Consider the following 144,179-nt stretch of genomic DNA (forward strand, 5'->3'; position numbering starts at 1 on the left):
TAACTCCTTATTCTCACTTCCAGATCCAGCCGGCTGGCAAAAATTGCCACTTCTCTATTCACAACATCTGCTCCAATATGTTCACTTCTCTCTTCCTCCACAAATGACACCTTAGTGGCTTTAAGGCCCTGGTTACTTCTTGCTTGGACTTTTGCAACAGCTTCTTAATTGACCTCCTTTCCTTATTTCAATTCATCCTCCAGCCAGTGACCAATGAGATTTTCTAAAGCACAGGTGTGACCATGTTACCCTTCCTACTCAATAAACTCCCCATTCTCTATGGGATCAAACATATCACTTCTGTTTCTCTTTTAAAGCTCTTTATATTCTGGCTCCTTGCAAGTCTTTTTACACGTTATTCCCTTCCATGAACTCTATACTCCAACTATACTGGCCCAGGCCTCTCATACATGACATCCCATCTCCCATCTGCCTCTGCACCGGCTGGCCAAAACACCTGCAACGTGCTCGCTTCTCACCTTGGTCTCAATGCCTCTGACTCAGCTCAAGTACCAGCTTGTGATGGAAGCCTTCTGCTACCCCAGCCCTGTTCAGTCCCCATCCTCTCCCACCCTCCTGCTCTCCCCTCTAAGGTTACCTGGTATCTAGTTTGTGTGAATCACATATATTTGCATATGGATATAATTTATATTATAAATTATAATTTATATTATAATATGCACACATGTGTGTGGATAGATAGGTAGACACACACACACACACAGTCTCCTCCTCCCACCAGAATGTAAGCTCTATCAGAGCAGGAATTTGTTTTGCTTTTTTTTTTAATTCCTAATAATTTACACAGAACCTGTCATACAGCAAATATTTAATAAGTGCTTGTTGATTGATAACTGATTGATTCTGGTCAGGTGCCTGCACCTTTCTTCAGACTATCTCTCCATCTATAAAATGAAGATTGTGGTGCATGTATTATCTCGTGGGGACCTTGTGGGGGCAGTAATCTGATTTTTAGCAGGTAGATGGAAAGGTTCATTGCTTTTCCCAACCTCCGATAGCAGATGACAACCCAGATGTTAGTTTTTTAAAAGTATTGGGTTCTTTCAGGAAAAGGACTGACTATAGAACCTTTTCCCAGGATCTTCCTGACTTAGAGCAAGCCTGAGCCCACAGCAGACATTTCACAACAAACACTTGTGGAGCTTAAGCAGGGATTCCAGGTTGTATCTCCCACCCTACCCTCAGTACAATGAAATTTCCACTGTGAAGGAGGAGGGGGAGAGAGTCAAGAGATGGTGTGTGTTCCCCATGATCTGGCGCCAGGAGACAATCGCTCACAAATTTGACGTGTGGCTGCTCTATAAGTATGATAAACTGATGGTCAACAGTAAGAACAAATGTGACTTCACAAATCAGATAGTCAGGCCCCAGACGCCCAGCTGCTGTGGAGCTAAGCCAATGATGCATTTGAAACACTGCATATTGAGCTTTCTCTGCAGCCCCTCAGATCTGCCAGATGTCATGAGGCCTGTGGAAATGGCACCAATGAGCAAACTATGAAGTAAGGAGCCAAGTCCCACCTTCTAACACAATAGTCACCTCCTAACACGATTAACTGTTGCTGTCAGGCTGTTGGGAAAGAAGAAAGAGAGATAGAGAGGAAGGAAAAGGAAAAAAAAAAAGGGGAAGGGGAAGGAAAAGGGGGGGAAAAAAAGGGAAGGAAAAGGAAGGAGGGGGGAAGGGGAAAGGAAAGGGGGGGGAAAAGGAAAAGGGGAGGAAGGGGAAAAAAGGGGAAGGGGGGAAAAGGAAGGAAAGGGAGGAAAGGGGGAAAGGAAAAAAAGGGAAGGAAGGGGGAGGGGGGGGGAAGGGGGAAGGAGGGAGGAAAAAAAGGAGGGAGGGGGGGAGGGGAAAGGAAGGAAGGAGGGAAGAGGGGGAAAGGAAAGGAAAAGGAAAGGGGGGAAAAAAAAAAGGGGGAAAAAGGAAAGGGGGAAGGGGGAGGGGGGAGGAAGGGAGGAAGGAAGGAAGGAAGGAAGGAAGGAAGGAAGGAAGGGGGGAAGGGAGGGAGGGAGGAGGAAGGGGGAAGGGGAGGAAGGAGGAAGGAGGGAAGGAAGGGGGAAGGAAGGAAGAAGGAAGGAAGGAAGGAAGGAAAAAGGGGGAAGGAAGGGGGGGGGGGGGGGGGGGAAGGGAGGGGGGAAGGGGGGGGGGGGGGGGGGGGGGGGGGGGGGGGGGGGGGGGGGGGGGGGGGGGGGGGGGGGGGGGGGAAGGGGGGGGGGGGGGGGGGGGGGGGGAAGGGGAGGGGGGGGGGGGGGGGGGGGGGGGGGGGGGGGGGGGGGGGGGGGGGGGGGGGGGGGGGGGGGGGGGGGGGGGGGGGGGGGGGGGGAAAAGGTTTGGGGTTTTTAAATTGGGGGGGTTTAAAAAAAAATCTTTTTCCCCCAGCGGCCATTGCTTTGACTTGCTTTGCCATACTGTATTTCCAATTAGGACGGAGGATCCACCATTACGGGCAATTCTGCTGTAAGAGAAGGGGATGCTTTTTGGCCACCTGTGATATCTGAAAGGAGAAAAGCCTCAGGAGAGCTGGAATCCAGCTTCCCGTCCCTGGGCAACTCGTCTTTTAAAATCTGCTTCGCTTCTTGTAAAATGGGGAGAGGTGTTATAAGGCTCAGATGAGATGATACATGTAAAGTGCTTTGCAAACCTTAAAGGGTCCTGAGTGCCAGACAGGATTACTATTATTCGAACTTGGAGCTGGCTGGAGATCTGAGAGACCATCTCAGCCGTGCCTCTCGTCTGATGGGTGAGTAACTGAGGCCCAGAGCAGAGAGATGGCTCTCCCGAGGTTACCCGGGTGTTTGAGTCAGGATTCGAAGCCGGATCTCGGGACTCCACTCCACTGGTCTGCCTCAGAGGCGCACAGACACAGCGGGCCTTTAAGCAAGGACCTCTCCTCTCGGGCCATCTCTAGTCATCTTTCCTGGCAGCTGAAAAAAATCCCCCCTGCCTTCTCCGGGAGCTGGCGGCTCTGCTCCTCAGTCCCGTCCCCCAGCCCCTTGCAGCTGCCAGCAAGCCAGCGAGTTCTGGAGGTGCTGGGCGGCCCCTCTGCCGGGGAGCCGGGCCCCGGGGGGCGTGGCGCTGCGCGCGGGTCCGCCGGGGCCCCGGGCCCGCCGCCGGGTCCCCGTGCACCTGCCTCTGTGGCCTGGCCCGCGAGTGCGTGAGCGCGAGCGCATCCCCTGCATCCCTCATTCCTCCGCTCCCTCCATCCTGCTTGGTTGCTACCCAGTGACGCCGGCAGGGCCCACCCCCTGCCTGTCAGCCCTTGGTCTCGCACTTCTCCGCGGGCTGAGCCCAGTGCGGCGCGCTCGCTGCCCGCTCCTCGCAGGCTCGGGACCGTCTGGGGGCGCGGAACGCGGCGGCGGCGGCAGAGGCGGGCGCGATGCGCACCGTGGCCACGGAGGCGGAGGCGGCGGCGGCGGCGGCGGCGGCGGGGGCTCCGGAGGAGGGCTCCAGCGCGGCTCCCGGCTCTCGGTGAAGCGCGCCCCGCTTCCCCGGCTCACTGCACCCCGCTGCCGGCGCCCTTTCGAGAGCTTCGTGCCCTGGCTCGGCTCGTTCTCCGAGGGGCTCCGGGGGGGCCAGAGCTGCCTGCATGACACTCCGGCGGGGAGAAAAGACCACCATCAGCATTCAGGAGCATATGGCCATTGACGTGTGCCCGGGTCCCATCAAGCCCATCAAACAGATCTCCGACTACTTCCCCCGCTTCCCCCGGGGGCTCCCGACGGCAGTCAGCCGGACCGGCTCCCTGCAGGCCGACGGCAGCCAAGCCTCGGTCAGCCCCTCCGAACCCCCCAGGGACGACGACGAGGATGTGGACCAGCTGTTCGGTGCCTACGGCCCCGGCCCCAGCCGCCAGCGGCAGCCCCCGGCCCAGCCCCAGCCCCAGCCCTCGGCGGGCGGCAGCGGCGGCGCCGGCAAGCCCGAAGAAGACCTGGACGGGGAGGGCTACGACTCGGATGACTGCAGTAAGTTCCCCCAAGTATTGGACTTTTCTTCCCTGCTTTCTCCCATCCCCCGCCCCCGCCAGCACACACACACACACCACAAACATACACACACAAACGCACAAATATACACATATACAAAAACGCACCCATACATCCAAAAACGCAAACACTCCCATACACAAACGCACAAATACACAAACACAAATCACTCTCCCCCGCTCCCCACCCTACGGACAAGAAACCTTCTCCCCTGCCAGACAGCACCCAAGACGGTCGTACCTCCAGTGCTCCCCCCTTTCCCCCCATAACTCACACTACACACTCTCCCCGGCTCCCCATCCCACCCCCACCCCCTTGAACGCTGTCCTCTTGCTATCCACATCACCCAGAACAGACACTCCCCCCTGGTTCCTTGCAACATACACACAACATGCAACGCACAACAAAGGGAAAGCCCTCTGCCCAGCCCCTCCCCACATACAACACAGTCCGCTCTCCCTTCCTCTTCTCACAAACACACACATTTCCCCTTTGCTCACAGCCACACAACCAGACTCTCTTCCTTTACCCCCAACACACACACACACACACACACACACTCACTCACTCACTCACTCCCCCTTTGCTTCTCACCATACACAGCCAGACACTCTCCCTTTGCCTCCCCAATACCCAACCTCCCAAACCCCCCTCCCTTTGTTCCCCTCCCTCCCCTCCGTGTGACTGGGGCTGAGCCCGCAGGCCCCCTTCCCTATTTCTTCCCCTTCCTGCCTCCTGGGAGCAGGGACTCGGGGGCTGGAAGTTCAGGAGGCGTCCCCGAGGGACGGCTCCAGCTTCCCGATTATCCCGGCCCCTTCCCCACGCAGCCGGACCCCGGCCGCGGAGCCCGTGTCCGCAGCCGGGCCCCAGCCTCCAGTCCCAGGATGTCGGGCGCGGAGCAGACTGGCCATTTCTCCCCCTGGCAGGGCGATGCTGCTATCCAGGGAGACACCAGTTGCTGAACACACCCGGCCCGGCTGCCCTAGGCGAGCAGAGCATTGTCCCTCCCGCAGCCAGGGACTGGGGAGGGGGAGGGGGAGAGAAAAGCCGAGGGAGCTGGGGAGCAGCGGGGAGAGGACCCTCGGCCACTTGGATCATTTATCAGTCGCGTAGCTGGCGGAGCCGGGCTGCCCGCCGGGGCAGGCAGCAGGAAACCTGGGCGTATTTGCCCTTTCAAAAACCCTTGTATGTCTCTGCCCCCTCCCCTCCCCCCCCTCCCCCCCAGTCCTTCTCTGGGGCCTCCCTTTCCCGGGAAAATGTCTGTGGGCTCGTTAGCCTACGGTCCCTGATGGCCCCTCCTCCTCCTTCCTCTCCACCCCACCCCCGTTCACCTGTTACGCCTTTGCTTCCAAAGGGTGGAGAGCTGCTCTTCTCCCCCCCTCCTTCCATCTTGCACGGCGACCTCCTCCCCTCCTCCCCGCACTCCGTCTTAGAAAAGGCCTCAACAGAGGCAGGGCTGGGCTGAGGGGCTCCCTCAGTGACCAGGACATTGGGTTGGGAATTAAGCCTCCTCATCGTCTCGGAGGTGAGCAGTGGAAAGTGGGGGGGGGGGGAGGGGAGGGAGAAGACATCCTCCTTCCCCACCCCAAGGGCCGATGGGGCCATTGGAGGCTTGCGAGAGGCCCTGGGCAAAGTTGCTCCAGATGCCAAGATCTTGACCCTTCTGGTTTGACTCCGTTTGGGGAGCTCTGGGGAAGCTGCCCCCCACCCTGGAAAAGTGCTTTTGTTATACTTGGCGGTGAGATCACTGACACCTGACCCTCAGGCTTGGAAGGAAGGGGAGGGAGGAGGGAGGAAATAAACACCCTCTTCTCCGAATTTGACAAGAATAGGACAGTCCAGGCCTGGAGGCAGAGGCCTGGCTGGTATTGCTAGTCCCTGGGGTCTCCAACTTCTGGAGGGAAGGCTGCTGCTCTGAATGGGAAGCAGTGCTTTCTGCTGGGAACTTGAAGTGCTAGATTTAATTTCAAGATCTGGATTTCAAGACCTTGGATTCATGGCTCTTAACTCTTCTGATCCTTCCTCCTGGCTGGGTGACTTTGCATAGGCTCACTAAGCCTTGACACACATTTTGTAAAACCATCCATTGGCCCGAATGGTTTCCCTGGTCCCTTCTAGACCTACATCCTTCCCGTCCAGTGCCTTTTCTAAAAAGAACCATGGCAATCTGAGGACTGAAGGGAGCCTGGCCCAGAACAGACTGGGTGCTGTGATCCTATGGGATCAAGCCATGGGATCAACCCATGTACAACCCAACAATTGCCAGGATCATTTGTTTTGAAGGGTGAAAAAGAATCAGAAAGGAGGATGGGGGAGGGAAGTACTGAGAGTTAGAAAGGATCATAAAGCTCTTTTAGCCTGACCCTTGATAGATCTCCCTTAGAAGGTAGTGAATTTGCCTGGAGAATTTAGGAAAAAATCCTTAAATCTGCACTTCCTAGACTTCCCTAAGCAAAGGTGGTCCTGGAAATGGCCAAGTTTTTCTGGATAGTCTGGTTCAAAGAGCTGGATGCTGGAACAAAGGATGGGAGTCTCCTCATCCCGATTCCTCAGACTTTACAGTTGAAAAGCATCTATCTGAAGGCCATCTAGTCAAGTCCTCTCACATTACAGAGGTGGAAACTGAGACATCACAAAGACAGTAAATAGCAGAACTGATATTCAGACCTCAATCCAGAACTCCAATCTAGAATTCCAAAATCCAGAATTCTTTGCACTACTCCAGGATGCCTTTGTCCGATCTGAAAAAGTCTATCCTTAGTTGGTTAGTAATTTTAGGTTCAGAAGGGGCATCCATTCTTTGGGCAGCACTAGAGCAAAATTGGTCTCCTTGCCCTAGCTACCATTTAAGCCAGTACTGTCAATACACTCAGGGAAGCCAGTCTGGGACAAGTCCACACTCACCCCACACTCCTTCTCCAGCCGGAATTTGCAGAGGAATTGCCTCTGGGAGTCAATGGTACTGGTTCCTAAGAATGACCAGATTCAGATCGATTGCTACATCTTATATGAAGCGTCTTCTGATGTTAACCCCCCCCCAAGTTGCTGGTGTCTGCTCCCCAATCCTGGGAGTTGTATTTACTTTGGATAATTTTTCCAAGTACTTGTTCAGATTCATGAAGTTTCCTTCCAAGAGAAAGTAAGCTTCTTGAAGGCAAGAATTATTTCTTTTTTTTTTTTCCCTTTTTCTTTCCAGGTCTTTGAACAGTACCTGGCATATAATACACATTTCATAAATGCTTTATGATTGATCGATTAGTCCTGCAAAAACTAAGATGGCTACAGGAGATGAGGAAGTATTATGTTTCCCATTTCCAGTTCTATTCCTGCTTTGTGAGTCATGAAAGGACAGGGATGCTTAGATCAGAACTTCCTTTGCCAGGACCAGAGGCTAACATTCTAGAGCGTGAGTTGAATGACTAGAAGCTTAATTCTTTCCTGGAGTATTCAGGAAACCTCAGGTTTATTGAGTTTTTTTTTTTAATGCTTGTTAAGTTCTAAGGGTGGTACTATTTTCCCCAAACCCAATTCTCTTCTCAACTATACTGTTGTTTCTTCAACACTTCCTCACTTATTGACAAGTAGCTTATGCTGATAGGTACTAAGGGAGACAGTGTCAGAAGGAAAAGGCTTGGAAGCATGAGTTGTAGCCTTGGTTCTGTTGTCATAACCAACATCTTCTTACAGTTCATAATTAGTCCAGGGGCAGTGGGATTTTGCTCCAGAGCATCATATGGCATAAGTTCCCCTTTCCCTAGGGTCCATTCTCCTGGAGTTTACTATCTAAGCCTTCCTTTCCACCACCCCAAAACCCCGAAGGCCCAAGTGAAAAGGACTTTTCTGGTCCTAGCCCCCGGAGAGCGCCTCTCAGCTACTTTGCCCCAGATGAAATAATTCCTAATTACAGTCAGTTTCCTTATCTGTAAAAAGAGAGAATTCAGGCAGATGGACTCTGAAGCCTGCCCCACCTCTCATGGTCTAAGATAGTCTCTGTCAAGGAAGGGACCTTGGAGGCCTCCATCTAGTACATTTTGCAGAAGAGGAAGTCACAACCCAGGGTGGTTGAGTGATATGTCCAGAGTCACGCAAATAGTAAGCACCATACCCAGCTCATAGCAGGAGCTTAATAAATGTTTATTGATCGAGTAGCACCATGGGGATTTGAATGGCAATCTTTTTCCTTCCAGAGAGTTCTCGATACCACAGATGCAAGAAAATCTCCTCAGCTGTACATCAGAGAGGGGATTTGTGTCCCACACTGGGATAATACCAAAGATGTCTCAAGGCAGAATGTGCTAAAGCATAAGGCCTGCTGCACACAGTCAGTACTCAATCAATGCTTATTGATTTGATTCGGAGAGCAAATAAGTAACAATTATAAACTTACCATGGAGTCACCATTGATTTCATGTGCCCCATCTACCCCCAGGCCAAACAAATAACAAAGGAAGGAATTTGTCACTGAGATAACTGAAATTCCACAACCTAGTGAACATTTATCGAGCACCTACTATATGCCAAACACTGTGCTAGGCGCTAGGGTTACAGACAGGAAAGAAACATATCCTGTCCTCAAGAAAAGGGAACATTGTGCTGGCTCTCAGAAAGTCAGAAAGACCAGTCAGTATCTGAATCCCAGCCAAGAAACTTGTTAACTATGTGACCCTAGGTAGGTCATGGAAATCCTTTATATATCAGTTCCCTCACCTATAAAATAAGGATGATCATAATGTCTTGAATTTATGAGACTTAACAATGAAAGAATGGGGAGACCTAAATTTGAATCCCATCTCTGTCACTTCCTGTTGGTATGATCTTGTACCAGTCCCCTACCTTCTCTTGGCCTCAGTTTCCCCATGTGTAAAATGGAGAAGGGATTTGGACTCAGTGGTCTCTAAGGTCCCTTCTAGCCCTAAAGTCATTTATCTTCTATGAGGCTCAGTTTCCTCAACTATAAAAGGAAGCAGTTGGTTTAGCTACACTCCTTCTCACCTCTGGACTAGCCATGTGATTTCACTTCCACTCTACCCTCCTTCTCTTCATTGGCGTCACATCGATACTTCTAACGATATTCTATGCTTTCTACCAATTCTAAATCTCAGATCCTCTGGGTGAAAAATGTTTTTAATCCTGCTATAAAAGGTCAGTTATCTTTATTTTTGATAAGGAGCTTAGCTTCTGCTTGGGGTGCAAAAGTGTTATGATATGTAGTTTTGGAAATACAAGATCAAGATCACTTGAGGAGAGAGAGAGAGAGAGAGAGAGAGAGAGAGAGAGAGAGAGAGAGAGAGAGAGAGAGAGAGAAGAGAGAGAGAGAGAGAGAGAGAGAGAGAGAGAGAGAGAGAGAGAGACCTAGCACCTGGAATCAGGAAAGGCTTCCTGTAGGAGGTGATGTTTTGAAGAAAATCATATGAGACAACAGGGAAGAGATGGGTTTAGTAAGGCTACCTGCCCCAATCCACAGGATCACTCACTCACAGGCTCGTAATTATGTTCCAAGTGACCTGGAGAATGGCAAATTCAGTCCAAGAAAACCCAGCTCCTGTCTTGGTGATCCAGGCTGAGTGAAATGTCAGTTCCCACTGGATGCCCTATGCCCCGGCCTGGTCCTACCTCATCCACCCCAACAACCAGTTTCTGGAGTCTAAGCTGGGATAATTCAGACCAGATGGCTCATGGCAGCTTTAGCCAGATTTATGCTATTTGCTGCCCTAATTATTGGATTATCTTTGTTCTGATAAAAGAAAATTAGGGCGTCTGCTCTCTCTGAGACACAGGGCAAAGAAGTGAGGCCTATTTACATTCTTTGGGGTTCTTATTTGATTTTTCTCTTCTAATTCCTGTCCTCAGGAATAGTGTCTCAAGCACAAAACACAAGAACTGAATATAAATCAAAAAATCCAGAGTGCTGGAGAGGAGAAAAACCACTGTTAAAACCGGGCCCCTTCACATTCCCCCCCACTGCCATGCCTTCGACGTCCCTCAGCCTCTGTATTCTCAGGCATCTGTAGTCTTCTCTGGTTAGTCCCAGCATTCTTTCCTTGATGACATCATCATTTCACCCATATCTCTCATTTATTCAGATCTCTGATTTCAATGAGCTTGCTCTCTCCTCACAGAAATAGGTGAGCTAAGGAGCTCGGCAGTTTCTTCTTTAGCTCGATTCACACCCTAGTCTTAAGCTTAGGGATAACAAAGGTTTGTGTAAAGTCCAGACATTGTCCAGTTCTGGTTCGGGGGTGAAGGCTGGCTAACGTGGACATCGGCCCATGTCATCAGTGAGTCATACTGTTGGGCATATGGGCCTCACTTAGAATTTCAGTGAAAAATGACAACTGCCCAAATCACTGCAAACCAGAGGATCAACACGGTCGCAACCTCCCTGACCCACAATCCTCCTCCCATCCCCAAAAAGAGGCTCTTTTGCCAGATATTCCCTTAGCGCAGGGGAGGAGCTTTGGATGGAGATCCAGATTTTAATTCGAGCTCTGAGACTGACTTGCTATCTAACTGAGCAAGTGACTTCCCCTCTTAGAGCTCAGTTTGCTCCTCTGCAAGATGAGTGGGTGGGACTAGCTGAGTTCCAAGTGGCCGCCTCACCCTTTGCGTTGCAATTATTTGTGAGGCTAAAAATTTTTCATGGAAATTCTAAACTAATTCCAAATGCAGGATGCTAAAATCCAAATCCTGGCTGATGTCAGCGTTGCTGGTTGTTTTTTTCCCTCTTAACCAGTCCAGGAGAACAATGAATCTTGCCAGTGGTACCTTTGTCCTCACTGACTGAGCACCTGCCTTCCTTAACGGCCTGCAATGATGGGTGATGGCACTCTAGCTTCCATTTTTCACCAAACTCCTCTTAGCTCATTTTTTAAAAGACTGAAATGTTTGTCAGACCTCGGTGTTGAGCAGGACCATATGGGTTCAGTTATTTTGAGACAAAGGGCACCGTTTCTGTTGCTGAGACCAGGCTAGTGCCATTCCCTTTTTAAATTCAATTCAACTTTTATTGTTGGGGAAAGGAAAATTCTTGTTGCTCTGCCTCAACACAAGAGAGCTAATTATTAATGATCATTAATTTCACCTGTTACTTCTTAAGAGACTTTAGTTCCGGGAAACTGAGTGGATGCCCATCAGTTGGGCAATGGTTGAAAATGGTATAGGAATGTTATGAAATATTATTGTTCCATAAGAAACAATCAGGCCTGATTGTTGGTGGAGTTGTGAACGAATCCAACCATTTTGGAGAGTAGTTTGGAACTATGCTCAAAAAGTTATCAAACTGTGCATACCCTTTGATCCAGCAGTGTTACTACTGGGATTATATCCCAAAGAGATTATAAAGAAGGAAAGGGACCTGTATGTGCACGAATGTTTGTGGCAGCCCTTTTGTAGTGGCTAGAAACTGGAAACTGAATGGATGTCCATCAGTTGGAGAATGGCTTGAATAAATTGTGGTATATGAAAATTATGGAATATTACTGTTCTGTAAGAAATGACCAACAGGATGATTTCAGAAAGGCCTGAGAGACTTACATGAACTGATGCTGAGTGAAATGAGCAGGACCAGGAGATCATTATATACTTCAACAACAATACTAGATGATGACCATTCTGATGGATCAGGCCATCCTCAGCAACGAGATCAACCAAATCATTTCTAATGGAGCAGTAATGAACTGAACTAGCTATACCCAGAAAAGAACTCTGGGAGATGACTAAAACCATTACATTGAATTCTAATCCCTATATTTATGCCCACCTGCATTTTTGATTTCCTTCACAAGCTAATTGTACAATATTTCAGAGTCTGATTCTTTTTCTACAGCAAAATAACGTTTTGGTCGGGTATACTTATTGTGTATCTAATTTATATTTTAATATATTTAACATCTACTGGTCATCCTGCCATCTAGGGAGGGGTGGGGGGTAAGAGGTGAAAAATTGAACAAGAGGTTTGGCAATTGTTAATGCTGTAAAATTACCCATGTATATATCATGTAAATAAAAGGCTATTAAATTAAAAAAAAAAAAAAAAAAGAAACAATCAGGCCTGGAGAGACTGACATGAACTGATGCTAAGTAAACTGAGTAGAACTAGGAGAACATTGTAGACAGCAACAGAAAGATTATACAATGATTCTTTTTTTTATTTTTTGCTGAGGCAATTGGGGTTAAGTGATTTGCCCAGGGTCACACAGCTAGGAAGTGTTAAGTGTCTGAGGCCAAATTGAACTCAGGTCCTCCTGACTTCAGGGCTGGTGCTCCATCCACTGCACTACCTAGCTGCCCTGATGATTAATTCTGATGGATACGGTTCTTTTTAACAATGAGGTATAGCAGGTCAATTCCAATAGACTTGTGATGGAGAGAGCCATCTGCATCCAGAGAGAGGAATATGGGGACTGAATGTGGATCACAACATATTATTTTCTAGGAAGGAAGGAAGGAAGAAGAAAAGAAAGAAAGAAAGAAAGAAAGAAAAAGAAAGAAATAGAAAAGGAAAGGAAAGGAAAAAAGAAAAGAAAAAAAGAAACTTCAGCAAATAAACCAACTTAAGTAAAAACATTTGTTCATCCTACTATGTGCTAGGAACTGAAATATAAAAAGAAATCAAGAAACATTCTCGTCCCTCAGGGAAATTACATTTATCGGGAAACACTTTTATGCTAATAAATAAATGCAATATAATTTGAAGAGTAAATAAGCATTAGCAATTAGAGTGTGCTAAGGATTAGAAAAGATAGAGACCATAAGAGAGTGCATTCCGTGTATGCAGTTGGAAGATGTTATGCCGAATTTGTGGAATAGGAAGAAGGTTAATATGAAGGAAAATAATGTGATATGTCTGGAAAGGTGGGCAGGAGGAAGATTGTAAAGGGCTTTAAATGCCAAACTGATTAGTTTGCGTTTTAACCTAGATTCACTACTAGTGAGCCATTGACAAATTCTTGATCAGGGCTGTGATTTGGACAGATTTGCTATTCCTGAGGAAGATTATTTTGGCAGCTGTGTGGAAGATGAATTGGAGAGACTTTGGTTTCTTTATTAAATGAAGGAATTGAACTAGGACTAGATAATCTTGGAGCTTTGTCCCATCTCTAAATTTTTTGAAATGGATCTTTTATCTGGGAAGGGGCATCTAAGGGGCCAAAATAAACATCGCAAAGGTCAGGTACTAATACTGGTGCTCTCATGAAATAAGCATCTGCTGCTCCTTTACTCATGGGAGAATTCCTCAGGTCCTACTAACTCTTAGTTTAGACACATTTTTCATAATCATGAAAATCTGGTCTTCCCCAGTCTCTAGCAGATTAAAAGCAGCAAATTGGAAGTGGGGAAGTTACTGCAGAAGTCAGTCACACTAAGAATAGCAAGGAATAACTGCAGACACTAAGGAGGGGAGATGGAAAAGCTATTTTTAAAAAAACAGACATGAGAATTCAAAAAACATAGTAACCCAGGGTCATTTTATGTTGGGGCAATCAGCCCTGTGTGCCTCAATAGATACCGAGGGCATCGCTCCATTACAAACCAGGACAATTCTGGCCTTTTGTGTCCAGGAGCCCTAGTTTAATAAAGAAAAGGTACCTGCCATGCTTTTTAGCAGGATTTCCATCTGAAAAGATTAAGATTTGAGGGTGATATCTGGGGGCAAACCTTAGCTGTTTGGAAAGTTTGCTTGTGTAAAAAGATTCCCTTAATTCCCAGCAATAAAGAAAGCATCTATTATTGGGAGATACCAGTTGTTGTTACTGCTGAGTCTTGTCTCACTCTCCATGACCCCATTTGCGGTTTTCTTGGCAAAGATTCTGGAGTGGTTTGCCATTTCCTTCTCCAGCTCATTTTACAGATGGAGAAACTGAGGCAAACAGGGTTAAATAACTTGCCCAGGGTCACACAACTAGTAAGTGCCTGAGTCAAATTTGAATTCAGAGATGTGTTTTCCTGACTGACCTGGCAGTTCTATCCATTTCACCACCCAGCTGCCCCTAAGGCATCAGTTAGGAAGGAATAAAAGAACTGCTTTGCTGCACTGGGGAGCCAAGTTAAAACTATGTTCAGGATTCAAACATAGGATTTCCAGTCCACCACCTTACCCACTGAGCCACAATGAAGGACGAATAACAATAACCAACTGAAACTGGATAAAATAAATTTATAATGTAGCCAGTTAAGACAGTTGTAGGCTATGTGCAGTGGCTTTTGCCGAGGAGGGTCTAATGGTAGGAATCATTCAGGGATGAGATCTGGTAAGAGACAAATTGAGAGAGAACAAGAAGGCAAAGGATCCGAGTGCTGAGGGCAGGGTTAAGTTGAAATGGCTGAGAGATGGGAAAGTGAGGTGAGAACAGAGACAATGGTCCTAGCAAAGAGGTGATGCCCTGAATTTGCAGAATGAGACTGTGTTTGGACATGGTTGATGTAATCATTTATCTTAGTTTACTGTGCATATTTCTTTCTTTTTTTTTTACTGTACATATTTCTTATAAAGATTATTTTTCTTTTTCTCCCAGTGGTGGGAAGAGAAAAATGCTTGTTTATTGAAAAAAAAATTTTTAAATAAAGTCTGTGGCCATAAAACAGACTCGGGTCAGTAGGGACCTCCTAGTTCTTTGAAAATGACAACAAGAACTCTCTCTCTCTGTCTGTCTGTCTGTCTCTCTCTCTCTCTCTCTCTCTATATATATATATATATATAAAATGTTTATATATTTATATTTTATTTATTATATATTATATAATATTATTATATTTTATTATATATGTATATGTATATATATTATATATACAATATATAATTTAGTATATATATTTTGTTATGGTGTATATATTATAATATTTATATATATACATACTATATATAATTTAGTATATATGCTATATATTATACATACACAGACTATATAAAATTTATATATGTATTATATATATAATGTTTCTATATACATACATATGTATTTATATACATATATATGGAGATATATCTCATTAGATAAACATATACACATAATGTATAATTTTGGTTCTTTTCTTCTGTTTCTTATTTCCTATTCATCCTGTCCATAGCCTGCTTTGAATAGATTTGTTCGTATGTTGTCTCTCTTATTGGATTGTAAACTCCTCGAGGACAGGAACTGTCCTTTGCCTTCTTTGTATCCCCAACACTTAGCAAAATGCCTGGCGTGTAGTGAGCAGTCAGTGACTGTTGACTGGTAATGATTTCCAGAGTGGGAAGACACTAGTAACAGGAAGGAGCAGAAGAGGCCCCACATATGAGATGGGACTTGAACAAAGCTTAGAAGAAAGTTCAAATTTCTAATAAAAAAAAAAAAGAGTGGCTACCATTAATGGGGAAAGGGACTTTCAAGTTATAGATATATATGTGTGTTATTTTGCATTTTATATAAATACACACATATAAATATATATTATGTGTGTTATTTTGTTTGATCCTCACAACAACCCTGAGAAATGGCTGCTACTTTTACTCCTGTTGTACAGAAGACGAAACTGAGACTGAATAAGTTAAGTGACTTGTCCAGGATCCCACAGCTGGTATCTGAGGGAATACTGAAAGCGAGTCTTCCCAGCTCCAATTCAGCACCTAAAGCAAAAGTAAAGAGGAAGGGCTTTCCAGGCAAGTTTTTATAAAGGCCTCTGTAGAATGGGAGGTACAGTAGTGGCAAGCCGACCAGTCTAGCTAGGATGTAGACTGTGTGAAGGGGAATGATGTACAACAATAAACCTGGAAGCTGGGTCGGAACCAGACTGTGGAAGCCAAAGAAGAATTTGTATTTTATTCTAGATAAACAACTAAGAACATCTAAAACTTCATAAGAGAGGGACACAGCCACTCCTGTGCTTTAAGAATATTCACCGAACCATTGTTTAATCCTAAGCAAGTCATTTCACCTCTGCCTGCCTCATCGATAAAATGGAGACAAATATATACATACATACATACATACATGTATATATGTGTGTGTGTATGTATATGTGTATATATATATATATAGCTAATAGCACCTATCTCCCAGGGTTCTCGTGAGGAGAAAAATGAGATAACATTTGGAATGTGCTTTGCAAACCCCACAATGTGTCTAAATGCTGGCTATTATTGGGACAAAGTCTAGAGGGAGAGAGTCCAGTAATTGGGCAGGAAGTAACAAGGGCTTAAACTAGGGAAATGACTCTTTGAGTGAAGAGAGGGAGCCAGATACAAGACCCATGAGGAATAGAATCAACAAAATGTCACAAGTGATTAGATAGGAGGCCGAGGGAGAGGGAAGAGCTGAGGACCGCGGGGTTATGACTTTGAAGGGCACCAGTGTTTTGAACAGCACAGGGAAATTTGGAAGAAGGGAGAATTGGGGGATAGCAAATTCTGCTCTGAACGTGTTGAATTTGGCATATCTAGGGAACATCCAATTGGGAAAATCCAATAGGCGAGTGATGATCCATGACTAGTGTTCAAGAAAAATACAAGAGCTGGGAAAACCAAACTGGGAGTCCTCGGCATAGAGTGATAGTAGGACCCATGGAAGCTGATGAGCAATCTCATGAGAAAGATGAGAAGAGATCCAAGAACAGAGCCCTGGACCTGGGCTAAACCCACCCAGAGCAGATGGGACACCGATGATAATATAGCAAGAGAGACCAAGAAGCAACTGCCTGGCCCAAAGTAGCAGATCTAGGAGAGCAGTGTCATGAAAACCCAGAGAAAAGGTAGAGTTCAGAAGGAGAAAGGAGTCACCCGTGTCAGATGCTGCAGAGAAGTCAAGGAAGATGAAGTCTGAGCAGAAACCACCAGATATGAGACAAAGTAACTCTACCTGGGCACGATACCTAAAACAAAACATGTGTCAGGGGCAATTCTATCAACACCCTTTACCTTATATTTCTTTGAATGGGGCAAAGTAACTCTACCTGGGCACGATACCTAAAACAATGGGCTTTGGAAATGGTAAGCACTCAATCAATGTCCATTGGGTTCAAATGAATAGATGCCATCTTTTGAGCTAGTATCTCTTTATGTATATATCTAATTTCCATCAGGGCATAACTGTGACTCCACTACTCTAGAAGTTTCAATGGCTCCCTATCATCTCTAGGTTCAAATACAAATTTCCCCGTTAGGCATTTAAGGTCCTTCGTCATCTTAGTCCACCATATATTTCCAGGTTGGTCACGTATTATTCCCCTTCATTCACTTTTCATTCAAGCCACACTTGACTAACGCTATTCTTTGTACACAACTTTCTATCTCTCACCTCAGTGCTTTTATAAAGATTGTCCTTCTCTGTGTGAAATTCCTCCCTTCCACCTCCATACTTTGGTACCCCTAATTCCCATCAAAATTCTATTCAAGGACTTACTCCTCACAGAAACCAGAACCTAGTCCTAACTCCCTGAGTTGCTGGTGTCTCCCCAGATTAATATGCATTCATTTCGTATACATCATATCTATGAGAATGCTGTACCGCTCACAGCAGAATCTAACTTCCCTGAGGGCAGGGACCACTTCTTTTTTGTACTTGTATCTCTCACACCTAGCACATAGTAGGTGCTTAATAAAGTTTGCTGAATTGGATTGAATATTTAGGGAACTTTCTTTTCTTCCCTATTCCAAACCCTCTCACTCTTCACCCAAACTTTCTTCAGGACTCAGTTTCCAGAGGATGAGTTGGGCCTTTACCTTATGAAGGACAGTCCCTCTATCCGTGTCATCAACTCCACCTTCTTTAGGAATTGCTCCTAATAATCACCCCACTGTCTCATCTTCAATATCTACCTTTTTACTGGCTGTTTCCCTTCTCTCTATACATATGTCCAAGTGTCCCATAGTCCTCTCCAAAAATATATAAGCAGGCAGCTCGTCATCGGGCCCTTTGGCCCTCTAGCTATCCTATTGCTTTCTTTCCTTTGTCAGCCAAACACCAAGAAAAGACTGTCTCTACTTGCTTCTTTCACTCCCTCATCTCCCACTCACTTCTCACCTGGTCCTCAATCTGGTTTCCAGAACTGCCTTCGGAAAGGTCACCCAGGAGCTATTGATCGTTAAACCAGCTGCCCTTTGCTCAAGGCTCCTTTTCTTGTCTGCCACTTGACAACATCCTGAAGCATTGTCTCTTCCTGAGAGTCCTTCTCTCCCATGTTTTCCATGATACTTCTCCCTCCGGTGTTCCTCCTTCTGTGACCTCTCCCCATTGTCCTCCTCTCCTCAGAGTCTACAACTCCATCCTGTGCACTCTTTTCTTCTCTCTATCCTCCCCCTTAGTGATCTCATCAGCTTCCAGAGGCTTAAATATCATATCTCGGCTGATGACTCAAAAGCTTCCAGATTCAGCCTGAATTTTTCTCTAAGCTCCAGCTTCTCTCTCCTACCTGGAGATCCCCAGGCACTGCAAAACCACATTTATTGTCTTTCTCCCTCTTCCAAACTTCCCTAATTTTTTTTTCTGAGACAATTGGGGTTAAGTGACTTGCCCAGGGTCACACAGCCAGGAAGGGTTAAGTGTCTGAGGTCACATTTGAACTCATGTCCTCCTGATTTCAGGGATAGTGCTCTGTCCTCTGCACCAACTAGCTGCCACTAAACTTCCCTATCTCTACTGAGGGCATTATCATCTCTCCAGTCATTCACACATAAAGATAAAAGAAAGAACTTTGGCTTTAAAGTCAGGAACTAATCCTGTGCTGCCATTACTGCCTATGTGACCTCCAGCAAGTCCCTCTGCTCTCTGGCAGTCAGTTCCCTTCCTCCCTAAAGTAAAGGATAACCGATCAAGTCCCTTTCACCTCTAAAGTGATTTAACTCTTCTTCCCTTTCCTGTCCTTCCTGTGTCTAAGGCCTTGCCAAGTTATGTGCGCTCTGAGTCTATGATCTCTTGGATCCATCCCATCCCCTCCACTCACCTTGCTACCTCCTTCATTGCAGCTCTTAGCACAGATGTAGAGTCGAAAGGGACCTTAGATATAACCAAGTTTAACCTTCATTTTACAGACTGGGAAACTGAGGCTGAGAGAGTTTCTGGAATCACAAAATCCCTAAGTATCAGAGGCAGGATTTTAACCCAAGGCTTTTTGGGTGTATTTGGATAATGTCCTAAATGAACTGCTTGAATCCAGTTTCTCCCCTCTCTAATCTGTCCAACATCTTCTTGAGACACAAGTCTTCCCCTGCTCAAAAACCTTCAATGACTCCCTATTGTTCATAAGACACAATACAAAATCCTCAGCCTGGCCTTTAAGGGACAACACGGTCTAGCTCCAATCTGCCTTTCCAGTCTCGTCATGCTCCTTTTCTTCCTTCACAATCCAGAATACCGCAATCTCCCTCTTTCATTCCAAATTCCCAGGTCTCTGTGCATTCACACACATGTCGGGAATTACTCAGTCACCGATCATGTCCCACCTCCTCCGTGTAGGGTGACCCCAGGGCTATCCTGAGCCACCTGCACTTCTCTCTCCATACTGTCCCCTTGGTTGTCTTATCAGCATCCAATGAATCAACTCTCATCTCTAGTCAGATCACATCCTGCCCTAACCTCTCTCCTGAGCTTCGGTCCCAAATGGACATTTTGAGGATCATCCACCTCTGAGTCAGAACAAAGGTCTCTGATTCTCAACGACTCTCTCGCCACTACACTACATGGCCTGGGTTCAAAGTGGCTGATCCCATAATCATAGATTAACCCCATACTCACCAAATCCAAAACATACCTCTTCGTTGCATCCCCCAGCCCTTCCAAGTCGCTCTGTCTCTGTCCAAGGTAGCTCCATCTTCCATTTCCTCCCTGGCTAAACCTTTCCTTCTGGCAGGGTTCAGCTCCATTACTGTCTCCTCCACTGTCTTCCCTATTCTTGGTTCTGTGCCTCACACATAGTAGGGGCTTCATAAACTTGATTTGAAGGGAATTGAAGAAACCATACCAACCGTCTCTAATTATTCTCTTCTTCCTTGACCTTAGCTCTGTGTATTATATTCTCTCCCCACCCCCAGTAGAACATAAGCTCCTCAAGGGAAAAAGGTTTTCTATGTGTTTTTAAAATTTTGTATCCCTAATGCCTACCACAGTGTCTGACATGCAGTAAGTGCTTAATAGATGTTTATTTGTTGAATTGAATTTAATCTCCCCATTTAGATCATAATAAAACACAAATATCAACTCAACTCTGGAAGAGAGGAGACCGTGGATCAGAAATTTAGATTTGGGGATAGGAGAATTTAAAAGTCATTGAATCCAACCTCATTTTACAGAGGAGGAAACTGAGGCACAGGGAGGGTAAGTTACTTGTTCAAGATCATCCACCTCTGAGTCAGAATTTGTTCTCAAAGGTCTCTGACTCTAACAACTCTCTATCCACTACGCTGCATGGGGATAGTGATAACCTCAGAGTTCTTGTGGGATCAAATGAGATAAAAGATGCCATGCATAAAGGACACAAAACTGGCCCTGGAATCAGAGGAACCAGGTCTATGTCCTACCTCTGACACTACCTTTCTGCTCTTGGGTGAGTAATTTCACTTCCCTGAGCCTCAGTCTCCTTAACTGTAAAATAAGAGGATTAAACTAGATGGCCTTTGAGGTCTCTTTCAACTCTAGATCTGTCCAGTCTGCAAAGCTTGAAAAGCTCCATATAGATGTGAGCTAGAATTATCTGTGATCCAAGTCCTTCTGGGAAACAAAGCCCCAGGGAACAGGGAGCAGGGATCAGAATATATCTCATTATCCCTCTGGGGTTCCTTTGAGCTGCTGTTACCTAGCTCCCCTACCTTCTTCCTTCTCTCCACCTCCCCACTGACTAACATGGAGGGACAGCCTGACTCTGGGGGCCTGGGCTCAGAAGAAAGGGAACCCGGCTCCCCTGAGCCTTCCTTCTTCCCAGATCAGAAGCAGGGATTCAGTGGAAAGGCCGGCCTCTTGACTTGCCTTAGTTCAGATACCCGTGCAAATGCTTTTGTGGACGAGCCGCCTTCCTGTGAGAGAGGAAGGAGGCCGCTGGATCAGGCTCCCAGAGGCTGAGCCAAGAGCCACAAAGAGCCTTGGAAGCAGAGCCAGCCGCCAAATGGGCTTCCCCCACTAATTAAGGGAGCGGCCAGAAGCAGCCCCTGTTCTTTCCTGGTGGTGTGGGTGGGCAGGTGGGCAAACGGGCCAGGCCTGAAGCTTACTAACCATCCCTCAGCATTCACAAGAAGTTGGGCTTTTCCCATCCCCTCTCAGAGTTCTGACTTTTCTCCCTTCATATTCAGGCCCCCCTTCTGTGTTTAGATGGAGACACCATGGAAAAGCACCTTACAGAAGGCTGTACCCTACCTAGGGGCCCAGTCTGGACCAGAGCCTTCTGCTTCCCCTTCTTCCAAAGCCATAAGCACTTTCCTTAATGCTTTCTGGAGATGGGGGGATCACTGGAGCATCACGGAACCCCAAGAGGCCATGGGAGACTCCTCATGATCTTAAGGCAGAAGTGTCTCTAGCTTATGATAAATCCTGGCCCCATGTTTGAAACAGAGGTATAAACTCCCTCTCTTCTGTGCAGAGATAGAGACCAATGATTGGGGAGAGTTGTGTATACTGCAGAACATAATTGGTGCATCAATTTTGCCAACTTTTTTCTTTCTCTTTTTAAAATTCTTTGGCAAAAGATGTGGATTTTGGGGTGGGAGAGAGGAAGGGTATATTAAGAAATGAAGATGAGGGAAAAACAAAAGATATGATACAACTGAGAAAGAGAGGGAGAGAGAAAGGAAGGGAGGGAGAGAAGGGAGAGAAGGAAAGGGAGGGAGAAAGAGGGAAAGGGAGGGAGAAAGAGGGAGGGAGGGAAGAGAAGGAAGGAAGGAAGGAAGGAAGGAAGGAAGGAAGGAAGGAAGGAAGGAAGGAAGGAAGGAAGGAAGGAAGAAGGAGAGAGGGAAGGGAGAGAGAGAAGGAAGGAAGGAGGGAGGGAGGGAAAGGGAGAGAAAGGAGGGAAGGAAAAAGGGGAAGGGAGGGAGGGAGGAGGAAGAAGGGAGGGAAAGAGAAAAGAGAGGGAGAGAGGGTAAGAAACAGATGGAGGGAAGGAAAGAGAAGAAGAGACGGAGGGGAGAAAGAGAAAGAGAGAGAAAAGGAGGGCGGGGAAAGAGAGAAGAGAGGGAGGGAGGGAAGGAAGGAAGGGAAGGCATAACTAAGGCAAGGTGAACAGATCTTAGCTTCAGAGTGCTGATAGCTTGGGAAATAGTATAGATGCATGCTTTCTCCCCACCCACAGCCACCCTCCCATCCTCCTTGTCCCCTCCCCCTCTCCCCGACACGGTTTCACCTCATGTTGTTGTTTGTCCTTCGTTCTTGAAAGGGACCATGACTTTGATGACGCCTTGACTTGCAAATGAATAGACTTGAAGTGAGGGAGGGCTGAGCAAAGCCACCAGCCTCACAGAGCACCACAGAGGCTTCAGTGTAACAGCATGATAACTGAGGACGGCCCCGGGCCCTCACACCTTGAGGTGCAACCACCTCCACTCTTCCAGTCCTGAATCACCTGCCTTGGCCCCCCCCAACCCCCGTTACTGGGGCGCCTCCGACCTGGATCTCTCCTAACCACCCCCAACCCTCCTTCTGGCACTGAGGGGAAATTCATCAGAAGTGGCTGGGAGTGGGGGCGGTCCTGTACAAAGGAGAGCCAACCTCTGGAAGCCAGAAGAAAGTGTGAGTGTGTGTGTAAGTTTATTATATTTATTATACAGACAGGAGAGAGATAGAGACAGAGAGAGAGAGGAGAGAGAGACAGAGAGACAGAGAGAGACAGGGAGAGAGACAGACAGAGACAGACAGAGACAGAGAGAGAGAGGAGAGAGAGTCAGAGAGGAGAGAGAGACACACAGACACAGACAGACAGAGACAGAGAGACAGAGAGAGAGGAGAGAGACAGAGAGAGAGGAGAGAGATTGAGAAAGAGACAGAGAGACAGAAAGAGAGAGAGAGAGAGATGGAAGGATGAATCTTAATTGTGTGATAAGATGGCACATATCCTTCTTCACTGGCTGGAAATGTTTTCTGTAGCAGGATTAGCAGTGCCTTTTTGCCTGGTTTCCATTGTTAGGATGGATAATCAGAATCCGGCCGTTTGGATTCGTGTCGTGACTCCCTCTGCTGGAGAACAGGCTCAGCTGCTATTGGGTTTCTTATTCCTCCTGCAACTGAGTCTGCTCTGGCTACAAGACTTTGCTGTAGAATGAAAAAACATTAAGGCTGAAAAGGACCTACCTCCTGTTCACCCCGTATGCAGTAAGCATCTAATGAATGTTTATTGAGTGCAAGAATTGATTTCTACACATGAGGGAACAGAGGCTCCGAGAGGGAAAGTTACTAATCCAAAGGGACATAGTTCATTAGTGACAGAGTTGGGGCCAGACTCACAGGGTCTCAGTCCAGTGAATCTTCCAGTGCACCATGTAGCGCCTCCTTTGTAGGGAAGCTACTCCTGTGATTGTTGTTACAGTGAGTTGGGCAGTGACTTTAGGATTGGAGGAAGTGTCTCCATTCTGGGTACTAAAAAGAATAACCCTCCCCTCCAAGCACACGTAAAGCCAGAAAACATCTCAAATGGTACTAAGTCAAATAATAGTATTGGTAATAATAATAATAATAATATCCGGCAACCATATAGTACTTTAACCTTGCATGTGCTATCTTGTTTGAGCCCCTAAGTGCTATTATTATATTCATTTTACAGCTGAGGAAACTGAGGCAAACAAAGGTTAATTCGCTTGCTTAGGGTCACATAACTAACAGGGTCACATTTGAGGTAGGATTTAAACCTAGATTTTCCTGATTCCAAATCCAGTATTTTATTGATTGTGCTACCTCGATGGGGTTAGAGGAAGGGGGATTTAGGAGAGGGAATATAACAAATTTACTTTGTACATGTTAAGTTTAATGTAGCAATGAGACATCTATCTTCATATCACTTCACACTTATGTGGGCTTAGGCAAAAAACTTGATCGTTTTGCCTCAGTTTCCTCATCTGTAAAATGAAGGGGTTAGACTGGATGGCTTCTAAGAATCTTCTCCCTTCTAGATCTATGTCTATATTCTCAGCAATACAATGATCTGTACTCTGAAGGACCTATGATGAAAAATCCTACTCATACCTAGAGAAAGAACTGATTGTCTCAATACGGATTGAATCATTGTTATTTGACTTGATGCCATTTGGGAAGCTTTCTGGCTTTAGGTGTGTGTGTGTGTGTGTGTGTGTGTGTGTATTCTTTGTAGTACTCAGAATGGGAATATCTCTTCTGATCCCAAATCTCTATCTCTCTTTTTTTTCTTGAGAGTTTTTTTGGGGGGAGGGGATCTATGTTTTCTTTCACAATATGACTTTTATGGAAATGTTTTCTATAACTTCACATGTGCTTTTTTAATGAGGGTTGAAGATGGGAATAAAGGAGAGAATCGAGAACTCAAAAGTGTTAAGAACAAATGTAAAAAAATTCTTTTAAATGTAGCTGGGGAAATAAATCGATAAGGCTAAGGATCCAGGCAGCAGCTGTTGAGGGAATGCAAGTCAGGAGAGACATTAAAACCAGGTATATGGATCTGTGACCATCTGGCTTAGACATGAACATTGAAGCCTTGGAAGCACTGAATTCTTGAGACAGTGTAGACAGAGGAGGATTGAAGGGAGAATCTTGGAGTCCTCTTTGTTAGGTGATGGGAGATGGGACAGTGATCAACCAAGGAGAGGAAGGAGAAGTTGAGGAGGCAAGAGAACCATCAGGGAGGAGCGTTCACAGAACCAAGGAAAGCCAGAGCAGAAGGGAGCTTCCAGGAGGAAGTCAAAATCCATAGAAAAAGAGGCTGTGGGGTTTAAAAGTTAAGGGATCATTGGTAGGCTTGGAAAGGACAGTTTCAGGAAAGCAACCAGGAGCAGGAGCCAGATTACCAAGGAGAGAAAGAGAGAATGGTAGCTGCAAATGAAGATAACTTTTCCAGAGAATTTGGCCATAAAAGGAAGAAATAAAGGATCATAACTCAATGATCTGACATAGTAAGGGTTGTTGTAAAGATCCCTTAAGATGCTGTATATAAAAAGCTTTGCAAGCTTGTCTACTATTAGTATTAACCTGTCTAAACCTCAGTTCCCTCAACTGTAAAATGCAAATAAACATAACTATGTTCTTTGAGGGCAGGGCCTGTTTTTGTCTTAGCACAGTGCCTGGGTTTAATACACGCTTGTTAATTGGTTGATTACAAAGACTGCAATTCTTGGATTTTCAAGATTACCCCAGAGATGGTCCCTGCTCTTAGTCTAGTAGGGAGATAAGATATGAACAGAAATGCCAGAATACACAGCCTCGTTGGGTGAGGTTCTAGATCTTTCGTGGCACTCTCCGGATCTTGTTGGATGAGGTTCTAGAGCATTCATGGCACTCTCTGGATCTTGTTAGACAAGATTCTAGATCTTTCATGGCACTCTCTGGATCTTGTTGGATGAGGTTCTAGATCTTTCTTGGCACTCTGGATCTTGTTAGACGAGATTCTAGATCTTTCGTGGCACTCTCTGGATCTTGTTGGACGAGATTCTAGATCTTTCGTGGCACTCTGGATCTTGTTGGACGAGATTCTAGATCTTTCGTGGCACTCTCTGGATCTTGTTGGACGAGATTCTAGATCTTTCGTGGCACTCTCTGGATCTTGTTAGACAAGATTCTAGATCTTTCATGGCACTCTCTGGATCTTGTTGGATGAGGTTCTAGATCTTTCTTGGCACTCTCTAGATCTTTCGTGGCACTCTCTGGATCTTGTTAGACGAGATTCTAGATCTTTCGTGGCACTCTCTGGATCTTGTTGGACGAGATTCTAGATCTTTCGTGGCACTCTGGATCTTGTTGGACGAGATTCTAGATCTTTCGTGGCACTCTCTGGATCTTGTTGGACGAGATTCTAGATCTTTCGTGGCACTCTCTGGATCTTGTTGGACGAGATTCTAGATCTTTCGTGGCACTCTCTGGATATCAGAAAAATCACTTCTCCTCATCTGATTCCAGGGACCACATACTTGGAATTAGAACAGCCTCCAATAGAATAGAAGCTTCCTCAAGGCAGGGGTTATTTGCATTCCTGGTGCTTGGCCCATTTTTTAAAATAGACTTATGATTTCATGGGTGTGTGATATGCATCCACCCAGGCTCTGAAATTATAATTTCAAGGACTTGGCTAAAGTGCTAATGATGCGGTTTGAATGGTCTCAATTCCTGGTGGTCAAGAGGTTAGTGGCAAGAAGAGAGTTGTTAAAATATCCCCTTTAGATCGGCTGCAGGTGATGAATGAAAGAATTCACTTATTCCCGAATTATTAGTTGCAGAATGAAAGTTTATCATTGGATAGAAATCAGTTCTAGTGGGAAAAGGAGTTTTGGCACTGAGAATGCTTTCTCAGCGGGCAGAAGGGTCCTGGCTACCTAGGGCCATCTGCAAAGACCTTAGTTGAAGGAAGCTGTTATACTGAGTATCTTTTGAGGGGCTGGGACAACCCAAGCTGATCAGATCAGGATTCCTCGATTGAATGAGAATTTAGAATTTCTATGGGAGTTGATTAGCCCCTGAATAGTGTTGCTTCTCTAATCCTGGGAGGATGGGGCTCTGTCTCGACTCCTTGGAGCCTGAGAGATCCTGATCTCTGAGATCAGAAAAGGGGACACAATCTTGAAGAGTGATAATCTTTTTTTTAATAATTATAATTTTTATTCACAGAGCCCATGCCTGGGTAATTTTTTACAACATTATCCCTTGTACTCACTTCTGTTCCGACTTTTCTCCTCTCTCCCTCCACCTCCTCCCCCAGATGGCAAGCAGTCCTATACCTAAGGATTAATCTTTAGATAATATAAGAAGATGAGCAGATGGCCCAGAAAAAGTTCAGAAAATCAGAAATGCATAAAATATATGTATATTATACTATCAACCCAAATTTTCCAATAAGGTACTGTAAAAATCCCATAAACAAGAAAGAAAAAATTCAGACTTCTCTGGTATGAAGAGAGACAAAAGATTTTGCTTGAATTTTCCAGATCTCGGGGTGCCACACCCCTAACCCCCTGCCCCATGGGTATCTTATTTGAAGCTCTGGCTCTATTATCAATCCTATCTTTATGGCAGTGGTTGCATAAGTGAGTCCATTGAGAAACTGAGGCAGACAGAGATGGGTTTTTAATCTTTAATGTGGAGCGTTTAGGCTAGCCGATCTAATGAGACTCTCATATAAAGCATTTGGAGCAGATAAACCAAGTCAGGGAACTTACATAGGGTTTTAGCTAACTTGGGTTTGCAAACAGAATACATAACCTGAGCATACAATCTTACAGGGGAAACAAAGGCAGATGGGGCGACGAGGACACGGGGTGGGAGGACAAGCCATAATTCCAGGAAAGGACCATAACTTAATCCTGACAGGATAGAGGTCAAGATAAGAAGGCTGAGGGCAGGAGACATTGAGGTGGGGGCAATACACAAAGTGGGAGAGAATTATCCTAGCAAGGATCCAGATGATGCATTGAGTTTATGATGGGTAATGGGGGCTCCAAGGTTTTTTCCCCTGTTTTATTAAAACCCAATTTCCAGGCCTAATGGCAAGGAAGGGGGAACATATTCAGGGCTTAACATGAACTCTCCCAGAATAGCTCTCTTCTCCTTGTGGATCTCCTAGGACAGCCCTCCCCCACCACCCCAAGATGAATGCAGAAGACTGCATTGTTAGTGTTTATTCCTTTACAGAAGAGCAGCACTGTCCCCAGTGGGCCCTGCCCATAGTTAATAATGCTCTTGTCTGTTTGCAGCTGCCCTGGGGACCTTAGACTTCAGTTTGCTCTACGACCAGGAAAACAACGCCCTTCATTGCACCATCAATAAAGCCAAGGTATGTGTGTATGTGTGTGTATGTTTGCATTTGGGGGAGGCAGTGCCGGCCCCCCCTGGGGCACCAGCTGCTTCCTGCTGGATGAACCTCAGGTGGTGAGAGGAGAAGAAGAGCAGGTCCCCTAAGGAGCAGAACACACAACACCTGTGCCAACTGCCACAGCGCCAGGGAACTGTCTGGCTCAGGCCTGGACAAGACAACCAGACCCCCTGGGGAGTGGGAGGTGGGAGCTGCTTACACTGTTCTTCCTTGACTACAGGGGCCGTGGAGGAACTCAGAGAGAGTTTCCAGCATCCCTTCCTCCCCCTCTTGTTGTAATGTAAAGACATTACTCCTGGCACTCAACCGATAAAGTGACAAGCTTGGGATCAAAAAGACCTGGATTCAAATCCCATCTCAGACTAGCTGAGTGATCCTAGGCAACTTACTTTAACCTCTGTCTGCCTCAGTTTTCTTATTTGTAAAAAGTAATAACAGTACCTACCTTCTAAAGTTGTTGTGAGGCTCAAATGAAATAAAATGTTTAAAGTGCTTTGCAAACAGTAAGGCACTAAAACAAAAATATTAAGGCACAATACCTATGCTAATTATTAGTACTGTTATTAACTGGTCGGTAGCTGAATGGGTGATGGCGAGCAGAATGGGAAGGGGTTGCTATTCTGCCATTTTTAGGGCCCCAAGAGATTCTGAGATGGTTTTTTAATCCATTTTCTCCCCATAAATTCATATGGAGATGAAATAATTTAGAAACAACCAATGAATAAGTAAATATTTATTAAGCACCCATAATGTGCCAGGAATTATGCTAAGTGCAGAAAAAGCAGAAAATCTCTGTCCACAAGGAATTTATAATCTAATGATGGAGACAACATACAAATACATACGAAGTAAGCTATGGAGAGGATAAACAGGAAACAATTAAGGGAGCTCTGGATTAAGAGCATTGGGGAATACAGAAAGTGGATTTTAGTTGGGACTTAAGGAAGCTAGAGAGTCCCAAAGTCAAAGCAGAGGAGGGGAAGTATTCCAGGCTTGAGTGACAACCCGAGAAAATGCCGAGTACAAAGATGTGTCTTGTTTATGGAACAGTCAGGAAGAAAATGTCATTAGATCAAAAAAAAGTCCCAGTTGGAGAATAAGACTAGAAGACAGAAGACTGGAAAGGTAGGAGAGGGTAATGAAGGACATTGAATGTCAAACAGAGCATTTTATATTTGCTCTTGGAGGCAATAGGGAGCCACTGGTGTTTATTGAGTAGGAAGAAGGGATGACATGATCAGGGCCATACTTTAGGAAACTCGCTAATAGATTGGAGTGGGGAGAGACTTAAAGCAGGCTAACCCACCTTCGGGTTATTGCAACAGTCCAAGTCTGAAGTGATGAGCTCCTTCTCTGAGTGATAGAGTGAGTGTTGAGGGGGGTAGAGGAAGATGAGAGAGAATGAGGAATCTAGGTTGATTCCCAGCCTGAGGATTATGTTACTATCTATCTATGGTAATAAATTGGGGAGGGGGGTAGGAAGAGCATAAGGGGAAGCTAATGAGTTCCATTTTGTACATACTGAGTTATGTCTATTAGACGTCCAGTTGGAGATGTCAGAAAGGTCAGCAGAGAGAATGAGGCAGGAAAATATCCTGAGAATCCTCCATGTTTGTATGTTTCTCTGCTATTAGACTGGAAGCTCCCAGAGGGAGGGACTGTTGTGCCTTTTAGTATCCCCAGTGCTTAGCATGTACCTGGCACCTTGTGGGTGCTTGATGAATGTTTGCCACCTGATCGAATTAGAAGCCAGTTAATCCAGCCCTACATTTTCCACATGAGAGAACTGAGATCCTGGGAAGTTAAACAAGTTGCCTAAAGTCACACCGGGAGTAAATAGCAAAGGTGAGATTCTAACACTAGAGCAAGCTGACTCTTCCTTCATCTTTTGACCTTTGGAAGGCGGGTGGGAATCTCAATGAGAATGATCAGAGTCCCAAGCAGTATCCTGGGCCAGGTTGTCCGTGGAGGGGAAACAAAGGCAGCTAGCTAAGTCATTTCTCCCACTCCCACCCACAAGCACTAAGGGTTAGGACATAAAATGAATAGAGCAGGAAGAGGGAGGAAGAGGAATGAAAAAAAAGAAATTAAGTATGTCGCATGGGCTCTGGGGATCAGGAAAAGGGAACCTCAGCATCAGACCTGAATTGGACAGAGTTGACAGAGTTGGTTCACATGATGAAAATGTAATGGGATTTACCACCCACCTGTGGTTCTCCTTGGAGTCTCCCGAGGATGAAAGGCAGGGTACGGCAAGGGCACCTTTGGGACATGAAGCTGGTCTCCTCTTTTTGGCCCTGCTGCTCCCAGGGAGGGGGTTGAGGTAAGTAGAATAGCAGGCTTTCTCCCTGGTGGTGGGCTAGGTCTGCTCTGAAACAGACTTGGGTGAAGTTGAGCCTTGAGCCATAACTAAGCAGAACAATCTGGGCTTAGCTTCAGGGTGCTGAATTTCATTAGTGTAGAAACAAGAAATCCTAGCATCTAATTAGCAAGTATAATTAATTAAAACAGGGAACTACCAGATGGTACGATGTGGAAGGGCAGTTCTATAGGACCCAAACTGAGGTCCACAGGGCAGCACTCTGTGCCTCCCCCGATCCTCCTCAACTGAAGGTACATCATACTACCAATCCTGAGCCTCTCTCTGGTAGCTATCTTGCAAAAAGACCTAGTTATGCCCAGGCTGTGCCTTTGCAAAGATTTTCTCCTCCTGAATTTAATCTTCTGGTCCAGCTCTAAATCTCAACTCACCCCATCCCCCCGATCACAACCAGCAAAGACTAGGAACTGGCCTTTGCTATCCCAGCATTCCCTCGCCATCCCCCCAGGGTTTGGAGCATTTTCAGATTTTCAGTACCTTTAGTAGAGCCTCAGATTTGGCCACTTTCACACTGGGTATCCCAGCAAGCCAGCTGCCCCCTGGGTCCCTGCGGCTGCCCAGACTGAGGGATGGTCACTAGCGGTCGCTGTTTTTCAATCTGTTCTCATTTGCTCTTGCTCTCCTGTCCCAATCCATTCATTCCCATCTCACTCCTCTGGCACTCACTTCTGGAAAGGAAGATACCAAAGATCGGCTATAGAAAGGTAAGTGCTCCCAGTAGGTTCCATAGAGTAGATCCCATGGCAGCATAGTCGGACTTCTGTGACCTCTCAGTTAAACAAGAGCCGTGTTTAGATGGCTGAAATAGGAAGAGCAAGCTTCCCTGAAGTTCCACATCCCTTTTCTCCTTCTCTAGTGGACATGGAACACCCGAGGTTCCATGACTGAAGGTGAGCTTCCTTCCCTTCCAAGGTGATTATTTAGAACCTCCCCCACCAACAAGGAAGCCCTTGAAAATTTTTCCCCAATGGTAGGATTGGGGTTCATGGAGCCATCCATCACACAGTTTCTCTGGTGACCCAATGCCTGGGAATGGGATGAATTGGGGGTCCCGGTGGGAGTTTCCACATACAAAAGCTCAATTCTCAACTTTAGGTTTCTATTGGCCCAGGATCCAGCCAATTACCAGGACGTCCCAAGTAGACGGGGTCAGCTGGACTAAACGGATCAGAAACAGGCGGGCGGCTGGAGGGGAACAGGGCAGGCTAGAGGCAGGAGAGTCTGAAATGGAACAAGTTTAATTTCTAGATGAGCAAGAAGGGGAATCCAGACAGGGTCCCGCCCTGAGAGAAGGACTGAGACAAGGTGAAGAAGTCTCAGTACTCGACGTGTTTGGTCTTTGCTTAGACACAGCACCTCTCAGTGGATGGACAGTGGGCCCAAAGGCCAAATATTATATTATTCACGGCCACTGTACATGGGAAGTTACCCAAGGGGGATGGATGCAGGAGCAAGTTTTGGATGACTCGGGTCCTACCCCAATAGCTTTTAGCCTGCTTTTCCTTCCCTTTGCCCATTAGACCTCTAGCTTGTGGCTCCTTCTTTGATTGATTATCTAGCCCTCTCATCTTTGGTAATTTTTTTTTCAGGAAATGTGGGTGGGAAGGAAAGAATTTCAGAGAAGTAGAGTAGTAAGGTGGGCTACTCAGTCACTTTGGAATTTTCATTGACACCATTTGGGGTTTTCTTGGCAAAGATACTAGAGTGGTTTACCGTTTTCTTCTCCACTCATTTTACAGAAGAGGAAACTGAGGCAAGCAGGTAAAGTGACTTAGCCAGGGCCACACAGCTAGTAAGTGTCTGAGGTCAGATTTTAACTCAGATCTTTGAGATTTCAGCCAAAGTGGTTTTTCTACTAGGCTGCCCCTAATGTTAGCTGCCTCCAGGGAAGTGAGGGGGATTAAGGAACGGGGGAACTTGACTGCTACAGACTCAGAACTCTTTCACCCCCACCCCCACTCTTCTGAGCCCTTTGCTGACATCTCAGATCTCACAGTGCCCCTGGAGTCCTTCTGAAGTGTGTGTGTGTGTCTGTGTGTGTGTACATGTGTGTGTGTGTGTGTGTGTGTGTGTGTGTGTGTGTATGGGGGGTATGGGGATATGGGGTCAGAAAAGGGAGGAATGAAGGAGAAAGGGTTAAAACCAAGGACCAGATGGTTTCCTTCTCTCCTGACAGAGGGTGAGCCTCTCTCCTGCTTCCTCCCCCTTGGTTATACCCAGGGGTTACACTCCCAGTGTCCCGAGTTTGTTGCTCTGGAGTGATGGAGGGGAGACCTTTTCTCTTTTGACCTTTTTTTTTTGGTGGAAGGGAGGAGACAGCCATAGTCCGAGGTTTATGGGATACCTGAGAGGCAGCTTGGGGGAGCAGTGGATAGAGTGCTGAACCTGAATTGGTAAAATCTGAATTTGGATGCAGCCTCTGGCGCTTAATAGCTGAATTACCCCAACTATATCACTTACCCCCCCCCTTTGACCTCAGTTTGTTTAGCTGTAAAATGGGGATATTAATAGCCCCTACCACATAGGTTCTTAAGAAGATCAAATGAAATATGTGTAAAGCACCTTGCAACCCTAAAACGGCGATATAAATGTTAGCTGTTTTTTCTCTGGCCTCTGGTCTAATTTCCCTAGAACTGTCATCTCTAACATGAGTCTTTAGACAGTGCATCAAGTGATTGAGATGCATGAAAAAAACAAAGGACTGAAGGCTTTCAGCATATCCGGCTTCTCGTGAGGGCCTTTCTGTGGGAGGGGAGCTTCAGGACAGGGATCAGCCCAGGGGACAGGAGGGAGATCTTTATCCAGCATCTTTTGCAGGCTGGTTCTGAGGAGAAATGGCACAGAGCTCTAAGTACCCTCCATGAGATGGGAGCCTTATGACCATGACATGACCAAGCCTCAGAAGTGTTTGGTTCTTAAACAAGAGGGCAACGGAAATAGAGATCTGGACTCAGGCCTGTGGGATGGAAAGAAACAAGTGGGTATCACAGAGAGAGCTATTTAATGACCAACTCTCAGGTTTCTCAGTGGGCAGGAGGTCAAGCTCATCTCTCTTAAAAATGAAAACACTCACACACAACACATACACACACACACACACACACATGCAGCCAATTTAGACAATGGCAGACAAAAGCCAGGCCGCCAAGTGATGGCCCCTGCTCTGTCCCCATGGGCCATTGCCTTGCCTCTGCCTTTGAATTAGCTAGAGCTGCCTCCTCCTCCCAGGGTACCCAGCAGCTCTGTTACGGCAGTGAAAAGCCTATGAAAAAGGCAAGAGACAGGGCCAGGCTAATTACCAGGCCCTCTTTGGGGGAGAAAGAGAAGCAGAACAATCTGACCATGAGCCTTTTGTCTCCTCCCCTGCCCTCTGGTGCCCACAGTGAAGCTGGCCAAACCAGGCCGGCTTCCTGGGACCCAGGGGACAATTGGTTTCCACTCCGTGGGCAAACCAGCTTGGAGTCTGGGTCTTAGCAGGTGTTAGTGAAAGAACTTTCCAAATGAGGGAAAACCATAAGAGACATGGGCTTATTTGTTTTTGCAGGAAGGAGAGCCTTAGGCCAGGGAAGGGATCGTGCCAAAATCAGGCTGAGTGTGGAGGACTGGGATCCTCGGGACCTCAGGACTCAGAACCAGGATCGACTTAAGAAATGACTGCAAGCATTTATTTATTTAGCATTTAAGTGCCTACTCTATGCACTGAATGGGCATTGGAGATACATGTGCAAAAGGGAGATAGATGGCCCCTGACTTCAAAGAACTTCCCTTCTAATGGGGGAAACAGCCCATGTAGAAGAGCGGTGGCCCAGGAAGGGAGTTTGGGCCCCAGAGTCTCAGGGAAGGTGAGTGGAAGCTTAGGATAATTGACTGACACGTCCTTCCCAGAAGCAATAGGAGAATCAATTTGTTCCTGTAATGATAGATGGGGTGTGTTAAGGATGGACATGGTGTCTGAGCCCGCAGTAGCAGGGCAGAGGGCAAGGTGCTCAGAAATGATGGATGCCCTGAAGACTGTGCACTAGGTCAGTTTACACTCACTCTTTCACCAGTCAGAACTGTTTAGCCCTAGGAAAGAAGCTCCAAAATTGAATGCATTAACTTGGGCCTTTAGAAGACAGAGAGCAGCTCTAAGAGACGAGAGAAGGCTTTGATATTTTTACCATGCTTAACATATAAAATATTACTGACTGTCTAGGGGAGGGAGAGGGAAGAAGGGGGGAAATTGGAACCCAAGATTTTGCAAGGGTTAAAGTTGAAAAATTATCCATGTATGTGTTTTGAAAATTAAAAAGCTTGGGGCAACTAGGTGGTGCAGTGGATAGAGCACCAGCCTCGAAGTCAGGAGGACCTGAGTTCAAATCTGATCTTAGACACATAACACTTTGTGTCTGTGTGATCCTAGGTAAGTCACTTAGCCCCATTTGCCTTAGCAAAAAAGAAAAAAAAGAAAATTAAAAAGCTTTAAGGAAATAAAAAACAAATACATGTTCAGGTCAACTCAATTAAACATGAGTTAGGCACCTAGTAGTTACCAGAACAATACTAAATGATGGGGACACAATTACCAAAAAACAAACAAACAAACAAGAATCTTTGTCTTCAAAAAGAAGTTTTTTGGGGGGAGGAAGGGGAAGGAATATGAAACATGTATATAGTTAAATATTATAAAATGTTAACCAAAGTGGTTTCCAGAGAGAAAATGCAGTAGGGAGAGGGGGAATAACAAAGGACCTCAATTAGATAATAGCATCTTAGCAGGGCTCTGAAGTAAACACATGAATGAGATTTCCTGGATCTGTCTGAAGTCGATATTGAAAGGACCACACCTGCTTGCACACGGCTGATCCAGCTACAGAAAACATTTCCAGCCAGTGAAGAAATATATGTGCCAATTTATCACATAATTAAGATTCATCCGTCCATCTCTCTCTCTCTCTCTCTCTCTCTCTCTCTTTCTCTCTATCTTCTATCTATCTCTCTTTCTCTTTCTCTATCTATCTTATATATATATATATATATATATATATGTTACACACACACACACACACACACACACACACACATCAAAGGCACCAAAAGCTATGGTTGAGGACCCAATGAGATAACATTTGCAGCATACTTTGCTAACCTTTAAAAACCATATAAGTATTAGATCTTATTATTTTCTGATTTGTCCTCTATAAAAAGAAAAAAATTGAACTAGCTTAGCTCTAAGGTTCCTTCTACTGCTGACATTCAACAGGCCTGTAACTTACCTAATTATCCACCAATGACAATCTCCAGAACCCTTTCTCAATCCATCCCTTTGGAAAACAAAATGGCATTGCCCGAGCGCTGGCTCCATCACCGGGCTAAAGGGTCCACACTAAGCTATATCGGGGGGCATTCTGCATTCCTGTACCAGACCCCCAGACCCCCGGTCTCACTTTGTTGCTGTTTAATGCCCTTTGTGATGGGGATACTCTAGACAAGAGCCAGGCCAGGATTCCGGGCTAGAGAGGTAAAGATTGGTGACTTCGAGCTCCCTCTGGTTCTCAACTTTCTTCTCTATAAAATGAAAGGACTGGGTTAGATAACTTCTTGTTCAGCCCATTGACAAATGTTTATAAAGAACCTACTGTATGCCTGGTACTGTGCTGGGTGCTAGTGAAACAAAGACTTAAAAAAAAAAGAGTTCCTGTTCTCAAGAAGTCCACATTGTATCAGTGAAAACAAAATGACACGTAGCAGATACAAAATACATGTGTAACACGATTGCCCGGGATCTAGGCGAGGCTCTGGGCTCACCACTCGGGGCTTCCCTCAGCTCTGGATGCAAACGAGGATCAGATTCAGTCCTGGAGCATTACATCCTTACCCTAAAGCCCTGATGTGATTCCTGTGTAGGGTCTCCCGCACAAAAAAGGGTATTAAGTATAGGACAGCTATTTATTCCCACACAAACACACACACACACATAAATTTAATCTGGCTCCTATAGGAGCCAGCAATTGAGCTGGGCTCTGGTGAAAATTAGGGATTCTAAAAGACAGAGAGGGGGAGGGCATTTCCAGCCTGAGAAAATTGGTAGAAGATGAGGGAACAGCAATTAGGGTGGTTTGGCCATACTATGGTATTCATGACCAATCGTATCTAATAAGATTAGCAAGGTAGGCCAGGGCCAGATTGAGTAGCGCATTAAATGCTTTGTAAATCGTAAAGCAATGTCTAAATGTGCATTTTAGTATTCCTCTTACTAATCTTACTGATAGAAAGGAATACTTACCAAGAGTTTGAAAAACCAACAGCATCCAGCAGGAAACATCACAAAATACCCACAGCTCAATGATCCAGATCCCTCAGAGAGCCCCAGCTCACCATATAAGAGCAGAGATTTGCTTTTACATCCTCGGGCACATAGTAACAGCCTAATAAATACTCTCTATCCTTCTATCTATCATCTGGTAACTCAAATAAGTCATTTTTCCCTCTTTGGGCCTCAATTTACCCCATTGTAAAGGGTCAATACAGGACTAAATGAAGGATCCAAATTCAGGAGAGTTTTTTTAATTTTCTTCCTCCCCAAACACTAGGCTACATAATCAGAAATCCGTACGACTGTAGGCCATGAAGATTTTTTAAATTGATTACAATATGAGCAATCTTGAATATGCCTGTGAGCTATTCTGAAATATAGATTTGTAAGCAATAATACAAAAGCTATCCAAAAAGGAAAAAACCCCAACAGTTTAATCAACTTCTCTCATATAAAAAATGTGGGATTTCAGGTCTAGTGCTAGTCTTTGATCAATTTTAATGCAGTCAATGAGAAAACTTTGGTACTTGACAGATGGGACTCTACTAGAGCACTCAAGGGTGACTTCCTTTCCAATTCTAAAGCCAGTTTTATATTTTTCATTCCAACTCCGCTTCTTCTTCCCTTCCTGCAGTTTCAGGAAAGAGAAGATCCTTTCTCAGAGTCAAGGGAGGAAGGGAGGGAGAGAAGAAGAAGGGAAAAAGGAATGAAGAGAGGGTGGGAAGGAATGAAGAGAGGGAGGGAAGGAAGAAGGGAGGAAGTGAGGAAGGAAAGGAAGAACAAAGGGAAGAAAGAAGGAAGGAAGGGAGAGAGGGACAGAGGGAGGGAGGGAGGGAGAGAGAGAGGAAGGAAGGAAGGAAGGAAGGAAGGAAGGAAGGAAGGAAGGAAGGAAGGAAGGAAGGAAGGAAAAGAAAGAGGAAGCTTCCTTGAGAGGAGAAAGGACACATAGGATGGACTGGCTGCCATTCCAATTTAATTCATCTATTGAATTTAAGTGAGACAGAACTACCCCAAGTCCTTTGTAGACCAAGTGCCCAGCACTGTACTCAACACTGGGAATACAAAGGAAGGCTCTTCTTACCCAGTGGGAGGGGGACTCCAGCTTTGAGTCCTTCTCCAGAGGTGGGGACCATCATGCCCCAGTCGATCCACTCTGACGCTGTCCCTGTTGGGAGGTGGCCACATGGAGATAAGGGTGTGGTCAGTGGTTTTATAAAAAACAGAGCAAGACCAAGTGCCCCCGCGGAGGCTGACCACGGGGCCTGCCCCTTTCCCTGATTGTCCCAGGGCCTAGCCACAGAGGACTGGCCAGAGCTCCTGAGTCCACGTGGGCTTTGCTGAGCTCTCAGAGAACCCGAGGGCGGGCAGAAGCCGAGTGTGGAGGTGGATTTCAGTGGGAGTCAGTTTCCATGATGTCTGCTTAGCCACAAGTCCAGGTGATCATGGGCTGTTCTTTGTCATAATCAATTCAATGGCTTTTGTTTTTCTCTTTTTATTAAGGGACTGAAGCCAATGGACCATAATGGGCTGGCAGATCCATATGTCAAACTGCATTTGCTCCCGGGAGCAAGTAAGGTAAGAGCCACCTCTTTCTCCTGCTGCAGGCAAGCCAATCCCTGAGCAGTCTCCTGGCCCCAGAAGGCTCCCTGACCCCCAACCTAGGCTGTGGCAGGGCAGACAGGGTCAGCCTGGTGGGCTAGAGAGGTCCTAGAAGCCAGGAAGTCTTGAGTTCAAATATCACCCCAGATACTAACTATGGGTGAATCACTCTGAGTGAATCACTGTCAACACCAGAATGTTTATTCCTACATGGAGAGGGCATGAGAATCACAACACTAGCATAATAGCTTCCCAGGGTTGTGAAGATCGACTGAGAAGTATATATAAAATTTTACCAACAGGCGAGCCTTTAGAACTTGGTATAGGGAATTCTGGGTGAGGAAAGTCCCTCTCCCAGGAAAGATTCTGCAACTTCCAGCCCACTAGTTTCCTGAGGTATTGAGAAGTGACTTGGCCAGGGTCAAACCCCAGGATGTGTCCAAGGCAGAACTGGGACCTAAGCTTCCTGATGAGAAATTCTGCTCTCTACCCAAGAGCCACTTGCCTCTCACAGATGAGCTCTTCTCATTCTTTCCACATTAGTTGGAAGGTTCCTCATTATTTGGGGGGCTGTTGGGACTGGGATCCAGGATAGTCGAAAGACTTGCCCGCTGCCCCAGGTGGGATTTGAGCCCAGGCTTGGGAATCTAGAGTCATGCTTTAGCTATCATAGCAGCCCACTGGAGTGTCCGCAGAAGCCATGATAGGCCAAGGAATGAGACTGGATAGAAAATCTTCTCTCTCCTCTGCTGGAAGCTTGCATGGGACAGGGGGAACAGCCTTACAAAATCAGCTCTGCTCTTTAGACTAACTTTTGTCCTTGAGGGATTGTGACTTGAATCAGCTTTTACTCTTTCTCCATCTCAGTCAGTGTTCTTGAAGTGTTTCATTGACCAACATGCTAAGGAAGTCTTCTGAAGTCATAGAGACTGGTCCTCACAAAAGAGACATTCATCCCAGCAGCATTTTTGTTTTATTTTTCAAGTGAATCACTGACAAGTTTAGCTCTGACCCATGTTCCCAAAAGTTTCCTGGTCACATAAGACATATCCATAAAGAAATGTGAATTGTAGGAGAGCTGGGAGAGACTTTTGAGAACATTGCATCTAATCTCCTTGTTTTACAGATAAGGAGATTGAGGAGTTAAGCAATCTCTTTTCTTTTTTTAAATAATAGCTTTTTATTTTCAAAATACATGCAAAGATACTTTTCAACATTCATCCTTGCAAAACCTTGTGTTCCAAATTATTCTCCCTCCTTCCCCCGCCTTAGACAGCAAGTAATCCAATATATCTTAAACACATTTGATTCTTCTATACACATTTTCACAATTCTGCTACACAAGAAAAATCAGGTCAAAATGGGGAGAAAAAAGAGAAAGAAAACAAAAAGCAAGCAAAAAAAATGTCAAAAAACTATGTTGTGATCCACATTCAGTCCCGACAGTCCTCTCTCTGGATGAAGATGGTTCTCTCCAAGGGCCATTCTTTTTCCCCTAAAACTTTCTCCTCTTCCTGGCTCTGTCAATGACACAACCAGCGCCCAACGCACCCACGTGAACTAACTGCAGAAAACTTTGGCTACCCTTTCTTTCTCCCTTTCCCACCCAACCCCATCTAATCTGTTGCCCAAAAAAGTTTCCTTTAAGTCTACTTCTGAAGGAACTCTCCAGTCTGTTTCATCTTTTCAATTCCCACAGCAACCTTTTTAGCTTAGGGCTTCAGTATCTGTTGCCAAGAGTATTGCCATGGACTCTTAACTGGATTCCCCACCTCCAGCCTCCCCTAACTGCCAAAAAAAAAAAAAATACTCCACTTCTTCATCCTCCTGGGATACAGCTCTCGTGTCTTTGCTCTTCTGCTCAGAAACATTCAATAGCCCCCATTGCCAAGAGAACCAGAGAATCTTAGCTCTGGAGCTGAAAGGTTTCTCCGGGGCAGTGAAGGGCAGATCTTTCATTCTAAAGTCACTGCAAAAACTGTCCCTGTATTCAAGTATTGATATTCTAGCAGGAGAGATAAAATGTAAAAATTAGTTATACACAAGATATATACAGAATGCATGGAACAAAGTCTCAGAAGAGATGGCTCTAGAGCTGGGGGAGCTGGGAAAGGCCTCCTCCAGAAGGTTCATTTGGGCTGAGGCCTGGAGAAAACGGAGGATCCCAAAAAGTCTGGGTAAGGGGACAGAGTATTCTAGGTTTGGGGGACAGCAAGGGCTCCCATGGGAGGCTTAGCCCCATTAGGTGTCAACACCAGGATGGGAAGCCTCTGAGAGTGGGACTTAGGCTCCCATAAGGAGAGATGAGCTGATTTGGTTCCTGAGTAGATCCAGCCTGGCAAGATAGAGCATCCGTCTTAGAGTCAGGAGAACCTGAGTTCAAATCTAACCTCAGACATTTAATACTTACTAGTTGTGTGGCTCTGGGCAAGGGACTTAACTCCCAACTGTCTTACCAAAAGAAGAAGAGGAGGAAGAAGGGAAGAAGGAGAGAAAGACTCAGTCTCAAGAAACAAATATAAACATTAATTATAATTATGCACAGATGGGGAAACTGAGGACCAAAGAAAGTGACTTTGTAATTGGGAATTCCTCTTGAGCCCTCCAAAGCACAATTAGAAGCTTCTGAAAACACCCCCCAATCTCCCCCACTTGCCCACTCCAGAACAAAGATCAGTCAGCCAGGGTGAGGGGAGCTGCTCTCCTGAGAAAGGATGAGCAGCGGAGGGGCTGGTGAGTGCCTGGGACATAAACAGACCGAGCTGATTGACAGCTGCCCAGGCTCTCTGCTGAGTCACAATGTCCCGGTCCTGTTCCGCAGGCCAGCCTTGAAACTGGGCTTTGGTGTCCTGGTTTTTCTCTCCTCCTCCTAATTGAGTTACCTTTCCCAGCCTCCCTCCAACTCCTGAAGTAATCAGGCTCAGGGCAGCACTGGCAAGGTGCTGGGAAGGCCCACCCCCAGCTTAGGTCCCAGCAGGGGGTGGGGATGGACAGGGAGCTGGGCCGGGTGGGAAGGAGACAAAGGGAAGAGGGAAGGGGAAGGATCACCGGGTGCTAGATTTAGAGTTGAAAGGGATTCCCAAGGCCTTCTATTCTACCCCCTTTGTTTTACAGATGAAAAAGATAAAATAAAATATAAGATCATCATTTGAGAGCTCATTTTACAAATGAGGAAACTGAGGTCCAGGGAGTAGATGCAGGGGACAGATTTTGATGCTTGGAATCAAGCAGAGCTGAGTGGGAGCCTGCCTCAGACACTTAGAGGTCTCTCCATTTCTCTCCATCTCATTTTTAATCTGTAAAATGGGGAGTCCCTTCTCAATGCTACAAAACAGTCATATGAGCTAAAGATCTGATCCCAGAGCCCACTTTGGGACAGCGGCCGTGGCACCTCACTAAAATTCTGTTTGACAAAATACTCAGAATGTGTACCCGCTCACTCGGAGTCTCAGAGGTTCCCTGGCCTGCTCCCCCCACCTCACAGCTTTGGGATGCGGAGCAGACAGACCATCACTGTGTGAGCGCCCCACAAAGTACAGAAAGAGCTGACATCGCTGAGACCGGGACTGAATGGGACTGGCTTGATGTCTGCCTTCCCAGACTCCTTTGGCTTCCTCCTGCTTCACAAAGGAAGATGTGATCTTGTGGGTTCCCTGGGGGTTCCGAGTTCTGCTCCAAAGCCCTCGCAGACACAGGCACAATAGGCATTCTGTGTTTGCCATCAGCCCTGACAGCAGGAAGCAGAGATTCAGAGGGGCAGGCACCCAGGCTGCCAATGGCCCCCCACTCTGGAGGCTGGGGAATAATCAAAGGGAAGCTATGATCACCCCCAGCCCTCTCCCATGAGGGTACCCCTACCCACTCATGCTGAGTTTTCTTAGGATCAGGCAATCCTATGAAAACAGGCCCTGGTTCACACACAGGATCAGACTTTTTAGAAGTCTAGTAGTTACACATTGCCCCCGACAAAGGGCCATCCCCTTCATTTCTCTGCCCCTGAGTAATGTCTCTCTAGCAAGACCTCCATTGTCCTGTCCTGGTTTTCTCTTTTTTTATTAAAGTTTTTTCTTTACAAAACATATCCACGGGTAATTTTCCAATACTGACCCTTGCAAAACCTTCTATTCCAGCTTTTCCCCTCCTTCCCTCCCTCCCCTCCCCCAGATGGCAGGTAGTCCCAATGCATATCAAATATGTTAAAGTATATGTTAAATACACTATATACATACATATTTATACAGTTATCTTGTTGCACAAGAAAAATAGGATTTAGGGGGGAAAAAAACCTGACAAGGAAAACAAGATGCAGCAAACAACAACAGAAAGAGAGAGAACGCTGTGTTGTGGTCCACGCTCGGTTCCCACAGGTGTAGATGGCTCTCTGCATCCTGCCTAGAATGGCCCCTTTAACACCCGTGGCTTTCTCGGCCCCATCCTGTGTGTACCAGAGCAATCCTCTGGTACCTCTCTGCAGAAGGAGGAGCCCCAGACCATGAGTCCCTGGGGGTGCTTCCGAGAGGTAATTGTACATACATGTGGGGCTGAGGGTCTGGCCAGGCAGGGACGCCCTGGGTGAGGCTCACGGAGCCATAGCTCCTTCTCCTGCTTCCTAAGGCCTGAAATCTGCCAGTTTGGCGCTGTTCAGATTTCCCGATTAGCTCACGCTCGCTATTCCAAATCTAGGATTTGCTGATTTTATAGAAATTGGTTTAATAAACATACCCACCCATACAAAAACCCACTGTCATCCTGAGGTCCCTCTTCAGGAGAATGAAGGTCCTGCCACAGGAAGGACGATTTATTAAGCTCCCATGATGCAGCAGGCACCAGACTTAGTGCTGAAGATACAGAAACAAATGGGACCTGCCTTGGATAGGCGAGAAAAATATACCCCCATGAGTCCAACCACAATTCAGGGGACTCGGGAAGGATGTTATATTTTGACATGAAGTCAAATTGAAGCTGTGCCGGGGGAAACAAAGGAAAAGGTGAAGATGGATGGCTCCCAGATGGCAGGCTCCGGGCCTTTCCTCCGGGGTGCCCAAAGGAAGCAGGGAAGCCCGAGCCCAAGCCCCCAACGGAAGGTGAAGCGGAGGCCTCGCTAGAATTGCCCTGAATTCCAGTGGTCTCAAAAGGAGACATCAGTCACCGGGGCTGTCTCCATCAGCAAGCCCTCCTCCCTCCTGGGGGAAGGGGCCCCGGCTAATAGCCTGCATCAAGGACTACATTTTTCATTCGACAAATGAATCACTATTAGAAGACTTTATTTCTCCCCTGAGACAAGGAACCATGGGGAAGTGAAATCTGCTCTGATGGTAAATGATGCTCCCAGTCCTGAGAGCAGCTGGGAGCCAAGGACAATTCTCCCCCCCCCCCCCCCCCCTTCCCCCAGGTCTGGGGGCTGGCAGCTTGGGTGCTCCTGGGCCAGGATTGCCAGCTCCACAGTTCTGCCTCCGGGGCCCTGCCATGGGAAGCACTGAGGGGACCAGCTTGTCCCGAGCCCCCGGGGCATAGAAAGCAGCTGATCCCTCTGGCTGTTTTTTGGGCCATCTTGTAGCTTTTCTCCAGGCCATAATGATCTCCTCTGCCTTTTTTTTTTTTTCCCTTTTCCTTTTTTTCTTTTTTTTTTTTTTTCCTTATCTCCTCTACCTTTTTTCTTTTTTTTTTTCCTTATCTCCTCTATCTTTTTTTCTTTTTCTCCTATTTCCAGGCAAATAAACTCAGAACAAAAACCCTTCGGAATACCCTAAACCCCACCTGGAACGAGACCCTCACCTACTATGGAATCACTGACGAAGATATGATTCGGAAGACCCTCAGGTGAATCTCCCACTGGGCTGGCTGCGGCCCCCCCTCCCTCTTTTGTTCTTCCGGGCAGGGCTGAGCTAGAAAGAGCTGATGTAGTCTCAGCTTCAAGAACCATTTTTTCCCTAATAACTTGTCTCTATTTTCTGGGTCTGTGTAAAATTATCAAGTGCAGCCAGGCAGGAGAGCCAGGCAGCAGCTTGTTCAATCCAAACACAGTGGGGGCTGCTGGGAGAAATGGCTCTCCTGGCAGGGGAGGGAAAGGGGGAGACGGAGAGAGCCTGGGCAGCAAATCTGGCCTGGAGGGTCAGTCTTTGCCCAGGCAAATTTATCTGAGAAACAGAGCATCGGGATCCCAGGGGGATCAAGCATTTAGGTGTAACATTGTCCCCTAAATCTGCACCATTGGGCAAGGTTATTATCATTACTACCACTGATGATGACTAGTATAGCAACTGGCATTTATCTAGTGTTAGAAAGCACTTTATTTTTAAAAATATTTAAAAAATAAAATAAAAAAGAAAGAAAGAAAGAAAGAAAGCACTTTATATTCTATTCTGACCATGTCACTCTCCTGTTCAGGAAACCTCAGTGGCTCTCTCCTGTCTTACTTCAGGGAAAAACTCTGGTTTTGGAGTCTGTGTTCCTAAATTCAAATCATCCTCCCCTTCCCCCCCCCCTACTCTTCTGGATATAACCTTGAGCAAGTCCCTCTGGACCTCAGTTTCCCAATCTGTAAAGGGACTGGGCTAGGTGGCGTCTGGAAAATGATCTGATACCTTTGGATGAAATAAAGTTTGAGCTTTCAAGCCCTTCACAGCCTGGCTCTGGGCTCCCTTTCCAGACTTAAAACACGTTTCTCTTCTTACCAAGCTGCGCCTTCCAGGCAGAGAGCCCCACTTGCTGTTCTCTGCAGAGAATGTTCCAGCTCCATCTCTGTGCTCCATACCCCACACCGACCCCTTCCTCCTTTCCTTTTCTCCCCATCATCAAATCCCCAGCTTCCTTGGGAGCTCAGCTAAAGCACCCTCTCCTTCAGGAAGTCTAACAGATGCCCAAAGTTTGGTACCCTTCCCACCCAAAAATCACTCATTTCTATTCTGTATTTATTTCTGGGTTTATAATATCCCCTCCCCTAACTCACCCTACATTTTACACTCCTGGAGGGCAGGGAGAACTTTGTTTTTGTATCCCCATTCTGGCACTTAGTAAATGTTTGCTCCATAAGTTAGCTGGAATGAGTAAACATTTATTAAGCTCCTACTGTATGCCAGGCACCGTGCTAAGCACCGGGGATACACGGACAGAAAGGTTTGCTTTAGTTTATGTCCCACTGGATGCATGAAAATCTGTATAAATCTATAATTACTGATTACTCCCATTTCGGCGTGAACAACTAGAGCAATCATGAAGTCATTCCTGGAGGAGGTGGCAAATCAAGCAAACCTTGAAGGAAACTGGGGATTACAGGAGGAGACATGGAGGGAATTGGGGGCAGCCCAGGCAATGGAAGGGAGGGATAGATTGGAGGGTGGCAGAGGAGGAAAACAGCAACCCTTTAAAAAAAAAAGTGTTATACCCATTTTTACAGATGAGGAAACTGATACACTGCAACTGAATCCCAGTGAGACATCACAGCAATACAGAAGCAGAGAAGGGATTTAGGATGAGGGAACAGAATCAGATTAAGGTTAATGCAGGAAGACTTCTTGTAGGAGGTGAGCTTTAAGGGATAGGGACTAAATTTCATCGTCATGGGGAAGTCCCAGAAGAAGAAAATCCCTTCACCAAGACAGGAGGCGATTCCTGTTAATAAGTTTGTTGCCAAAAAGTTAAGTGACTTATAGATTCACATGATGCTGGATTAGAATCCGAGTCTCCCAGGGCTCAATTTCTATTCATTTACCTCAGGGACTCAGATTAATACTAGGGTAAGAGGGCCTTCACCCAGCCTTCTTGACTTGGGCTCCCTCTGCCTCCTCTTAGAGAAGAGAATATGGGCAGAACCTTCTCCCCTCCACAGCTCCTCCTGCCCCTCCCTTCGACCTATTTAATTAATTTAATTAATTAAATTCTATTTAATTAACCCCGGATACACCTGACTCCGCTCCGTAACAATAACCTGTCTTCCTTTCCAGGATTTCCGTCTGTGACGAGGACAAATTCCGCCACAATGAGTTCATCGGGGAGACCCGGATCCCCCTGAAAAAACTAAAACCCAACCAGACCAAGACCTTCAGCATCTGCTTGGAAAAACAGCTGCCAGTGAGTAAAGCTCAGGGAGCCTCCGGCGGCCGATTCCTCATAGAGCCAGAATAAAGCAGCCGAGTTCTGATATGGGAGGCCGTGTTGTGAGGAATGGTTCTAGAAGGAGAGATTTTGTGATTCCCATTTGGGGGCTTTCTTGGCACAGGTACTGGAGTGGTTGCCACTTCTTTCTCCAACTCATTTTACAGATGGGGAAACTGAGGCAATCAGGGTGAAGTGACTCGGCCAAGGTCACACAGCTAGTAAGTGTCTGAAGCCAGGTTTTAACTTAGGAAGATGATTCTCCCTGACTCCAGGCCCAGCATGCTAACATTCAGCTGCCCTCAAAATGATAGGAACTGGGTTCAAATGCCACCTCTGATGCTTCCCTTCTGTGACTTTGGGCAAAGTTTTCTCCTCTGTAAAATGGGAGGGTTGGACTAGATGGCCTCTTCTGCTCCAGATCTGTGATCCTCCAGCCCTGAGAGATTCCCTCATATGTTTCTAGCAGCCAACTACAAAGTGTCAGTGGGTAGCTTCCTGCCCTCTCAGTCAGTGGGTTCATTGTGAGTGACTCGGTCATGACCAAGCATAGGAAGGTCCTGTGAAACTTAGAGCACTCTCAGGCATGGTCTCTGCCCTCAAGGAAGCTCACAGTCCAACCCCAGAGACAAGACTCTGTTGCATTTCATAGGGTAGTGAGGAAGCTCCCTCTACCAAAAAAATCAATCAGTTCATGAGCATTTTTTTCCCTGAGGCAATTGGGGTTAAGTGACTTGCCCAGAGTCACACAGCTGGGAAGAGTTAAATGTCTGAGACCACATTTGAACTCGGGTCCTCCTGACTTCAGGGCTGGTGCTCTACCCACTGCGCCACCCAGCTGTCCTTCCATGAGTATTTCTTAAGTGCCATGGGGTAGCTCGGGGCACAGGAGTGCCGGGCCTGCGGTCAAGTCTTCCTGACCACCAGCCTGCCCATTACACCACCTTGCTGTCTATAATCAAAATGTGTTGGCCACAGTGAGGAAATTCTAAACTGAAGACAAAGAGAGAAAGTCTTGTTCATCAAAGTGACAGCTCAATCAGGAAATAAATCAGGACGTTTGGGTGAGGAACTTCTGCTCTAAGTCTGATCCCCACTGCCAGCAGCCAGAGGAGACACAGGGAGGAGAGAGAAACAGAGACAGAGACAGAGACACACACAGAGAGAAACAGGGGTGAGATTCAAGGAAAAGAAAAGCTAGACTTGGTATACAATGATAGAATCCTGCAGAGATGGCTGTGCCTTTCAGGAATACCAAAAAATGGGACACAGGAGAGCTCTCCCAAGTCCCATTGGCCCATTCTTGCTGGGCTGCCTTGGAAGGCCTCATCTGGTCACGGTAGAGTTCTGAGCCTCTCAGCTCCCAGAAAGTGTGAGTAAGAGACAGAGAGAATCATAGAAATAGAAAGAGGGAGGGAGAGGCAGAGAGAAAGATGGAGAGAGGGAAATAGAAAGAGGTAGGGAAAGAGAGAAATTGAGAAAGATGGAGAGGAGACAGAAACATAGAAAGAGGTAGGGAAAGAGAGAGAAAAAATTGAGAAAGATGGGGAGAGAGAGAGAGAGAGAGAGAGAGAGAGAGAGAGAGAGAGAGAGAGAGGAGAGAAGTATAATCCCAGTTATTCATCATACACTTTCTCTTCATATTAATGAAGAGCTACCCATAGTAACACAGGTCAGTGGCCAAGCAGGTCTCAATGAGACCCATTCTAGCCGGTTCCCCAGCATATCCTCCTGATCCTTATATATACATTCTGTGTGGATGACCTAGTAGATAGATTTCTAAATCTGGAGTCTGCCTCAGTCTCCTCATCTGTAAAATGGAGAAAATAACAGCACTTGCCTTCCAGGGTTGTTGAGATCAAATGAGATCTTTATGTGCCAATAGAGGGTTGGAGGCTCCACATATGTAATGAAGCCCCCAGTCCTTGTGTGTGGCTCGAAGGGAGGCGGAGCCGACATCCCTAGATAGTTGTCCTTGAACCCAATGGGAGATTCTTGTTCTTGGCAGGAAGGGAAGCGGGATGCTCAAGCGAAGGGCCACTCAGCTCTCCCAGGAGAAAGGGAGCCGTAGACTAGTGGTGTATTTATCTGCTCCCTTAAACACTGTCCATCTGGAGGACATGATTTGTTCCACATAACTTCTGGTTACCTGGGGAGGTGAGCCCCACGCTTGCCCATTTCCCACCTAATACCAATCCACAACAAACATACATAGAATAGCAAGGAAGCCCCTTTATCCAGATCAGAGCAAAACAAATCAGAGAGGGAGGGAATCTATGGCAGACAACACAGAGTGAAGGAGCTCTCCCATTGGGAGTGAGACCACTGAGCTCAACCAAGATTGCGGGACCCAGATCTCACCTAAGGGGAAACTCCCAGAAGTCCCCAGAGTAGCACACTGGAAGTAGGGTCAAGACTGCCAGCTCCCCTTCACGGCATCCCAGTCTTTCCCTTCAGCGAGCTGAAGTGGGGTTCGCTTCACCTGGTTTCTCTCTCATTGCTTGAAGAAGCCTCTCACATGGAGAGTCCTCAAAGAGAGATGGGCAAAGCCTGCAGTGCCTTTGACTGTCATGAAGGACAGGACCTTCTTCACCATCAGGAGGGAGTTCAATACCAGTAGATTTGGGGACAATGGTTCCATTTGTAAAGTGCTTTGCAAATCCCAAGCTACAGAAAGGCAACCATTCAGTATTGGGACTTGCAATTCAGAATCATTGCTGTGGCTTCAGTTTCTTTGATAAGAGAGTCAGCATGGCAGAATGGCTACAGGGCCGGGAAGACCTCCCTCGGGTGCCCCTTTGCTCCTGAGACGCCCTGGGTGGTCACTTAACCTCAGGGTGGGCATCTAGGCCAGAGAAGATAAACGCACCATCCTCAGGTCAATGCACTGAGCACCATTCCAGATTAAACTGTCCCAGAACTAGATTAAAATGTCATCGGAAAATGTGTAAGAAAAATTTTAGAGGCAGCTAAGTAGCTCCAGCCCTGGAGGAGGAGCTGAATTAAAATCTGGCCTCAGACACTTACTAGCTGTGTGATCCTGAACAAGTTGTTTAACTGCAATTCCAGAAAGAAGAAAAGAAAGAAAGAAAGAGAGGGAGGGAGGAAGGAAGGAAAGAAAGAGGGAGGGAGGGAAGGAGGGAGAAAGAAAGAAAGAAAGAAAGAAAGAAAGAAAGAAAGAAAGAAAGAAAGAAAGAAAGAAAGAAAGAAAGAAAGAAAGAAAGAAAGAAAGGAGGAAGGAGAGAAAGAAAGGAGGGAGGGAGGAAGAAAAGAGCAAACAAAGGAACAAATGAAGGAAGGGAGAGAGGGGAGAGAGAAGGGGGAGAGATAAAGTGGGAGGAAGGGAAAGAGAGAGAGAAAAGAACAAAGAAAGAAAGGAGAAAAAGATAAGGGAGAAAGAGATAGGGAAGGATGAAGGAAGAAACAGAGAGGAGGAGGGAGGGAGGAAGGAAGGAAGGAAGGAAGGAAGGAAGGAAGGAAGGAAGGAAGGAAGGAAGGAAGGAAAGGAAAAGTGTTCATTTGTGGTTTTCCAAGCACCGGAATCCATTTCTCTTTGAATGTGAATGACTCTGAGTTGCAGGAGGCCCAACCTCGGGCCTGCATCGGTAAGGGAAGCTTCCTCACCTTTCCTTTCAATATCACATTAGTTAGGGGACGAGATCTGTGGGGCATCCTTTCAGGCCCGTCTGAACCTTCGGGACCCCGTCAGGCAGAAGTACCCGAGTGTTCGCCATTCCCTTTTCCAGCTCATTTTTCAGATGAGGAAACTGAGGCAGACGGGGGGGGGGGGGGGGGGGGGGGGGGGGAATGAGTGCCCGGGGTCACCCAGCCAGGAAGTGTCTGAAGTCAGGGACATGAGTCCTCCCGACTTCCGCCCGCTGTGCCCCCCAGCCGCCAGGGGGCGGTGTTCTGTCTTTTTTAAGTCTTCATCGCAGCGGAGCGATAGAGCTACGGGCCAGGGGTCTGGGCGCTCTTTGTGAGGCAGAGGCTCCCTCCCAGGAGGCAGAGAGCAGCGCCTCCTGCCGCTCGGCCGCCCTGTTTGCCACCGAGGGGCCACCCAGCATGGGGGGAGGGGAGCCCTTCGTTCCTCAGTCCCCCCTGACGTTGCGAGCGTAGGGGAACATCCCCCTCCTCCTCTTCCCAGCCCACTCTCTGTGTCCTCAACAGAAGGAAAGCCCACAGAGCATCAGCATGAATATGAGCAGCGTGACTCTGATCTTGCCCTGGTCCGCACCTTGGGGAACGGGCGCCTCCCTCCCCCACCTGGGGCCTGTCTCCGGGGAGGGACACCCGCAGCTCCCTGTGTCTGGCTAGCGCCGGCCCCCCCCTGTGCCCCGGGCCACGCTGGGTGACGATACCCCGGGTCCTAAAGCTTTAAGCGTGGCCTTACTCCCTTTCACTGAAGAATAAGTGCCCAGAGTCCCCAGCGGCCCGCCAGGAGCTCAGGAGTCCCGGCTTCCGGCCCTCCCTCCCCCACGCCCCCGCTATTCTGGGGGGGGGGGGCCGAACGCGGGGCTCCCGTGGGTCCGGCAGAGCGCCCCCTGCCGGCCGGCCGCCCGTCCTCGCGGCCCCAGGAGGCCCCCGGCCTAGCCCCCCTCCCTGTGCTTCCCCCCCAGGTGGATAAGACGGAAGACAAGTCCCTGGAAGAGCGAGGGCGGATCCTGATATCCCTCAAGTACAGCTCCCAGAAGCAGGGCCTGCTGGTGGGCATCGTGAGGTGTGCCCACCTGGCGGCCATGGATGCCAACGGATACTCCGACCCCTACGTGAAAATGTAAGTGGGAAGCGGACCCCGAACGGGGCATCCCCCCCCATCCTTCCGGCTCCGAGATCTGGGGGGGCCTCAAGGGCGGGCTCATCAATCCCTCCTTTAGTGGATGAGTTAACTCCCCGTAGTGTATGTAGCAAGCGATCGGCGCCGAGTCACGCGGGGAACAGGGCCACTAGGCGGCGCCATCCGCGATCCCCAGGGCCACTAGGCGGCGCCATCCGCGATCCTGAGGGCCACTAGGCGGCGCCATCCGCGATCCCCAGGGCCACTAGGCAGCGCCATCCGCGACGCTCAGGGCAGCAGGGGTTTTCCGAAGCCTCCCAAAATGACATCACTCTATCAGAGTCCAGTGTCAGCGAGTCGGGCCGCGGCTGATCAGACCGACGGGAGCTCGCCGTGCTCTGCCCCGGGTCGGGCACAAATGGTCCCCGAGAACTTTGAGGGCCGAACTAGCCCAAAGGGCCGCAGGGGCTTTAGCGCCGGTAACGCAGCACGTGCCCGCCAGCCTCCCGGCCTCCCCATCACTTCGTGCCCCGCCCGATGCCGCCTGGGACCGGTCAGACCCTCCCCTTCTTTCCCAAGCCCTTGCGCCAGGCCGAGGAAGTCACGGGGTACAATATACAAACGGGGGCAGGGACACAGGCCCAAGAGTTTTTTTTACCGAGGTAGAAGCAAAACTGTTTGTGGAGACGGGCCATGAGGGGACGCGAAGGCTGCCGGGAGGAGGAGCGGCGGGCAGAGATGCGCCGCGGGAAGGGAAAGGGCGGGCCGTCTGTGTCTCTGCCAGGAAACCCCGGATGGGGTCGCGGGGTCGGGCCCCTGGGAAATGCGGAACACCCGGGCTGGGATTCCGCCCGGGATGGGCCCGGGATGTGAAATCCCCCTCCGCACATTGCGAAGCCCCGGCCGGCGTCCGCTCGGCTCCTCCGTGCTTCGGGTCCGGGGCTTCGGGTGGCGATTTAGAAAAGCGAGCCACCCTCGGTGGAGCCGCAGCGCCCCCTCGTGTTCACAAGGCCCGTTGCCGTTCGCACATAACTGCACTAGTAGATGACGGCCAGGCCTGGGAATGCCAGGGTAACTTGCGTTCAGATACTCCCTGGGCGCCCTCAGTTTCCCCGCATCGCGTAGCCGTTGTAATCCCGTGGGTGTGGGGACCTGGGCGGGGCCACGCGGCTGATCATCATGAGAGGCGGGAGATGGCTGGCCCAGAGGCAGCGGGCAATACGGCGGGAGAGCCGGCCTGGGAGCCAGGGCGCCCCAATCGGATTCTGCTGACACAGGCTGGCACGCAGTCAGCTCTTTAATCCATGAGAACTTGTGAGGAGCCAGTCCTAGCTTCTAGATCTATAGCTGGGAAGCGCCTCCAAGGCCGCCGGGATTCACCCTCCTCTTGGATGAGAAAATCAAAGCGATTTGCCAGAGTCCTGCAGTAAAACGACAGGGGGGACCCGCACCCCAGGGGTGGCCGTCTCTAGGTGTTCTCACCACTGGACTGCCCTGCCTCTAGGGAAAGGAAGAGCGCGCCGATGAGCCCGCCGAAAAGAACATTTAGCAAACTGGGGAACTGCGCCTTTGTTCCCGCAGTGTCTGTTCTCGGGATGCCCGCCTTGTCTCCCACCACGGAAGAGCAGGTCTGAGTCATTCATCCCGCGGCCTTTATTCGGTCCCCACCACATAGTGAAGCTCGTGGAACATCAAAATACCAAATATATTTGCAAAGTTACTTAGGGGCAGAAATAGCAGAAAGCAGGGGAATGTTCCGCCGAGAGAGGCGGTGGGGTGAGCACATCAGAGCATTTGCCGGGCCTGACTCCCAAAAGAAAGAGAATTTGTGAGACCTAACCTGACCTGGAAATGCAGACACACTCATTTTCCCGATGCAGAAAGCTTTGCCCTATTTTTTGTTGCTATTGTTAGTTCAGTCATAACCCCGTTGTAGAGCTTTCTTGGCAAAGATTCTGGAGTGGTTGCCCTTTCCTTCTCTACTCATTTAACAGATGAGAAAACCGAGGCAGACAGGATTAAGCGACTTGGCCAGTGTCTCACGGAGGTTAGATTTGAACTCAGGAACCAGTCTTCCCAACTCCAGGCTCCCCACTCTATCCACTGCAATACCTAGCTGCCAGTTATGCTATTTACTATTTATTTTTTATAAATAGTCCTTGGAAATGGAATTATAAATGAAAGTTCATATATATTTCTGGAAAAATGAATTTTTAAGACAATAAGGTCTAGATTGGGAAGGGACCTCAAAGGCCAAACTGTCCGGCCTTCTCATTCTTACAAATAAGGAAACTGGGGACCCCGTGGATGTAGTGACTTGGATAGGGTCACCTGGGTGATCATCATGAGAGGTGGGAGATCACTGGCCTGAGAGGCAGGGGACAATACCGGCTGGAGAGCCGGCCTTGAAGCCAGGGAGATCCGAATTCAAACTCTACTTGTGACACGTGCTGGATAATGTGAGTGGGCAAGTCACTTCACTCCTGCCTGTCTCAGTTCCCTCATCTGTAAAATGGGAATGGTAACACCTCTAAAGATTGTTGTGAGAACTCTCTATCATGGTATGACTAATGCTGAATTTAAGTGGATTTCCTGGTGAAGGAAATCCCTGGAAATCTTTCCTCACCTGCCGAAAGTTCCCAGCCAGCCAGCCCAACCCAATACCCTGACGCTTCCCAATCCTGATCAGTGTCTTGGTTATAATTATAGATACCTGAAACCGGACGTGGACAAAAAGTCCAAACACAAGACAGCTGTGAAGAAGAAAACCCTGAATCCGGAATTTAATGAGGTACCAGGGGAGCGGGGAGACAGAATGGGGGCGGCCCAAGGCCCTGCAGAGTGATGCCAGCCTGAGTGCAAGAGGCCGACTGACTGGGCAAATTCCCAGAATTCCCTGGACCAGGCTCTGGGCAGAATTTCCAGGAACGTCTGGCCTTCCACCATGAAAGAGTGGCTCCGATTCATTCACCCAGGAGACCTTTGTCCAGTCCCCACCACATAGGAAAGTACATGTACAAAAAAAAAAAAATGAAAGAAATATATTTGCAAAATAATTTGGGGGCAGTCAATAGCAGAAAGCAGGGGAAGGGTTCCATCCAGCCTCTGCAAAGGTGCAAAGAGAAAGGGGCAGAAATTGTTTATGGAGGGATCGCAGCCAGACTGGATTGACGAGAATATGGAAGGCAAAAAGCAAGCAAGGAAAAGAATAAGCATTTATTAAGCACATTATCAAGCAGCTTAATTTATTATTAAGCACCAGGTATTAGGATAAGCACTTTACAAATATTAAATCATTTGAGAAAATTGGACCTGGAAAGACAAGCTTAAGCCAAATTAAGAAGGGCATTAAAACCCAAAGAGAAAAGTTTGCCTTTCCCCGCAGAAGCAGTAGGGAGCTACTGAAGCTTCTTGAATGGGAGGGAAACTTCTTGCCACAGTTAGAACTGTGATTTGGGGAAATCAGTTTGTAATGGTTTTGTGGACGATGGATTAGGGAGGGGAAAGGCTGAAAGTGGGGAATGGCTGTGGGAATAAGTCAGCCTGGAGGGATCGATGGAGGGAGGGGAGGGGAGTTCAAATGGAGTGAAGGTGACAGGCGTGGAATTTATTGTGAGATGACAGTATTACACAGGCCCCGACACCAGATACCGTGGTGGGAAGGGAGGGCAAGGGCAAGGAACCCCACATCTGGAGGCCATGGTCGGTGCCCCCAGGAAGCGGGTTTTGGACCCCAAGGGGGTCAGGTCAGACATGTGAATCACCCAGACCACAAACCTGCTGTGAATGCAAAGTCACACATAAGCCACTGAAAACCCAGGTGCTCCTGGACCTCAGGGGAAGGGAAGAAGAATGGGGAATAAGGTCAATGTAATTCTCCTTAGGAGAAAATAGAGCTTGAATAAATAATAATAATAGCTCATGTTTCTAGGGCACCTTAAAGTTTACAAAGGACTTTATATAACGCATCTCGTTTGATCCTCCCAAAAACTCTGGGAGGAAGATGCTATGATTATCCTTACTTTACAGATGAGGAAACTGAGGCTGAAAGCAGTTAAGACGCTCGCCATGTGTTGGAGGCCAGTGTTTGAAACCCGGCCCACCGATCTGGTCCCTTCCTCCTTTAATTATTCTGCATAATTGGATGTCGGGTTCTGCTGCTTCTCTATCGCTAAGGGACCATGAATGCTGTCTCACTGTCCCTTAGCCAAAGCCCCAGTTGCCCTGTCCTAGTTTTCTGAACTCTCCTTCCAGCCTGGGGTAACTGAGGGATCTGGTAAGATCCCAGACTTTTAGGTATCTTCTCATTAACTCCCTTAACATCCTCGGGTTCTCCTGAGTCACTCACCTGGTCCTACCCTTCTTAGCTGGACCCTTCCCCTAGCAGCAGCACACACCCAAGGTCCCCGCTACACAGAGCAGGTCCCAAAACCCCCTGGGTCTGGAGGAGGCATGGACGTCTCACCCACTACATCCATCAGCAACTTCTCTCTGATTCCCGGTCTCAAGATTGGGATGGGGGGGGGGGGTGCAGTAAGTGAGCCAGACCTAGCTGGCCCACCCAAGCCTTGCTGATAGCTTTGTTCTTCTTTTGTTTTTGGATGGCAGGAATTCTGTTATGAAATTAAGCACGGAGACCTGGCTAAGAAGACCCTGGAAGTCACTGTTTGGGATTACGATATCGGCAAATCCAATGATTTCATTGGTAAGGAAAGGGAATGGTCCCAGACACCCAGGGGAGGAGGGCGCAAGAAGAGGGGGTTCCTGGGATTTGGAAAGCTGCCGAGAAATGAGGGAAAAGGACAGGGACTCCAACCTGAGTTAGCATAGCTTCCTGTGCAGGAGACCAACTCTATGAGGACCGATTATGTCATCCGAAGCCTTGGGCAGAGAATCCCACAGTCAGAGCTAGGGGGGCATTGCTGTTATTTCATCAGCATTTCCTAAATGGTGTCTCATGGAACCCTGGCATTGCCCCCTGATCTGAGCAGGATTTCTATGAGAAGATCCCTGTGTTACCCAAACCAGCACGAGGCCCATCGGACCCAAGGGGGAGCCAAGCATTCAGGCAACAAGCATTTATTATAATATATTATCATATTATACATAATATGATAATATATATAATAATATTATAAATCTACAATGTGCAGGCACATACAAAGAGCTTACGTTCTAATGGGGGGGACACATGGGAGCCCCAGTCCCCTGCCCTCTTGGAGCAGAATCCTCGCCCCTTCTGCCAACATCAAAGGCAGGACTGGAATGGTACAAGAACGACTCTATGGAAGCCCTGAGCCCCGTCTGGGCCTGGCTACCAGCAAGGGGTACCATTGTCAGCAGTTAGGTAGGAAAGGCCTTCTACGCAGGGCTCCCACCTTCCCATAAAGCTTGGAAGCTTTGGACACACTTCCACAAAGCCCCATCCAAGGAGACTCACTGATGATTTACCCCGATATCAGCCATCAGGACTAGAAGAGCTGAGCCAGACAAATGCCATCGGGAGTACTGCTCTATCACCTGCAAAGTTGTAGGGGATTTCCAAGGTAGGACCCCGAAGACCACAGGCTGCCATGGAGCACGGAAATCTTGCCCATGGGCCATGAAATGGTGTCTACCACCTTGCTGTCCTGGTTACAATCCCCAGCAGAAAGCCCCACACTCCTTCCTTGCCCAGCCTTCAGGCTTAAAAAGACTTCTGTGGGAAGTAAACATCCCATTGGGGACCTCCCATCCCTGTAAACCTTGACCCCCCACAGGATCCTCCCTCTGCCTTGCCAGCGGCTTTCACAGATATTCTTTGTTCCTGCCAAACCTTTGGCCCAAGATTAAATATGGTGACTCATGACCTTGACCGTGGAGTACCATGTTCACAGACTCCTTTCTTGTATTTCAAGCCCAGGAGTTCTTTGGTCTGGGAAACACTAACCCAATCCCCTCATTTTACAGATGAAAAAACTAAGAGCCAGGGGGGGATGGGACTGAGTGAAAAGTCACACAGTGACTGGTGGCGGAGCTGAAAGTAGGAGCCATCATGTCTCAATTAAATGCCCCCAAATCGGGACCAGGGTGAATATATCCTTGCGCCCCTGGTGGGATTAGATTTCTTCAGAAGCCCTGAAGGGTGAGGAAGGACACGAGCCTGAGACAGAAGCTGTGATAGCTCTGGAACAGTAACAGTGTGGTCACCCAGCCCGTATTCAGTTACAACTCTGTGTGCTATGTGAAGTCCTGAGTGGACTTCTGAGAACTTTCCAGGGAAAACAAAACTAACAATCATAGTAATAAATCAAATGAGATGTTTATAAAGCAGAGAAAGAGAGAGACAGAGAGACAGACAGAGAGAGAGAGGAGAGACAGAGACAGAGACAGAGACAAAGAGACAGAGAGAGAGACAGAGACAGAGAGACAGAGAGAGGAGAGACAGAGACAGAGAGAGAGACAGAGAGAGGAAAGACAGAGACAGAGAGACAGAGACAGAGACAGAGAGAGAGAGAGAGTACATAGTAGGTGCTATATAAATTTTATATAACCCACCAACCTGGAAAAAGTTGGAGCTGCCCAATTTTTCCGCTGTAGTATTTTTCAAAAACTACTCCTAAGACCTTTAAAAAGGCAGCTAGGTGGCGCCACAGCACATAGAGTACGGGACCCGGTTCAAGGATTCTCCTTTTCCTGAGTTCAAATCCAGCCTCAGATACGTACTAGCTGCGTGATCCTGGGCAAGTCCCCTTACCCTGTTTGCCTGTTTCCCCTTCTATAAGAAGAGCTGGAAAAGGAAATGGCCAACCGTTGCAGGATCTCTGCCAAGAAAACCCCAAATGGGATCACAGAATTTGGCACCCCTAAAAATTTCATTCTAACAAATGAGAAAATCTGAAAGATCTACGCTGGTGCAGGAAGGAGGAGGGTTCAGTGAAATCACAGACTGGCAAAGGGCTGAAATAATAAATCCCATTTCTGTGACTCTTCAAAGTTAATGAACCTTGGTTGTGTTCCTCTAAATAACCCTGTGGTTGGTAGTAAAAATGTGAATTATCGCCACTTGACAGAAGAAGTAACTAAGGCCCTGAGAAAGATGAGAATCACTGGCCCAGAGTCACCCAGACATCCAGTGGGAGGTGAGATACAGAGTTGTGTGTCCAAGGCCACAGTATGAGAAAGACCTTTGAGAACGTGTTTAGAAGAATTGCATGTTTAACCTCTATTGGATCACTTGCTGTTGAGGGGAGAAGGAGGGAGAAAAATCTGGAACATGAGGTTTTGCAAGGGTGAATGCTGAAAACTATCTTTATATTTTGAAAATAAAAAGCTATTATTAAAAAAAAAAAAGACCCTTGAGGGGTAGACGAATCCCCACTCCAGAAGGCTTGAGAAAAGGGGACAGGGGTTGGTTGAGAAAGCTTCACAGTGAGGAGGGGCTACATCAAGATACCCTAATCCTTAACAGATTAGAGAACTTTGAAGATGGAGCAAAGGTTTTTATTCCGGCCTATCTTAGCTTAGAGAGCTGAGGGTTAAGGGCCAGAAGCCAAACTCTCAGGGACAGAAACACTGGGCACTGGGACCGAGTGGTGAGAGGTCAGTGATGGGCCCTCAGAGGGGCGGCCCTTGGATTCAGTTAGCAGGGGGCTGCTGCCTGAGGCCGCAGGTGTCAGGTTTTCAAGATGAAAGGGAGAGGCTTTCAGTGGATCTTGTTCCTGGCTTTGATGTTACCAGCGGGGAGCCCCCAAGAGTGGCCAAGAAGGGCTTGGCTGAATAAAATAGGGAATGAAATTGGGAGTCTGGGAAAGGGCGGGGAGATGCAGAAGAGGAGGCACGTACAGGGTTCGAAAGAAGCCATCTGTGGCAATCCAATGTTATGGGCCTCCAAGAGGCTCATGGGTCTTTCGTCCTCTCACCCCAGGCCTTCAAGGGTGGGGCAATTGGAACAAGCTAAAAGGGAGACCAGGGACACAGAAATTCTTACACCCACCTGCTCTGCTCAGCCCACTCTTAATCCAAGGGTCCAACCTGGCTGGAGGAGGAGGCCTGGCCAGAGCACCAAGCTTTGGGTGTGTCTGGGCCCCAGGAAACCCCGGGACCGCAGCAGGTTCTCGCCTGGAGAGCCCCAGACAAGGCTCCACAGCGGGTTCTCACCTGGAGAGCCCCAGATAACTACCTCCGGTAGTGAGTCCCTGTGTGCATGTACCCTCTTCCCCCATTTAGCCTGGATTCAGGGCTTAGAGCCAGGGAAGAGCAGTATCACACCCAATGTACAGATGAGCAAACTGAGGCAGGACTTGCTCAGGATGGCCCTGCAGGTGTTTAGGTCTCACAGACTTTTCTTGACCTCCTCCCTTTTGGCTTTCAGGAGGAGTCGTGCTGGGCATCAATGCCAAGGGAGAACGCCTAAAGCACTGGTTTGACTGCCTAAAAAACAAGGACAAGAAAATCGAGCGCTGGCACACGCTGACCAACGAGCTGCCCGGGGCCGTGCTCAGTGACTGACCTCCGCCCCAGCCCCCCACCCCCACCGCCAGCAACACTTCAGGGTCTGAGATTTATGTTTACTCAGCAGCATCACAAGGCTCCTGAACCACTGCATCCGCAAAAATGCCGCCTCGCCTGTCCCCCCGGACACTGGGAACGGCTCCGGGCTGGGCCACGGAGGGATAAAGTCCCGGGCCCAGGGGACCGATCCAGGCCCCAAGAGCCAACCATCCCCCGCTATTGGAGCTTGAGCTGGGGCCGGGCCCATCTCTTACTGGTCCCTGAACCCCTTTCCCTCTCTCTGCTTCCTAAGGGGCCACAGGAGTTGGGAGACGGGGCTTTAGGGGGTGGGAGTGGAGAGGGGGAGGACATCTGGCTGCCCCAACCCTAGCTGGCTCCATCCCGAGGAGACAGGAAGAATGGGCAGCTCCTGACCCAGCCGAGCCTAAAGTCAGAGGAGGTTGACCAGCAAGCCAGAGGAAAGTGCAGCGCCAAGGGGCTGGAGTGAGGTGCCTGAGGCCTGATTCCCACATGAGGCTTGGTGGGAAAGGGACGGGCTGGGATTCCAGGCCACGCCGACCCAGTGATGCTGTGACTTTCCTCCCTGGCATTCCCGGAAGCGGAGGAGCCTTGAAGCCCACCGGAGCAGATTCACCCCGAGTCTCCTGGCCCATCTGTCACAGGGAAGCTCACGCTCTTGGCCAGACATTTTGCAGGGGGCAAAGGCGTGTAAGGAGGAGTCAAGTGGGCAGTGATACCAGGCAGCCACTGGCTCACGGGGCAGCCCAGGGGGACGCCAGAAGTGGGACCCTGAGCTCCATCCTCAAAAGGCCCAAACCACCCAAATGCTCCTGGTCCTCCAGCTGATCCTGCAAGAGGCTGAATCCTCCTTGTCCCAGGACAGGCTTCTTGGCTGGGGACCTCAGAGCTGTGAAGGCTACGCCGGGCTTGGGGTGGACAAGGCAGCTGATCCTCCTCTCGCCCTTCCTCAAAGCAATGCTGTCACTGGATCATCATCCCCCATTTTACAGATGAAGAAACTGAGGCTCTCAGAAGAGACAAGGTTTGCCTGGAGTCTGAGATGGGATTTGATCCTGGATTTCCTGGCTCCGAGTCCTAAGCTCTAGCCACCAGGCCACCCTGTCTCTCCTCCACACAGGGCACAGGGTTGAGCGCTAAGGGACACAGAAGTGTGTTTCTTCCTCTGTCACATATCTAAGCTCATCTCCACCTGGCAAGGCACAAGGGAGGCCCTCCTGCCTCCTCCCTAAATTCCCAAGGAATAACAGCTGCTGACAGGCAGGATTTGGAGCTGGCAGGGACCACGGGCATCGTTCATGCCACTGCCCGGAGGGAACCGAGGTGTCGAGAAGTGAACTTTCCAGGTTAGCCCGGGAATAAGGGGCAGCAGAGCACAAGCCCAGGGCTGCTGCCCCCGAACCACATGCCTTCTAACAGACAGACTGACCTACCGAAAAGGACTCACGGGTCCAGATGGGACGAGGTGCTGGTCCTTGACTCTCCGTGGCCCCAATTGGGGTTTCCTTGGCAGAGACACTGAAGCAGTTTGTCATTCCCAACTCCAGCTCATTATACAGATAAGGAACTGAGGCAAATGGTGTTAAGTGACTTGCCCAGGGTCACATAACTAGAAAGTGTCTGAGGGAAGATTTGAACTCAGGATGATGAATGAACTATGGCGCCCCTTAAGTGCTTCAGTCCGATATGTGTATCCTATAAAAGTCATCCTATAAAGTCTGTATTAAGGGATGGGGGCCAGCAAAAGCATTTCACTGGAGGGGAATCTGAGGCAAGGGGCATTCTGGGCCCAGAGAGAATGGGTGAGAGCATCCTGATCCCTTCTAAACCATCCAGGAAAGCTAAAGAACACAGAACCAAAAAATGTGAGAGCTAGAAGAGGCCTTAAGGTAAACTTCAAGCCCTTATACAGAGAGGGAAACTGAGGCACATGAAGCAACTATACCACAGGCTGGTATTGATGGTGAGGCTGGGACGGCCAGGCCCGTTTGAGACAAGAGAGGAGGGGGTTTTGCGCACACAGCAAACACCAGAGCTCACAGTATGTTATGTTCTACCCCCGGCCTTCCTTCCCCCTGGTCCCTTAGCCCTCCTGCTGCTGTGAAGGATTCCTCCCATTTCCCTCCCAGCCCAACCCATGGCATTAGAGACAGCAAGGGAAGGGAAAGGCTTCCAGGGGCTAATCTTCCTGGCAAGTTCCAATCCACTCGGAAGTGGGAGGCTCACAGCACATCCAGGGCGGCAGGAGGTTTTTCCAGGAGAAAGGGGATCTACAGCTTTCTACCTGTAGGTGTGATCTTGGGCTAATCGATCACTTTCTAGTCCTCAGTTTCCATGTCTGTAAAATGGGGTCTTGACTGAATAATCTCTGAGCTCCGTGCTAGGGCCTCTGAGAGTCCCCGGCCTGCGTCCCTCTGCTGCCTCCACTTCCTCCCTCCTCCTCCTTCTTTCTGATGGCTTCCCTTCCCACCAGTTGCTGGCTGGAGAGGCCCCCAACCCCGAGGAGCAACCAAAGGTGCTACTTCCTACAAAACCCCACTGCCCTGGGGGAGAAGATCCCTTTCCCTCAGTCCATAAGGCTTGGGGTTCCATCCACTGACCCTGGTGTGGTTCCTCCCCAAACCTATACGACACACGCTGGCCCATCTCGTGACCTTTGAGGGAAGGCTCAGTGCTCTGCCCAAGGGATCGGTACTCCAGGGCAGTCATCCCGACCAGACTCACCCACGTGGCCTTTCGGTCTCCTGGAGAATCCAAGAGAAAGTGAGAGGGAAGCGGCGGGGAATGGGCAGTGGACTCGTCTGTGGAGGGCGGGCTATCCGAACCAAGCTGGCCCAACAAAGCACCGGGACCAAGGTGCCGGCCAACACAAGCCAGGAAACGGGAGGCCTGAGAGGAAACGGCTTGTCCAGAACCACAGCGGATCAGGAAGAGGCCCCGGCTCCCCAGACAGCAAAGCCCCTCCTGCCAGGCCCCTGAAAACAAGACTTCCTAAAGCACTTAGCCGGCCAGGCCATTCCTTGGGCAAGATGAAGCCTTTGCAGGACGAGGTGTGACTCACTGCCGGGACACCAACTAAGTAGGAGGCAGGGCCGGCCACCTTAAAACATCCAGACCCCCACCTCCCTGCGTGCTCCTATTCACCTTCCCGCCCGCCTTCGTGTATGAGCTCTACTGACTGGCACCCTGAGGGGCCCAGACGCCAGGCCTGGGCGGGGCCAGGAGAATGGGCTAAGGCCCAACAGCCAACTTCCCAGCTTTGCCCAGGGCCAGCGCTTTTTAGGGGAAAACTCGACTCCTACAAATGGTGAGAAACCACTCCTCTCAGCTCTCTCCCAGAGGCTCAATCTGTGGCGCTCTCCAGCAGACTGAGCTCGCTTCCCCCATTATTAGTCCTCGAGGGAAGCTTGCAGGGAGGCAAGTTCAAATCCTGTCAATACTTAGTAGGGGACCCGGGGCAGCTCCGGTAATTGGATCCTGGATGGAGAGTTGGAAAGGACCCAAGGGTCCAGCCCTCTCATTTTATGTTTGAAGTCAGGCCCCCATTTCCCTCCCCTATAAAGTGAGAAGGTTAAAATCAGTGATCTCAGACGTGCCTTCCAGCCCTGACATTCCCCCTGATGGTCTCTATGGCAAACCTGCAATTATATAAACAAAAAATTATATAAACAAAATGCATACAAGTCTTACACACACTCACACACACACACACACACCTATCACAGAGAAATTACTTCTGGATTACCCCATTTGGAATTGCTCCCTTCTTCCCACTATGGGCGGGGCCTGGTTTCTCTGCTCACTGTTGTGGGGCTCCATCATTGCTCTGCCTTCCCCCACACCCCAATAGCCCGGTTCTCCCCTTCTTTCTTATGAAAGGGTTCAGTGCATGGGGCTGTTTAGGAGTCTCTGCCTCCACTTCCCCAGCCTCCCCCCAGCAAGTAGAAGCAAGAAGGACCCAGGGACGTGCAGGGCCTGGGATGTTTCCCAAATGCTCCTCCAGACTCAGGAGCTCAGGAGTCTTGTCTTCCTTCTGTGGTGTCCCGGCAGTGAGTCAGGGAAGCATTGTGGTAAAGGGAGGTGTTTGCAGTTGTCTGACCTCAGAGGCTCAGAACCCCAGAACGTTGGGGCAAGAGGGCAGAGAAGAGGCCGTGGTCAGAACCCTTCACAGAGGAGGAGATCAAACCCAGGGAGGGCCTGGCTTGTGCCTGGGGTCACAGAGCTGCTTGGCGGCAGAACCAGGAGAAAAACCCACTCCAGGACTCGGTGACCTTGGCCAACCCCAGTCATCCTCAGAGCAAATCAGCCAAATTTAGGTGGGTCCTAGTCAGGCCCATGCACAGAGGGCAGGAGATTTACTTGTCACTACCCTGTGGGTCTCAGCTTGTTCATCTGAAGTCACAGTCCTCTCCTCCAGCTAATGGATGAGGAAGCTGAAGCCCAGAGAGGTGAGTGACTTCTGTTGCAGAGGTGGGAGGCAAATCCGTGTCACCTGGCTCCAAATCCAGGAGCTTCTAGCTGTGTGACCTGAGGCAAGTCACAACCCCAATTGCCTCCACAAAAAAAGAAAAGAAATCACATCTATGCAGAGGGATCCAGGAAGAACTATGTGCAGGTGAAGGGAGGCCTGGTCGCCACATGGAAAAGGCTGCTCTAGTGCAGAGAAGTGGAGTCGGTAAGAAGCAGAAGGGGAGAGAAGTAGGACCGGGATGTGGTGGCCCCGCTGTGGGGGAGAGGGAGAGCAGAAAGGAGCCTCGAGCAGGGGAGGAGGGCAGCAGGGAGGGGTTCCCCCACCTCACATCCCTCTGGGTCCAAGCCCGCGTCTTGTCCAGGAGCCAAGAACAGGCTGCACGGATGCCTCAGCATCCCTACTGCGTCACAAGCCAACTCCCAGCCTTCATTCCCCAGCAGAGGGGCCAGGCCAAATTCTAAATCCCCAGTGTCCTCCCTGAGTAGAGCCCCAGGCTTGGCCATCAGCCCCAACCCAACTTCCCACGTTGCCCCTCCCAAAATATCCCCTCCCACTCCAAAGTCACAGGTGAGGGTTTGGGGATGGCCCGACATCTTGGTTTATTTGGTCCGCCTGAGTGACACTGGACAAGTTACTTCTTAGGTCTCAGTTTCCTCATCTGTAAATGAGGCTGACCTCCTGGCTCCTTCCAGCTCTAAACAGGTCATCTGAAGATGGCTGAAGCGACCACCTCCTCCCAATCACTGACCAAGCATCGCTCAGTCTTCCACAACTGAAGCGGTCCCCTACAGACCTCGACACGCAGCTCTGCAGCTTCTGGCTGAGAAGTAGGGCAGGGAGGGGACGGGCCAAGGGCAGTGGGGTCAGCAGCTCCGGCCAACGGGAGCCCTGGAGTCAATGAGCCCAGGCAGGACGAAAGGTGCATGTCGTTTCCACCCAAACAAGCATATAAACAAATGCATGGACTCTCACTGTCATCAACTGGGACCCTCACTGTTTGATACGGTTTTGCTACGTGGTGAGGGTCGCAGAAATTATCCTTCAACTGCCTCCCACAAAATTGATTTTGTACTTCGGTATGATCTACCCCAACAGTGTCCTTTTCAGATCTTATTTGTTAATATTTATATAACGACATATAATCCAAAGTAAAAATAAAAGGCCAATGAGATCTTGTCCCGGCTGCTTCTGTTTTAAAAGATTCAGAGGGGATGTGAAAAGGAAAAGGGATGGAAAGAGGAGGGAAGTTACTCACCCTGCTATAGTTTTTAAGTTTTACAAAATGCTCTCCACAAAAACCTAGGAAAGAAAATGGTATGAATATAATTATTCCCATTATACAGAATGGGAAGTGAACAGGTTTGATTGCAATCCACAACTGCTAATTGTCAAAAAGAGCATTTGAACCCAAGACTCTACTTTCATCCAAAAGGTTTGGGATAAGTCTACCTTTATCTGAGTCATTGATAAAAATGCTGATTATCCTGAGGTCAAACAGATCCCTGTGGCACTCACCTGGAGATCTCCCTCTCCAAGCCCAGGCTTGGAAAAGATAATCCTTATCTTTTCAGATACTAACTGTCATCAATGAGTAAACTATCTCTCCCTACTGTCTTTCACTTGCGCTTTTATCAGAGACTCTGATCAGAAATGTTAAACAGCAAAGAACCAAGACAAGATCCTAGAGCTCCCAAGAGAGAGACAGAGACCTCCTGGCCCACCAAACACGGAACCGTTAGTGGTGGCTGGTCATAAACGGTCTCTTTGGTCAGATCACCAGAGACATTATCAAATACTGTGACAAAATGGGGGTGAGTGAGTGGAGGCTCATTTACTGACTGGAAATTGGTGGAATGAATTATGAAAGAAGAATGGGAGGGAGCAGGCTCTACCTTAAGAAAAGATGAAGGGGGATTGAATGAAGAAGGGGGATCACTATGACGAATGCAGAGCCCAAGAAAGCTGCCAGAATAGACATGACTGCTATTGCCTGGATCTTGCCATCCCTCCCAAGGGCTCCACTTCCATGATTATACTCCTTTATCCTGCCATAGTCTTCCATCAGATTCCACAGCTCCCTTTTTTCATATTCACTATGACCTTCGATCTTTCATTCCCCCCCCCCCCCACTCTTCCCTTCCCAATCTCAACCCTTTAGCAAGCTTCTTCAACAAAATTCTGGAGTCTCTTTCCCTCTTCTCCCGTCACTGCTGACATCTTGCCAGACCCCAGCACCCCTGCTCCCAGAACTCACTCTGCACATTTATGATCTTATCTCAAGTGGGCTTATACTTCAGCAAGTCAACCCTTTTACTCCTCCCCAATTCTCTCTCTCCCTCATCACAACAGTTGTTCTAAACCTTCTCAGGGCATCCCTCGCTCCCCCAAGCCTTTCAGCTAAGGACCTCCCCCTTCATCCCACAATTACGGGGATCCTGCCCCCACCTTCACAACCTCCAAGGATATCCCCAACTATGTTCTCTTTTATTCCAGTCTCTTAAGAGATTGCCAAGATCCCATGCCCTCTGGTCTTCTCCAGAAGATTGTCCTATCATCCCCTCCCACCCTACTTTTCAATCTTTGCCTATTGACAAAGACATTCAGGTCTCCCCTTTCTTCAAAAAAACTTGCACAGAGACCCCCATTCCTGCTAGCTATCATCCCAGATCTCTCCTTTTTTTTTCTCAAACCGCATGGAAAAGCTGCTTACTTTTGAACTTCCTCATCCTCTCTTCCCAAAGTACATTCCATCTGGCTTCCAGCTTCCTTCCCTCAATTGAAAATGCTTCTCTCAGTGATCTTTTAATTGCTTAATCCGACGGCCTTTCTTAATCTCCATCCTAGCTGGACAGTGCTGACCACCTTCCCCTGGACGCCTTCACCTCTCTATTACATCTGTAGTAAGGCATCCTAAGGAAAAGACTTGAGGCAGCATGTGCCAGGCCATTCAAACCAGCGTCATCATCTTTCATCAGTTGCTAAAAGAGATAGCCCAAGACCCTAAGCCCAAGTGTCTTTGGGACAGCAATATTTTCAGCCCAACAATTCCAATAGACTTGGGATGGGAAATGTCATCTGCATTCACAGAAAAACTATAGAAACTGAATATGTACTGAAGCATAGTATTTTCATCTTTTTTGTTGTTTATTTGTTTGCTTTTTTTGTTTCTTGTGGTTTTTTCCCTTTTGGTCTGATTTTTCTTGCAGAACATGAGAAATATGAAAATATGTTTAAATGGATTACACATATTTAACTTATATTGTTTTCTGTCTTGGGAAGGGAAGGGAAGGAGAATGAAAAATTTGGAACACCAAGTCTTACAAAAATGAATGTTGAAATCTATATTTATGTGTATTTGAAAAAATAAAATATTATTGAGAAAAAAATAAAAAAGGAAATCATGAAAAAAAAGAAAAATATTTTCAACCTAATGCCATCAGCCATCATTTTGGGAGACAGAGTTTTTGGCAACTGTTCCTGCAGAGTCTATAGCTACCATAATGAAGACTCAGAAAGTAAAGTTCATGCCCTCAAAGCCCTTGGCCTTGTCAAATGGTTTAACTTTGGACACAGTGATCATGTCACTGGAAATGGCATTAGAGAAGAGGCCTTGCCTTCTGCTTCCTGGTTGTGCCTTAAGGACCAAAAGAACTTTCTATCTGACTTACTTTTCCATATGCACATCTCTCCAAAGGGAGAATGTGAGAAAGAGAATCTGAGTTTCCAGAGGAAAGGGGCTCCCATATGTTCCTCTTGGTGTCCCATGAATTTAGCACAATGTTTTCAACATCGTAAGCACTTATTGTACCTTATTCATTCACTCTTTCTTTGTGGTTTCATGAAAACACCTTCTCTTGATTCTCTTTCTACCCATCAGATCATCCCTAGATGTCAGTCTCCTAAATAATCACCCAGGGTGCACCCCAGGACAGATTGTTCTCCTCCTCTCTTTTTTCTCGATATTACCATTTTCATCTCTATGGAGATAATACCCAGCTTTACCCAGATCTCTTCCTATACCACCAAGTGACTCTTGGGCACTTGCAGCTGTCTTGAAGGCATCTCAAATTCAAAATATCCAGAACAGAAGTCATCTGTCTCTCTCAAAAGCTCCTTCTGAAGTTAATGATAATTGCCAAGGCCACCATCATCCTTCCAGTTACTCAGGGTTGCCACCTTATGTGCCCCTCAACTCCTCACCCATTAACCCCTCCCTTCCATCTATTGCCAGTTATTTCTATTGCTATATCATCTCTCAAATATGCCCCTTTCTCTTCAGAGAGTTACTAAACTTCCCGAGCCCATCTTCTCAATACAGGATGCCGCTTTGCCTCATGCCCACCTTTCCGTCTCCTGCTCCTTCAAGCTCAGAGACGCCGGGAGTCCTCCTCTCAAGATCCCTATTCTCTTGGCAGAGGGTCTCTGCTGCAGACAGACAAAAGCGGTTTTCTCTCTCCCCTATTCAGATTCAGCTCCTTGGATTTCATTGCAAGACACCAGACGTAATACATTCTTACCCTCCAGAGGTACAACTCATCTCTGGATCAAATGAAACTTCATTATGTAAAGCACTCTCTGCAAACTCTAAAACCCCATCTAAATGTTCGCTATTATCTCTGAGCATCATGTCTCATGAGGAGATCCTTGTGCCTCTTACTTCAAGCAAGGTCTAGAAATCCCCATCTGGTCTCCTTCACCAGTTGTTTGGTTGCCAAATAGGTCGTTCACTCTGAAGCTCTTGCCTTTGACCGGTAGCTGACCAGTAAAAGAAGCAGCATCACTCCTATCCAAAGGGCTTTCTGCTTCTTGCCAAAAACTCCATCGTCCTAAGACATTCCCCAACTGATAATGGTCAAAGAATATGAACAGGCAGTTTTCAGAAGAAATCAAAGGTATTGTTGAGTCTTTTTGGTCAGGTCCTACTCTCCATGACCCCCTTTGGGGTTTTCTTGGCCAACCCCAAGATATGAAGTGGTTTGCCATTTCCTTCTCTAGCTCATTTTACAGTTGAGAGAACAGAGGTAAATAGGATTAAGTGACTTGCCCAGAGTCACACAAATAGTGTCCGAGGTCAAATTTAAACTCAGGGCTCCAGGCTGTCCCTCCAGGTTCAGAGCTCTATTCCCTGAGCCAGCTAACTGTCTCCCCGTAGATGTTTAATATCAAATTGCTTACCTTCTCTTTTCTTTTCTTTTTTTTTTTTTAATTTGCTGAGACAATTGGGGTTAAGTGACTTACCCAGGGTCACACAGCTAGGAAGTGTTAATTGTCTGAGACTAGTTTTGAACTCAGGCTCCTCCTGACTTCAGGGCTGGTGCTCTATCCCCTGCGCCACCCAGCTGCCCCCAAATTGCTTACCTTCTCAAAGAGAGGAAAGGGAAAAGAAGAAGAAAATTTGAAACTTAAATCCACTATGAGGGCCATATAAACCCCTCCACAAGAAGTCATTATCCAAGAACTTGTATCTTCCTCTTCTACAATTTACCAGAAAACTTTATCTGTGGTTCCCTCATCAAGGATCCTCCAAGTAAATGAAAGCTGCTACCTTTGAGGAGCCAGATCCTTGCTGCTTAGCCCCAAGCACTTCACAGGACCTTTCTTAAAAACCTTTCTCCATACTCCAAAACCCTGACACAGGTCAAGACTCTCCCTTTTGCCTTTAATGGAGACTTCTGACCTGGGCAAGTAGGGATAAAGAATCACAAACTGGGAACAGCCAGCCAGGAGTCTAGGGTAAGAACGTGAAGGGAGCCAGAGTGGACGAAGTATGATCTGAGAGGACAAAAATAGACTAAGGGGCCCAAAATGGTGAAAATTGGGTGAGTGAGTGAGTCCACTGAAGGCAAGGGAGGCTCAACTATGGGAAGGTGGTCAGAGAAGAAGTTCAAAAGTCCAGATCTTGGAGTTGGGGAAATTTTGAGGCATGATATGAGCTAAGGTATGGTTTCAAGGGTCCTCAAACTTTTTAAATAGGAGGCCAGTTCACTGTCCCTCAGACTGTCGGAGGGCCGGACTATAGTAAAAACAAAAACTTTGTTTTGTGGGCCTTTAAATAAAGAAACTTCATAGTCCTGGGTGAGGGGGATAATCGTCCTCAGCTGCCACATCTGGCCCGCGGGCCGTAGTTTGAGACCCCTGTTTAGGACATGACCGAAGTAAGCTAAATAAGGAGGTCATTCAGGTTAAGAGATTTACAGAATGCTTGTGGCCAGGTTGTTAAAGGCATTTACAATCTAAATTTTGGATTTCCCCAGATTGATGGCAGGGATGTACAGAGAGGAAGATCATGACCCATAGATGAAGCTAAACAATGGTGGTACAACAGATCATTGAGAAATGGGATAGGAGAATGTGTTGAAGGCAGCAGCAAAGAATAAGAAAAGCCTCATTTCTGACCCTAGGAGGGAAGCAGGGGAAGAGAAAAAAGGAAGAAAGGCAGTCACTAAAGAGGAATACAAAGAAACCCCCTGGAAAGATTCAAGTTTCAATTAATTATTTAATTCAATTAATTAAGAAGGTAGAAGGAATGTTGATTGAAAAACCGGAGGATGTAGGAAGGTTGCTGACCTCGAAAGGATATCATGGGATACTCCACAAAAGGAAGTAAATTAGAATGGGTCAATATGGTAGGAAGCTAGAAAAAACAAGGAGAAAGAAAATGTATATAATGACTATAACCTTGTGGAGGAAAAACACCAAGAACTCAGATTAATGTCCCCTTGACAAAGAGGTGGTGGGTGAGAAGTTTGTAATGAACAGCACATGTGAATGCATATTTCAGGCCAATAAATAAATGTTTTAGGAAAAGAATATCAGTGAAGTATTTTTAGAAATCTTATAAAGAAAATTTGTAAAATAAATCTATGGAAGAGAAGAGACGGCAACATAGAGAAGCAGGACAGCTTGGGAACTGATGTGCTGAATTATCACATGCTTAAAAATTAAGTGGTACATAATGAAATCTGTAATCTTTTTCTGTTCTTTGCATGGGGCAATATTCAAAAAGTTCAAAATTTTAAATTTTAAAATGTTAAAATATCCAAGTTGCTTAAGAGCAGAAATTGTCTTTCTTTTGTTTTCCTAGACTCAATGCCTAATATAGTAGGTATTTAATATATTCACTCATTCATTCATTCACTTCTTATTTATTATTCACATCATTACTCTTCAGGCCAGCTCACAAGGTCTGCCCCATTTCACCATAAAAGAAGGCAAGCTACCAATGAATGGATTTGTAAAAGAGGGAAGGAGTATTTTGTGAGAAGGGATTTATTCCTAGGTCATCCAAAGAGGCTATGCTGGGAAGTAGGCTGACCTTCATCCTGGCAGCACTTGTAGACCAAAAACGGGTTCTCTTCACACAAGATCTAGAGAGTAATTCCTCTCCTTCCAATCCAGATTACTCACTTCCAGGATTTGTGATGCCATGTGTTCTACTCCTTCTACCAATGCAGGCCTCAATCCTTCCGTGATGATTTATTGAGTTTCTGCAGGAAAAAAAAAAATTTAATAAACAACTTGGGTCCCAAGTCCCTTTGAACTATAACCAATGAGGCCAGTCTTCTGATGCTGGTCTGTTGCCAGGCCCATAAGCAGGATCTTTCCATCTTGGTGGGAGTTGTCAGAGTTTGCAATCTGCCGGCTGGGGGTGAATATTCAGAATCACCTTTTATCCAGGAATTGTCCTCTGCATCTGCCTCAAGACAGGTACACTTCTCAATGTTCTTCAGGTGGGTCCCCATTAGCAAGTCACACTGGCATCTGAGAGGAGTTTCCAAATCCTTCTACAAGAAGGTGAATGCCAGGGTTGACAAAACAGGAGAGGAAGAGTAGGGGACTGGTCACACCTGCTTTCTACAGTTTCCCTTACTCAGTCAGTAATGCCTAAATACCCCAAGTTCAGGGAATTAGGTGACCTCCAGAGTTCTCATTCAGAACTCATAACCCTCAGGTTGTAAGGATTCTCCCAGCTCTTGTTTCTACCAAAGGGAGGAGATTTCTTTCTTTCTCCCATGTATGTAAAAGTCCTTCACAATTTAGCCCTTTCCAGGATTGTTTCATATCACTCACCCTCATATACTTTAAAATTCAGGGGTCCTCAAACTTTTTCAATAGGGGGCCAGTTCACTGTCCCTCAGACTGTTGGAGGGCTGACCTATAGTAAAAACAAAAACTTTGTTTTGTGGGCCTTTAAATAAAGAAACTTCATAGCCCTGGGAGGGGGACAATTGGTCTCAGCTGTTGCATTTGGCCCACAGGCCGTAGTTTGAGGACTCCTGTTATTCTCATCAAAACTTGCTACTCCGTGCAATCAGCACTCTCTCTTAGGCTTCCTGTATTTCTACCCATACTTGGGATATGTTTCTTTCCAATTTCTGCCTTTTAGACTCTATAGCTTCTTTCACGGTCTTTTAAGGAAAACTCTTCCTGACCACTAAGGAGTCACTGATGCTCACTTTCCCTCCTCAACTAATTTCCTTCCAGCCCTATAGAACATAAGTGGCTTAAGGGCACAGACTGTTTCATTTGTCTTTGAACACACACACACACACACACGCACACTGACCCAAAATGAATCACAAAGTGATTGCTGCCCTTCTTCCCCACCACTGCCACCTTTACTATGTCTGAAATAACGAGCAATCTCGACATAGAAATCGTCACTTAGAGCAAAGGATTTTGGCCATGGCTTAAGCACTTCGGAGAGATGGGAAAGGAGGTGGGGATGGAGAGCACTTTGGGTTGAAGCCTGAAGTTGCCAAGAAGCAGGGGCTTAGAGAAGACCACTTCAAGGGCCCTCCCAGTTAAGGGAGCTTCGTATCAGCTCTTTGAAGTCACCCTATGATCTGCAGATGTTTCAGGGCAGTGCTATACTTCTGTTGTAGCCCCTGCTTGCAACACTAAGTTAGGAGAGCTGACTGACTCGTCAGTCATCCCAAAGATCCTGGAGCAGACAGGAGTTGACTTTTCCTACCTGGCTTTCCTTTTCACTCACTGAATAAAGAAAAAACAAATTATCAGAGTCGGGAGATTGCAGGGAAAGGGAGTCGGCCTAGAGCTTGGGGGTAGGTAGCTTCTATCTCTGACCTCATCAGAGAGGCCAGAAATCCACAAGTCAGGGGAAGCAATATGATTGGAATCCATAATTAGCATTAAGGGTGGTTCTGGGATTAAGGAGGAAAGGAAAGGGGGTTCTTGGGATTCCTGTGGTAACAGGATAGTGCAGGGAATAAGAACAGCAGACAAAGAGGAAGGAGAGGCAGAGAGGATGCTGGAAGGGATACAGTTAAGCTTAGCCTTACTAGCTGTAGGACCACGGGAAAGATGCTCTTGCTTCTACTGCAAAATGGGTATTTTTGCTAAATTTACTTCATAAGGTCATTTTGAGACTGAATGTAGGCAAAACCCTCTGCTAATTGCTGCCGTCAATGGTTATTATTATTAAGATTGGAAAACCAGACATTTCACATTAACCAGAGCCAGGCCTGCATGGAAGGTCAGGTTCCTGTGCCACAGTGCCAACCCCAAACTCAGATTCCTATGTGACTTCAATGCGCGCTCTTGAGGTGTGTTCCTTCAGGATTGGTAGAGTCTAAAACCTTTCCCCAGGAGGTTCTTCTAGCCAAAGAATAGGCATCTGGCATCAACAGCATCAGGTCGACCCAATACTTCAGGTACTCCAAAGAGCTGACATTTCTGTGGCACCGCTCATTTTAAGGATGAGGAAACAAAGGCGCTAGAGGGGAAGGAACTTGTCCAGAATCACACAGCCAGTCCCTACTGAAGCCAGACCTTGAATGCTCCAGCATGGACAGTGAGGAGCTCCAGTGGATTCCATGGTTGAGAACCTACCATTCTTTCCACTAACCCATACCTACGTTTTACCTATTTATTTTTTAACTTTTCCTCGAGACAGACTTAAAAAAGATGATAAAGAAAACAGAATAAATGATTCCAGCTACTTTAGGGACAAAAAAAAATTTGACAACAGCAACAAATTCCCAAGCAGAAAAAAAAAAAAAGGTTTATATATAAATATGAATCATGGAAATATAAGGCCTAAATATAAAAACAAATTCAAAAGAAAATCCACGTTATTTAAAACTTGAGGGGAAGGCAGAATTAAATGCAGATAACTTTTTGTGTCAATACAATAAATTAGGCAATGCAAAACATCTCGAATACTAAAAGGGGAAAAAAAATGAGGGACAGCTAGATGGCACAGTGAATAGAGCACCTGATCTGGAGTCAGGAGGATCGAAATTCAAATATGACCTTAGACATTTAACATTTCTTAGTTGTGTGAGTCTGGACAAGTCAATTTACCCCAATTGCCTTACAAAAGAAAAAGAATTAAAAAAGAAAAAAACAGGAATAAGCAATTAGGCACCATAGAAAGAATCCCAGCCTTGGAAATCAAAACTGGGCTCAACTTCATGGCTAAGTGACCACTGACTTCCCATGTCACCTTTGGCTGAGTAGCTTATTAAATTCAATGTGTCTAAAACTGAACAGTTTTCTCTAAACTGTCCCCCTCTTCCCAATGCCTCCATTTCTATTAAAGGTACCCCCATTCTCTTCCCTTCCGGGGTCTCATGGTTCCTCACGGCAGCACTGCCCTGAATTCCTCCCTCTTACTCATACCACATTATCTAGCAACACTTTCAAGCTCCCCACAATTCCAATTTCTTCTCTCTACTCCCACTCCTCTACACTGCCTGTTATTCTGAGCCTCCTAATTGATTTTTCTGTCTCCATGAGTCTATCCTCCATAGCATTACTTAAGTAATTTTCCTTAAGTGCAGAACTGATCATGTGAATCCCCAACTAATGATTTCCTATTACCTCCAGGATAACTCTATGTAGCTTTTAAAACCCTATACAAGCTGGACCAATTTGCTTTTTCTAGCTTAATTGGTTATTTCTCCTCCCACATTCTGTCATAGGCAAACTGTCTACCACCGTATCCTGTATCTGTCTCCTATCTCCTTTGCAATGGTCATCCCTCCATGCCTGGATTGCAGCCATACCTCAGTCTCTGCCATTAAGATGTAGATCAGGTACCACCTTCTTATCCTTCTCAACGACTACTGCCATGCTCCCTCCCATACTTCGCTTGTATTTAACTTCTTTGTGTATGTCTACACACACTATGGATGGACATGGACATGTGTTCATTGATTTTCACACTTAAGTTAGAGGTTAATTCTTGTCTCTCCCAGTAGAACACAAGTTTACTGAAAGTGAGGATTGGATACTTCTTAGTACTTGTGTCTGGCATACAGTAATAAGTACTGAATGATTGATTCTCCTCTCCAGGACCCAGGTTTTTGGGGTTTTTTACTCTGTAAGATGAAGAAATTGGATTAGATAATAGCAACTCAAATTTCTAAGGCACTTTAAGTTTTATATCAAACTGGCCTCCTCACAATCTTGTAAAGTAGGTCATGATACAAATGGGTAAACTGAGGATATGGGGAATTTAGTGATTTGTTCATGGTCACATAGCCCATCATAGAAAGCCTCACATTTCAGTTCCAATATGGACGCTAGCTTTGAGGCTCTTTCCAGTGAATGACCTAAAAAGTCCTTTACATTTTCAGCATCCTATCATCCTGAAATGCTGCCCACAAAGCAGTTTTTCCAGCAAGGATGCTGGAAGTTTGGATGCACAATTCTCTGATCTGGATATTTTTCACCCTAACTTCTTTGTCGACCCAGAGAATGTAGCCATAAAAGTGCCACACACAAAAACATTTGTGGAAGAGATTAGAGAAAGGTTCATTATATAATTGAAGTTACTGCATTTAGGGAAAGGTGCAGATTCATGCCAAAGATGTGGCAACCTGATCAAGTGGGGCAACATTCACTGGCTAGGAGAGTATAATCCTATCTATGAACACAGCAGCAGTGACTGGTGTATTCTAGATGTCCCAGTGTCCACCCTGGCACTTTCCTGCCCAAATCTATGCTAACCTTCCAAGAGTATGTAACTTTTAAAATAGAATTAGTATGTAAGTTCCTAAGTCAAGGGAGAGACCATCTTGCCTAACTCTTTTATTTTAGAGATGAAAATAAGACCCAGGAAGCTTAGGTGACTTAAAAGTCCATCAAGTTAGAATTGGATGAATTGCCAAGAATATCAGAGTATATATATAAAGAGCATGTAAAATGGCTGGTGTTTCACACATTGTACTTCAATTCTTCACAGATACAAAAAACTTTATACATATGTTTGTATGTATGTATTCCATAAAAGGATTATTTTTGGCTTCTGTCAAATAAAAATGACCAGGAGGGGAGAAAAGTTAGAATTGGGATGCCCCAACCCCCCCCCCATTTTCAAATTTTAAAGAGTCCAAGAGATATAAAATGACTTGCCCCAAATCATACTAAGCATCAAAGCCATTCATCAGCTCCTAAGAGTGAACCAGATTGAGCTTGGTGCACCCATAAAATTTATCACCCTCTGTATGGAATAATCCAATTCCTTGAGTCACCTGAAGCTGCTGAACTCTCACCATAGTGCTGACTGAAAGCAAAATCCTAATGTGAATGACAGCCCCATCTCTAGTTCTAGACCTATTTTTTACCCAATAAGATTTCTGCAAAAAAGCACTTTCTGAACCAAAAAATGGAAGATAGGAAGAGCCAGCATTAGGAGGCTAGCTGTAACAGGTGAAAGAGGTCAGCAAATTGTCCTGACCAATTTTTCCCCAGAAAAATTTCAGGACACCTGGACAGCTTTTCCACTAAGTGATTTCAATGAATCAAAGTACTCTTGATTTGATACACAAGACAAGTCAAGTCTAATCTGGCTTGGAATGATGCTGCTGACATGAAAAAACATCGGTCACTGGAAAAAGGTCACAGTTCCAGCACTCCCAAAGACACCAGTCAGTGCTGATAGCAATACGCTATGGATGGACAAAGCAATCTTCCAAGTTATGTTCATCTTTTTTTTGTGTAATCAACACAAAATCAGTTCAAAATTAAATTTTGGCCTGAACAAAAAAGACTATTTTACAGCTGAAGAAACATGTTCTTCCTTCACTTGATCAATAAATGGTCTGAAAGTAAAAGTAGTAGAACCTGACAATGGAGTGACTGACTGTTCAGAAAAGCAGCCACTTTCCACAGCTCTGGAAGCTGTACATCTGTGCCTTCAGTATCACAAGGTTAATGTACAAATTTTTTTAAAAAGCAAACCTTTTGAAGGAAAAAAGTTCCAAATTATCTCCATTATTCATTGAGCCTCCTGGGCAGTTAGGTGGTACAGTGGATAGTTAAGGGCATAGGGCCTGGAGTCGGAAAAATCAGAATTGAAATCTGACCTCAATTACTGTGTGATGCTGCACAAGTCACTTCATTCTGTTTGCCTCAGTTTCCTCATCTGTCAAACAAATTGGAAAAGGAAATAGCTAACCACTCCAGTATCTTTGCCAAGAAAACCCCAAATGAGGCCACATGAGACACAAATAAAATGACTGGACAAATCTCATCTATATTGTATTGCACAATACTACTTTGAAGCTCAGGTGACTAATAAAAGGTTAAATTACAGTGTGTTTAAGGGAGAGAAAGATTTCCAGGAAAGAATCAATTTAGCAAGTGACATGCATTTATCGAGCATTTATTACTATGTACCAGACACTACACTAAGAGGAAAATGCAAATTCAAAGAATGAAATCATCTTAAGATTTTAGTAATGTGAAAAAATTCTTACAAGAGCTCACACCCTAATGGGTGGGAGAGGGAGGTACTGCCTGGCCAACTGGTCTGCCATCACGCATCAAAGACCTATCATGTTATACTATGACTCGATTGGCCCACAACTACATCTTTTCAAGCCAAATTATTTTTATCTTGGAAGGGTGCTCCCTAATGTTTTGCTTAATATAATAATAATATATTCTTCTTAAATGTTTTTCTTAGATACAACAAACTTTTTTTTTTTTTAATGTTGGCTTTGGATTATGTGCACTTAAAACTTTTATTCTAAAAAATAAATGACTTTTGAATTTTTGAATATATAAGTAAATTTCATTCAAATCCCAGGAAGGAAATAAAAAAACAAATTTCTTAAATACCAAATCAGCTTTAATCCAGATAGATTTTAAAAGCCAACCTATCAAGTCTGAATTAATCTTCCCCTTATTTTCTTTTACATTCTATTAAATTTCTTTTTTACTACCTTTGTACTGTATGGTCATTTTTCAGAAATGAAGAACAGAGTACCCACCCCTATCTCTTAATAAAATAAACTCAAAATTTTAGAGGGATGGAAATTGTCCCCCCCCCCCCAAAAAAATAGAAGCCATCTTTTGATGACATTAGCTACATTTTCTTATTAACTTGTAATGAGCAGCTAGTTCATCAAATTACTGACCTTTTCCACTATCCCACAGCCCAAATGCAGAAATCATTTCTATCTTCTCTCCCCCCCAAAGTCTATCTTGCAATTTTGTGGTGGCCTCTTGCGAAAGTATGCCAGGCTTAGGCAATTGAGTCATTCGTATATTGTCATACACCCCCGGAGACTTTATAACAATCTTTACCCCAATTCTAGTTAATTTACCAATGCTTTGGTCTTTCTACCTACCTAGTTAGATTGGCTAGGCCTCCCAGTTTGATAAGGGGCTTACCGTCATCAGTTTGAAAACTATTTGCTCTGGAGCCTCCTAAAAGGGAAGCTAGCAGCCTTTCGGAGGAGTCGAGTACAAATCTTCTTCCTTTTCACTTCCACTCTTCTACAGTGACATCTTTACTGCCCAGATAGCAGTACCAGGAGTGCCAAGCTGAGGCTCAAAGTGCCTAGCCCTTTCAACGTCTGCTCTAACCTCAGCAAGCTAACGATGATGTCCAAGAAAATTTGCAATGTTAGCAGTCGGGCACTTTCTGGACACATGGTTGCCATGCACACTTTTCTGGTCGGGGAAAAGAGCCGGAGTTGTCTATTTTAACTCTGGAAAACGTTGCTGTTGCTGGCCTCCCGAAGTCCTGCGCGGCGCTCATTTGTCATGGAAAAATGTGTGCAGTTATCTAAATAGTCTTTCCAGCCTTGTGGGGCATTCTTGAAGTTGGCATGGGTCCTCCCCCTTCCTTACACTTTATGTAGGACATTGCTCATGAGGAAAAGAATCCCTTGAAGATCATTTAGGTGTTGCTACCTGTGCCACAAGGGTCCTTGATCTTTAGGGACAGAGCCATGGCAAGCTATCCTTCAGGGGCAAGGACCCTTCAGAACTGGAAAACAAATTCTGGATTCCTGCAATTTTGGCATCCCATCACTGCTCAATTCAATCTGTGTGTTGCCCTTCCTTTCTATACGAGAATGCTACTAATAAATGGAAACTAAGGGGACACCCACCAACTGGGGTACTGAACAAATTGTGGTAAATGAATATAATGGAATAGGATTCTTTTATAAGAAAGGAAGAGCAGGAGGAATTTTGAAAAAAGTGCCAAGACTTTCATGAAATTAATGCTGGGTGACAAGAGCAGAACTGGACAACACTGTCCAGTTATGCTGGGTGACAGGAGCAGAACTGGACAACACTGTCCAGTTATAGCCACATTGTACACATAGATAACTTTGATAAACTTTGCTCTTCTCAAAAATACTCATCCAAGACAATTCTCAAGATTCAAATGCGATCCTCATCCCGAGAAAGTATAAAATCTGAATGTAGATTGAAGCATACAATTTTTATCTTTTTTCTTTCTTGTGGTTTTTCCCTTTTGTTCCGATTTTTGTTCTAATGTGGAAACGTTTAATATGACTGACCATGTATAACATATCAGATTGATTGCCATGTTAGGGATGAGAGGAGGGAAGGAGAAAAAATGCAAATCAAAATCTTCTAAAAACAAAAAACTAATTCTGTTTAAAAAGGGAAAGAATGCTGTCAACCAAGCTCCACTTAAATGCAGAAGAGTGTCAGAAATCGCTGTAGCAATGTGTCTTGGTTAGTGCTATAAAGCTGTCTCCTACAGCTGCTACTCCAGGAATTAGGTCTATTCTGATAAAAGCAGACACATATTTTACAATCATTTTAAATTTATTATCTACCAGAAAAAAACAATTAGCAAATTTGTGAATTATCTATCTAAATTGTATCTACATTACGGGCCATTTTAAAAAAATATTCTTAACACAATCTTGGCTAAGTCATAAGTTTTATAAAAAGGGATACTATATAGTCTGTCTTACGGCAGGGAACTGAACTAGATATGTCTACACGTTCCTTCGGGCTCTGATCTACTATTCCAGAAGTATTATCTTTGCTCTATTTTTCAAACCCAGTTGAGTCAATATCACATGGTTATACCCTACAGTTTAACAATCAGCTTCAGGAACTGCAGTGTAATCAACCTGCTAATTGTTCTTCCATTTGAGGGCCTAAAACATCTCACAAGGCTCCTAATTTCACTTGGGTTTTAGAAAAGTTAACTGCAACAATTCAAGCTTGTTCAATTGTATTCAGTGAGGTAACTCAAAAAGCAATGTTACAGAATGAGAACATCCCTCGAGTTACCATGAAGTGATCCCACATAAGCTAATAGATAGCACAAGTGTCGGATGCCATTAAGCATGGGGATGGTTGACAGACAAAATGATATACTCATTTAATAACTAGGTAAGAGGCAACCTTTATGGGGGAGATGCGGGGGAGGGGAGAAGGGAAGAGGAGAAAGAGACAAAGCCGAGAGACAGAGAGACACCCTGAACATTATTTGTGCGGCTTGGACATTAAAGCTCTCAAATTATGGGGTCTTTTGGATTCATGCAAAAACAATACTGCCATTAGTGTTTGGACCAGAGTCTTTATTTGAGAAGTATAAAGGATGGAGTCGCAATAATTTTTGGCATTTTTAATTTAGGTTTGTTTTATTTAAGTTTAATGTTAATTCCATGCTGTGTTTCAGTAAGAACAATACAGATTCTGTATCTGTGGCTCCAGTCAGATATCCAGTAGTACAAATTAGCTTCAAGTTACACATACTGAACGAAAGAGGTTGAGCGAGCGAAGGAGGGCAGGGAGTAGAGGGGGAGAAGGGGAAGAGGGAAGGAGAAAAACCAAAGAATTGAACACGCATGCAGGCTTTTCAATACCACCTTCAATGCTAACCTGCTGTGAGGGAAGGTCAAAGTCGGCAAGAATGAGCAGCCACGGATTGTTGGGCTGTTACCAGCACCATTTCAGCACAGTTTGGAAACACTTTTTACAGCAAAACCACTACAATAAACGTTCCAACGCAACCTGTAACTTCAAGCTAAACACCCAATTAATTTTAAACATTGGTATAAAATTCGGTTTAAACAATTATAAAAAGGAAAAATGCCACCACATGCGCCCTACAGTGCGATAAACCTCTCTCCTGGACTCTCGCTTCACCTAGAAGTCTAATGGCATTCCAATGTAATATCCATTTCTAATGGTTATCTTGCCACATCTGGCACGGAGACAATACAGTAATGCTGAAAAAGCCTCTATGCAGTCCTGTTAGTGTCTTAAAGAACCTAAAAGCTGGGACCAGTAAAATCCACAGAAATTCACTCTTGCCTTTAAGAACTTTGAAAACTGTTTTAAAAAAAAAAACCAACAGGGCAGGAACCTAAATTCTGAGACCAAATGTAAAAGTCAGATTTGGTGGTTCTCAGTGACAATGGGGAATTTTCGGGGGGAGGGATGGGGAGGAGTAGGGTGTGGTCAGAGATGGATTCTCTTGTTGGCTTTGACGTCTCTCTCACTGGTTTTCATCTTCCACATCCTGCAGCGCTTCTTTATTCTGTTCTTCACCTGTAAAAGAAAATCGATCAGCACTTTCGTCACGACTCAAAAACAATGGAGGTGACAAGCATATTCCAAGTATAAAGAAAACTTATACTTGCTACAATTGTACTGCCCAGTCATACAAAGGGGTTCTGTTTCACAATAAACTAGGCTTAAGCGCCCCCCTCCAAGACTACTTTCAATAACCTAGAAAATCAAAAAGTCAACTTTTTTTTTTAAACTTAAATAAATGAGCTCTCAACATGGTCAGCCAAGATAATGATCTTATAATGATTTTCAAGCTTTCATGTTGAAAATCAAGCTTTCATGTTCTATCTCGGGACGAAATGTTCTTCCCTAATAACCTCACCCCACCTTAAGCATCAAGAAAAGGGATCGGCTGTATTTATCAAGGTAGGGGCATTTCACCCACTGGATCTCAGTAATGCTTCAAAACAGAGGCAACCTTGCAATAATGACTCATGAAATGAGAATTTAAGTTTATTATGGTGGCTAATTTTTGTTATTTTTGAAATGGGGCATTAACATTTTGTGTCTCATCAAGGCAGCCTCAAACTATCCTAATTTCACATTCCAAAATGGAACAGCATGCCAAAAATAAACCAGAACACTGAGGTTATTAGAGAAGGGCATTTGGACCGGGTTCTCTCATGCTGGTTTTCTTTAAAATAGTTATTAGCTTGGGGAGTTTTAACTGCACTAAAGACATGCAAGAGAAAGCCAGCCTACTCACTGGAGGTCAACTACCTACTGATGAGCATTAAATAAGTCAGCCACAACAGAGAAGCAAGCATGCCAGAGAGATCGGACTTTCCATAGAATATGACTAAATGGGTGCAAGTTACATTCTTTCTCTTCTTTTTAATAAACCACTTACAGTTTTCTAGTTATCTTAGTTAAATCTAAATAAAGGAAATCAATTAGCTATCTCTTGACTTGGCAGTTCAGACACAAGGAGCCTTCCATCCACGGTTCATATACATATTAAAACAGCAACTAGAATGGCTAAGTGACATTCATACTGCAATTCTATGGGTACAGAGGCATCTAAGTGATCTTCGGAAACCTGGATATAGTGAATAATGGTATCTCAACAAATGTCAATATGAAACATGGTAGATACTGAGTCATTTGTTTGTTTGCTTGTTTTTTTTTTTTTTTTGGGGGGGGGGGATTGATATGGAGGGGCATAGGAACCAGAGAACAAATCTTTAATAAAGGTGATTTCCTGATGATATTATTTATTTTAAAGATGTAGAGACAAGAATCTAATTAATCACTTATTAATAAAAAGGAAGTGATGATTTCCCATTCTTGACAAAAGCTATGTGCAATCTAAACTTGGCAATAAGTATATTTTTTAAAAAAGAAAGAAAGAAAGACTACTATTCTGTTGTAGAATCTGACTGGAAAAGTTAATTATTCAGGGCAGCTAGGTGGTGCAGTAGATACAGCACCAGCCCTGAAGTCAGTAAGATTTGAGTTCAAATCTGGTCTCAGATACTTAACACTTCCTATCTGTGTGACCCTGGGCAAGTCACTTAACCCCAATTGCCTCAGCAAAAAAAAGAAAAAAGTTAATTATTCAAGGTCTTAGCAAGCTCTAGTTCACACATAAGCAACTGTGAGATTGGCCAAAGGTCAAATAATTTTATACCATCCTCATGTAAACCATACCCATCCAGAAAGTGGACAGCTGTAGCAGGCAACAATTCACTAAGGAATGTTTAGCCCTAGAATCACGTCTAAGACACAAGCAGCCTATGAGCACCAAAATGATGATATGCAGGCATGATTAGTGAGGAAATGAGAACTCAAAGCAGAAAAATTCACTGTGCTAGGATAATGACTTACAAAGTAGTTTTTAGGAAAGAACAGTTGGATTTTCCTTTAGGAATCTATATAGCAGGGAGAAAGGGGGGAAAACAGGAATCATATGAAAGCAACATTACTAGTGTGGAAAAACCCCAAGGCTGTGGGACAGAGTAGAAGACCATTTGGACTTGGGAATCAGGAAAAGGGCCAATTTTAGTCTTCCTACTGATTATACAACTTGTATAAACTTGGCCAGATTATCTAACCTCTTACCCAGTTTCCCTTATTTGTAAAAAGCAAATAGTAATACTAGTAACTGACCTCAAATGAACTTAAAAAAAAAAAAATCTGCTCGATTTTCCCAGAGACAGAAGAATACAATTCCCTAGGAATTGTACAGGGGGAATAGCTAGCTATGGATTTACATGACATATGCATCTACTTTACAGTTTAGAAAACTGACTTCAATGTCATGTTCCATAATTTTGAAAACATGAACGGACTTTGTAAACCCAGTGTAACTAAAAGACACAATGAGATGTGCAAACCCATGAGTTACATGCATTTCATCACTTGAATCCTGTAAATGCATCAGAACTGAGTGGCAACAATCTCATTTATCATCTTTCACAAGTCTGTCAAAGGGAGAAAGAAAACAGAAAGCTGTCTACAGTAAGCAACACTAACTGAAAAAAAATAAATAAATAAAATTGTATTTTATGAAAATGTGAAGACTATGCCCAAAATACCAGTTTTAATTCACAAAACCAAATTAATGCAAATTAGATTACTTTTAAGCACAATTAGTGAATGGATCAACTTAACTAGTATCTAAATTTATCATGCCAACTATTTCTTAAACTGTATCCTATTTTCTGCTATCTGCACACATTTCATCAAACCTGGAAGTTCAAACACTTTCTTTCCCACAACCTTGCTAAGCTGTCTGCCTCTCAATTTAACCTCCATATCGAATACATGACGACAAAGCTGTCACATGAAAATCAAGCTTGGCTTTATTAACACACAAAATTGGCTCTAATCCCTCCCTAATGACAGCCTGAATTCATCTCAAAAATAAGGTTCAAAGGGAAACATCTGAAAAAGGAAACAGTCCAGGATTCTGACATGTAAGCTTGTTCAACTCCTATGAAACTTCCCTGTGCTCAGCTCAACGTTAGAAAAGATAACCAGGGTATTCTCAAGGAGAGCCCAATTATGTTGTCTGTCAGAAGAGTTTGGTTCTCTTGCTTGCTCAGATCTTACAGGCAATTCTCAATCAGACATGGTAATATTAGGACATGAGAATCCAAGCCATTTCTGTTAAGCTTTGGAATACACTAGTTCCCGATCCCAACAAATTTGCCTAATTAAATTTAGTATTAAGTTTGCATTCCTTTAAGTAATACTTCCATCAAACTGATATTCAAAACAGAAACTTTGCTGCTGACAAGGAATAGTCTCTTCCTTCAAAGAAGCACGAAACAAGAGGCACAAAGATCCTTTTAGGGCCTGGCATGTGCACCCAGCTCTACCACAAATGTCTTCCCATTCTCTCTCAGCATTCAGATCACCACAGGTCCTATGCACCCAGTCTTCACAAAAAACAGACCCAGCAAAGCATTAACATTTTCTCCTCTTTTCTCTAAACTGCTATGTTCATGTCCTCTACCTAGGAAGACAGCAGTCTGGGCGGGAAGCGATTGTCTCAGAAGAGTAAAGATTTAGAGCCAGACCATCTAGTTCAATTCTGTCTTTTTATAAATGAAAAAACAGGCTTAGAGAGAATACCTAACTTGCTCCTTAACATTTAGCCGAGTATTAGGCAACTGGGTTGTACAACAGTTAAGAGTACTGAGCTTAGACTCAAGACTCATCATCAAATATGGCCTCAGTCGTTTATTAAAATTACACTTGACTCTGGGCAAGTCCCTTAACCCTATTTGCCTTAGTTTCCTCATCTGTAAAACAAGCTGGAGAAGGAAATGGCCAACCACACCAGTATCTCTGCTGATATGAAAAATTCATATGGGTTCACGAAGAGTCAGACACGACTAAAGCCATGGAACAACAATACAGTTCTCAGAGAATCTCTTACAGACTCCAAATTCTGTCCTGTCTCCTCCAGGTGATATCAAGTGCTGCACCCTTCTCTGATACAGTATTAGTACCTCATTCCAAGGATATCAGGCTTAATGATTTAAGAGCCACTTTAAAGTTCTTTCCATTTTTTCTATTTCTTGACACCGAATCAAGCACTGATTGGCCAGTCCTACTAGTGGTAACTCAAGTGGAAAATCATTTAATCAAGTCTATTATACTTTTGACAAGGAAAAAAACTGCAGCCCAGAAAGGGAAAGTGCCCTGTGCCATCACTGAACTAGAACTCCAAGTCTCCCCCAATCCTCCCCAGTCTAGCATTCTGATGCTCAGGCTCTCTTTCTTAAAGGGTTTCATGTGCCCGAGTGGGATCCTCTTACTCTGGTGGTAAGCAGAGGATAACACTCTAATAACAAACATAGCTGTTAAGGAAGCACCAGGAAGCTGCTGCCCTTAGTCCTAACCTATTTCTGCCATTTTCCCTTCTGGACTATGGTTACGATTCACATTTGCGGCTCTCACTGAAAGCCACTCAAGTCACTTTATCTATCACAGACTAGTGTAAACTACTTGGAGAATATTTCAGTGAAGCTCCACATAGTTGTGCGTACAATATGACTGATAGACAAAGACAGATTTGGGCTCTCGGGAATGACACTGGCCCCAACTGAAACTTTCATTTCAAAGCAGCGTATCAATTCTGGTTCCTTCTCTTGTTTTCCAACCTCTTTTGACTTTCAGAATCATGCACATTAAACAAAGTTTGTTTAAGAGGACATTTTAAAATGATTTTGTTACTAACTTTAGTGCAGGAATTAGAAGAATCTATCCTTGTACTCCAATTTTTAACTGGAATAAGATATGAATATAGCCCACATGAAATAGTATTCTTCCAGTGTTTTCCCTCAAGAGGCAAATTTTTTTTTAAATTTCTACAAGGAAAATATATGGAGCTTAGGATTGTAGCCTAATATTTATAAGAAATCTCCAAAATACCACATTGAAGTCATCGATTTTGATAGTTAAAAGTGAAACATCTAACCTTAAAATACTGGGAGGTGACAGATTCAGGGTACAGACTGAGACAAGGTTTTTGAAACAGCCCAAGGAGGAAACTTGTTTTGCTCCTCTATGCACATGGGCGGAAGGGGGGATGATAAAGATGTGTGTTATGTGGTGGGAGTTGGTTGTCTTTTGTTTCTACCAATGAGAGAGGGTAAATGTATTAAGAGAACAATAGATTTTATTCATTTATTTAAAAACTAAAAAATACTTACCATCACCCTGCATATCTGAAGTCCATAGTGTCAGGTTATCACGTAACAACTGCATGATAAGTGTCGAGTCCTTATAGCTTTCTTCACTCAGCGTATCCAGTTCTGCAATTGCATCATCAAAAGCTGCTTTTGCCAACCTACAAGAAATTAAGATTACATTTTTAAATGTCATATAAGAATATCAAACTCAGTTTTCCAATTTCATAAAATAGGTATCATTAAATCTGCTAATTTCCCCAACCTTTTTTTTCTTTATCACTAATTTTTGTCCTACTGTCAGATGGGTGCTTATTTCAATAAAAGAGGGAAAAGGGGGCAAGAGTGGGCTGTCTCAAAAAGACTAATTCAGAACAACATTCCCAAATATACCTCTCATTTAGCTGATTAATAAACATTAAGCCTCCAGAAAGTGTGGTTCTACATATCCCTCTTCAGGAGTTCAAAAGAAGTTCATTCTCTTGTAGTTTGAAGGCTCTTGGGATAAGCCTTTCTGAATTAGGCTGATTTTTGAAGAAGCTAAGTCATAAAATCCTTTATAAGCTCATAGTGAAAAATCCTGTAACTCATTAAGATTTGCCAGAGTCTAGGATAACCCAAAGTCAACACATCCAATTTGGGGAAGCATTAGACTAAGACTATAAGGGGTGTTTACCCTTTAATAAATATGCAAATCAAATTTGACTTCAAATCTCTGAAGACTGACCTAGTCAAAAATGTCTTAACATTTCACAAAGTGCTTACATTTGTTTCAGTATGCTCGGGACAGTCTCCTTATTTCAAAGACCTGGGAGATTGCCTTTAAAATTCACCATAACAGAACTTAGTCTATACTGAGACTGAGAGAATTCAAGTCAATCATGAAAATATACTATTGTGAGTTACTCATCACAACTTATAGACTGAAAATATACTAGAATATGAAATGAAACATCTATAGTTTATTTCATCACCAGCAACCTCCCATCAATGAAGACCCAGAGTCTTGTTTCCATTTTTGCTACATTTGATTGGTCACTTAGAATGTTTTATATTGGCTAAACTCAAATTTAAGTCCACCCTGAACTAGCAAATAGTTCCTAAATGGCTAATATGATTCCTATCAAAAAAATAAGACCTTAAAAATCAATTTCTATTTTTGTTTCCAATTGGTGAATACTAGACTCTCAAACAAAATGTATGTAATTATTTACACCTACTTTATTATTGCAGTACTTGTCTCAATACTAAAGCATAAAAACACCTATTATCCCAAGGATGGTGGATTTGGAATAATTTAGGTCTTCAGCCACATCTAAAGGGGAATGAGGAAGGGGTGTATTTTTAAGTATAAAGAGAGACCTCTTTATAGATGTGATCCAACAGCCTCATAGTGAGGATGAAACAAAAATAAAAACTAATTCCTAATGTCATGAGACAGGTGATTTATGCTTCAGTAGTGAAGACTTTTCTTCTCCAAGTAACTGACTTACCTGCAGGCACGGTCAGGGGAATTGAGAATTTCATAGTAGAATACGGAAAAGTTGAGAGCAAGACCTAAACGGATAGGATGCGTTGGCGGAAGTTCTGTCATTGCGATATCACTAGCAGCTTTATAAGCCACCAGGCTATTCTCTGCAGCCTCCTTCCTGTCATTTCCTGTGGCAAATTCAGCCAGATACCTGTGGTAGTCCCCTTTCCTAGAGTGAAGAAAAGGGAGGAAAACCCCAAAGATTTAAAGATATTGTTTTCAGGTTGTCCCTAGGTTCTGTACATGATATACAAACTACAAGCACGTACTGCATATATATAACAATTAAGTGCATTTCCCCGACATTCAGGCTTACATTATCAAACAGTAAAAAAGCTTCTCGTTTCAGAACTCATTAAATTCATTTACTGCTAACTCCCCGCTTAAATAACACTTAAATAACACCCAAACATTCAACAAAAGCCCATGAGCTCAACTACTCCAAAATCATATAAAACCGGAGAACTGACTCTCACTTGACAATCGTCCCTAGAAATGGTGAATCACTAATTCCCCAAGTGTTCTGAGATTTGGGAGAGTGACCTATTAAGTGACCAGATAGGCTCTCCATGACACATATGCAATCAATAATTAGCAATGCTTTAGTACAGACAAGAGAATCTATTAAAACAAATGACAAATATAGAAAAGAAGATTAACAAGACAATTTTTGTTTTGTGAACAGCAACTCCCAGTCATCTGAAATACAAGAATCCACTGTATGAAAAGCATTCCCTCCTAGTGATTTATCACTTGGTATAATGTTCACAGTTCAAGTCACTTATTTAAAAGCTACTTCCCCCACTTAATCTTTCAGAGATTTAATCTTTCTTAAATATGAAATCTTGATAGAAGTCAAGTTCTAAGAAGAATGCCAACTTTTAATCAGACATTTCCCTACAAGTATGGAACCTACATTTTATAATAGAAAACCTTGGACTCGCCAGTGTTTGCTGCTGGAATGAGGTGTTTGTCCAGTACGTCCAGAATGTCACAACAGATTAATTTTAGTTCAGTCTCAACCTGGAAAATTAAACAAGAGATTTAAGACGCATAAATTCAACAACATACAAATAACTCACCTCCAACATTAATTTATGGGAATAAGAGCCTGCTGGTAAACTGACAGCATCACTGTCTTTCACCCATCCTTCTCTAATCTGCTCCCCTGCTCCCCCAATTAAATATTCCAGGAAGGACAGTCCTTAAGGTCAAGTAAGGCATCTTTTCCCTTTGGCTACATTTGGTTAAGAATCAAAATAGATAATGGGATTGTTCCTGATATACGGTTTCATGAAAAATCTCATATCTCAATTTTAAAACTATCAAGACTCAGAATTATTAAAATAAAAAAAAAAAACAGTAACACTAGATAATCATAAAAGAGGGACAGGAAACTTTTGTGATGATGTGAACATGATGTTTGAACAATAATGAAGGAACATACAAAACGGGGCTTTGGAAAACTTGTTAAAGTCAGTTCAGTTCCTTAAAGTTATTTATCACTGAGTTGCATCTTTATGTTTCATATATTATTTCTACTAAAACATGACCAGATTGTTTTTTTTGTTTTATTTTGTTTCTGTTTTTTAGCTGAGGCAATTGGGGTTAAGTCACTTGCCCAGGATCACACAGCCAGAAAGTGTGATCAGATTTGTGATCAGATTTGTGATCAGATTTGAGATCAGATTTGAACTCGGGTCCTCCTGACTTCAGGGCTGGTACTCTATCCACTGCACCATCTAGCTGCCCCTAACCAGATTGTTGTCTTTTTTTAAAATTCCATTTGAAAAAACCCAGATAACATTAAGATAAATTTTGGTTTATTGCCCCCAATCTGGATCTTCATCATATCAAGTCTATCTTACTGTAACTCCATCCAGTTTGACTTCCCCTTTCAATCAGACACAGGTATCACAGGCCACCACCAGATTATCATTCCTGAAACACCACACCCCAATCTAATCAAGTCCATACTCTGGCAATCCAATCATTAGAGTGAACCAGGTCCTTCCACCCCCATCTTCTAAATCTGGAAAATGAGAAAAAGAATCTAAAACAAAGCAGGGAATTTCTCACCATTTGCCGATATTCCCGAATCATTTTTAGCTTTTCTTCACCTCCCTTGTTTTCTTCTTTCTGTTCAATGCTGCTGATTATCCGCCAGGACGCTCTTCTGGCTCCAATCACATTTTTATATGCAACTGACAGTAGGTTTCTTTCTTCAACTGTCAACTCCACATCCATTCCTGCTACTTTCTTCATTGATTCCACCATTTCTAAATTAACAGGAAAATTGGAAATGTCAAATTTTATACTAATTAAAGTTTCAGCATTGTTGAAGTGTATCTCTTCTCATTAGCCTTATTTCTGTCAGAGTAAGTAGGTAAACAGTCTAACAAAAACTACAGCAGCACAGCTTTCAGACCTTACAGGTAATCCCAAGACTAGGGTTCTTTCTGTTACGATGCTGCCTTCAAAAGGTCACCAAAATCAACATAGGAAAGCAAATATAGGAAAACTCTTGAATGTGTCTGGAGCTTAAATACCCCATTTACCCACCTACACCAAAATATTTATAGTAGCACTTTTGTGCAAGCAAACAACTGAAAAAAGTAGATACCCCTCAATTGGTCAATGAGTAAACAAATTATGACACAATTACAGAAAAGAAAGTGTGATGAACACAAATAAGCATGGAAAGAGCTATATGAACTGATGCAGAGCTAAGAAAACAATATACATAATGACAACAACTGTGACAGAGACACACATAAATATGAAAAATTATAAAGAGCAAGCTTGGTTCCAAATAAGAGATGTGATAAGATGCTCTCACTCCATCCTTTGGCAGACAAGAGAGGGTCCATTGGTTTTCCACACTTTTTTTTTGACTCTTTCATTGTATTGATTGGTTACTCATTTTCCCCCCCTTTCTTTTAGTCTTTAAAAAACGTTTATTATATGGGATAGCTTTCTGGGAAGGAGAGGAGAGGTTAACTATGAGGATGGAAAAAAATGAGACTTCCATAAAGACTTATTTTATGTGAATGTTGTAAAACTATGAAAAATAAGCATGGCTCAGAAGAAGACATAAGGTATCTCCCATCACATTCCTTAAGAAAGGCAAAGAAGTCCACAAATGGTGTGCATTGGACATATTTCCAGAATTTTCCAATGTAACAATTAACACTTATGCTTGCTTTTTCCTTTTTCTCCTTTTGGTCTCAAAAAACAGCGTTAGAGGCAGCTAGGTGGCGCAGTGGAAGAGCACCAGAATTTAAGTTGGGAGGACCTGAGTTCAAATCTAGCCTCAGACACTTAACAAGTCCTAGCTGTATGACCCTGGGCATGTCACTTAACCCCAATTGCCTCAGAGCTCTCTATTTGAAAGGGTCTTTGGGAGGGGGAGGAATAATAAGATAATTTATGGTGGTACAAAAAAGTCACCAAGAACTTTTTTAAAAAAAGTAATTCCATATTCATTACAAATAGACAATTAGATCTATTTGGAGATGCATAAGCAAATTAAATAACACCAGTCAGTGTCTGTAAATTTTTCAGTAAACTTGGCAGAAACTTGTCTCTAAAAGAGAAATACCAAACTGCTTTTATTTACTACAATGAGAAGACACTGTAAAGGAAAAAAGTATTATATTTTAAAATGAAATAACACCATGGTCTTGAAAAAATACAAAATTTTATAAAACCACATAAAAACATCCAAATTTTCTCATTAAAAAATCTCCACTAAAACCCCTTGAACTAGAATAGCCATAAAAATTTAAATACCTAGAGCTCAAAATTCAATACTGAAAGGGATGGGACAAAGACAAGTACAACTATTAAGAGAACCTTGAGAGTTATTGAAAAATCTAATCTGTTTGGAAAGTAAGATTTTTCAGAAATGGTCAAATCCTTTGAGACCTAGTTAAGACTAGGTCATTGATATGAAGAAATCAAAGGTATCTAGCACATGAAAATATGCTCTAAATCATTATTAATTAGAAAAATGCAAACTAAATCAACTCTGAGCTACCATCTCATACCTGTCAGGTTGGTTAATATAATAGAAAATATTAATATAATAATGTAATTAATATAATAGAATATTAATAATATTAATATAATAGAAAAAGGGAATGATAAATTGTGGAGGGGATATGGGAAAATTGGGATACTAATGCATTGTTGGTGGAATTGTGATTTGATCCAATCATTCTGGAGAGCAATTTAGAACTATGTCCAAGGGCTAGAAAACTGTGCATACAGTTGATCCAGAAATACTACTATAATAATAATACTAATATAATAATAATACAGAAATACTCTGAAAGAGATCATGAAATCATACAAAGTAAAAGAAAAAAATACAATCAAAAGCATATATACAAAACGACAGCAACAAATCCATATAAAGACACACAGTAAAAATAGATCATGAAAACAAGGCAAATTTATATACAGCAGTTTTTTGTATTAATATATATATATCTGTTCATGTAAGTGAAAATTTACAATGCAAGGTCTTTTCAACTAACCGTATAGTTTAGATGGTCAATGAAAAGGTTAAATAAAACTATTTTTAAAGGGAGAAAGTACATATTTTCTATTTTTCAAACAAAAGAACTATTTCCTCAAATCATTAACTAAAAAATTAAGCATCTAGCTACATAGTCCAGTGAAACTACTGTTTAAAAACCTGTCAGTGATGGCACTTGATTCCTAAACTCTGCTCTGCCATTAAAAATAACTTTCTTTGGCAGTAATACGTAAACTGATATAGAGTGGAAATACAACTGTGAATATGAGTTCCAGGTCCTATACCCTTTTCCAAATGAGAAGTTTTTTTTTTTTTTAAGAAAAAATTTTAACAGAAAAAAAAAAAACCCAAAATATGCAAACCATATGCTTAGCACTTCATTTTCTCATGTTTCTTTCAAAAAGTTATTTCACTGCTTATTATCAATACTAACAAGCTAGCTGCAAGATAACTTAATTTTCAAACCTAAAAATCTATCACTGGACACAAATAAAGGTCTTTTTGACTACCTTATTAGTTTCTTGACTCCTTAGAGACTGAAATCTGCCAGAATGATCTATCACTTCCCATGTATAAATTATAAATTCTTTTCCTTTTTATCAGGAATGGGGAATCAAGGGCCATTTGGATATTTACAACAACAATTACACAGGGCACACAAAATTATCAACTCAAAGAACTTAGAAACAGAGGGAGGCTGATGTCTCCTACAGTTGGCAGGGTCAGACCAAATGATTTAAAGAACCTTATATGGGCCTGGCCAGACATTCCCCACCCCTGCTTTATATGAGAGCTTAAGTAGTTTCCACTTCCTGCCACTAGATGGCAAGCAAAGTAAGAAACAAAAATAAATTAAAGTGAGCAATACAGTCCCCAAGTGCAAACAACAAATTTTAAGATCTCTAATACAAAGTAAAAATTGTTACATTTTCAGGAAAATATATTGATATCACTAAATATAAATCTGTTAGACAAAATGTCACTTTAAGCTAAGAAGTCATTCATTTATAAGTAAGGATAATATCCAAATATTCTAATGACTTTTCCTCACAGCTTTTGAATGCTTAGACCACCAGATTTGCCAAGAGGACAAGGAGGCATTGATTCAAAATCATTAACAGACCACCAACCATTCTGAAAAACAATTTGGAATTTTACTTTAAAAAGTTACTAAAACTTTCTATCTCCTTTGATCCCAACAGTATTAATATCAGGCAAATTTCTTCCCACAACCCTAACTATCCTCACCCCCACATCCATTAAGGAGATCAATGACAGAAGATCACACATATATATAAATATCAATAGCTGCACTTTTTGTCAGAGTAAAATCCTAAAAAAAAAGGAGGTTTATTGAGGAATGGATGAACAAACTGGCTTATGAATGTAACAATATTAGCGTGCACTAAGAAATTAAAAACATGGGGAATTCAGAGAAACTGGAAAACTTACTATCTGCTCCTGATGCAGGGCAATATAGGCAAAAACAGGAGTACAATTTACAGGAAGGAAATTAAAAAAAAAAAAAAAAGGACTTCAGAACTGAGGTCCATCTAAGAAAGAAATGTGATTTCAGAGGCCTAATCAGCTCTAAAGTTTTCCAAGTCTGAACCCAAGGGGCTGACCTTAGAGGCAGAACTGGGGGGTACATTTTCAAGACTATCCAAAGTAATAACTTGGTTTACTTAAATGAATTCTTTTGATATCTGAAGTGTTATGGGGCTGGAAGAATTATTAGGAATTTGGTTGTGTTAAAAATCAAAAAAAAAAAAAAAAAAAAAAAAAATCAAGAAAACATTCCATAGTATGTTTTTAATTCCACTTTGGTTGCTCATACAAGCAAATTAAGCAAACTTCCTTTGACAAGAAATTTGGCTAATTGTAATTTACACAGGAAAAATATATAAATTTCATCCAAAGAAATACAACATTTTTATTTTTTAAAAAGGAAATCACCTAGCATCATTCATTGCAAATTCAGAATACTGTGATCTTCAAAATCAAGTTCATGAATCAACACAGTCAACAGCAATTAGCCCTAGAAAGGAGGAAAGGTTGGTTACATGAAGAAGGAATTCTATTACGTTTAAATCCTATCAAGGACCACAAAACCAAGTGATTTGAAATGCCAGTTTAAAAAAAAAATTGTCAGGTGAGAAGAACAAAATTGGTACTTGTTAATGTGGTGCAATCTACCATACTGTTTTACCCTGGGGTTGTATTCTCCTGATGTTATATTCCCCTGGACCCTTGAAAGAGATGAGAAGCAGTAGCCCAAGGGCTAGACAAGCCTAAATTGGAGCTTTGCCTAGAAATCTGACTTGCTTAGTGAGCTGCCAAGTCATATAACCGTTCTGAGTTATCTCCTCACCTATTAAATGGGGAGGATAATACCTGCTATGTATGTATACTCCTTAGGGCCAGTGTGAAGAACTGTGATTAGAAACAAAGTCAGTTCCACCCACAGACATGAATATAAGATTTTGTGATGGAGTATTATTCACTGTAAAGAAATAAGAAATGAATCAATACAGAGAAGCCCAGGGAAGACATAGGAACTTAATTCAAAGTAAAGGCAGTAGAACCAAGAAATCAATACAAGCAACAAATACAAATAAATGCAAACAAATAAAACTAAAAAGTTTTAGTCATAGTGACAGAACGTATTCCCAAAGAGAGGAAAAGTTCCTCCTCCTTTCTTGATGGAGATGCTGGAAAGGATGTGCATGTGGAACACAGTATACTGTGCTGCTTAGTAACTCTGATAAGCCATTTGCCCTTATTTTATTCTTTGTTAAAAGGAATATCCCTCTGAACAGAAGTAAATGTATTATATTCAGAAAATGAAAATTAAAAAATAAAAGCTCTCAAAAATGAACATATTTGGATTCCTAAATTTGTGGCACCCCTCCTACCATCCTATAGCCAATATTAAATTTTCTACAAGAGTCTTAACTCTAATATTACAAGAAGTTGTGCAAAGATCACAGATCTGAACCGCTCTATAGTTTTTTTAGACAAGAATAATGGGATCTAATCCTCATGGGCACAAGCCCCCAATCCCCCAAAGTAGGTGTTCAAAAATAAGCAAGTTATTAGTAGACTCCAAATGGATAAAAGCACCACATGGATGACCAACTTTCTTTGAAGTACAGGGAAAAGAGAAAAAAATTTAGCTAAAATAAGGGACCTGCCCTCATGATGTTTCTAGGCAAGGAAGGGATATGACACCCCCCCCCCCAATACCTTTAATATAGTGTGTGCCACAAGGTATGAGAGTAGGCAGGAAACGTCCTCACCAAGGAGTGGGAGGTGAGAAAAGGCATGAAAGTAGCTGGATAAGCTTCAGGAAATCCACACCAAAGGTCAGGCTTTACATATCCTGGGAGAATTAAGCATACATGAAAGCAAATACATCTTCATGGATGATGCAAACACATGTTGTAAAGGACTATTCCCATGCAGTAAGAAATAGCTATCCCTTTCACATTGGGGGGTAGAGATGGGGACGGGGAGAGGTCTGGGCATGTTGTCCCCATAATATGAAAAATCCACATAGAAACTAATTTTTCCCCTTTTCTTTCAAAGGTTTTTTATACCTTTTAATCACCTACATTGCAGATTCTAGGCAGAAGAAATCCCTCAAATATAAAACCTATAGTTGTCTTAGCCAGACTGGGGAGGTTGTGCTGAGGAAATGGTATGGACAGCACCAGGGAAGGAAAAGAGAATAACTTGATTGATGCTCATTACTCTGCAAAATAAATATTGAACTGAGGATGATAGAGTTGCTTAAGATTTATGGAAACCTTCAAGAAATGACAGGTAGTCACTTGCAGGACATCCCTTTGGGAAAAGAAAAGCTGAAAAATGTAAGATGCAACTTAACTGGTACAACCTTTAAGCCAAGTGGGTAATCAAGGGCTTGGGACCTAACCTATGCCTCATGCCAGATTTCAGAGGCTCAGAATCTTGTAGAATACAACTTCTGCAAGTCAAGAATTTTTTGTCCTAATCCCAGTGCCTTGGACAAGGAAACAGCTAGCCCAATCTCATATTTTACAAATGAAGAATGTGAGGCCCAGAAAGATTGACTTGCAAAAGAACACGCACACAAATGTCGAACGTAGGATCTGAACCTAAATCCTAACTCCAAAAGCAGTGCTCTTTCCACTTTAATACTCTACTACCTCAAATGTGTGTTGACTGTCAGAACAACTAATCAAAGAGTTAGTTAGAAGGCACTTTAAAAGTGAACCAATCCAATCCCTCCTTTTTAGAGAAGAGAACAAAACTTAGTGAGACCAGGTGATCTTCCCAAGGCAGCAGAGAAAAAAAATGGCCTCACCATTATATGACTCTGGCTTCCCAACCCAGCCTTCTTTATACTGCTGCTTCAGTATTCCTGAGAAGCATCACAGTATTATGAAAAAAGATGTCCCACCAGCCTGGCCCTGTAACTCTGGGCAAAGTCCCGTTCTCAGTTGCTCAAACCAACTTTCTCTTAAATTGCTGAAAAGATCCCAATCTACAAGGGGAGCAGGAGGCTAATCATCTAGTTTTCTTTAGTAATGAAATCGCAGTCACAATCCCTACTTTTAACCTATTTATGATTTAAGAAGCCCAGACTTTCAGAACTAAATTTCTAAGGTAAAGAACATGATCCCGACTCTGAACAAAATGTGTAAGAGTGCAGTCTTGGAGGAAAAGAATTACAGAAACAGAGGTGTAAGACTCTGAGGGTCCACTCTTGATCAGGCCCAAGGAAGTATCATGTCCCACTTTAAATCTAAAGTGAAACCGGGGGAAGAAAAAGCATAACCAATTACTTACAAGCACATATGATCAAGGATATCCTGAGCAACTTTCTTTTGATTGGAGTCTAAAGAATTTCAAGCTTTGGGTTATTAGATTCTGCCTTGTCTTAATATGTTCCACTTGATCTACTTTTTTATTTTTTAAACTGGTTGTAGTTTTGCTGATTACTGTTTTATGATACTGTTGGAGTATCAGAAGTAGTGAGGTTTCCTTTCTTCTTTCTTTTTCCTTGATAGTCTTATCTTTTGTTCCTCCAAATGAATTTTATTACTTTATGTCTCTGCAAAGTGTCTACTTGGTAATATGACTTGCATATTAACTATATAGATTAAGTGTTGCCATTTTTGACAATGTCAATTATCCCAGTCATTAACACCGAATATTACTCTCTAGTTAAATTTAAAGCTTTATTGCTTTAAGTAGCATCTTATTGTTTTATATATATATAGAGAGAGAGAGAGAGTGTGTGTGTGTGTGTGTGTGTGTGTAATAATTGTACTTTGGTAGACTGATTTCCAGATAGTTTATACACTTTAAAGCTATCTTGAATGATGAACAATTTCCCTTTCTATTAATCTCTCATGAATTTTGTCAAGTTACATAAAAATGCACTTTTTTTGGGTGGGTTTATGTTTTAAAGCCAGGTCTCTATGCACTTATCACAAAAAGAAAAATGACCTATTATGTTTTTCTAGCTAATGGCAACCAAACCATTAAAAGGTCCCCTTTCCCACATCTTATGCCTCCTTTTCTAGCCAGAATCTGAATATCTAAGGTAAATCTGATAGTTTCTATTCGAGTGAACCCAAGGTACTATATGAGGACACTGAGGTCAGGGTACCCAATTGAAGTCACATGGAACTAAAAGGAGGAAAGTATCAAGTTAAAATTTGCCCAAAAGATAATAAATACCAATTCCCAATGAAAAGACAGCCCACCCTTCACCACCTCTTTGTTTTTACCACCAAGGTTCACAAGGCCCCTCATTCTAATGGTTCTGTTTGGTAACTGGAAAAATTCAAGAATACATGATGACAAAAAAAGTTAAGTCTTGAATAACAATATGATCTACATCTGAAAGATATTCAGCATCTTATTAATTCAGGTTATAGAATTGTTTATTATCCTGGGTCACACATTTGAAACTTTCATAAAAACAGATGGAAAATGCCATCATCTCAGTTTAGTACCATAGGTTTTTTCCTTACTTGTTCTGTATGTGTGTTGGTTTAGTTTTGTACTGAGACAATTGGGGTTAAGTGACTAGCCCAGGGTCAAACAGCTAGGAAATATTAAGTGTCTGAGGCTGGATTTGAACTCAGTTCCTCCTGATTTCAGGGCTGGGTGCTCTATCCACAGTGCTATCTAACTACCTCTCAACCCACAGATTGGAAATTTCTGACTTCAGTTATCTTTGTATGAGATGCTTTTGGAGTGTCTACATTCTAAATTCATTCTAAGATTTGTGGAAGGAGTTTAAAGGTGGACAAGAGTTGAAAATTTTAGAAATATAGTCAACTGCAAATGCCTCATTTACTGTATGACTAAGGGAACAATTTTCACTGAGGCTTAAAATTGGGAGCTAAAAGTAGTATAATTTGGGTGCCTTTCCGGCTCTAAGCCTCTCAAACTTGCTTAGTGAACCTATTAGGCTTGACAGCCTCCAAGTATGGGAAGGTTTGAGATTCCCTGGAGTCTAAAACCATTGTCCAATCTAGATCAACCAGTATATCATACCTCTAGAAAAGAATTATGGCTTCTGACAGTCAACTGAAATGTGGAAGATAGTAAAAATGTAGTTGGGTGGAGTGATACCTTTTATAATCTATTTAATATCATCAACTGCTAGGTAAAGAAACACCTGAAAGACTTGGCAGTGGCATAGGGGCACAATTATAAATATTGCTGCTACTGGAATCCTCTCTTCTTAGATCTCTAAAAGACCCTGCCTGAAGAGAGCTAATCTCAGCTTTGACACTTCCTCCATTACTGATAGATGAGAGAGTCCAATGTTTTTAGAGAGCCCCAAATTTGATTTTTGTTTTCCTTCCAACATCATTTCCTAAATAAACTCCCTATTGTTTTTGATTCATTTCTAAATTTTAAAATTCAGAATGCGTTCATTTTAATACCTTTATTTAAAAGCAATTTAATTTTTGTCCCAAGAAACCCATGGAATATATATATTTTATGAAGTGGAAAGGAACTTGGAGATCATTATTTTGTAAATGAGGACTCTGGAGATTGTAATTTTATTGATGAAGAAATTGATTTAAAAAAATACTTATCAGCCAATCAACAAGCATATATAAATCCTATGCTTCCAACCCCAAGTAGGTGCTGGAGATAGAAAGTCAAGGGTGAAAAGAGTCTGCCTCTCAAGGAGTTTCCATGCACACAAAGACAAGAAAAAGAATATTATGTGTGATTAACATCTAGGCAACCAATTAAGTTTAGAAGGACTACAGAGTAAAGAGGAATAATGAATTAGAACACTGGAAAGAAGGATGGAAGTAGACTGGAGACTTAATAATAGAGGGGCTTCAACAAAGAGTTATCAAACTTAATACCCTTTGATCAGCAGTGTTTCTATTGGGTCTATATCCTAAAGAGATCTTAAAGGAGGGAAAGGGACCCATATGTGCAAAAATGTTTGTGGCAGCCCTTTTTGAAGGGGCAAGAAACTGGAAATTGAGTGGATGCCCATCAGGTGAGGAATGGCTGAATAAATTATAGTATATGAATGCTATATTACTGTTCTATAAGCAACAATTAGCAGGATGATTTTAGAGAGGTCTGGAGAGACTCACATGAACTGATGCTGAGTGAAATGAGCAGAACCAAGAGAACACTACACAGCAACAATAAGATTATATGAGGATCAATTCTGACAGATGTGGCTAACAATGAGATGATTCAGATCAGTTCCAATGATCTTGAGATGAAGAGAGCCATCTTCATGGCATCTTTACACCCAAAGAGAGAACTATGGAAACTGAATGTGGTTCATGACATAACATTTTCACTCTTTTTGTTGTTTGCCTGCATTTTGTTTTCTTTCTTTTTTTTTTCCTGTTTGATTTGATTTTTCTTGTGCAGCAAGACAATTGTATAAATATGTATGCATATACTGGATTACTTGCCATCTAGGGGAGGGGGTGAGGGAAGGAAGGGGAAGCTGGAAGACAAGGTTTTGCAAGGGTTAATGATGAAAAATTGCATGTTTTGAAAATAGTTTTCCTAAATGATCGTGGGCAAGTCACTTAACCAACTGCCTCAGATAAAAAAAAAAAAAAAAAGCTTTAATTTAAAAAATGATAATGATAGAGGGATTTGAATTTGATCCTACAGATAAAAGAGATCCTTTGGGGATCGCTGGGCAAGGAGAATGGCCATGGAGGAAAGCATCATAAGGCATGGAAAGCAATTATGAGGCTACCTTAATAGAGTGGACAGATGGACAGAGAAGTGGTTTGAGAGAGATATGGAAATAAAACTGACAAAACATAGCAAAAGATTTGAAATGTGGGGGAAAGGAGAAATGAATGAGGTTAAGTGTGGAGTCAGTACTGTGGGTGCCCTGGACAGCAATAAGGGAAGTTCAGAGGAGAGCTTCTCTGACACAACCCACCCACCCAGGTGGCAAGCAAGATTTAGTTCAAAGATAAATTATAATTTGCCTGAGGTCATGAAGAAAGGTCCAGATCACAGTTGAATCCAGGCCTTTTAATCCCAAAATCAAGATTCTCTTTCCACAAAATCATGCAGCCTCTCCAATGCATTGGCTTAACTATTTGAGATGTTCTATCTACAGTTCTAATATACTATACATTCTCTACCACATCTGCAATACTCAATATCAAGTCAGATAAATTTATGACTTATTTTGTAAACCCATGTATTTTAGTTTATTTAATGAAAAATAATATTCTGAGTCTATAGGTCTCACCGGATGCCCAAAGGGATATGGAAGTTGGGCTCCTTGTCTCTCAGCATCCCCCCATTCACTCCCAACTCAAGACCAGTGTACATCTACACTTTTGTATCAAAACCATTTGAAGCAAATTTGGCTTTCAGATGTAGCTGTAAAAATAATCTGAAAAACTATCAAAATGAATCAATGCTTTTGAAATGACCTTCTAAAAATGAAACTTTTTACAAGGCATAATTGTATCAAGATGTCAGACAAGAACACTTTTGTTGAAAAAAAATGTCAATTGTTTCTTTCAAGCAAGTGATTTAGATCTGTTTAGCTTTTAGTAACTATCCCCCTCCTCCTGATAGAGTCCTTTTTCAAAATGAGAAGATTCACCTATATGCCACTTATAAAGAAAAAAGGTGAGTGTCAAAAGAAATATTTTCAGTTAAAGAAGAAGACAAATGTAATAAGTATTACTAAAAATAAGCTGAATCATTATATGAAGAATCAACCAATGGGGCAGCTATGTATGCATTTAGTTAGAACACCACTGTGGAGTCAGGGGTCCAGAGTTCAAATGTGACCTCAGACACTTGACAGTAGCTAAGGGACTTGACAGTTAGTAGCTGTGTGATCCTGGACAAGTCACTAAACTCTAACTGCCTTGCAACAAAGAAAAAGCAGAGTCAACCATTAATATATTTTCCATTAATAGGATTTAATGACAGCTTAGGTGGGGGAAGGAAGTCAGTGACTCCCCCTCCCACATCACCTGTAAAAGACAAGCAAACTATAATTAAAATGATCAGCAAGTTTAGAGTCCAAAAAGCATACCCTGCTTAACTTTGGGGAGAACATCTCTCCCCGGCCCTTTTTGGTTGGGCCTTACTTCTCTGCCCTCTCCAATCCATCAAGCCAGTCACATTCCCAAAACACAAAGACAAGCAGTCAGTGGCCTCTTAAGGATTCAAGGCCCACAGTACTTGTTTGGCATTCAGAGACCTGATTCCTTATATATACTGCAGGTTCCCTAACCCAAAGAGTCTGTCACCTTTTCCACTCTTTTCAACAATGAGATCATTCAGGCCAATTCCAAGGTGATGGTGAGAGCCATCTGTACCCAGAGAGACCACTATGGGAACTGAGTGTGAATCACAACATAGCATTTTCACTCTTTTGTTGCCATTTACTTCCATTTTGCTTTCTTTCTAATTTTCCTTTTTTGATCTATTTTTTCTGAATGCAACATAATTGTAGAAATATGTATAGAAGTGAACATGTTTAACTTATACTGGATTACTTTGACATCTAGGGAGAAAAAATTTAAAACACAAGGTTTTGCAAGAATGAATTAAAAAAAGAGAGACAGCCTAGAATCATTCTTTTGTTAAACTCCTCTATCAATTAACATATATTTCTACCATGTTTAACATATATTGGATTACTTGCCATAGGGTAGGGGTGGGAAGGGAAAATAGGAACACACGGTTTTTGCAAGGATTAATGTTGAAAAATTATCCAGGCATGTGTTTTGAAAATAAAAAGCTTTAATTTAATAAATTTAATTTAATAAAAATTACCCTACTGATTTCCCTTATCCAGGAAGGCATGATTCCAGACTTATAACTAGCTCCCAACCACTGTATCCAGTGATTGAGCCACTGGTCTCATTTCTGTGTCCCCTGATAAAGATGAATGCTAATATGAAGGGAACCAAAAAGCTAAGGAAGAAGTTAGAAACATAATAGTCCCTAAATAAGATGGGGAAATATCTTAAATAAGTATTAAATAAATATCTTTAAATATTAAGATAAGTAGATGAATGACTGTTTCATTCTAAAACATTGGGGGAAAGGAGATGGGAGGGTGGGTTAGTTAGATTTGCAACAAAATATTCTTAAATTCTTTTTTGTTTACTGTTTTAAAAAATAATAGCTTTTTATTTCCAAAATACATGCAAAGCTAAGTTTTCAATATTCATCCTTGCAAAACCTTGTGTTCCAAATTTTTCTCTCTCCCTTCCGCCCATTCCCTTTCCCCAGACAACAAGTAATCCAACATAGGTTAAACATGTGCAATTCTTGTAAACACTAAATAGTCTTAAATTCATTTGAACTCAGGTCCTCCCTGACTTCAGGGATGGTGCTCTATCCATTGTGCCACCTAACAGCCCAATATTCTTAAATTCTTAAAAGAGATGCCTGAGGCACTGAGAAGATGGATTATTTGCTGGAGTGACAATGCCAAGAATGTCAGAATTGGGCCTTAAACTCAGGTCTTCTTAACTTTTAAAGGTGTAGAAATTACTACACTAAAAAGCATATATATATCTTGCAAGAATCCCTCAACAATAAGGAGAGGCTAAGTTAAAATGAATACCCATGAATTCCATGGCTAAAGGGACTCACTTTACAGACGTATAAAAGGCTTAATTAAGAGGGCCATCCACCACAACTATCTGTTCTTGAAATTTTTTTCAAGTCAAAGAAACAATAAGTTGTTAATTTTGTGGAGAACCATAGTTTCTCCCTCCCCTCACACTCACAATGGAAAATTTAACACAATTTACAATTTTTTGAAATCTTACAGATTAATATAAAATGGCAATGCTGTCCTCAGGGAGGTTCCATTCGGGGGGGAGGGGGGAGGTAGAAAAGAAATCTGATGGAATTTCATAAAAAGAAACTGCAGCTTGGGAGACATCCCAAGAGGAGATATGACATGTTAACAGAGATGAGAATTGAAGAGATTTCAAGAAATGTAACAATGAAAATCCGTATCAATCACCTAGACAATGGCAGTAGGTTATAGGAGCTTACACTCAAATAGAATAAAACATTAAGACAGCTAGCTACAGCAGACTTAAATTCAATGCTTCTAGTTATCATCTTTTGGTGTTCTTCCCCAAAAAGTGATCACTAGGTAGGTGTAGACACTATGCTAAATCCCTTCAAGGACCAAATATTTTAATGAAGGAGGGAGGAGGACCCCGTTTCACCCCCATATCTCTCCAGTGAAGTCATAGGTAACTTCAGTAATGGTGCTGATTTGATTATTACTCTCCAGAGTTGGAGATGGAGAGGACAGAGCCAAAACTCTAGTATGTTATGAAGGGCTTTGCGATCACCTCAGGGACTTTGGAATGTCAGGGCAGACATAGGTGGAATCCGAGACATAAAGCTTGGAACAATATAGATGGAAAGTCTCAGTGATTTCCACAACAAAAATGATTTGGCTTAGCTCAAATAGAACAGATGATTCCCTCCAAGGCCTCAGGCCTATACACAATAATCTTAAGGCCAGGCCTTAAGCCTTCCTCCCGGTAAAGATGATCCTAAGTGACATTGGGTAAAGGTAAAAGTGAATGGCCAGGTAAACTCACCGCAGAATCTGAGAACAGGAAGGAGGCTTATATTCAAAGGCTCTTCATTTTTAGAAATCGGCAAACCCAAGAATCCAGACTTCCAGCCAATTGCTCCATCACACCTCAACCGTTTCTCTACTGAAAATCGGTAGAGTGGGGGGAGAGACCTCTTCCAAGTGTCATTGACAAAGTGAGACCTGACTGTGATCTTGAATCAATCACATATTCTCTGGACCTGCTGTTTCTTCATTTAAAAAACAAGGGGGCTGAAATTCAATGATCCTTAAAACCCTCCCAGCCTTTAATTCTGTGACTATCTCTGATAGGAGACTAAATGAAGAGACTAACAAATAATTTAAGTTATGGGACTTAAGGGACTCTTTATCATGCTCATGTGAACATAAACTATTTCAAATGTTAGCTGGAAAATCTATAAGGACTCATGGAATATCTGAATTTATTCTTATGCTCTACCATGGAACTATAGCACTAAGGTCGATGCCTGGACTAACTACATCCCTATAAAATGTCCACATTTTGATCCAATGAAAATAAAATATATCCTTTTTGATAGACTTTCCTTCTTTTCTTAAAAAGGCTTTTGGGCTTTGTTGTTCAGCTGTTTGTCCAACTCTTTGTGATCAATTTGGAATTTTCTTGGCAAAGATACAGGAGCAGTTTTGCCATTTCCCTTGAGGCAACCAGGGTTTACATGACTTGACCAAGGTCACACAAAGACATTAAATATTTTAAGGTTAAATCTGAACTCAGGTATTCTTAACTCTAGGATCAGAACTCTACACTCCACCATCTAGCTGCTCAATTTTAGGGCATTTATCACCAATTTTAAAAAGCATTTTGCTTTACATGGCACTGGTGGTTGATTGATTAGTTGCTCTCTTTCATTCTCAGAGGACCAAAATAACATCACTACACTGACTGAAATTTTATATATGGCAAGAGGTCAGGATGTTTCCACTGTCTATCTCTATAAAGAAAAAGAAAATAGGTTGTCCTGTTATGATCTCAGAGCAAGAGATCTTTCAATCATTGTTGACAATATTCTTGCCAGTCTTCTTTCACCTTGAAGGTCATCTACCTGAGAGCCAGTGAGACTTCAAAAAGATTTAAGGAACAGTTAATGAGATGCTTGCTGCCTAACAAGTCCAGGAGAAATCCCAGAATAAACGATCTGAGCAAGACCCCTGTTACTGATTTTGAAGGCTTGAGGAAAACCAAAGGCATGCTCGAATAAGTTCTGAATAATGGACAATGCTCTCATGCTTTCCCAGTCTTTGATGAAGTGAAACAACCACAAACCACAACCTCTTACCTTGAAGGATCTTATATTTTCTGAGGGGAGATTTGAATAAAATAAACATATTGCAAATTGGGAGAGGGAGGATTCTTTTTTTTTTAAGGACCAGAATTGATTTTTTAATACACACACACACACACCACACAAATAGGAAGGTTACAAATAAATTTCCTCCCAAACCCAAAGAATGTAAATATATCTTTATCCCTGCCCCCTTCTCCTTAAAAATCAGTCCTTAAGAAAATAAGTAAATAAGAAGACTTTTCCTACTAACTTAATAAAGCATGAGAAACCAGCATATGCAAAGGAAAATCAGAAACTCTTATCTAAGAAGTGACATCTGAGTAAAATTCTAAAAGGAAGCCAGGGATGCTGGGAAGCAGGGTTTAGAAGGCAATACATGCCTGGAACAAAGGTATGGTGAGACAAGCAATGAAATGTTTTTTAAGTGCTGAGGAAGGAGAGCTTTCTTCCTTAGTAGCTTTAAACAAAATAGTAACCAGAACCTACTGGAAAGTATACCCTCATATAGGAGGTCAAGGCTGGGGAAAATGCCTTTCACCGAAATATTTAAAGTGACAGTTTTTGAAGTAACAGAGACCTATAAACAAAATTGATTTCCATGAAATGAGAAAATGATTGGTCAAGAGGAGTTGAAAAGAGAAATTTAGGTCTCAAAATTTATTTTAAAAAACAACATCTCACACAAAAATGAAAGGCTTCCTCACATGGACAAGAAAGCAAAAGCAAAAAATCCCTTTCAACAAAAAAAGCAGATAGATGGTAGTCAACACCAAGGATCCCCAGTGACTTGCTTTTTTTCTCAGAATTTGAACATTAAATTTCCATATGTTGGTTTTTTTGCAAACCTATATATTTTATTTTTTCCTTTTAAAAACATTCTGAGAAGTAGCTTTAAAACTTCAACAGATGGTCTGCCAAAGGGATTCAGGGCCAAAAAAAAAAAAAAAATACAACCCTGTTCCATGCCCTAAAACTCATGTGACGTTATATGCTAAAGTCCTCAGACAGAGTCAATTGTCCTTTATTTTCCCAAGGAGGAGAGGGTTAATGACTTGCCCACAGTCCTACAACTTCAACTAATAGGTTGCAGGCCAACATATAGCAACTAGAAGCAAAGCAAAAGCTATATGCAAATAAGGTGGTAGTTGGCACATGATAGAAAACCTAGAAAAAGCCAACACAATTCAATAAATCTATTATCCTGTATCAAATGATGTATGCCAGTCAGTAATCTGTTTAAGAAAGCAGAGCCATTTGTAATATATTTCTTTGAGATAGAAGGCCATTCCACATAGTTAAAATGAACCAAAGTGCTGCTACTTAAAAGGGTAAACAGATTATCTATAGTGAATTCCTGATAGTCCAGGTTTGACTGAAACATTCAAGGTGTCAATGAAATGCACTCAATAAAGCAAGAAAGCCTGAAAGAAAAAAAAAAAAAAAAAAGTTTGGTTAGTCCGAAAGAAAATACTGAAAGAGCTAAAAGCCTACTCCATTTTATTTTAAAGTAGAATGGAGAAGACACATAGGATAAAAAAGGCCAAAAAGGGAGAAAACTTGGAAATGGCTTTGGATTAGATTAGAAGGCAATTTAACTTCAGAATCAAACTTCCCCTGAAATAGAAGCATATCTTTCCCCATTTTATCTTCGTCTAAAAAAGTAATCTTAAACTTGTATTAGTTAAAATTACTTCATTTTTACAAATAAAAATAGCTACATTTATAACAATTTCTGCAAAATCTAAACTGAATTTTTAAGAAAACCATCATTATGATGTCCAGGTCATTTTTGCCTTGGTATTCCTAAAACTAAGCATATAGCAGACACTAAATATGTGCCTTTTGATTGATTGTACAAATAACATAAAACAGCAATAAAACTTCACAATAATCCATTGCATATTTAGTGTTAAGCAGTAAAAAAGCCAATAATTTTTATTACAAACACAATAAACTTCTGAGTGGATCCCTTAACAAGTCTTCAAAACATCTACAAGACAATGATCATCTTCAGTATTTCTAATCATGCCCTAAAGCACTGGCAAACCACTTAAAACACCTTCTGAATCCAAAAGTAAGTTATGTTCTGCAGAGTTTGAGCTGTTTGAGCCGTGTTGTAGCCTAATTCTTTGAATACTAGTAGTTCATAGCTAGTATATTTAGCCAAATGTGAAGGCCTCCCTAGTGCTGGTATTCTCAGTTCTAGTCAATCTGGCCTAGCAGATAATTCAAATACATGCCCTTCCGGTGGCACCTTCTTTCATTTCAAAAAGCCTTTTGCTGATTGTGTTGTGCTAATTGTGCCCTCAAGCTCAAAAAAGTGTAAGCTCAGTACTTAACAGTACAAGTTGTAACCCCTCCCCCCCCAATAAAAAGGTAGGGCCCATAATCTCCTTTTCTCTGAAGCTATCATTGGTTTGACAAGTGATAAGCAAAGAAATGTCTGACAACTGGGTGCTTCACCAAATTAACCATGTGACACCACCATGTGCCATTCAAAAATGAGATTCCCCAATCACTTTTCCATATTAATTTTACAGACTAAAGCATCATTTTATCCAAAATTAATTTTGAAATTAAGTTTTCCATTAGCCATGCTACCAACTATATAATCCCTGGGAAACAAACTAGTATCAGACTAGTAAGGAACTACATATAAAGCCACCTACATGCTACATGATTTAAGGGATTACATTGCCAAATTTTAAATTCAAAAGTACAAATTCCAAAAAAAGAGGTGAAATTCTTCAAGTTTTTCGGTCACTTTTGGTTAGAAATGATAAAGAATCGGTTATTTCTTTACTTCCATGCCACCACTGAAAATCACACAACCAATAGATTCCAGTTGCTAATTAAGTCACCTGATAAAAAGGAACAGGCCATTTCCTGGCACAACACCAAACGGGATCTAGACCAATCCTAATAACTTATTTTTGGGGGGATATCATCAGCATCAAATAAACTTTTTTCATGATTATGTATTAAAGGCCAATGTATAATAACTTTCCCAAATAATGTATTTGAGGTCATTAAGAAAGGGGAGGGGTTAAAAAAAGATGTGCACACATTGGTTTCTTAGCCGAGTTCTTTGTACGCCAGTGATATAAATTCTGGCCGAGTATGTAAAGTAACAACCCCCAAAGAGAAGGACTTCCAAGTGGAAGGAGGTATATCTAGCAGCAGCAGAGCTGGGCTTAAAACTAGAGCCTGCTTCAACGGACAAATGGAAATATCAATATCTAGTAATAACCGAATCTGACACTCACTGGGAAGGCAGCCGGTAACAGAACTAACAAACTGGGAGAAGAGGTATCTGAACTTCTGCCAGCTCAACATGGACACAAGCAAGCTGAGAAACCCCACACTACTACCATCAGCCAGTGTAATAGCAGTTTGTCATCCTTTGGTTGTATAAGGGATCATCTCACACCGAAACCAGCACTTGCTAACCTCAAAGTGACCTTGGAGAAAACAAGTTCAGACTTATTACCTGAAATAACTTAAATAACACGAGTGGCAACAGGAAATAAAATATAGAAAACCTAAGTTGCTTCTGACTAATTAATAATAATTAATAAACACTGTCCATTTTGATGCATCTCCACAACATGCACAAAAGCAGTAGAGCTGCTACAAGTGATCAGGACTAGTCTTAAAACTCTAGGAGGAGGTTCAGAAGGTATATAAATGAAGCTAATTTAAGGCAGATTTCGAATCCGACTATAGACTGCCTTGGCAACTGTTGAGTGAAGCTGTACCAGCTGAAATGTACACGTACACCAAGGGCTTATCCCTAAGTCATTAATCAAATGGAGAGACAGCTCGGCATTTAAAAATAATCCAAAGGAATCATTCTTTCGTTTTTTTATTCTCCTGTTCTCTTCTTTATATTACTTGTTCCTTTTTAAATGAACTCCTTTCCAAGACATTTTAGACAATCACCTGTAGGTAGAACATTCTGAACACAGCTGAGACAAAGAATGCTTTCCTACTCCTGTGCCAGCTTTTCCTGAAGACATCTAATTAACATCCCATCGTTACTCACCAGAAAGGCAGTATGTATCTCCACTCTACAAAAGGAAACAGAAGCAGAATAAGGAAGTGCCTTATTCAAATGCATAGTAAAAACCAACTGTGAAAACTGCCTCCCCACAACATTCCTTTACTATATCTCGTGTAACAGATTACTAGGGTTTAAGGGATGATGATGGCAGAATCTGCAGTATGTCTATGTTGGTTCCCTGAGGTTTTATCTAAATAAATCCCTAGTTGTGACTAAATTTGTAGCATCTAAGGTTAGATATTCAATCTTAAATCACAAAAGGCACTCCTATAATGTAAAATTTTTACCCTTCTGGAAAAGGGGAAAATATTTGATCTACTTTGTAATGAAATGTCAACTAAATTATAAAGTCAAATTTTTAATCACAGCATCTTAAAGAAACAAATACAGTTCAATGTAACATACAAATGCAAATATTTCTCTACCTCAGTCATTAAACATCCTCCACCACACTCATTTTTGACTTCATTCTTTCACAATGTGAAAATTCGCAAATTTAATTCGTGTCCAGCACTTAAGGTTATATATTTGTTGTTTTAACTATTCTAAGATTTAACAACAATCCTTCCAAAATGAAGCTCTTTTTCACAAAGAGATTCCAAGGAAACCACTGATAACTGAAGACATTGAACTCAATGAACTTCCTACAATTTATCATGCTTTTGTGTGGGATAACCAAGTTAGAAATAGAATATATATTATAATAGTTCTAATTAACAGATATGACTGTAGTCTTCCCTACACAAGATAACACAAAGTGAGCCACTTCTTAAACAAAAATTAAACCTAAGCATGCTTAAGTACTAAGTAATAAGAATTTGTCCATCACTTGCTTGCTATCGTGTAAGCTAATGGGATATTAGTATTTAGAGTGAGAAGCAACCTTAATCTAGGATCTTCATCTCATAATGCCAGTAAACTGATTAAATGATTTATCCAAAGTCATACTTAGGAAGCAGAACAGTGAAAAATGACCCATAATTTTAGTAAGCAGCATACTGATTACTAGATTTGAGGAAGGGCACTTTGACAAATTGGGGTACAAAAGAGAGCATCACAAATTTAGTCCTCAAAATGACCTTAAAATCATTTTACAGATGAAGAAACTAAAGCCCAGAAAAGTTAAGATGACTTATCCAGGATCACACAACCTAAGAACATGGGAGGTGAGATTTGAGCCTAAGTTAATTTTTACTACAAATCCAGTAGTCTGTTTACCCCACTACATGGTTACATGGTGATCCCACTGGAAACCATGCAATAAGTGAAAGAGTGGGGAATGGGGGATAATTAGCTAAAGGAATGGTCCTCACATGCCTGAAGTTATTAGACTTGGACCCAGGGGGCAAAAGTAGAACCAGCAATGAGCAGATCTCAGGATTTCAACTGAATACAGAGATAAAAGGTCCCAACAACTAAAAGCTCTGGAAAATAAAATGGTTTGATAGTAATCCTCCTTTCACTCACCAGAAATCAAGTGGAGGAGAATATGCTGTAAAGGAATTCAAACTTCCTTACAATCTAAAAAATGGAAGTGATACTAAAAAATTAAACCAAGTTTACAAGTCAAAATACAAACTACAGAAAGAGCTGCAAATTTTCTTAGGTTAGAGAGAAAGCAAAGTTAAATTTACTATTAATTAAAATGGCTACTAGGGATTTACAAAATTTTGTCTAACCACCCAAAATAGCAGCCTCTTTTATATATACAAGATGAATCCATTTCTTATTTTTTTGTTCAAACTTATCAACTTTATTCAAAGCTCTTCCCTAAATACTATAGGAAAGTTAGAAGTGGCTTTGATCTATTAAAAAAGGAGAGCTTCCCGTTAAGAGAAAAAATAATCCCTGGGGCGATAATTTTCTGCAAAAGATACCAAGGGCCAAGAGTACTACTTCAAATCCTACCCCTAGATCACTAGTTTATAAAGAATTAAATATACCTAAGCAAAAGAGAGGAAAAGAAAAACAAGGAAATAATAACTAATCCTCCAGTCGAAATGCTTAAGGACTGAACCATGGAGGCGCTAACTGCATTTTTTCCACTTGAACCAAAAATCCAACAAATGTTTCCAATGTCCAAGAAAGGTGAAAAGGTAAATGAAAACTTACAAAGTGGGGTTTGCTTGAGGTTTTTTAAACTCCCTTAAGCAGAAGGTATTATTGGTTTAAGTCTACTATTAGGGTTTCAAAAAGTCTTTTTTTTTCTTTTAAATGTCTTCTAGCCTGTTTTTGAAGTTAGAAAACACATGAAACCACCAATCTAAATATATTCCCTTGTGATTTGTCTACTTAACAAAGAATGGATCCAAAGAATGATCCCTTTTAGTACCACAACTACCTACCACGGAAGCCTTTGAATATTGACTTACTCAAACCCGTGGTAGGATGTTTGATTTAACCTTCAGGGAGAACAGGCAGGAAGTGGTGCTAGTCTGCTTCCTATCTGCAGTCCAAAATTGCCCTGTTTCCCAGCAGGAATTAGTTCTATTTTATCTCTAACCTGAAGAACGAAACAGCCAAAAATAAATAAATAAATGAAAAAATAAATTGGCATTTGAATTTCAACGAAGAAATTCAAATACATTGGCAGGGACATTGCAGAGACGGGAGAGTAAGGAGAAAACAGGGAGGAGCCCCAGATCCAAGTCTTCAGATGGACAGATGGAAGGAAGAACTAGGTTCATCCCATTCATCCCAAGTATAGAGAAGGAAAATTTTATTTGCTTAGCAACCAAGAGCCCTGGGATCCATCCATTTTGTTGGGAGACACACATATCCTCAATTAAGATAGTCTCTCCCCTCTACTTCTCAGAATAGCTATTTTATTGAACCTGGGACAAAAAACAAAAACAAAATCTATACATTTGGGAACACACTGATCCACAAAGGTCAAAACCTCCTCCCCCTTTTATGGTTGCTCCTCCCCTTTACCCATTTTGGATGTGCTGGGTACAGCACTGCAACAATGTGACTGACAAGTAGCCTTAATTTAAAAAAAAAAAAAAAAAAAAAAAAAAAAAAGCTTTAACAGGTAACTCACTTATTTGCAAGATCCTATTTTGCCCATTCCGACCTTGAACTGGATTTTTAAAATTCCTAGAAGGGGCTTGGAAGCAAGTTCCCCCTTCCCCAAGATGAGCTTGGTTAAGAATATCAATCAGTAATTTCCTTTTCTTCAAAAGAGAAGGAACAGAGTGAGAATCTATGTGAGATGTAAGAATGATTAAGTGTGGGAGGATCAGCAGCAATCTAGATTTAGCACAGCCTGCGCACATAGTAGGTGCTTAATTAATGTTCAACAACTGACTGTGCCTTCCTTTCCGGGGACTTAAATGACGCCATGTGTTCCAGAGGTAGGATCTCCCTCCCCTCCCAAATAAACGTTTTAAAATCCGGAATTGGGGGGCTTTCTGGCACAGCCTTTCCGAGTTTCTAGAATGGAGCCCGCTGCCCAGGGCGGTCTTTCTCATGTCTCCAAACCCCAACCCAGACACGAAATGTGTCCTCGGGGCCAAACTTTCTTTCGTGGAACCGAGGAATCTGCCGAACCGTTTCCAATTCCCGGGCTCAACGAGGCAGCAGACAAACGACCAAGGTGAGGAGAAATCCTCCAGATTCCAGCCCCTCCTCCCCAGAAAAGGGCAGTTTTAACCTGGGAGGGGGAGGGGAAAGGAGCTCGCGGGAGGGGGAGGGGAGGGGGGAGGCGGGGCTCCGGGAGGGAGAAGAAAAGGGAGGTGATGGGCTAGTCCGCGGGGCCTGGAGATGGGGGCGGGGGGGGGGCCTGAAAGGAGGGAGGGAGGGCGCGGTATGAACGACTGGTTCCCAGGGCCGCTCTATGGGCCCTTTTCAATATGAAAACGCTCCTCCTTGGGGAGAGACAAGGACGGATCCATTTCTTTCCGTCGCCGTTTGAGCGGCCCGAGGTCTGAGCCCGGGCTAGGCCCAGCCCTTAACTGGGCCGTCCGTCCACAAAGATGGACGGGGGCCCAAGAGCGGAGCCAGCGCCTCGGGGCCCCAGTGAGGTCTCGCGGCCCGGCCCCTGCCCGGACAGAGGGGGAGTTAATTAAAGGGCGGCCCCGTGTCCGCGCGCCCCCGGCCCGGCCACGCTGCCCGCAGAGCTCGGGAAACCGCACGGTCCCGGCGGGGCCTTTGTGCGGCCGCCGCCCCGCCTCGGGCCCCGGGGGAGCCGCCACCGCCCCCCCCCCATCCGCCATCTTCCCCGGGGCACGCGGCGGGGCGGGGCGGGGGCCCCGAGCTGGCCGAATGGCCGGGCAGCCCGGGAGGCGAGGGAGGAGGGGCGGGAGGAGGGAGCCGGGCATCGGCTCCCGCCGCCGCCACCCCCCCTCCCCCGCCCGGGGACTCGCCCTCCCCCGGCCGCCATTTTACAACCAGCTCCCTCCGCCGCCGCGGGGCCCCAGCTCCTGCCCACGCGCGGCCTCTGAGGAGGGGCGGCGGCGGCGTGGAGCCGCGCCGACCCAAAGCCCCCCCCACCCCCAGGCCCGACCGCGCGCCCCGAGCCCGCCTTCCCCGGGCCGGGCTGCGAGACGCCGCCGCCGCCGCCGCCATTTTGTCTCCTGATCCTGGCCTCTGTGGGCGGCGGCGGCGGCCGCGGCGGCGACGGGGCCGGGAATCCCGGCTGGCCGCTTCTCCCCAGCTCACCGTCGTATCGCTCGGCCTGCTCGGCCAGTTTCGCCTGGTACACCAGATCCTCCCGATCGTCCATAGCGGCGGCGGCTCCGGCAGGGTCTGCGCGACGGATGGCAGCGGATGGCGGCTCCGACTCTCTTGTCAGCCTCTCGCTCGGCGTCCGGGCAGCAAAGATGGCGGCGCCTCGATCCGGGAACTTCCGCCTGCGCACGCGGACAACTGCTCAGCTCTATGGCAACCGCTCCCTGGCAACTGGCGCGGGGGGGCGGGGTCGGAGCCCAAGGGGATGGAAGGGGCGGGGCCGGGCTCCAGCGGCTCACGGCCGGGAGGGCGGGGGCCGCTACTCGCTACCTAGGGGACTGGGAACAGGGCAGGGGGACGGCCACGGTCGGTCTCCTTGGCGGAGCTGACTGATGGACGTACTAACAGAGGGAGGGATGGATGATGGCCTTCAACTTGATCCCTGGGCAAGCTGCTTGAGGCTCCGCCCTCTCCCCTCCCCCTCTCCGCTTGGCGGGGGGAGGGGATCGAGGACGCAGGGACCCAAGAGGAGCGCCCAAGCCGGGATAAAAGGCGTGGGACTGGAACCACGTGGTCCGGGATTCGAATCCCGGTCCTGACCATCCGTGTCCGAGCGGGAGAGGAGGAAGGGTTTGGATCCTAATTCCTAGAGCCTGAGCACCAAGCCACTCTGGGGGGGAGGGCGTGGGGGCGGGATTGTGGCTCGGGGCCGGGGTGACTGACCAGGTCCTGCTCCGGGGGGCCGTAGGCATACGTGCGCATGTGCGTGCTGTCTGCTCCGGCGGTCCTCAAAGAACTGCGGGGTCTCTGAAGCCCTTTCAGAGGGGCTGCAAATGCAGAATCATCTTCATTTCTAACAGAGGGAATAGCGGTCAATGTAACCCAGGAGAACAAGACTCTGAGAGCAGCTCCCGCATGGTTTTTCAGAGCATGAAGCCGCGGGGACCAGGAACCCCAGAACCCACCGCCGGCTGCGCAGCGGCCCCCGTCCCCCCCCCAGCGTGTCCGGGCCCGCTGTCGGCGGGCAGCAGCCCTCTCCCCGACCCCTCTAGAGCCTTCCCCAGAGGGGAGATGAGAGCCTCGGATCGGCCGGGCCTCGCTTTCCCCTGGTGTGAGAGGAGAGGCAGAGCGGCGCCCGCCCGGGAGCCTTGCATCCCAAGGAAAGCGTGGGCGTTCGAGCGGAAAGGGGAACGAGAGAGGCGGTGCTCTGGCTTTTCCCCATCCCACCTCTCTAGGAAAGAAGACCATGACCTTGCAGCTGAGCTCATCCCCGCGGACTGGGGCCCCCGTTCTGACACCTCCTCTCCTGAAGAGGGCCCTACGGCCTGGGAGTGGGGTGGGCACCTTTCATCGTTCGCGCTCGGGAAGCGCACTCGATCATTTTGTTGATCAGAATCATCGTCTTTCAGAATTGTCCCTTCTGCAGATTGTTCTGGTTCTGCTCACTTTTCTCCGAGTTCTGCACGTCTTCCCAGGTTTTCCTAAAACCGCCAAGTCTTTGGCTCTTACGGCCCAGCAGTGTGGGTTTTTTATTGCATTTGTACAAGTGATGGCAGCGCTTGTGTGTTGCTTTAAAATGTGCAAGCGCTCTAGAGGTTACCATGTTTTATAGGCCATCATAGATGCCAGAATTTGGCCGTTCCCCGGTGGGGGAGTGACGCTCACTCCCTCAGTTTCCAAGTCTTTGGCGCCATGAAAAAGAGCCGCTATAGATAAATGCTTTATTTTTTAACATACAGGCCCTTTTCCTGTTTGTTGGATCAGAGAGTATATGCATTCAGGGGCCGAATTCCAGACTGCTTTCTAGGGTGACAGGACCCTTTCAGAGCTCCATCCACAGTCCCTGAGTGCGCCTGTTTTCCCAAAGTCCTTCCACCATTTGTCATTTTCTTTCTTTTTTTTTTGTCAGTTTTGCCAATCTGTGGAAGTCTGAGTTGCTTTAATTTGCATTTCTCTAATTATAAGTGATTTGAGGCAAATAAATAGCTCGGATTTCTTCCCTTGAGAACTGCCTGCCCATATCCTTTGAAAATGCACATGCTCTCCGATCCAACAGAGAGGAAAAGGTCCTATATGTGCAAAAATGTCAAGGTAGGGGGGAGGGGTGGAGAGAGATTTCAGTACTGGAAGGCCTCCTCTCTAAAAGAGGAAGTGGACTAGTTTTGCTTAGCCCCAGAGGCCAGAACTAAGATTCCTAGTTACTAGAAGATTTGGGAGAAAGAATGAGGAAGAGATTCTCTAAAAGTGGAATGGGCTGCCTCTGGAGTCAGCCGCTTTTGTATGTCTGGATGGAAAGCTCCCACCAAAGGCCAGTGGCCCTCCCCCCACCCCGAAAAGAAAGAACATAAGCCCCTTGAGAACAGGAAGGGAGAAACTGTTTCCTTTTTTTGTTCCTAGCATAGTTCCTAGAGCCTAAAGTACTTACTAGTGCTTGCTGAATGAATGGAGTAATGAAGCCACTTAATCAGAGATTCTTGTTAGGTTGGGTCTCGGGGAGTTGGCTGGTTTGTTCTCAAAACGGTCTCAGTCTCTGTCTCTTTCTCTTCCTCTTTCTTTCTCTCCCCACCTCCATCCCCTTTGCCCTCATGTTGGCACCCCACCTTACAGAGGTCGGTCTAAGGCAGAAGGGATCTCAGCAGGCCTGGGTCAGCTCTACCCTCTGGATCCTAGTGGAATCTAGGGGGTTCCCTCCAGGCCTACAATGAGAATATGAGAATGTGAAACGAGATGTCTACTCTCAGGGAGTTTATAGTCTAGTTCAAAAGAAAATTATCACCTCGAGCGAGCGATTCAAGCCAGTAAATAACTATGGCAACTTCTAAGGTAGATCCCAAGTTCTGAGGAGAGGGAGGTCAGTGGGGCATTCCAGATGATCTAGTGCAGCCTTTGACAGGACAAACGATCCAACCGCTACCCAGAAGAGCCTAGAAGTAGAAGGGAACTGTCCTGACCAGTCAAGGAAGGCCTAGTGTTTGAGGGATCTAGAAACAGGAATGTTATTTTCTAGAACATCTTTTTTTTGTGTCCTAGACCCCGTTAGCTGCCCAGGAAAGCTTATGGGCCCCTTCTCAGAATAATATTTTTAAATGTATGGAACACACGGGATTATGAAAGGACTACAATTACTTTGAAACAAGTTCACAAACCTGCAGTAAAGAACCCTTTATCAATAGCAGAGATGTATCAGAAAACAAAAATCCTATTTTATGAGTTGGGTAGAGGCCAAGTTATGGATAACAATGAAAGCCAGAAAGAAGAGTTTCTTCTAAATTTAGAAGGAAATAAAGAAGAACTGGAAGAGTTCTGATCATGAAAACAATATGATTTTCTTTATTTGTGCCTTAAATAAAATAAGCCTGGCAACAATTTGCAAATGTGTTATAATGGGGAAGATCCTAGAAGCCGGGAGGAGAATGAGGAGAGTTTTCCAATGATCCAGATGGGAGAGAAGGGAAGTCTGGTAGCTCAGGGAGTAGAAAGGAAAACATGGCTGCAAGAGCTATTTCTAAGGAAAAAAAAATCAACAGGATGTGGTGAGTGACTGGAGATAAGACATGAAAGGAGAGAATCATGAGTCAAAGAGGATTCCATGCCTTTGCTTAGAAAATGGCGGTGCCATCGACAAAAAGGAGGAAATTAGTAAAGGGAACTAGTTGGGAATGGCAGATGGTGAGGTTGTTTTGGAGATCTCCTATTCCAAACACCCTATTTTACAGAGGAAAGAACTGAACCTCAAGAGAAGTGAGATTGAACTCCATCTCCAGTGTTCTTTCCATCAGGGAGTAGCAGTCAGAAGGAGGACAGTAGGGTAAAGTGGAAAGAATATTGATTTTGGAGTCTGAGGACCTGGATTCAAATTCTCCCTTAGTCTCTTCTGCCTGCACAATCTTAAATTAAGCTAGTCGCTGACTCTGCTCTCAATCTCTTTTTATGGTTTTGTCTCTAAAATGAAGGAACTGGACTTGATCTTTGCTATGCTTTCTAATTCTCAATCTGTTATCCTAAGAAGAGAGGGCTAGAGCCAAATTCTGCAACTGTGGGTCATAACCCCATATGGGGTACCTTACTGTAAGGGTGTGTGTGAAAATTTTGGCAACAGGAAAAGTTATCAAATATTCTCCAATATTTAATCCTTTAGATAAAAATAAGCATATTCATCTCATTGCTTTTGTCTTTAATGGTAAATTTGTATGTGTGTGTGTGTGTGTATCAAAGAATTGTTTTAAAATTTATGATTTATCAGTAAATGTTTGATTTATATACCTATATATGCAGGTCATGTGAAAATTTCTCCAGTGAAAAGGGGTCACAAATGGAAAAAGTAAGGAGCCCTGAACTAGAACAAAATAGACTTTGGAAATCTATTCAGATTCTCATCTAATCATAGATGGGATCTCCAAATTTTTACCAAACTAGAAGATGAAGATTGGAAAAGAACAGCTGGAAATGGGGTTTTATAAGGAATTATTGGACTAGTTGATGATGATGATGGCTAATATTTATATATAGTACTTTACATTTATCTCACTTTATTCTCACAATAATCCTAGGAAGCAGGTGCTAGTATTAAACTTACAGATGAGGAAACTGAGGCAAGCAGAAATAAGTGATTTACTCAGGATCATGAAGCCAGTAAGTATGTGAGACTGAATTTGAACTCAGTACTTTGTGACTCCAGACTCAGCACTTTTCCCCTTTACCACCAAGCTGTAGGAAGTTTGATTGCTAGACCAGGAAAACCTTTTGAAATTCAATCTTCAGTCCTCCATCTAAAGCTGGCTAGAACCTCAGATTCTGTATAGTCAACCCCGTTTGTCCACCCTCTTCCTTTCACAAAGAAAACATTGAAGCCCAGAGAGTATACTCATGAATAGACATTACTAATGAGTTATATTACCTGGGGATCTACTTTGAGGTTTTCTCCCCCTTACCTGGAGTCTAGCACTGTAGGTGCTAAATAAATGCTTATTGAATGAATGAATGAAGCTAAAGACCATGGTCTAAGTTCTTACAGTAAGGACAAAGTTTTATGCAGACAAAAGTTTATGTGAGATTGCCTTAAATAGAACCTATTTCTAGTTATCTAAATTTGCATTCTATATTTTTGGAGTGGAAGTAGTACAGTAGTATCTCTTATTTATCCAAAGCAATGTGCTATCTTATTTTTTAAAAAACTTTTTAACGATAATTACAACTATAAGGTCATCTATAAGACAAAGAGGACTCCAGGTTTTTAGTTGTAACTGCACCAGATGCATTTATATATTACTTAAAACTTGAAAGTAAAGTGTAGAGTAAAAAGGAAGTGCAAATATGAATATATTTCCATTTATTTTGTCTTTGGACTCTCTCCCAGCTCTGTTTTCTGATGGGTGGATGAGGGGGTTGGCTAAAGAATGATTTTTCTGCCGTAGGTTCCAGTATACCTAAGAAAGGCCATTAGTAACAATCCAATTTTCATACTCATACTCTTTCTGTCCCTCTTCCCTCAAAACCCAGAACCACCAAAGGATTATCGCAGGGTTATGAGGCAGGGATGTATAAGAGACATAAAAATTTTTACTTCACTATTTAAGAATTTCCTCCCAAGATACATTTATTCATTCACTCAAATATTTATTTTTTTTTAAATTTCACTCAAATATTTATTAAAAGATGGAGTGGTATTGTTTTTGTTTGGGAAGGGAGGTAATTGGGGTTAAGTGATCACACAGCTAAAAAAGATGGAGTGCTATTGAAAGATGTCCCCCAGAGCCAGCGGAGCCCAAAGATAACCTGAGCATCCCACTAGATAGACCTAAAACACTCGCTGCCTAATTTGTGTATGCATATGGCGACCAAAGAGGTCCACAGAATTATTTCTTGTTACAGTAACCAAGGCGATAAGCAGATACAGACTCATGCTATCATACTGAAATAGGCCATCTCACATTAGCAAGACTTCTTCCCACCCCAGTGAAATCCAATAAAACAATTACCAGGTCATTAGCACAAACTCTTTAAGCATAAGCCTCTAAACCTCACTGAAAGATTTACTTTGACAGGCAAGTAGCCCAGTGAATAAGCCTATACAATAGCTCATCACAAGAGACCTCAATGCAGTGGTCAACATGATTCGTCTTTGACCTTCACAAGGCAGACAAAGCTCCAAGGTCAGGTAGCCGGACCCTGTTAATGTCAAAAGGACTATCTCATGGAGTTATCTTTTCAAAACTAGGGTGCTAGGCCTTGGGGATCCCTAAAAAGTGCCTTGGATAATCGGTCATCAAGATTATCAATTATCAGGCATTTATTAAGTGTTTACTGTGTGCCAGGCACTATATTAAGTGCTTGCTGAATGCCAGGCACTATAATAAGCATTGTTGTTGTTTGTCTTGCCCCTGGACTAAGCACTGGGGATTCAGAGAAAGGCAGAAACATGATCCCTATCTTCTAGGTGCTTATGTTCTAAGGAGGGACATCAGCTTGTAAATAAATATATAAATATGAGCTATGTGCAATGTAAATGGAAGGAAATCTCAGCAGAAAAGCTTAGTGCACTGCCTGGCACATAGTAGGCTCTTAATAAATGTTTAATGACTGACTAGTGCTGGGGATACTGGGAAAGATCTCTTGCAGAAAATGGACTTGAGTCTTGACATTTTAGTCAAGGGGGTACCCGGTGGACCTAATTAAGAGTGAGAAGAAGAGGATGAAGCAACATTGAGTGACTGGAAGATGCCCTCTGCAATAACAGGTGTAATGCCAAAGTTCCCTGGTGACCCAGTTCCCATTGTCCTATTTAGTTATTCTGCCTTAGGTTATAACCTTTCCCTCTTAATGTTTGAGATAAAGGTTTTATAGACATTCCTTAATGTTTGACAAGATAAAGGTTTATCCATTATTGATGTCATTAGAATATCAGTTATCCCCACCCAGGTCCCTCCATTATGTCATTGTTCTTGTTATTCCATAAAAGGCTTGCTGTCCCTGATTTGGGGCTAGAGTCTTAGAGATGATAGCTAACCCTGGGATCAACATGGATCCATTGGTACCAGTATTTCTCTCCATTTAATAAACTATTTATTGAATTGGTCTCTAATCTCTGTCTTGCTCAGTTTCTTGGGCATTACACAGAGAAATTCCAACTAGGAGAAGCTTTGGGGGGGGGGGGGGGGAAACAATGACTTTTGTTTGGAATATTCTGCGTTTGATGTCTGCAGGATTTCAAGATAGCCTCTCCATTAAATGTCACTCAATCCAGCCTCCCTGGATCAGGTTGAGGCGGAGGCCTTTGAGAATAAGATTGTCAGTTGTCAGGGCTTCATGTTGCCTTTGGAGAGGCTTCTGAGCGCCTTTTTTTGCCCAAAGGACACCAGACTATTAAAGTGTGACCAAGAACTTCAGAAAAATCCAACTCACTTTCTCGGGAGTCTTTCCCAGGCCCACGGCATCAAGAAATCCCAAGCTTTGCTGCCCGACCAATCTAAGTCCATAAATACTGTGAACCTAGAACCAAATCTAGAAGATAGATCTAATTTCCCCAGGTCCAACCCCAATCCTGACGCTACAGCATTTCAAATAGCTGTTTATTCACTTGGTCCCCTCAGGGAACAGTGGGAGGATCCTAAGTTAATGGGAAGAAAGTATTTTCCTGAACTTTGAGCCTTTGCATTCCCTCAGATATTTTGTTATGACATTCAGGTGCCTCTGGGTTTTGAAAGTCCTCAAAAGTCAAATACAGAAACTAATGATCTCAGCCAGAAGGATTTCCAGGATGGATTCCATGAAAATAAATCAACAAGTATTTATTAAGCACTTATTGTATGACTCTCACTGACATTGTGTATATCTGAGATTATATCTGTTCCTCAGGTCTTCGGGACAGTCAAAATGGCCTCATTTTTCCTCACAACGTTCCACCTCCTCCCTCCTAACCTTTGTACAGACTGTCCCCCATGCCCAGAAGAAATACTTCATTCCGTCCCATCTCTCAGAATCCCTTACTTCCTTCAAGACTGCTTAAACACCAACTTCTACCTAAAGCCTTTCTTAAACTTGCTTCAAAATATTGCAACTTATGACAAACCATTTACAGAATCAGCAGCAGGTATGGTGGATCTACAGATCCACATATATACACAATACACACATGTACATATAATATATATTATTGTATATGATGCATCCTAAAATGGGCACACTCCTTCCTCCGCCCTTGAAAATCTCTTGTATTTTATGTACGTACAGTTTTCCTCAATCAAATAGAAGCTTCTTGAGGGCAGTTTATTGTTGAGTTTGAATAACCAACACCTAGAATAGTCCCTGACACACATTAGGGGCTTTATAGAAACATACTGATAGATTAATTCAGGATTTAAAAAAAAAAATCTGGCCTCGGATTAATTCAGGACTCTCTCACATCCTAGACACCTCTGGCAGTCGAGTAAAACTCACAGGCCCCTTCTCAAAACATTTTGTACAGGTGTGGGATCATGAAGGAAACCGATTCCAGTGAAACAGTTATCAAAATAGTAAGCAAATTCACAAAAGCCAGATTAAGAACCCTTACATTAATTGACCCACTCATCTAAGTTTGGAGGAATGAAATCATCAGGTTTGGCTGCAGAGAGATTCCCAGAGTTCTCTCCTGAGCCAGGGTACAATTGGCACAAAGCCATCAGAGGAGGGGAAGACTGAAGAGAGAGATGAATCAAGTCTGGAAAGCTGCACATCCCAGCGAGCTCCGAGAATGGCAGCCTCACGCCCATTTCCAGCACACCTAAGCCAAGGCATTTCTTTATCTGTCTGCCCAATCTTTGGAAGCTGCCTACCCACAGTAACGGAGTCAGGCTGCTTCATCCCGGCAAACCCTGCAGTTTTCCTCAAGCCCCTCCCTGTATTAACATTCAGAAATAATTCCTCTAGGATTTGCAGTCCAGCTGGTTTCAAAATGCCATCCCCATTAAATGTCATTAAATAAAACCTCACTAGGGCAGGAAGCAAATTTCAAAAAGCCTTCCAGGCCACAGAATCTTCCTTCCCTTTCCTCCTGGGGTCTAGATCCACAGCAGGCTACCACACCCTCCCAGCTCATAATCAGGGAGGATGAGCAGAAGAAAATCCTATAACATTCCACTGGCAAAATGCCAACTAAATATTACAAGTTAGGACTAAGCCCCTACAGATATCCCAATACTCCTACAGATATCCCAATACCCCTACAGATATCCCAATACCCCTACAGATATCCCAATATCTCCACAGATATCCCAATATCCCTACAGATATCCCAATACCCCTACAGATATCCCAATACCCTACAGATATCCCAATATCTCCACAGATATCCCAATATCCCTACAGATATCCCAATACCCCTACAGATATCCCAATATCCTACAGATATCCCAATATCTCCACAGATATCCCAATATCTCCACAGATATCCCAATATCTCCACAGATATCCCAATATCTCCACAGATATCCCAGTACTCCTACAGATATCCCAAAACCCCTACAGATATCCCAATACCCTTACAGATATCCCAAAACCCCTACAGATATCCCCAAACCCCTACAGATATCCCAATACCCTACAGATATCCCAATATCTCCACAGATATCCCAATATCTCTACAGATATCCCAATATCCCGACAGATATCACAATATCTCCACAGATATCCCAATATCTCCACAGATATCCCAATATCTCCACAGATATCCCAGTACTCCTACAGATATCCCAAAACCCCTACAGATATCCCAATACCCTTACAGATATCCCCAAACCCCTACAGATATCCCCAAACCCCTACAGATATCCCAATACCCTACAGATATCCCAATATCTCCACAGATATCCCAATACCCCTACAGATATCCCAATACCCCTACAGATATCCCAATATCTCCACAGATATCCCAATATCCCTACAGATATCCCAGTACTCCTACAGCTATCCCAATATCTCCACAGATATCCCAATATCCCTACAGATATCCCAATACTCCTACAGATATCCCAATAGCCCTACAGATATCCCAGTACTCCTACAGATATCCCAATATCTCCACAGATATCCCAATATCCCTACAGATATCCCAGTACTCCTACAGCTATCCCAATATCTCCACAGATATCCCAATATCCCTACAGATATCCCAGTACTCCTACAGCTATCCCAATATCTCCACAGATATCCCAGTACTCCTACAGATATCCCAATATCCCTACAGATATCCCAATATCTCCACAGATATTCCAATATCCCTACAGATATCCCAGTACTCCTACAGATATCCCAATATCTCCACAGATATCCCAATATCTCCACAGATATCCCAGTACTCCTACAGATATCCCAATATCTCCACAGATATCCCAATATCTCCACAGATATCCCAGTACTCCTACAGCTATCCCAATATCTCCACAGATATCCCAATATCTCCACAGATATCCCAATATCCCTACAGATATCCCAATATCTCCACAGATATCCCAATACCCCTACAGATATCCCAATATCTCCACAGATATTCCAATATCCCTACAGATATCCCAATATCTCCACAGATATCCCAGTACTCCTACAGATATCCCAATAGATATCCCAATATTTCCACAGATATCCCAGTATCTCCACAGATATTCCAATATCCCTACAGATATCCCAATATCTCCACAGATATCCCAATATCTCCACAGATATCCCAATATCTCCACAGATATCCCAATATCTCCACAGATATCCCAATATCTCTACAGATATCCCAATATCCCTACAGATATCCCAATATCTCCACAGATATTCCAATATCCCTACAGATATCCCAGTATCTCCACAGATATCCCAATATCCCAATTCCAATTCTCCCACAGATATTCAATATCCCTACAGATTAATATCTCCACAGATTCCCAATACCCTACAGATATCCCAATATTTCCCAAGATATTAATATCCTACAGATTCCCAATTCTCCCAAGATATCATCTCCTACAGATACCCAATGAATCCCCAATTCTCCCACAGATATCCCAATATCTCTACAGATATCCCAATATCCTACAGATATCCCAATATCTCCACAGATTTCAATATCCCTACAGATATCCAATATCTCCAAAGATTCAGTATCTCCCACAGATATCCCAATACCCCTACAGATTCCCAAATCTCCAAGATATTAATATCCCTAAGATTCCCAATATCTCCCGTATCCCAGTATCTCCCAAATTCCCAATCCCCAGATATCCCAATATCTCAAATATTCCAATATCCCTACAGATATCCCAATATCTCCACAGATATCCCAATATCCCTACAGATATCCCAATATCTCCACAGATATCCCAATATCTCCACAGATATCCCTATCTCCCGAATAAACCTAAGATATCCCAATATCAGGTTGGTTTCTGTTCATCCCATACCAGACACATCAATAAAAATATACATATTCTATATTTATATATAATGCATCCTAAGATGTTATAATATGTACACCCACATATATTTTATAATACATATATACAAGTGCAATACATACATATATACAAATATATAACCATACCTATCACTATGCATGTGTATAAATGCATAAATGTGTTACGTGTGTGTCTATATACTCTATACCTGTGTGCATGTGTTCCTGTACGTGCACACTTATGTGTGTATATATGCAGGTGTATTGTGTATGGGTGAATAACACCTATAGACGCATCTATAACCTCACTGCTCTACGCCTCTTACTGGCTGCTTTCAAGTCCAACACAGATTTTTTTTTAATGTAAATAGATGATGACCCAGTACAGAGTCCTGGCTCTGGAGGGCAAGGATTCGGCTTCAGAGTCTTTAGGTCCTTAGGCCTTTGCTATTTCTTCTCTAAGAAGAAGGCACTGAACCGGATGCTCCCCTCTCGGAGCTTGCTCCTATGCGCGAAGGAACTGGAGAGAAACTCCAAAAATCCGAGACTCAGGGAGTATTACGGGAAAGGCCCTTAGAATCATCTGGTACAATGGTTCCGTTTCACAGAAGGGGAAACTGAGGCTTGTCCAAGACATCAGCCCCTCCCTGAAACATTCTGGTCTCAATCAGTTTTGAGGTGGATCAGTAAAGGGATCAATTCTATTCAGAAAAAGATAGCCTTCTTTCCAGTCCTGAAATGACTCATTATCCTGCATTATCTCAGGGATGAGCCAACCATGGAGCAAGCTTCTTACAGCAAGGTCCTTAGTCGTTTGGCTCCAGTAGTCACTGTGATCAGTCTGTCCGCCAAGTCCTTCAGTTCTCAAGGCCAGAGCACAAACTCCATCCATCTGATCTCTTTGACTCTGGAACATGCTCCTTTTTCTGTCTGTCTGTCTGTCTTTATCTCCATCTCTCTTTCACTTTCTCTTGTCGCTCTCATTCTATATTGGTTTCTTTTTCATCTCTCAGTCTCTCTGGTTCTCTCTTGGTCTCTGGCTCTGATTCTCTCTGGTGTGTGTGTATATATGTGTGAATCTTTCTTTTCTCTGCCTCATTCTCTCTGTCTCTCTCTCATTCTCAGTTTCTGTCTCTTATTTTCTCGGCCTCTGCCTCTCTCTGGTCCCATCTCAGTATCTACTCCTTCAATTACAATATGGTGAAGACAGAATCATGATCTTCCAGCTTCGGCTCCTGGAACAACCTCCCACTGTCCATCTGACACAAGCTCCCTTTCTCCCCCACTTTCCTATCACTCTTAGAAACACAAACATTTTTCCAAGTCCCCCACAGTCTCAGGCAGAACTAGGAAATTCAACACGTTGGGTGATTTCCCAGAGGACCAGGAACACACTCCTGCACCAATTTAGAGAATTATTTGCTACCGGTGGGATGTTGGGCATGTCCTGGGCTTTCTTGGGCCTCAGTTTCCTCCCCTGTACAATGAAAGGATTAACTAGTTGGCCCTTGAAATATGACCTTGTATGAGTAGATGGTGAAGGAATAAATAGAATTGTGCCATAGAAAGGATTTTCATTTCAATCAGGATCTGATACTCCTTAAAACAACTCTCCAGGGCTATGGTCTCAGTCCAATAAGCAACAGACAAGGGCAGGTCCCAGAGTGAAGGTCAGGAGGCAGGGAGCAGCGAGGGAAGGAGTGAGGTTACTGACTGAAGGAGGCTCTTCCATCTTTGTAGGGCAGCGGGCCTGAGTGCCCCCGCCTCAATTATTGCCATCGAAGGCAGGAAGATTTGCCACATCCTCCTTTGCAAATGTTTCCAGAAGAAACCAGTTGCTGTCTCCTTTATTGATGTTTGCATGCCTTAATTTCTCTGTACCTCAGTTGCCTGAGCTACTCAATGGGAATAATAGTCTTTGTCCAAATTGAAGGTAGATGTCTAGCTAGACCTAGCGCTTTCCCGAGCTTCTAATGCTTTAAGACTATATTTTGCTCTGATTTCTCAACTCTGACATCAATATACCCGAAACAGCCTTATCTATCGCTGGGATCACGTTTCACTTGATATTTTCACTGTTGTTCGGCCTTTGAAGGGGACCAATGACATCACCAATGACATCACAGAGTCATATCTTGACTTTCGAGTGAATTGGATTTATGGGGCAGAGTTGCACAATGCCATCAGCCTCCATCTCTTCTAGTCATTGAAGTCCGGTGGCAGGACAAAGGTCAAGATGACCAGAGATGTCCAGGTTGCAGTGGCTGGCCTGCCCCCCTTTCTGTCAGACCAGTGCTCCTGAATCAAATTTAGGTTTCTTCAATAAGCATTTATTAAGCACCCACTGTGTGCCAGGCACACCTTTACCTCACTTTTAAGCCCCTTTTCCACATTGTCTTGATTTTTTTTATCTCACTTTCCAGTTTTGCCATTTATATCTCACTTCTGCCTACATGTTTCCTTATCTGAAAAATGGATATCACAAGTCAAGTTATAGAAATATATTATAAAAGTTTACATTATATTATATATTATAAGTGAATGTTAGCTAAGATTTTTCCTCAATAGTATTTTATTTTTCCAAATACACATATAGTTTTTAACATTCATTTTTGTAAGATTTTGTGTTCTAATTTTTTTTTTCCTACCTCCTTTACCTCTCCCCTCCTCAAGAGAGCAAGCAATCTGATAGGAGATAAGCTACTATTATTATTATCTGCATGACCCAGGGCTAGTGACTAAACTAGATCTGCTTATCTGAAAGGCAGGGCTGTTAAACAGATGAACTCTTGGGTGCTTTAGGATCTCTTTAATCTCAGGGTCCCTTATTTTGTCATTTGGGCTGTTCTGATTTTGTCTTGACTCTCTGACCACATTCCTTTAGTCTGAAATAATGCATTCCCCAACACACCAGGGTCCCAGGGCCTCTGGTTCAATGAGACCAGAGAGTCAGCTTTCCCAGAAGGGAAATGGTCATCCCTTTCAAGGGCTTTAGGTAAGGGTTCTTAAAGATTCCCTTCTGCTCTTATATCTAGACAAAACCCATCCTTTTACAGAGTAAGAGACTGAGGCTCAAAGCAGGGATTTATTTGCTCAAGGTCACACTGAGCAATACTGGGGCCAGGATTCAACCTCAGCTGCTCTGGCCCCAAATCAAGGACCCATGGCACAGCCTTGTGCTGGAATCCTGCAGGGGATACATTTCTCCTGGCTTTTCCCAAATGTCAATTCCGGACACAAGGTGATATTCATCCTTCCCATAACACTTTTCTTCTTGGGTTTTCCCTGGCCACGGCTGTTGCTATGATCCTCGGGCTCTTTGTCAGACCCATTCCACCATCACCAGACTACCACACTCCACAATAAGCCCCTTGATCGTCTTTACTTCCCTCTTGGCCCATCAGACTTGGGTCAATCATTAGTCCTGCCAGCTTCTGCCCTTGCATTTGGGTGTTGCAGAACAGCAAGGAGACAAGCTGAGAGAGGGTAGCGGGTCATGAGCCCCCTGTCCTGGGGCTGCTGTCCCGTCCGCCTCCGGGACACCGTGGCTCCCATTCGGAGACACAGAACTTCAGTAGAGACATTGGCTCCTGAAAACCCACATGGAACAGGGAGATTAAGGTTACATGTGGAACCCAAACTGTCCTGTGCAATTCCAAAGGACCCACCAGGAAAAGCCTCTCCATCATTCCCAGCAGACTTTTGTCACTTTCCTCTTCTTCCTCCTTCTGGCAACGTGGCTGATATGGAAATATGACTTCACATGTATAATTGATATCATATTGCTTGCTTCTCCATAGGTAGGGAAAGAGTGGGAGAGAGATTATGTTAAAAATAAATGAATAAATAAAAGGGGAAAAAAAGAAACTATGTCATGAGAGAAAGAGCAAGAGGGAGGAAGGATTTTTTTTTTAATATTTTCTCTGTGTCAGGGACTGGAGCCTTGATTTCATTGGTGTAGAGAACTCCCTCAGAACCTTTTCTGCAATATAATCTCTCACAGAGTGACCTGGGACACTGGGAGCCTGGGACTTGCCCAGAGCCACAGAGTTCATATAAGTGGGACTTGGACTCAGGTCATTGTTGGGGCTGGTGCTTGTGGTTGTTCAGCCATTTTCGCTCATGTCCTAATCGTCATGACCCCATTTGGGGTTTTCTTTGGCAGAAACACTGGAGTGGAAATACTCATTTCCTTCTCCAGCTCATTTTACAGATGAGGAAATTGAGGCAAATTGAGTTAAGTGATTTGCCCAGAGTCACACAGCTACTAAGTGTCTGAAACTGGATTTGAACTCAGGATTTTTGCTCTATCCACTGAGCCATCTAATTGTCCCATTCTGTCCACCAAATTACAACACTTCTCATTACCATATATAGAATAATTAAATGAACTTGGGCATTTTAGGCTGAGAAAAGAGGACAGGAGAAGAACATAATTATTCTCACATATCAGAAAGACTGTTGTGGAAGAAAGAATAATATTGCTTGCCATCTAGAGGAGGGGGTGGGGGGAAGGAGGGGAAAATCTGAAATACAAGGCTATGCAAGGATCAATGATGACAAATTATCTATGCATATGTTTTGAAAATAAAAAGCTTTAATTAAAAAAAAGGAATATATAATAAGTTAAAAAAAAGAGGGAGCCAATCTAAGAAAAGCCTTTCTAATCACAGGTGTCTAACCATGCTCTGGAAAGTGGTGACCTTTCATCCAGAAAAACAACTGATAAATAGAAATTTGTATAGTATGGATTTACATATATACATATATAGATTTACAAATATACATTTAGATTTATATATGTGTGTGTGTATTTATGCCCATTTATGAATCTACGTGTATTGATTTAAATATATATAAAAATCAATACACATAAATATATATGTTTACATATATACTCTGGGGTTTTGGTATGTGGATTTACATATATATATATATACATATTTGTGTCTAATGGTAGCCATGAGAGAAAAGAGAGGGGAAAAGAAAATCATATAATTTTATTTAAAAGAAAAAGAAAGTTATAAATAATAGATTTGCAGTTTCATGTGCAATTTTTTTTCAATTATACTTTATTATTGAACATTTGTTTTCTCTCTTAAATTCAAAAATTTTTAAAATAAAATATTTTTTCAGTGGAAGATAACTTTTATTTTTTTTTATTATAGCTTTTTATTTACAAGATATATGCATGAGTAATTTTTTTTAGCATTGACAATTGTAGAACCTTTTGTTCCAATTTTTCCCCTCCTTCCCCCTACACCCTCCCCCAGATGGCAGGTTGACCAATACATGTTAAATATATTAAAGTATATGTTAAATACAACATAAGTATACATGTCCAGACAGTTATTTTGCTGCACAAAAAGAATTGGACTCTGAAATAGTGTACAATTAGCCTGTGAAAAAAATTAAAAATGCAAGTGGGCAAAAATAGAGGGATTGGGAATTCTATGTAGTGGTTCATAGTCATCTCCCAGAGTTCTTTCTCTGGGTGTAGCTCGTTCAGTTCATTACTGCTCTATTGGAACTGATTTGATTCATCTCATTGCTGAAGAGGGCCACGTCCATCAGAATTGATCATCATATAGTATTGTTGTTGAACTATATAATGATCTCCTGGTCCTGTTCATAAAATAATATTTTTAAAGTAACAAGCTCCCCAAGAATTCAAGCATCTTCATTGAAAGCTCTGCACAGTCTGGCTCCTGCCTTCCCAGACATGTTACTACTATTAATAATGATTATTGCTAACATTTATATAGTACTTAAAGGATTGCAAAAACACTTTACAAATTTTATCTCATCTGATTCTCACAACAACTCTGGGATATAAGTGATCATTATCTCCATTTTACATCAAATATGCTTCCCATTACCCTCTTTCATTCCAGCCACACTCATCTATCTGCCTATGAAAATGACTTTAAAAATTTATGAAATTGGGGACAGCTAAATGGCACAGTAGATAGAGCACTAGCCCCAAGTTCAAATCTGGATTTCGATACTAACATTTACTAGCTGTGTGACCCTGGGCAAGCCATTTAACCCCAATTGTCTTGTCTATACCCCCCAAAAAGATTCATGAAATTCATGACTATGAAAAATTCATCATAAAAATGCATCTCAAATACACATGCTTTTACATGGGCTGTCTCCAAGTCTGAAATGCATTCTCTCCTTAGGGTCTCTTCTCACAATCCCCATTTCCTCCAAAACACTCAAGTACCCACCTTTCCACAAGGCCTTTCCTCATCTCTCCGGCTCTTCTTGCCTTCCCCAGTCAGCAGATTTCCAAATTACCTTATGGATGTCTTGTACTATGTGTCCATATATGGAAGGTAAGCTCTTTGAGAGCAGACTTTCTTTCATCTTTGTCTTTGTATCCCCAGTACATACAGCACAGTGTCTAGCACATAGTAGGTGTTCATTAATCTCATCCCCAAAGAAGAAATGAGAAATTTCTTGTTCCTCCCTTCTTTGCAAAGAACTGTATATGTGGAATGTTGCATAGACTGTAAGAATTCCTTCTTCCAAAGGATAGAAATAGCAAAATGTTAATAGAAATATAAATATTTTATTAATTTAAAAAAAAAACTTTATTTGGGGAAAAAAAATGCTTGTTGATAGATTAAGCTAGAGGATAATATGCTATGTGTCTCAGAGAGGAGATACATGTCTCAAACTGTATTAAATTAGATTATCCCTAAACAAGATTATCGACTCAGAGTTCACCATTGCCTCCTTCAGCTTCGGAACTCCCTCTAACCCATTAAGACCTACATTCTTCGGGCACTGATTGATACCTGCTAGATTCATAGACTTCATTTATGTCCTTCAGTCTTCCAGTCACCTTATAACCTCTCAAAGTAGATGATCTTGCCATCTTATTCAAGAAAATTGAAGTCACTCAACCACCAGAGTATCTGCCTCCTATATAAGTCCTCCCAATCAGCCTCTTATTCCTTAATACCAATTACTCTCTGAAAATACCCTGGGGTATTTGGCCAGAGGAGGATAGGAAAAGTCCTTTCATGGGCCCCCAAATCCTAGAGAAAGTGATGTAGGTGATTAAATCTGCCAATATTTCATACCCTATCTCTAAGCCAAAAGTTCTTCCTGTTCACTGATCTTATTGTCAAATTGTTGATTTCTACACTTGTGACTGAAATCAGATCAATATTCCCCCAGCCCAAAAGGCCCCTTTCTGGTCTCAGTTGTCAACATCTCTCCTTTTCCTTCTGTATTATTATCCTCCTACTTTTTGTTGTTGTTCAGTTGTTTCAGTCCTGTGTGAACTTCTGTGACTCCATTCGAGGGTTTCTCCTCAAAAATACTGGAGTAGTTTACCATTTCCTTCTCCAGCTCATTTGACAGATGAGGAAACTGAGGAAGACAAAGTTAAGTGATGTGCCCAGGGTCATACATTTTGAACTCAGAAAAATGAGTCCTTCTGATTCTAAGCCCAGCCCTCCATCCATTGCACCACTTAGATGCTCCCTCCTATTTTTATTCCATCTCTTTTCTCTAATTTCCTCCTTTTACAGTTGTCAGTGTCACAGTAACATGTGCTTTGTTTATATTGGCTATCTTATAGATAAATCCTTCTCATTTGCCTTAGGGCTATCTATTATGGATCATCAGCCTTTGAGAGCAAGGATGGTATTCAGTGTTCTGAGTAAAGGCATAAATGTTGAATAAATTTATTTTTAATATACCATACTGAATGAGATTCCCCTTAAAAAGTAAAGTGTTCCAACATAGCATTTCACTCTTTTTGTTATTGTTTGCTTGCATTTTATTTTGCTTCTCTTTTTTTCTCGTGCAGCACAATAATTGTATAAATATGTATGCATATATTGGATTTAACATATATTTCTACCATGTTTAACATTAAAAAAAAAAAAAAAGTAAAGTGTTCCCTCTACAAACTTCCCTTTCAGAAGGGAAATATTATTGAGAACTGCATGGAGAGCAGTTCTTGCTTTACATCATTCTTTCTCTCACCATCCACTCACACAAAGTCATAGGTCACAGATAGCGTTATAAATTTAGAACTGAAAAGGACCTCAAATCAAGTATTACTCTTTTATTATTACACCTGAGGACACAGAAAGTGACTCCAGTTGATCATACTCTGTTGTTATCATTGTACGTCCTTTGTTCTTGAAGAGGACTAATATGAACAGAATGGAGATGTCTTGACTTTCAGGTGAATTAGATATAAATGAGGCAGGCTCTGCAGAGTCACCAGCCTCACTCTCTCCTCCAGTTTTGAAGTCTAGCAGCAATATATAAATCAGAACAACTGAAGATATCCCCAGTTGGAAGGAGCCTCCAAAGTCATCTAGTTCAGGGTTTCTTAAACTTTTTCCATTTGCAACTCTTTTTTCCCTCAAGAAATTTTTATAAGACTTTGGGTATACAGATATATAAAATAGGTATACAAATTAAACATTTACTGATGGTGAAACATAAAGAAATTTATTTTAAAACAATTTTCTGGTATGCATATTAATTTTACTATTTATTAAAGATGAAGGCAAGTTTGCATACTAATAAGACATATGTTTGTTTATTTTTACATAAAGAATTAAATCTGGGTGGAATATTTGATATTGCAGAACACAAAACCTTTTACTGTTACCAAATTTTTCTTGACCCCCACATGACTCCATATGGGATCACAACCCACAGTTTAAGAAGCTTCAATCTTCAATTCTGATGGATGAGACTTTTTTCAACTCCGAGGTGATTCAGGACTGTTTTAATGGTCTTGTGATGGAGAAAGCCATCTGTACCCAAAGGGCTGTGGGGGAACTGAGTATGGATCTGACATAGGATTTTCACTTTTTTTTTTTTTTTTAATCATTGTTTGCTTGCTTTTTATTTTCTTTCTATTATTTTTCCCTTTTTGATCAGATTTTTTTTCTTGTGCAGCATGATCATTGTGGAAATATAGAATTGCATGTGTTTAACATATATTGGATTACTTGCTGTCTACAGGAAGAGGTGAAGGGAAGGGAAAAAATGTGGAAGACAAGGTTTTGCAAAGGTGAATGTTGAAAATTATCTATATATATGGTTTGAAAATAAAAGCTTTAATTTAAAAAAAAAAAAAGAACCTTTGCTTGGGGCAGCTAAATGGTTGTCAGGAGGACTTGAGTTCAAATCCAGTCTCAGATATTTAACACTTCTTGGCTGTGTGACTCTAGCCAAGTCATTTAATCACAACTGCCTCACCAAAAACAAACAAACCAACAAATAAATAAAATCTTGCTCTAGTTCAGTCCTCTCATTTTACAGAAGAAAAGAAATAAAGTAACCTGGGTGGTCAGGAATAAAAATCTTTATCCTTTATTTTCTCCATATTTTCACAGACATAAATGTATCTGGCACTGGGTACAGTGACTGAAACATAGTAGGTGCTCATTCAATATTTAATTGATCTATGCAGCCTCTCAGCATGCAATTAAAAAAAAGTGCAAAATCTCTCTGCAGGAAATTTAAAGGTCAGGCGTAGCAGATGTGCTGGATTCACTCAATTATGTAGAAAGATGCTGAGTAGGTTTGGATGGCAGATAATAAATACATGACCCTCTCAGCTAGCTAACAAACCGGATTCCACAAGACCACAAAGAGCTGACAAAAATGTCCCCAAAAGTCAATGGCACTGGCCAGCGTTCCATACATTTGAACCAAAATGGAAATGGTAAGCAATGAGATCGAAGATTCTGGGATTCATGAAACCCTGATTAATACAAACAAATCAGAAAATGATCAAAACCCTGTTCCTCCTTAGCTATTGCTCTTCTCACAGAATGACTAAGCTATTTTTTCTCCTTTATTATTATTATTACTTTCCCCAAAATAACATTTTTTATTATACATCTACATTCATTTTTTTTTTTTACATATTTCCATATGTATCGTGTTGGGAGAGAAAAATCCCATGTGGGAAAAAAAAAAGTGAAAATGGTACATGTTGAGCTACATGCAGTCTCCACCATTCTCTCTCTGGATATGGATGGCAGTTTTCCATTCAAAGTTTATTTCGATTTCCTTGGGTCACTGAATTGCTGAGAAATCTATCATCTTGCTGTTGTTATGTGCAATGTTTTCCTGATTCTGCTTGCTTTACTTAGCATCAGTTCATGTAAATCTTTCCAGATCTTTCTATCATCAGTCTATTCATTTTTTAAAGAACAATAATATTCCATTACTTTCATATACCCTGACTTATTAAGCTATTCCCTAATTGATGCAGAATATAGAAGATGTCTTGGGTTCTGTGAAACAAGCAGGGATTACCGCTCCACCAGTTTTCAAGACTTGCAGACAGCTGGCAGGCCAGCTTTGAAAGTTACATCTTAATTGTATTTCATTTAAAAAGAAAAGCATACTCCACATAATAGCAACTTACAATATTATATATAATCCTTTTTTATTCCATTCTACTATATATGTAGAAATGCATATTTTATTTGGTATTTACATACAAAGTAAAAAAATTTAACAAATGAATTAAATATGTGAAAGGAAAAAAATCAGTATTTTCAAACTTGGAACTAGCTGTAAAATGGAACAATAACATGTCCAAGATTTGCAACCAATCAAACTATCTGGTTTCACATCACCTCCCACAGGTAATGTGAAGGGCAGTTGAACTAAAGAATAAAATTAACAATAAATTAAACAAAATAAAAATAAATAAATAAATACAAGTGAAAGTCATATTCTTTATACCAAGAAGTTACCAATGCCATGATGAATCTGCAATTAATTATTAAGGATCTATTTTGTTCCAAGCATTGAAAGGAAAAGTTTTCCAGCTCCTCCATTTCAAGAGAAAACCAATATGAGCAATGTATAAAACAAACAAACAAACAAACCCCTTTATCTCTCATCTTCAAAATAATCAGAAATCTCCCTCAGGGTATTAAAATATTGTTCAGTTGTGTCTGACTCATAGTTACACCATTTGGTGTTTTCTTGGCAGAGATACTGGAATGGTTTGCCATTTCCTTCTCCAGGTCATTTGACAGATAAGGAAACTGAGGAAAACAGAGTTAAATGACTGCCACCCCCCACCTCTTCAACTCAATTTGCTTCTATCATACTGTACTATTTTCACAACATGTATCACAAAATTGATTTGAGGATTTCTCTGTGCTGCCAAAATCGCTACTTATGGTTTTGAGTTTTTTGTTTATCTTTTGCTTTTCTCTAAGGCTACTTCCTATTATTTCGCCTTTAGGGCATCCTTGGTCTAGAGCCACCTTCCTCTGGTGCCCAAGTGATCACCCAATCAGCATGGAACAGAGGTGGGCTCTCTATCCATCTCTCCCTCTCTTGGGCCTTTAATAGATCCATCTTTGTAAAGAAGAGATTTTTCCTCCTACACAGAAACAGCAAGATTATGTGAGGATCAACCATGATAGACTTGGTTCTTCTCAGCAATGCTGTGATCCAAGGCAATTCCAGTAGATTTGGGATGGGAAAACCTCATCTAGAGAGAGAATTATGGTGACAAAATGTGGATCCAAGCATAAGTATGTTCATCTTTTTTGTTATTCCCTTTTTCTTTCTAATGGCTTTTTTCCCTTTTGGTCTGATTTTTTCTTGCACACTATGATATGGAAATATGTTTAAAATGATTGTACATGTATAACCTATGTCAGATTGCTTGCTGTGTTGGGGGGAAATAAGGGAGGTAAGAGAGGGAGAGAGAGAGAAAAAATTGAAACACAACGTCTTAGAAAATGGATATTGTTATTGTTCAATAAGAAACGACCAGCAGGAGGATTTCAGAGAGGCCTGGAGAGACTTACATCAACTGATGCTGAGTGAAGCAAGCAGAACCAGGAGAACCATATAATAATACTACACCATGCTCAATTCTGCTGGATGTGACTCTTTTAAACAGTGAGGTGATTCAGGCCAGTTCCAATGATCTTGTGATGGAGAGAGCATCTGTACCCAGAGAGAGACTGTGGGGACTGAGTGTGGATCACAGCATAGTATTTTTACCTTTTTTGTTGTTTGCTTGCATTTTGTTTTCTTTCTCATTTTTTGTGCTTTTGATCAGATTTTTCTTATGCAGCAAGATATTTGTGGAACTATGTATAGAAGACCTGCATATGTTTAACATATATTAGATTGCTGTCTAGGGGAGGGAGGTGGGGAGAAGGAAGAAAAACTTGAAAGACAGGGTTTTACAAGGGTGAATGTTGAAAACTATCTTTGCATATATTTTGAAAATTAAAAGCTATTATTTAATTTTTTAAAAGAAAAAAGATACATTAACATTAAAAAACCAAAAATGAATATTGAAAACTATCTTTATATTTAATTTGAAAAATAAAATATCGATGAAAAAATATTTTATTAATTGATATGAAAAGTTTCTTAAGCTTTTTGTGTGCATCATGTATATCCCTTTAGCAATCAGCCTGATAAGTCTATGGATCCTTTTCTCAAAAGAATGTTTTTAAATATATAAAACGAACTACACAGGATTAAAAAGGAAGTCCATTACAGGGAAACACAGTATTAGAAAAAAAAATTAAGTTCAGAAATCTCAAATTAAGAACTCTTGCCTGAGAGTATGTTTTTGATTGCTAAGAGATCTCACACACTGAATTTTCTTCTGACCTTTTCTTTGCTTTGTCACAATTACTTTGAATTTGTTTCCCAAGGTTCTGGCAGTGTTACTCAATTGATTTTCAGCCAAAATTCTCAACATGCTTTCAATTCCATCTTCCCAGGTCATTCAAATCAATTAGTTTTTTTAAACAAAAAGAAAAACATGTTTATTGCGATATTTTCTTTTTATCCACCAATTCCTCCTTTTTTCTTCTCCTTATTCCCAGAGCCATCCTTTATAATAAAAAAAGAAAAAGAGGATGAGAAAAAAAAATTGGATCAACACATTGAAAAAAAATCTGTTATGTAAAATGTTCCACATTCATGGACACTCACCTCTGCAAAGGAGTGGGGGAAGCATTTTCCCACATCTCTTTTTTGGGGGCCATGTTCATTCTTTGTAATTTTGCAAGTCAATAAATTTTTACTGATCACCTTCAAGGTGACCCAAAAAGCAATGGAGAAAAGCATGGTGGGTATAAATGGGTTGTAGCACATTTAAGAACAGTTGGCATTTACATAGAGCTTTAAGGTTCACTAAGCTCTTTACAAATATTCTCTCATTTTAACCTCTCAACTCTGTAAAGAAGGTACTTTGTTATCCCCATTTTACAATTGAAAAAATCAAGGTAGTCAGAAGTTAAAAGACTTGCTCGGAGTTACACAGCTAGGAAGGAGAGCCGGGTTCAAATAGGATGTGAACCCAGGTTGTCCTGACTCCTGATCCAGCGTTCTATGCACTGCATCATCTAGCTGTCCCATGAGCTTATTTTCTTTTATTATTATTATTAAAGTTTTTTATTTACAAAGCATATGCATGGGTACTTTTTCCAACATTGACCCTTGTATAACCTTTTGTTCCAAATTTTCCCCTCCTTCCCCCCACCTCCTCCCCAACTGGCAGGTAGTCCAATACATGTTAAATATGTTGAAATACATATTAGATGAGTTTATTTTCTAATGGAGGATTAAGGGAGTCACAGAATTTGGAAGTTAGTTGGACATCTTCCATCTATTGATTATTTCAGTTTATCTTCTATATACCTTATCTATATATAGTTTGTGAGTTGTCTCCCTTATTAGAGTCTGAATCTCTGAAGGTCAGAGATTCTTTTGCCTTTCATTGTATCCTCAGTACCTAACATAATGCCAGGCGCGCACACACACATATATTAATTATATATAATTTGGGAGAGGGGGTAGCTTTAAAATTTTAAAGTCTTTTTATTTTAATTTTAAAAATTCAGTTACATTTTATTTTTAGATCTAAATGGTCTCCTTCCCACTTCCCCCACACATAGTAGGTTCTCTTTTTTAAAACAATATTTTAATTTCCCCCAATTACATGTAAAAGCAATCAACATTTAAAAAAAAATTTTTTTGTGTTTAAAATTCTATCTCTTTTCCTTGTCTCTTCCCTCCCTGAGACAGTGAGTAATCTGATAGAGGTTATACATTTGCAATCATGTAAAAACATTTCCATGTTAGTCATTTTCTGAAAAAAGAAAGGAAGGAAGGGAGAAAAGAAAAGAAAGAAGAGTAGAAGAAATGAAACAAGAAAAGAAATAAAGAAGAGTAGGAGGAAGAAAAGAAAGAGAAAAATAATGTTTCAATCTGTATTCAGATACTTAGAAGGCAATACTATTTTCCATGATTCTTTTGGAACTGTCTTGGATCACTATGTTGATGAGAATAGTTATTAACAGTTGTTCATCATTACAATATTATAATTACTGTGTGCAAAGTTTCCTGTTTCTGTTCACTTCATGTATGTCTTTCCAGATTTTTCTGAAATCTTCCTAATCATGATTTCTTAAAGCACAATTATATGCCCTTAAATACAAATATCACAACTTATTCGGCCATTCCCCAATTGATGGACATTTCCATTTCCATAGTGATCCAAGACAGAGCTGCTGTAAATATTTTTCCTTTTTTTTTTTTTTTAACCTTGTAGTGGTATTTCTGGGTCAAAAGGTATGGACAGTTTTATAGCCTTTTGGGTATAGTTCCAACTTGCACTCCAGAATGGTGGAACCAGTTCACAACTCCATCAACAATTTTCCCTTAGGTCCTCCCAACATTTATCGTTTTCCTTTTCTGTCACATTAGCCAATCTGACAGGTGAGAGGGGATAACAATGGGTTTTTAATCAGTGTTTTTTGACCTACTGATTTGCTGAGTTCAGGAGCCACCTAATCAAATTCTCACAAAAAACATTCCCACTTTCCATATGAGGGGTGGGAGGAAGAAGGCAACGATAAGTCTTTCATATAGGGAGATGAAAGAGACTGGTTGACACCATCTTTTCTGGGGATGGAAGTCTTGTTCTCATTGCTGCCATGAGAGCTAGAACTGGATTTGGGAGGTTCAGAGGGGCGGGCACATGCCCACGGATCAAATAGTACCAGAAATCGCTGGCTCACGAGGATCTCATCAAAACTGACATAAAGGAAACAGTGAAGGCAGCAGAACCCCCAGACACTAAGAGCTTGTGTGTTGCACTGGTACACTCAGAGGCCAATGCAACATAGGGAGACTGCTGGATGGACCTGGGGTTAAGAAGACCTCACTAGCAGTATCACCCTGGGCAAGCCATTTATCTCTCAGCTTGTTCATCTGTAAAATGGGAATAATAAATAGCACCTACTTCAGAGAACTGTTTTGAGAATTAAATGAGACAAAACACAGTGCACAAAAACTGCTTATTCCCTTCCCTTCCCTTTGGTGGCCCACATAATATGGCTCCTTGAGCCTCCTCAAGCATATTGTCTGGGTAGAACTGTCAGACCTGAATAAAAATCACACAGGACAAGAAGACGCAGTTGAGTCATGGTCAGTGTTCTTACAAGGAAGATACACTAATAAGAACAAGAATATGCTTGGATGAACTGGGGGTGCTGGAAGAATAGCAAATAGACAGTTGAAAATGTGGAAATGAAACTCAGAAAAAAGTTCAGAGCTGGATAAAGGGGTTTGGAAGACATAGGGTTCCAGATTTAGAGCAGGTGCTTTAATTTTATTTCCTCATTTTATAGACAGAGGAACTAGGGCACACCTGGGCCTTTCCAAGGTCATCCAGGTGCTGAGTTGCTTTGAACCGAAACCCATTTATTACAGACCAAAATGTTTACCACCAAACCAGGCTGCTTATCCATCTAGAGTGATAAATCTAGAGTCATCTAGAGCCATAAGAATGCATAAGATTGCCAAAGAGAGGAGAGGGATTTAAAAAAAAAAAAACATAAAATCCTGAGAAAATGTTGGATTAAGACTAACAACCCAATTAGTATATTTCACCAAGTTGAAAATGATCTATTGATTTATATAACTGTTCTTTGAATGTGATCTTTCAGTGAATCTAATGGTTATTATAACCTAAGTAATAATGCTAATAATAATATATTACAACAGAGGCAAAAAAAGAGAAAACAGGGAGTCAGGAAGATATGGACTAAAATCCAATCCCTAACACAATCTGGAGGGGAGAGCGTGGGCAAATCCACACCCTAACTCTAAGGCTGTAAAGTGCAGAGGAGGTGCCAGCCTTGGCAGAGGGAGTGCCCTCCATGAGGGAGACCCTGAACCAATGAAGTCCCAGATCCACCACAGTTTCAGTTTACAACCATATTGTGTGCCTGTGATGATCCCCATTTTACATATGGGGAAACTGGGGCCTTTATAGAAGAAGTGACTTGTCTAAAGCCACACTCCTAAGCATTAGAACTTAAATTCCAACCTTGATCATCTAACAAATACAATAATTTACATAATACATTTTTTCTCAACTGTCCATATTCCTAACTTGTTTATGAGATTATCAATTACGGTTGCAAATTGGTGATCACCTCAGTTACCTACTGCATTGGGGACTGAGTCCAGCCAGGCTCCATTTCACTCCCAGGCCATCTCTCCAGCCATCATCCTTTACTTTCCTGTGAAAGACATCCCAGTCACTCTTTCCAGCTTTGAAACTACAATCAAATCAACTCAGTCATTGTTCCTTGAGTTATTCTGCTCTCCCATGACGAGATTCACCATCTCTGTAACTTTCTAAACCAAGATACCTTCATTAAAATGTAAGCTTTCTTACAAGAAGTGACTATTCTAGTTTGATATTTGTAGCCCTAGAGATTAATAAATGTTTTATCACTCAATTCATATGGAGTATGATTTTCTATTCTTAGTGACTTCATTTGGAATTTTTTTTGGCACTAGAATAACTTGCCACTCCCTACTCCAGCTCATTTTGCAGATGATGAAACTGAGGCAAATAGCAATTGTTTCTGTTTTGGCCAGAAATATCTTTGAGAGTCTTCCCCTCCTCTCCCCCCCCTCCCCCAGATTCTTTCTTTCTTCCTTTTCTCCTCTCTCTCTCTCTCTTTCCATAAAAAAGGCTACTATTTGCCTCAGTTCTTTCCTAGTCTTAATTACTAAATGGACATTGCTTCACTCAAACTGAGAGCTGGAAAAGATCTTAGCTTAAAAAGCCCACAGCCTCCTGTTAAACTTAGATGGTTCTAGAGAAGAAAAAGAGGCTGTTGACTTTGCACAATTCTCTCACCCTCAAATCCAGTGAAGCATGTCCAGGCTTCATCTCCTGGAGACTTGGTAGATAAATCTTAATCAATTGCCTTCAGTTAGAAAGATTGAGTCACTTATCCAGAATTACTCAGCTATGAAGTACACAGTCTGAATCTGAACTCAGGACTTGATTCCAATCCTACTCTATCCACCACCCACTAGCCAGGCTGCCTCTAAAGCAGGGGTTATGCTGTGTTCTGTGAACTAGATTTTTTAAAAATTGTTTTAGCAATTAGATTTCAATGTAATAAAATTTT

The 144,179-nt window shown here is 43.2% G+C and overlaps 2 protein-coding genes across 5 annotated transcripts; one reads left to right on the top strand and one right to left on the bottom strand.

Moving 5' to 3' along the window:
- Window positions 1-3,429: 3,429 nt before the first annotated feature.
- Window positions 3,430-62,640, top strand: DOC2B (double C2 domain beta). Of its 3 annotated transcripts, none has more exons than XM_031967770.1 (9): window positions 3,430-3,980; window positions 27,817-27,896; window positions 38,111-38,185; window positions 43,920-44,029; window positions 46,153-46,279; window positions 50,920-51,077; window positions 53,787-53,868; window positions 55,686-55,782; window positions 56,540-57,427. In XM_031967770.1, exons 1-9 carry the CDS (start codon window positions 3,605-3,607, stop codon window positions 56,824-56,826), a joined length of 1,392 nt encoding a protein of 463 aa, XP_031823630.1. In that variant the 5' UTR covers window positions 3,430-3,604; the 3' UTR covers window positions 56,827-57,427. The 3 variants fall into 3 exon arrangements, 2 of the variants coding, with proteins under 2 accessions (XP_031823630.1, XP_031823631.1); XR_004234076.1 differs by lacking the exon at window positions 56,540-57,427 and adding an exon at window positions 55,107-55,353 and having other exon boundaries at window positions 3,431-3,980; window positions 55,686-55,783; XM_031967771.1 differs by lacking the exon at window positions 56,540-57,427 and adding an exon at window positions 59,431-62,640 and having other exon boundaries at window positions 3,434-3,980.
- An 18,227-nt stretch (window positions 62,641-80,867) lies between these two features.
- YWHAE (tyrosine 3-monooxygenase/tryptophan 5-monooxygenase activation protein epsilon) lies at window positions 80,868-115,454 on the bottom strand. Of its 2 annotated transcripts, XM_031967772.1 has the most exons (7): window positions 115,269-115,453; window positions 90,637-90,836; window positions 89,474-89,580; window positions 88,520-88,726; window positions 87,051-87,187; window positions 83,713-83,756; window positions 80,868-81,864 (listed from the first exon to the last, which is right to left on the bottom strand). In XM_031967772.1, the coding sequence occupies exons 1-6, from the start codon at window positions 115,330-115,332 to the stop codon at window positions 83,749-83,751; spliced, it is 723 nt and encodes a 240-aa protein (XP_031823632.1). In that variant the 5' UTR covers window positions 115,333-115,453; the 3' UTR covers window positions 80,868-81,864; window positions 83,713-83,748. The 2 variants fall into 2 exon arrangements, with proteins under 2 accessions (XP_031823632.1, XP_031823633.1); XM_031967773.1 differs by lacking the exon at window positions 83,713-83,756 and having other exon boundaries at window positions 115,269-115,454.
- Window positions 115,455-144,179: the final 28,725 nt, after the last annotated feature.

Source organism: Sarcophilus harrisii, chromosome 4, assembly GCF_902635505.1.
Source record: "Sarcophilus harrisii chromosome 4, mSarHar1.11, whole genome shotgun sequence".
NCBI classification, from domain to species: Eukaryota; Metazoa; Chordata; class Mammalia; order Dasyuromorphia; family Dasyuridae; genus Sarcophilus; species Sarcophilus harrisii.

Coding starts and splice junctions, on each gene's coding strand:
- DOC2B (XM_031967770.1), top strand. CDS start 3,605: ATGACACTCCGGCGGGGAGAAAAGACCACCATCAGCATTCAGGAGCAT. Junction 27,897..38,110: donor GCACCATCAATAAAGCCAAG/GTATGTGTGTAT, acceptor CTTTTTATTAAG/GGACTGAAGCCAATGGACCA. Junction 51,078..53,786: donor TCCGACCCCTACGTGAAAAT/GTAAGTGGGAAG, acceptor TTATAATTATAG/ATACCTGAAACCGGACGTGG.
- YWHAE (XM_031967773.1), bottom strand. CDS start 115,332: ATGGACGATCGGGAGGATCTGGTGTACCAGGCGAAACTGGCCGAGCAG. Junction 88,727..89,473: donor AAGGTTTTCTATTATAAAAT/GTAGGTTCCATA, acceptor TCTTCACTCTAG/GAAAGGGGACTACCACAGGT. Junction 87,188..88,519: donor TCCCCTGACCGTGCCTGCAG/GTAAGTCAGTTA, acceptor AATTTCTTGTAG/GTTGGCAAAAGCAGCTTTTG.